Source organism: Crocuta crocuta, unplaced genomic scaffold (assembly GCF_008692635.1).
Source record: "Crocuta crocuta isolate KB4526 unplaced genomic scaffold, BGI_CrCroc_1.0 scaffold237, whole genome shotgun sequence".
NCBI classification, from domain to species: Eukaryota; Metazoa; Chordata; class Mammalia; order Carnivora; family Hyaenidae; genus Crocuta; species Crocuta crocuta.
In genome coordinates this window covers 1,037,617-1,165,010 of record NW_027531914.1, presented here as the reverse complement: position 1 = coordinate 1,165,010, position 127,394 = coordinate 1,037,617, and the positions used below count along the sequence as shown (strand labels likewise).

Sequence of the window (127,394 nt, the reverse complement as noted above, 5' to 3'; positions counted from 1 at the left end):
TAAAATTGCAGTGGAATTTTAAATGTTTTTAGTAAACATCTGATTCTGCCACCATGATGTGACTCCCTGTCCAAACTGGAAACCTGAATTAATGTAGTTAACTAATTTGTTTGTTGAATGTTCTAATACTACTTCTATAGCCATGAAGATTTATTAAATATTTAACCAAATGCCCAGTTTTTGCTTAATATGTATTGTGCTTTTTAGAACAAACCTGGATAAATGTGCAGAAGTCTTTGCACAGATAAACTTAAGTTTTGTGCTTCCATTAAATAAAAAAAAATAAGGATTTAGAAAGGAAGTGTGTTAACCATGATAGAAATGCAGGTAGTTAGAATTTTTAGGGCTGTGGTGAATTTACACTCCGTACTCAAGTGTTGAGGGAGGATTAAAGAAATGTATACTGTGTTTCTGTACATGTGCGCTCATTTGAATGATTTTATTTCCGTATCTGAAAGTCGTAGGGCCTTAAAATATCCTAGATTTGGATTTGAAGACATTATTAGAGGAGTTCTGAGTCATTTTGAGAAAATGTAGCTGGGAGTCCAGCTGATGGATTTAGAATTAGGGTAGAAGCGTTCTTTTGGTTTTTATCATTTGCTTTATTTGTAAAATGTAAAAATTGATAAACATTCAGTTGGAAGGATTTGGTATCTTCTTGGCATTTAGGGAATTGATACATCAATTCAGAAAATTTTTTCTAATTAATGCTCAAGAGAGTAAATGTAATACCCTGAATGGTAATTTAAGACCCTGTCTAGCCAGCTAAGTCAACCCCAACTGCTGAGGAAAGATAGCTAGAGAAAAATAACATAAATGAGTAATGGTCTAAATTCTCTATGTAGTAGAGTGAAGTGATTTTTACAATATTGTTTAACTTTGTGGAGTTGAATGGTCTGTTAATAGACTTCCCAACTAGACACATCTTTGTGAAGAAAAATAAGTGCTACTAAAAATAAGGGAAACTTTGATGATCGATCTCTAAATCGGGGGGGCAGCAGCTTACTCTTAACTGTATGCAGCACAGTAACGCTTGTGTACATGTTGTGTATGGCTGTTCTTCGCACCACAATAAGAGTTGAGGACCACAGAACTGTAAAAGCTTACAATGTTTACTATCTGGCCCTCTCCAGAAAAAGTTCACAGATCCTTGATATAAGTCAGAAAATTTGTGTTGGGATCGTTAAGCAGCACTATGCTTATTTTATGTAAATATTTCACATCAAAACCTTTTTAAAAAAGGTGTTAAAACTGATTAAAACTAGGTTTTAAAAAGTAAGGTTTGCCTACATTGGCTAACAAAGCTATCGGATTTTGATTCTTCTGTTACAATGTTAAAATGTTACTCTGGCCCATGAATTGGCAGATTTAATTAGTAGAAAACAGACTAAAGCTGTACTCCGGTTGAATTCTTTATGCCCAGTAATTTAATATTTAATTTTTGGAGCAGAGGGTGGTGATTCCCACTTCTAACTTCATAAAAATTGCACAGAGTTGTTTCCATGTATTGAGTCCCATTGAATGCTCTGCTCTGATCCATTTTGGGCGTTATGTCTTGACCTAGTATGTTCTTGTACCAGGCACTAATTTTAGTTCCAAACTTCATAGAATTTAAAAATGTCTCCCTTTATGTAAAACAATTTATCAGCTTCATGTTTTTCTTCTGTATTCCAATCTGAACTCATTGCCCTTTAGAAGTTGTTGAATGAATGTTGGCATTCAGACTTTGCCATCATTCTGGGGTTCCCTTTGCCTCTCTATTTAGATCCTTCACTTCCCTGAATTTCAGGGCTTATTTTTGTGCAGCCCATCTTCCTGCTTCTGAGACCTTACCTGTTTAAAAAGGTTTATTCTGCCCTCTGGCCTGGATCACTAGTTTTGCTAGATAGAGCATTCTAGGTTTAGTGAAGAACTCAGATGGTGCTTTGGTTCTTGATTGCTTATATGAAGTATTTTTACTCTAAAATTGCTCCAGGTTTTAGTTCTGTTGACCAGTGTTCTCAGATTTTATGATGGGATTATTTCATCCATTCTGTCACGCACAGTTGGTCTTGGCATTGTGTAAACTTGCTCTTCAGTCCTGGGAAATGCTTAACTGGTTCTTTGCTCATCATCTTCACCCCAATCTTCCTTTTCTTTGGAAATTTTATTTGAATGTGAGCCCTGGACCTCTGTTTTCCATTGCAGTGTGTTGATTTTTTAGAATTTCTTAGTTTTTTTTTTTTTTAGGGTTTTAATTGTCTCTGATTTCTAAGACCTCCCCCCCCCTTCATTAGCAATAGCAATGTGTTCTTACATGGATGCATTGTCTTTCTCATCTCTAAGGTTATTAATATCTTTAAAGGGTTGTTTCCCAAATACTTTGCTATTTATTGCTTGAGCCTCTGTTTTTCATATTACAGATTTTCCTCAAATGTTTGGTGATCTGTGGCTCATTTAAAAGCTAATTGGATGTTGTGCATTGGGCTAGGGTTTAACTTTGGGGTTCACTATTAAGTGATCTGTCATTTTATTGAGGAACACTTTGATACTCCCCCTCTCCCTGCAGCCCCCAGGCCTTCCCTAAGCCTGTCAGATTCACCAGAGGTCTTTGTCCACTCTTACCGGAAGGGTTAAAAAACAACAAAACCTTACTGCCAATGTTTGGGAATCCCAGTGAGGGAAGACAGCTGAGGGTTCTGAACAAGTACTTTTTTTTCTTCACTCTATACCTATTGAGTACAAAGGTACTTTTCTTGCCTACTGTTTTCTGCCAGGAATGTGGGGTTCTGTTCATCAATATAGAGAAATTGGGGGTTTAACTGTCAAAACAGACTTTGAACCAATCTCTTAGTCCTTTTACCTCTGTTTTTAAAGGTACCTGAGGTGTCAGTTGCTAAGCCTTTGTTGGGGGTTCTATGGTACAGTCTGGGATATTCTCATTGCTAATCGCCTGTTTGGTTTTCTTGTCTGTCGAGTCTGTTACCACTTGATCATAAGCTTTGCAGTTTCCAAAATTTTGTTGCTGTTGTCTCCTTTCCCATTCTTTGTCCTCAAAGTTTTTAAATGTTGTCTCTCCCCCTTTAAAATACCAGGTTTTAATAGGATTCCAGAAGGGAATAGAAGTGATAGGGTCTTATTTTTGAGCAGCCTTTCTTATTTGCATGGGGGTGGTTGGTGATGGAAGATTTGGGAGAACATACAGGGACAGGTAAATTAAAATCTAGATAGTATTCTAGAATAATACTTTCCAGAATTTGGGCAATAAATTTCATAAGTAGTTTGCTAGTTTATTACAGAACCAATCTCTATTAATGGACAATTTTTGGTAGCTTTTATTTCATTCTCCACCAGTTTTTTAGACTGATTAGTAGAACTGTCAATCTCACTTCAAGTAATGTGTGAGCTTTCTTGGTCTGCTGGCCTAGTTCAAGTTTTGATACCTTTGGTTTACTAGGTATGTGCTACCAGGTGAGTTATAATATCTCTTGGAGTTTGGGCTTGTCTTTTATTCCCTTAACCTTCAGGGAGTTTTTATAAGGTTACAGATTTTGTTATGCATTACTCTTTGCAAACTGGGATGGCAGTTGCTTCACTGATGTGCACGAGTTAGAATACATTATGGGGGACATCTGTCCAGGTGTCCTTCATGCTGAGGTTATTTTGATAGGTGGTTTCATTAACATTAGGATCCAAGTTCCAAGGCCTTTGCATTCTTTATGGTTTTTTTGTTTGTTTTTACTGCTTGGAAAAGTTATTTGAAATTGTTATCTTGTACTTTAAAAGTACTTTATGACGAGGTATTGGGAATTTCACAAATCAGAACTGAACCACTATCTACCACAGCAAATTTAGGTTTTCTCAAATGTATAATTTTATTTTGCTTGGGGTTAGATTAACCTGAAATGTCAAAACCTAGATCCATGCATAATACACATCTCAGTAAATTTCTTTGGGAGCAGTTTACTTATTAGTATAATTTATCAGTACTCTTAACATTTAAGCATGACTCCAAATTCATAAAAACTAATTTTTACTATCTACTTTGGGCAAGCTGAGAGTGCATTCTTTATCCTTTCTTCACTGCTGGCCATATTGAAGAGTCTTAACCTCAAAATTTCCATGGCTAAAATAATTTTGGCAAGATGAATATCCAGTTGTGCAAACTTGAGTCTGCCTGGCCTGCTAATTGCTGTCAGTTGCCTATAATCTGGTAAATTGGAGATAGATTGGTTATGATCATTTCAAAGAGGCTTGAGCCCATTTACATTAGAATAAATCAGAATTGTTTGGGGGTGTTGTCTGGGAACTTGAATTTCACCTCCCCTCACCCTAGTGATGTTTGCTACTCTAAAGTTTTAGGTATTGTTTTAAGATGTTAAATAGGCTGTAAAGGTTTTTTGTTTTTACTTTTATCTCGGGTGAAGACAAAGGTGCATGTTCAATAAACTTTAATGTTACTCAAGTATTCTAATCATGGACCCCTAAGTCTAGCTTGAAAAAAAATCAAAGACTTTGTTTGCATTCTAATGAGTGTACAAGATGACAGTGAGCAATAGTGTACCAATTGGGAAAAGAGATGTGGAAGTAGCAGTAGGCTGGGAACATGGGAAGTTGGTTTTATGATTTTTAAATTAATTATAGGCAGTACACTTTCCTTGCCTGCATATTGCCCCACTTTAGTTTGTCACTGTCACTCATCCATTCCATTATGAAGTAGTAATTAGTAGCTGAACTTGACCTGCCATAGTTTTGGGTTGGGCTAGTTACATACTGTCCCACTGTCCTTCGCATCTTTTAGATTCTCCAGTAATTCCAGCAGCCTCCCATTTTGAATGGCTGTAGTACAGTGTAGCCTTAGGTAACAACTGGTATTCAAGGGACTAAGCAATTTAGGAAGACAGCAGTGGGTAACTCCTAAGTTAATTTTCCCCAGTAAGCCCTGTAAATTTGGGGGGACAGAAGGGTGCTCTAAGGGCATGAAAAAAGGACCTTGCAAAATTATTGTACTCCTTTTAAAAAGGTGATGCTTCATAGGAATTAGATCCTGAGTAAGAGCAAGGTGTTCAAGTCAGTTATTTTAGTTGTCAGGAGTCCTTTAAATTTAGTCTTCAGAGAAAGTTCAGATAGGCGTTAGGGGAGGCGCTAATTCATTAAACAATGATAGAAGTTATTGAATTCTATTTTGAGAAACTTAAGTTACTTGATAGGAAGATTGTTTACTTCAAGGTTAATTGGTATACAATTTATTTTGTAATTGGATAGGCTATATTCTGTTTGCACTTGAGAAGTTAAATGCAAGGTTACTTTTCCTGGCTCTCTTATTTCTCTGAAAAATAAAATACTGGAAGCAACTTAAGAGGTCTGTTAATGTCAGTACCTGAAAGTGACATTTAATATTTCATGGAAGCTATGCTTTGAATAAATACTTGAGAAAAGGAATGATATAATTGCCCTTTTTTGTTGTATGGATGGCCTTGGATTACACAAGGCTTAATCACACTTTTATAAAACATTTGCCAATCACTGAAGTAGAACCTTTTTAAAATAAAAATTGAAAGATGGCTCTGATTATTACAGTGTAGTTTAAAAACTGGCTAAGGCAATAAAGAAAACTTTAAAATGCTCAGAAATTTGTTGTACATTGCTTCTACAATCATGGATATATAAAGCATGCTACTACTAGTCAACTAGTTTTATGTATTAAGACCTATCAGCATGTCTTTTTTTTTTTTTTAAGTACCTGGTTGACTTGATTTTAAACTAACATGATGTTCTCTGTACCATTTAACATTTTCAAAACCTATTCTCCCCCAGCAAATTCTGTTAGAACCAAGTGTTTCCATTTCTAGAAGCCTACTTTTAGAGTTCATATTAAGTTTATAGTGGGCTTTAGTGGGGTTTTAATTTGCACTAAATTTTCTTTTCTGGAAGATTACTTCTGTTCAAATTATAATGTAGTGCTTTTGTCTTACAATTAAACTCTTACAGCACTCATGTATTTTTTGCACTGTCTTTTTCTTTTTCTTTTTTTTTTTTTTTTTTAAATTTAAGCTTTCCCTTCTTGGATGAATACTTTGAAATAACAGGTCTTATTTTCTTAGTTGAAAAGGTAAGACAACTATATCATGTTTAAAATGTCAGCAACTTTAAATGGGATTCTTTTGAAAGATTATGCAACATGGTCAAATAGTTTTTAAATGTGAAGAGTCACAATTCAATGGGAGAAAAAAGAGTAATTTCCTATTTTCTCCAGAATGTTCATGAGGAAGCATAGTGAGAGAAGGAAGATCCCATTTGGGAATGTTCAGTTTCTGGCCTCTACTGGGTTTGCTGTCAAATGTGGTGAGACCACTAAAAGTGCTGGTAGGCATCTGTTATGTATGCAGACTGGTAAATATTTCTCAGAGGATGGCAAATTGAATTAGACGTGTAAAGTCACACTGGTGTTCGCCAAGGTACCCCTACTCGGTGTGAATACAGAGGAACCCTAACATAACATTGTTCCACTATTCCATTTCCTATGTTTGTGTTCCTTGAGAACTCTGAGGCATTTGGGTCATTCCTAGTGTTGTCTCTCCTGCCATGAGAGAGGCTAACATGGCAGGTCATGGTGTGGTGCTGAGAAGGTCTTCTGCTCCCCCACAAACGATCTCTCTGACCAGTTTGTGATTTGCCTTTTTGTAAAAAAAAAAAAAATCAGGCCAAATTAAATAATGGGTTCTGTTTTTTTAGGTTCTGCCACAATTCTATAATGAGAATATGAACTTTGTTTTTTTAGAAGTCTCTCCTACATATTTATTTGGGGGGGAGGGGCAGAGAGAATGAGAATCTCAAGCAGGTTCCACGTTGCCAGCACAGAGCCTGACCTGGGGCTCCATCTCACTATTTCAAGACCAGGACATGAGCCAATATCACGGGTCAGATGATAGGTGTGCCTGGGTGGCTCAGTCGATTGAGCATCCTGCTCAGGTCATGATCTAGCAGCGGTTTGTGGGTTCAAGCCCTGTGTCCTGTTCTGTGCTGACAGCTCAGAGCCTGGACCCTGCTTCAGATTCTGGGTCTCCCTCCCCTGCTTGCGTTCTGGCTCTCAAAAATAAACAAAAAGATGCTTAACTGAGCCACCCAGATGCCCCAAGAATATGTACTTTTAAAAGTTAAATAATCCTTTTCAGTTTTATTAAAATGTGTAAGATATTCTGTCTAGCAGACTTAGAACAGTTTCTAGTTTAATACATAATACATTAAATGGAATAGATTTTTAAGAATGAATGTTTCTGAGGTCTAGCTCTGTCATTTGCCCTGTGATGTTCGACAAATAAAATTTAACTTCTCTAAGCATCAGTTTTCCGATAGAAAATTCTATCTTTCAGCCTCCTGGCGCTTATCTTTCTCAGATATGGATGTTTGATGATAGGCATGTGAATGTGCTTCGGGGTTAGTAGTTCTCAACTTTATCGTAAGGTTAAGCATACACTTTGATGCCCTATCCCAGCGTTAAGTAGAATCTTTAGGGGGTAGAGCCTAGGCATCTGTATTATTAAGATCCCCAAGTCTGATGATTGAGAGTTGAAAACCAAAGCTTTGTATTTATTGCTATGACCATGTTTAAGAGCTATGGAAATCACATACATGATTAGGTATCAAAGGTATCAACTGTTAACTCCTGTATGTGCTAGGCAGTCTGAATACAAAGAGTATAATGTGGCCAGGTCTGAATACAAAGAGTATAATGTGGCCAGGCTTGTGGGGAGTAGATACACATAGCTGTCTACCAAGATGGGACGAGAGCCTTTTCAGAGTTTGCCTGGACATCTGCTAGGGTGACTGTGGGCTTCCCTGGCTATGAACCTTCAGATTTGGTGTAGAAGTCCCTTGAGTTTGGTGAGTAATTTGAGAGGAGCAGAAATTAGGCTAAGAAAGTTCTGGATTACAGAATAGTGTGAAAGCCCTTATAGATAAGAAATAAAGTCAAGAAAGCATTTTTTGTGGGGAATGGGGGAAGAATACAAAGCTGGGTTTTTGGATTTAAAATTTAAGGTGTTATGCATGATATCCAAGTGGGTGTATCCAGTAGAGAGTTGGAAAATGGTTTGTAATTCAGAAGAAAGGTTACTTGCTGGAGAAGGCAAGGCCATGGGAGTAAATAAAAGCACCCTAGAGAGTGTGGGAACCAAAGGCTGAGCACTGTTGCAGGCCATTTGATGAATGAGTGCACGATGGACTCCAAGGCCTACTCTGCCTTCTGTACTGCCCAAAGCAAGCAATGTCTTGCTGATTCTCTTTCCTCTTACTAGCCTAGTGGAGTCAGGCAAGTGACATAGCTTGTCCTTCAGTTTTCTTATCTGTAAAATGGAAATAATAGTCCCTACTCAGGGTTGTGAGGATTAAAAAAGAATCTCTAAAGTACTTAAACAGCTACTGGCACATAGTAAGTGTTTAATACTTAACTGTTACTGTTGACTCCCTTGACCTGTTGACAAAAATTCTTTTTTTTTTTTTTTTTCCTTTTTAGGTAGGCTTCGCGCCCAGTGTGGAATCCAACCTTGAACTTACAACCCAGAGCTGAGATCAGGAGTTGGACACTTAACCGACTGAGCCACCCAGGCACCCCAAGATAAATTCAATTTCTAATAAGATCCAATTACCAACCCCACTTACAACCCATAAAATCTCCCTCGGACTGTAGCTGGTGTTGATCATTAGCTTTCTTGACTTCATTCTCTGCTGCACAATGTGCGACTTAAGTAGACGTTGTTTTCATGTGCTTATGACTTTTTCGGTCTTGCTACCTCAACTGGAATGTAAGCTTCCATTGGGATTAGGACCATTTCTTACACTTATTTATATAGCCACTAATTTCTCAAACATCCATTATCTCTATTTGGTAACTTACAGTATATCCTGATGTTTAGAACCATTCTGGTGCAGAGTAGGAGCTCAAAAATGTTTGAATGCATAAATCAATGAAAAGCATTGCCTTAATATTTGTTTCTGTATACTCAGGTATTTTCTGACAGATGTAGCATTAATAGCAGATAAACACTCCTTACTAAACGAGGGCTTTTCTTCCTAACCCTTAAGCTCTAAGGCTGCTGGGAAAACTAGCGTTATGTGGGACTTCTCGCCTGGGACCAGGGCAATAGCCTGTGTCTTTTTTGTGCTGCAAGTGGAGAGGAGCTTGTCACAACATGTTCTTCATTTTTAGGCTCCTGGGTCTTGACGTCCTAATACGTAAAATTGGGGAGGGGGTAGCTTAGATGATCTTTAAGTTCATGTCTTCCAGCAATCCATATACTAGTAGTCACTGGCAATCTGGAAACAAATATATTGTTTTATTCATAATTATGTTACAGAAATGTTAGGAGACACATTATATAGACTTTAAGACTAATAGCAAAATACATGGCAATTCCTTTTCTCACAGGGTACTCCTCTTTAAATTCCTGTCTCCATTCCCTCCTCAAAACAACCTACCAATCTACAAAAAGCAAAAATACTCATGTGTCTTATCTGGCCCACAGTTAAGGAGTCAGATAATATACTCTGAGTTAAAAATACAGATTTCATATATACAACAGCCAGGACTTAATCAGTAAAATCTCAGCTTTCTACGTGTGTGGCCTTGAACATATAATTTAACTTGGCTATTTTCTTATCTGCAAAGTAAAGATAATATGAATAAACATTTACACAGCACTTACATGCCAGCCACTGCTCTGTGTGCCTTACATTATACTTAATAGGTTTTACCTCTTTATCTCATTGTAGAATTAACGAGACACTCCTCCAAAGCACTTAGTGCATTATATCAGAGTACATATTCAGTAGATCACCTATTTTTTCCTGGATATAAATTACAGAAACTCTAAAGTTGCTAACATTTAAAATCCTTTAAAAAATATTTTGTGCATGGAAAGGTGATATTGTGCTGGAGGAATAACAAGCTTGGTGTCTATTTAAAATGCTGATACTTGATCATTATTAGAATTAAATGAGTTATCTAGCAGATAGGAACCCCTGTTTTACTCTTCCCTGTGGATTATTAAGTGATTTTTTAAAATATTTACTTTTGAGAGAGAGAGACAGAGTGCAAGTGGAGGAGGGACAGAGAGAGAAGGAGATGCATAATCTGAAGCAGGCTTCAGGCTCTGAGCTGTCAGCACAGAGCCTGGCACGGGGCTTGAACTCACAGACTGTGAGATCATGACCTGAGCTGAAGTTGGACATTTAGCCAACTGAGCCACCCAGGCGCCCCACTAAGTGATTTTTTAAACTACTTTAGACCTCAAGTTCCCACTTAGGAAATACAACTCATGAAACCTTGTTACCAACTCAAAGTGAAGCTGGATGTTTTGGTTATTATACATCTTAGTAATTTGAGGTTATTAGTGAAATGTGGGGGAAAAAAGGCTGTTAGGGTGGTAAAATAGGACAGGGCCTGTGATTTATTAGAGATCCAATACAGCTTCCTAATTTTAAAATCTTTACCCAAGGAAACGTCTAGTATAAAACAATGGTTTGAATAGTCAATTCAAATGAAAGAATCTGTAGAAGAGGTGAATGTTTATTTCTAGACTGTGTTCTCAAGACTCATCTTTTTTTATTTATCTTTATTTTAATTTAATTTAATTTTTTTTTATTTTTATTTTTTACAAATAGTTTATTGTCAAATTAGTTTCCACATAACACTCAGTGCTCATCCCCACAAGTGTCCTCCTCCATGCCCATCACCCCCCTCCCCCCCACATCCATCAGTCCTCAGTTTTTGTCAGCATTCAAGAGAGAGCAGGGGAGGGGCAAAGAGAGGGAGAGATAGAATCTTAAGCAGGTTCCATGCTCAGTGCAGAGTCTGATGTCAGGCTCAATCCCACGACCCTGGGATCATGACCTGAGCCAAAATCAAGAGTCGGACAGTCAACCAACTGAGCCACCCAGGCACCCAAGTCTCCTATTTCTAAGGGGATTAATGATGAGGTCACAGTAATTTTTCTTCTGAGTAAGGAGTAAGATAGTAGGGATTTAATCAATGCCAAAAATGTAATCATTTTTTCCTATTAAGTAACAGTTAACATTTAAATAGCATTTACTAGGTGGTAGACATAATTCTACATGGTATTATTACTGGCTTCCTTTTACAGATGAAGAAACAGGCATGGGTTAAATAACTTATCCAGTGTCACCTGATGGTTTGTGGCAGCGTGGAGAGTTCAACTTCAGTGGTCTGATTCCAGGGTTTGTGCTTTTAATTTTAAAGGGAAGAGAGGCTGGGGAAGTAGCTGGAGCAGTGGGGAAAAACGGGCAGCATTACAGAAGTGGAAGAGGTACAGGAGTCCATAAAGCACACTAACAGGACAAGCGAAAACTTCCAAACCCTTCTCCCTCCAGTCTTCCTGCCACGGGAGAATGCTTTCATAATTGTTGATTGTAGAACTCTATTTACACACAACAATTGGGAAGAAAAAGGGTCAGGTTGGTATTACATTTGTACTTAAAAGAATGATGATGATTGAAAGGAGAATTACCACGGTGATGACTATAATCTTTCTGAAGTGTTTCCACCATACCCTCCTAAGAATCTTTCTTGTTTTTTGGGACTCTTTGGCCTGAAATAAAAATAACCACAAATTTAATATTTTCTTTCTGTATCTGGATTAATGGACACACTTCAGTACTTATTAGAGCTATGTAAAAGAAAGATTTAGCTTGGTTTTGAGCAATCCCAAAGAGTCTCATTAAGTCTGAACAGCTTTTATAAAATGATGCACCAAGAGTCCAGGTGCCTTCCTCATTGTGTTCAGCCGTACTTTTATTAACTTTATTAACTCTTTGACCTTGATCAAGTTAATAACTCTTTGAGCCCCAGTTTCCTCATCTTCACTTTACTTAAATGCCACCATCCCTTACAACCCTATTTAAAATTGCTACCCCCATCTCTATCCCAGGAGCTCTTATTTTCCTTCGATACATTATTTTTCTCTAAAGTATTTATCTCTTGGGGTGTGTGAGTGGCTCAGCCGGTTAAGCATCTGACTGGCTCGGGTCACGATCTCGCGGTTTGTGAGTTCAAGCCCCACATTGGGCTCTGTGGTAACAGCTCAGAGCCTGGAGCCTGCTTCAGATTCTGTATCTCCCTCTCTCTCTGCCCTTAACCCACTTGCACTGTCTCTATCTCTCTCAAAAATAAACAAAAAATTTTTAAGAATGTTTGAAGTATTTATCTTTTTTTTTTAAAATGTTTTTTATTTTTTTTATTTCTAGGAGAGAGAGAGAGACAGCGTGAACACGGGAGGGTCAGAGAGAGAGGGAGTCAACAGACTGAAACAGGCTCCAGGCAGCCAGCACAGAGCCCGACGCGGGGCCCGAACCCACGACCTAAGTGAAAGTCGGACGCTTAACCGACTAAGCCACCCAGGCGCCCCTGAAGTATTTATCTCTTATCTAACATTATGTAAATCTTATTTGTTGTGTGTTGAGAATGTAAGCTCCGTGAAGGCAGGGATTTTGGTCTGTTTCATTCACTGCTGTATTCCCAACCAACAGTGCTTAACATGGAACATTCCTCTACTTTTCTTTAGCACCCGTATATTGCTATTGAGAAATGTGATGCTATTCTAATTGCCAAGTCTTTGTATTTTCTCTCTCTCTGAAAACATTTAAAGTCTCTCTTCCTTTTTAATGTTCTACAATTTCAAGATTACATACTGCCCTGGTATGGTCCTTGTTTTGTTCATTCAATCTGGAAACTCGTGTTATTTAGTTCTAGGAATTTATTCATGTTATTTAGTTTTACTCTGATTTTCTTTCCTTTGATTTCACTTTCTTTTTCTGAAACTCCTATTGTTCACATGTTGGACCTCTTAGACTGTCTTCCTTATCTTTCCTCTCTTTTTGCTCTTCTTTCTGAGAGAATATCTCAACTTTATATTACAATAATTCTATTGGATTTAAATTTTTTACTATTACTTTAATTTCCAAAAGATTTATTTTGTTCTACTAAGCTTTTATATAGCTTTTCTTTCTTGTTTCAGGGATGTATTACCTTCTATTATTTCTCTGAAGAAAGAGAGAAGTTGGGGAGTGGTCACCATATTCAAAGACACAGATACTCAGGATAAAACTTTTTACTTGATCCATCAGATTTTAATATGCTGGACACTCTGGCCTCAACTGCACATGGTGTCTGAATTTAGAGCCTCTCTGGTCTGTTGTCTTTAGATAATAACATTTATTCTCCTTTGTCAGGGGTAAGGAGAGGAAGTGATGTGTCTCTAAAATGTAGGGAAGAGGCTCTTCAGGTAACCTGTTACTTTTAAATACTGTATACCCAGTCTCTTCTTTTGAGACTTATATTGCATGTCTACTTTTACACGTAACATGTATCTCCAATATCTGATCCTTTCCAAAGTTCTATATAGCCTGGGTCAGTTTGCATCGTAATGTCTTCTGCTACAAACTTATGTTTTGAGTTCTTTGCTTTACTAAAAAGGTTAAAAAGTACTCATAATCAGTTTTCTAGCTTCCTACATTGTTGACCTCTCTTACCTGTTGTCTTTTCTCTTGTTTTTTATCCTAGTGATTTATACATTAAAATCCTTTTTTTTTTTTAATATTTTTATTTATTTCTAGGAGAGAGAGAGAGCGTGGGCAGGGGAGGGTCAGAGAGAGAGGGAGTCACAGACTCCGAAACAGGCTCCAGGCTCTGAGCTGGCCGTCAGCACAGAGCCCGACGCGGGGCTCGAACCCACGAACCGCGAGATCATGACCTAAGTGAAAGTCGGACGCTTAACCGACTAAGCCACCCAGGCGCCCCTATACATTAAAATCCTTAATTATTGCTTTACCTATCATTTTATTGAAGTTTTGAGAGTACACCAAGATAAATGTACCTGTTTAACTTGTCAAATTAAAATCCATGATCCATGTTTATCTCTAGGCAGACTGAGAGAAAGCTTACTGGCCTATGTTTTGTAGAAAAGCCAATTGGGTTTTTTGTTTTTTTTAAAAAAACCTTATTTATTTTCAGAGAGAGAGAGAGCACTGGTGCGTGCTTGTGCACACAAGCAGAGGAGGGGCAGAGAGGGAGAGAGGGGGCTTGATGTCAATAGCAGTGAGGTCATGAGTTGAGTTGAAATCAAGAGTCGTATGCTTAACTGACTGAGCCACCCAGGCACCCCCTAAACCAGCTTCTTAAGGACATTCAGTAGAGTCTTTTATATAAAGATCAAGGGAAAAGAGAGAGAGATAACTAATTTTGCAAGTCAAAAAATAGAGGTTTTGTGAGAATGATTATGTGGTATCTGTGTGAAAAATATTCTGAGAAAAGCTGTAAAATACTTCAGTCAAATGTGTTTTATTGAGCTGCTTCTACTCAACTGTCCTAAAGAGGAAGTCATTTTTTTTCTGCGTGTGATCATGTATGCATAAAAGTGGGATTTGTTTGGAAGGTAAGGCAGTAAAGTGAAATAAAATCTCTTACTTTTTTGGGCCATATTTTTGGTGGGATTTAGATGTTGCCACTTACCCCATAAAAAGACATAAAATCTAATAAAAAATTAATAGATCTAGCAGCATGGTGGATTAAGTAACCCCATAACCCTCCCGCCACTATTACTACTCAGAAATGCTAGATAAAATATAATAAGCAAACTTAAATTCAGAGCAGAATTGGGAAGAAAGTCAGAGTAAGGCCTGGTGTAGGAACTTAGGCAAGCAGTGAGAAACTACACTTCTGGTGCAGCTCGTCTGTATTTGGGAGGGTGAGGATGTTAGCTTCCTTCATCCAGGGCTTGGGATTTCACTGCCCACGGGCACAGCAAGCTAATCTCTGGGCTCCATGAGGAAGAACGATGGAACTATATTGAATTTTCATCCTTCCTGCTAATTAGGCTCAAAACTTTGAAGTCTTCCTTAACTCCCTCTCACTACACATTCAATCTGTCAGCAACTCCAGTTTGTTCCACCTTCAAAATGTATCCAGAATCCAACCACCTCTCACCACCTGTACTGAACTAAATATTTATTTTGTGTTACCTACACTTTAACCACTTTCTTTGCGCTTTAATTTTTTGCTGAAACTTAGATTTTTCCTCAGAGATAATTTTCCAACTACCCAAAATACCTCCTTTAGAATTTCCTTAGTGCAGATGTGGTAAACACAGCCAGCTATTCACTGCAGACTTGAGTACCCCTCCCCAAATGTAGAATTATTGCTGGCAAGAGACTCTCCAATCACAGATCACATTTCTCTGGCTCCTCACCACACCCCGTGCTATTTCCCTCTTTATCTCTTGGCCTATGCAAAGCTGTAAGACTAATTCTTACCAATAGATTGTGAGTAGAAATTATGGTGTCACTTCTGGGCTGAAGTATGCTTCTTCCACTCCTTGTTTAAAATAACCAACTGCCACCTGAAACCGAAAGACTCTAAGGCCCAAGGCAATAGCAGAGCCACAAGATAGAAAAAGCCTGGGTTCCTGGATTACCATGTGAAAGTGTGCCCACGGAAAACCTGTCTTAGATTGTTATGCAACCAAGAAATAAACCTTTATTTAGTTAAACAGTGTTTCTCTAATATTGCAGTTGGTAGTAGGATGAGATGTTGTTATTAAAAGAGCCTAAAACATGTGGCATTGGCTTAACCATCAGGTGGTAGGCAGTGAAGAAACTGGTAGAAGAAAGATAAAGACCTATACTTTTCAGATTAAAATATTTGATAGTTTTATTATTGCCTGTGACAACTTGGAAGGCAAACAAATTGCCTATTGAGTCTTTCACTTTGGAAAAAAATGTTGGAAAACAGAATGGTAATGGTTTGAGTTCTTGTTACTGGCTGCATTTATCAAGGTACCAACTGGCTGGTTTGCAAGAAATGAAAAATGAATAGGGTGAAGAAATGTGGAACATTGAAACATTAGATAAGCTGATGTTTTTATGGTCCAAACAATAGAAAGTAAGATTGAAAAGGTGTTTAATGACAAATGCCCATTAAGATTCTGCCCTTCCTCAATAACAAAAACTCCAAACCTATTTAAAAAATGGGCAAAGGACTTGAATAGACTTTCATCAAAGAAGATCAATAAATGGGCAATAAGCATGTGAAAAGATGCTCAACATCATTAGTCATTGAGGAAATGCAAATCAAAAGGAGTTGCTAGTTAAAAAAAGGTGTAGAGGTTACTTAAAAATAATTTTTTAAAAAAGGAATATATATTGGAAAGGATGAAAAAATATAGTCATTATTTATATATGATAAAATTTCTATGTAAAAAAGACAAATCCATAGACAAACAATATTACAACCAAGAGTGCAGTAAGACTTAGTATACAAAGTTAGTATGCAAAAATTGATCGTCTTCCTATTAATCAAAAACAGAGTCTGAAAGAGACCTAGAATGTTCAGAGATGTGAAAACAATATTTTAAAGATGTCAATCCTCCCAACATTAATGTAATTCCAACTAATATCCTAACAATTTTTTGTGTGTGTAACTCAAGATGTAAATTCTGAAATTCACCGAAAGTAAGACTTGCTAACACAATTTTCAAAAAGTAGAAACTATCTTGCACTGTAAGATATTAAGACTTCTTATGAAACCACAGTAACTAAAACAGTATATTACTGGTCCGAGGATAAAGTAGAATGGAATATGTATAGGGAGGGGCACCTGGCTATCTCACTCGAAGGAACATGTGGATCTTAATCTTGGGGTCATGAGTTCAAGCTCCACATTGGGTATGGATATTACTTAAATAAGTAAAATTTTTAAAAAGAATAGAGAAGATAGATAGATAGTTATATATATATATATATTAAAAGAATGAAAACATGATTTATGATACAGTTGGCATTACAAACCAAATGGGAAAGGCTGAGTGCTATTTAATAAATGGTGTTTGGGCAGCTGGTTTTTACAGAAAATAAAATTTTGATTCGTACCTCATACTGTGTGCAAAAACAAAATTCCAGATGTTTTAAAGATCCATGTTTAAGAAGCAGAATTTAAAACTTTTAGGAAACAATGTAAGAGTATCTTTATAACTTGGGGAAAGGAAGGAGTTTTGTTTTGTTTTGTTTTTGAGAGAGGGAGAGAGAGCGCGCTAGCAGGGAAGAGAGGCAGAGGGAGGGAGAGAATCTCAAGCAGGCTCCACACTCAGTGTGAAGCGCAATGCAGGCCTTGATCCCAGGACCCTGGGATCATGACCTGAGCCAAAAGCAAGAGTTGCATACTCAGCTGACTGAGACACCCAGGTGCCTCAAAGGAGTTCTTAAGATCCAGAAAAGCATAAACCATGAAGGACAAAACTGATATATTTGTCTGGATGAAAGTTAAAGACTTCTTTCCTAAAAAAGATACTTTATATAAAGCTGAAAGCCAAGCCTCATACTGGAAGAACATATTTACACTTTATACAACTAAGTATCATAACTAAGAATTGTATACTCAGTTTTTACCCTTTATTATACATTAGTATTTTATATATTTCCTATAAATTATTTTAAAAGATAAAGACCCACATTAGCAAAATGGGCAAAGGCTGTCAACAGGCAGTTCACAGAACAAACTCTGATAGTTAATAAACATAAAAATTGTTCAATGTCATTCAAAATTAGGAAAACACAAATTAAGACAATAGTTATCTTCTTTCCCTTACCAGATTGTTAAAAATCATAATCTCATAATCCCAAGTATTAGAAAGAATGTGGGGCAACAGAACTCTCATACACTACTGACAGAAGTATAAATTGGCATAACACTTCTTAAGGAATTTTGGAGTATTTGGTTAATTTAGAGATGCACATATTTTAAGACCCAGCAATTTCCTTTCTCTCTCTACATACAGCAGAGTGAGGATTCTACAATGAGATCAAGCACCCCAGGGGGCTGCATGAGATGCTCCCCTGGAAAGCAGGACGTTAATTTTAGAACTTCTCTTTATTTTAAACAAAAAAATAGGAAGAGAATGAAAATGTATTAATGTACAACATATGCATAGGCGCTGACACATTCCCTAAGTGTGTATGTAAAATGATACATCAGGATGCTTAAGGTATTTTAGGGGTAAAGGGTAAATTCTCCAGAGACAAAGAGTTAACCACTGTCCACCCCTTTATCCATTTGCTTGGAGTGTACTGCAATTCCTATAATTTACATGCATCTGGGGAAGAGAATTTATGGGCAATATTATTTAGTTTTAACTAAACTAAAAAGTACACATGTGGCTTAAAAATTATACCAATAAATGGGTGTCTGGCTGATTCAGTTGGAAGAGTGTGCAACTCTTGGTCTTGGGGTTGTGAGTTTGAGCCCAGTGCTGAGTGTAGAGATTACTTAAATAAGTACACTTAAAAAAATTATACCAATAAGGCAAACATAAGCAACAAAAACATGGCAAAGAGGATGTATCTGTATTTCTAGTTTGAGCATTCCGTCTGCCATATTTAGAGATAAAAAAATAGTGATTGTAATCAGATCTAACTTTTTATCACATTTACTATCATTAAAAAACATTCGTATTAATATTTTTCTGAACCAGAGAAACAGTTTTAGTCTTCTTAAACAAATTATTTAATATTTTATTTCACTTTCATCCATTCTTTTAATTTCTGTTTTCCTGTATGCTTTATATTATTTAACATTATTATAGAAGAATATATAATGTAGATATATATCTAAATGCATTCTCAAGAATATTCTACAAATAACTATGCATGACCAAAAAACTAGGGATCACTGTCTTAGAAACAGTTTTGCAGGGTCATCTGGGTGACTCAGTCAGTTGAGTGACTAACACTTGGTTTCAGCTCAGGTCATGATCTCATGGCTTGTGAGTTGGAGCCTCACATTAGACTTCAAACTATGGCCATCCCATGTGCACTCTCTCTCTCTCTCAAAATAAATAAATTAAATTAAAAAAGAAATAATTTTGCAAAAGTGTACCAAGAGATATGAATAAGGTTGGTCAAAGCAATGTTGTTCATAGTAAAGTTGGAATCTACATTAATGTTTATTAAAAGGAGAAAAAATAAGTATACTGTATTTATTTAATTTATTAAAAAATTTTTTAACGTTTATTTATTTTTGAGAGACAGAGAGAGACAGAGTGCAGGCAGGAGTGGGGCAGAGAGTTTGAAGCAGGCTCCCGGCTCTGAGCTGTCAGCACACAGCCCGACACGGGGCTTGAATTCACAAACCATGAGATCATGACCTGAGCTGAAGTCAGATGCTTAACTGACAGCACCACCAAGGCACCCCAATTTATTTATTTTTTTTACATTTTATTTATTTATTGAGAGGGAGAGAGAGAAAGAGAGAATAGGGGATGGGCAGGGGTGGGGGGGAGAGAGAATCCCACACGGGCTCCACACTGTCAGCTCAGAGCCCAATGTGGGGCTGGAACACATGAAGCTTGAGATTATGACCTGAGTGGAAACCAAAAATTGGATGCTTAACTGACTAAGCCACCCAGACCCACCCCCCACTGTGTTTAAGTAGTAATGATATGCTTTGAGAAGTTAAATTGATAAAATAAAGCTAAGTGTGTCCAAACAAATACATTTCATAAACATAATGTTGAACTAAAAACTCAGGTTTTAGTTCATTATATGTACATTATAATGTCATAAACATAAAGTTAAAAATGCAAACTAAGAATGTAGATACATATGTACCTATAGCTACATATCAGGAATCAAGCATGCATACAAATGATTCACATCAAATTCATGATAGTGGTTCTTCTGGTGTGGAAGTGGAATGGGCTTGGGAAAGGTACACATGGACTTTAATCATTATGTCTAATTTATTATTATTATTTTATAATTTTTTTAAATGTATTTTTGAGAGAGAGAGAGACAGAGTTGAGGGAGGGAGGGGCAGAGAGAAAGGGAGACACAGAATCTGAAACAGGCTCCAGGCTCTGAGCTGTCAGCACAGAGCCCAATGCAGGGCTCGAACTTGTAAATCATTAGATCATGACCTGAGCTGAAGTTAGACGTTCAACTGACAAAGCCACCCAGGTGCCCCTAATTTATTTCTATAAAAAACAAAGGCCCTGATCAAATATGGCAAAATATTAGGTCAAGTAGACTGATGATTACAAGGGTATTAGATGTAATATTCTCAAAACTTTATCATATGCTTGAAATAAATTTTCATACTAAAGTAGTTTTGATCCCCAAATATGGCCTCTGATCACATAGCATTTAAATATTATACATGCTTCCTAATGTAACAGAATGAGGCAATATTGATTGTGGGCTTTTATGACTGCCATTTCAAAGGCTTTGTAAGAATGTAATGCTATCAGTTCTCTACTGTTTGGCTGTTACACTTTATCCATCTATTGTGACACTTAACCCACATTTAATATTGGAGTTAAGTTTGTACAAATCTGTCTCCCGTAGTAGGTTAAACTATGGCAAACATCTTATTTTATTATTTTATTTCTGAAGATGACCAACATATTATTTTGTACATATTAGTCTCCTGAAGAACATTTATTAATGAATATTGAATGAATCTAAATGGCTTGGACATTTATTTGAGCTCTTGTGTTATAACTCTCATAAAATACAAATGTAATCTTAGACAATTATTTACTTTATTAATTCTCCTTTGTAGGTTACATAAACTGATGTGACCTTATTTTTTTCCCTGCTATAAAAATGGTGTAAATAAATAGTATTAATTTAACTAACACTGAGGTCTTGTTTGCTAAGGTTATAGATATCTATTCATCATTATATTCGTAGTTATTCATATAGAGCCTGGCAGACAGTAGATCCTCAAAATATATTTGTTGAATGAATCAGTGAACAAAAAAGATTCAGGGATGGCAGAGATGAGAGAGTGATAAGCTCAGTTTGGGCAATGAGGAGATAGATGACCCTTGAACTGGGTCTTGAGTAGAAGTTTTCTAGGGCAAAGAAGAAGGGGAACAATGTGTATAAAGGTGTGAAATAATGCAACGTGTAATTTGGAGGACTACAAATAGTTGGCATAGTATTTTTTGAGATTTATAAATTGCAAGACTGTGGTCTCTTGGTGATGTGACTAGAGATATGGTCAGAAGAAAGCTCATCATGTTAGGGAGGTTGGACTCTGTGCTGTGTGGACAAAGGCACACCGCGGTGGGGGAGAGGGGTGTAAGAAGGCTATAGATAATGCTCATACTTGCATTTTCCTTTGTCTTATTAAAAATTTTTTTACTGCTGAAGTATAGTTGACATGCAGTGTTAGATTAGTTTCAGGTATACAACATAGTGATTCCACAACTGTGTACATTATTCAGTGCTCCTCATGATAAGTGCAGCCACCATCAATCACAGTATGACACTATTAAAATGTTATTGATGTATTTCTTATGCTGTACTTTTCATCTCTGTGACTTATAAATGCAAGTTTGTGCCTCTTAATCACCTTCACCTAGTTTGCGCATTCCTCCCAAACCCTCCCCTCTGGCAATTACCAGTTTCTTCTTTGTATTTATGAGTCTGTTTCTGTTTTGTTTGTTCATCTGATTTGTTTTGTACGTTCTACATATAAGCTATAGTAGGCAAAACAGTATGGCATTGGCACAAAAATAGACATATAGATCAACAGAACAGGATAGAGAGTCCAGAAATAAACCCAGCTTATGTGGTCAATTAATCTATGACAAAGAAAGCACAAATATAGGAAAGGATGGTCTCCAATAGTGTTGGGAAAACTGGGCAGCCACATTCAAAAGAATAAAACTGGGCACCTAGGTTAAGCATTGGCTCTTGATTTCCATTCGGGTCATGATCCTAGGGTTGTAGGATCAAGCCCCATGTTGGGCTCCACACTGAGCATAGGACCTGCTTAAGATTCTCTCTCTCTCTCTCTCTCTCTCTCTCTCCCTCCCCTTCTGCCCCTCTCCCTCACTCAGGCTCTCTCTCTCTAAAATTAAAAGAAAAAATTTGAAAGAAGAATGAAACTGAACAACTTTCTTACACCATACATTCAAAATGGCTCAATGTGACACTGGAAACCGTAAAACTTAAATATAGGCAATAATTTCTTGGACATTGGTTTTAGCAACCTATTTATGGATATGTCTCCTTAGGCAAGGAAAACAAAAGCAAATATAAACTATTGGAACTATGCCAAAATAAAAAGGCTTTTGCACAGGAAAGGAAACCATCATACTTGCATTTTTAAAGAATGTTCTAGTTCCAGTGTGGAGGATGACTGGATTAGAACAGAACTATCTGGGAGAACAATTAAATTCAGGGATTACCATAGTTACACAAGAGATAACAGAGCTTGGAGTGGCACTAGAATGGGTAGAAGGTGGAATATAGCCATTTTGTATAGTATTATCCAGCAAAGAAAAGGAATAAAATATTAACAACATGAATATCAAAACATAACTAAGTCAAGAAGTCAAACACAATATGCATTGTATAATTTTGTTTATATGAAATTCTAGAAAAGGCAACACTATAGTGACAGAAAGCAGATCAATGGTAGGCTGGGATCAGGGGTGGGGGAAAGAGTCAACTGCAGAGGGCATGAGGAAGGTTTTAAGATGAAAGGGCTATTCTGTAACTTGACTGTGGTTACACTATTGTACACAAATACTACAATTCATCAAACTCTATAGTTATTATTTTATGTAAGTAATATCTTCATTAATTTAAAAGTGAAAAAATGAGGCCATGAACGCAAAAAAATTTAGGAAGTAGCATCAATAGAACTTAGTGAGTAAAAATATAAGTGCATATTTGGTTTACCTGGTGGCCATGTTTCTAGAAAAGATATGTAAAAATAAAAATTAAAATGCTCTGAAGTAGTTATTGCTTTAAAACTATTTCTTGTTTGAGAGAGAGAGCACAAGCAGGGGAGAGGGGCATAGGGAGGGCGAGAATCCCAAGCAGTCTCCATGCTGAGTGTGGAGCTGGACATGGGGCTTGATCCCATGACCCTGGGATCATGACCTGAGCTGAAATCAAGAGTTGGATGCTTAAGCAACGGAGCCACCCTGGTGCCTCAAAACTATTTTCTAAAATTTCACCTTAAATTTATTTACTTATTTTGAGAGAGAGAGAGAGAGAGGGAGAGGGTGAGAGAGAGGGAGAGGGAGGTGGGAGGGGGAGGAAGCACAAGTGGGTTAAGGGCAGAGAGAAGTAGAGACAGAATCAAAAGCAGGCTCAACACCATCAGTGCAGATCCTGATGTGGGGCTTGAACTCACAAACTGTGAGATCATGAGTCAGATGCTTAATGGACTGTGCCACCCAGGCGTCCCACCCAAAACTATCTTCTAATAGAAAAACTTGAACACATACAAAAATTGACAGAATGGTATAATGAAACCCTATATACTCAATATCTAGTTTTAACAATTATCAACCTATGGCTAATTCTGTTTTATTTATACCTCATTTTACTCCCCTACTCCTCAACTATTCTGAAGCTGACCTCAGACATCATATAAATTCATTCAAAATATTTTAATATGTATTTCTAATAAGTAATGACTTTTTAAAAAAATAACCATAATACCATTATCACAGCTAAAAACTAATAATATTCCTTACTGTCATATCCAGAGTTCAAATATCTATTTATTCATGAAGTTGTAAATTTTCATTTTTAGAGTTTGTTTGAATCAAATTTCAAATAAAGACCACACATTGCAAATGATACACCTTCTAAATCCATTTTTTGGTAAGTTCTCCCTCTTTTTTTCCTTTTGCAATTTATTTGTTGACTAATCTGTGTGATTTTTTAATGTGAGAAATACATGTTATGCAAATAAGTATCTCTTACTTTAATGGGTTTTACATTTTCATTGTTTTATAATTAAAAAATATTTTAGTTGCATTCCACTAAGTTTTTGATAAACCCATAGTTTGGTGACATAGGATTATCTCATAGTATTCCTGGTACATATTTCCTTTTGGCCATCTGTCTCAAGTCTTAGAGCGTTGTTTGGATATCAAGACAGGTGAGCATCACTTACAGTTGTTTGGAGATCATCATTTCTATCAGTGAAGACATTCAATCTTTCTTCAGTTTCCAAAATTTCATCAATATTTTTGGACATAATATTTTTTACATCAGTTACTTGGCTCCTGAGTGTAGATATCGAGCTATCACCTTGATTTTTATTGTATTTCATCTATATAGAAGTGAAATATAATACAAATATTATTTTCTATAAATGAAATCTATGATAATATATTGTACAAATTACAACAAAACTGTCAAAGGCGCATTTCAATTGTATTTTAGCATAAGGAATCAACTAAGTTTCAAATTATCCCACCTTAATCTTGCTAAAAAAGAGGGAAGGGTGGATGGAAGAGTGATATTTCAATATATTCAATCAGTGGTGGAAGTTGTTTTTAAAATTTAAGTTGTTTATTTATATATTTATATAGACTTAAAAAATTGTTTTTAAAAAATCTTTATTTATTTTTGAGAGTGAGACAGAGAGCGTCAGTCAGCGTGTGAGCAGGGAAGAGGCAGACACAGAATCTGAAACAGGCTCCAGACTCCGAGCTGTCAGCACAGAGCCTGATGCAGGGCTCAAACCCACAAACTGTGAGATCATGACCTGAGCTGAAGTTGGACGCTTAGCTGACTGAGCCACCCAGGCACCCCTATTTACATGGACTTTTAAAGAGAAGTTTTAGGGGTGCTTGGGTGGCTCAGTCGGTTAAGTGCCTGACTTCTGCTCAGGTCATGATCTTGTGGTTGGTGAGTCTGACCCCGAGTCAGGCTCTATGCTGACAGCTTGGAGCCTGGAGCCTGTTTGGATTCTGTGTCTCCCTCTCTCTTCCCCTCCCCAGTCATGCTCTGTCTCCCCCTCTCTCTCAAAAATAAACATTAAATTAAAAAAAATAAATAGAAGTTTTAGAGTCATAGTAAAATTGTGTGGGAAGTACAGAGTTCTCACATACTTCTCACCCCTCCTGGCACCCCTCTCTCTCCTCAAAGCTCCCTATCAACAACCTGCACTAGAGTGGTACATTTGCTACAATGGATGACCCTACACTGATGTATCATTATCACCCAAAGTCCATAGTTTGCATTAGGTTTCACTGTTGGTATTGTACACTCACTTGGTTTGGACAAATGTACACTGACACATATTCACCATAATATAAGATCATACACAACATTTCCACTGCCCTTGAATTCTTGTGTCCCACCTATTCATGCCTCCCTTCACCCTAAGCCCTGGCAACAACTGGTCTTTTTTACTGTCTCCATAGCTTTGCCTTTTCCAGAATGTCATATAGTTGGAACCAAGTATTGGCTTTTCATGTTTACTTTCACTTAGTACTATGTAATTTTTTAAAAATTCATTTATAAGGGGCGCCTGGGTGGCTTAGTCGGTTAAGCGTCCGACTTTCGCTTAGGTCATGATCTCGCGGTTCGTGGGTTCGAGCCCCGCGTCGGGCTCTGTGCTGACTGCCAGCTCAGAGCCTGGAGCCTGTTTCAGAGTCTGTGACTCCCTCTCTCTCTGACCCTCCCCTGCTCATGCTGTCTCTCTCTCTCCTAGAAACGAATAAAACATTAAAAAAAAATTCATTTATTTATTTTGAGACAGAGACAGCTCGAGTTGGGGAGGGGCAGAGGGACAGGGAGACAATCCCAGGTAGACTCTGCACTGTCAGCACGGAGCCTGATGTGGGCCTCCACTAATGAAACGGTGAGATCATGGCCTGAGCCAAAACCAAGAATTGGACGCTTAACTGAGTCACCCAGGTGCCCTTCACTTAGTAATACGTATTTAAGTTTCCCCATATCTTTTCACGGTTTGATTGCTCTTAGTGCTGAGTAATAGTCAATTGTCTGGATGTACCACAGTTTATTTATCCATTTACCTTCGGAAAGATATCTTGGTTGCTTCCATGTTTTGGCAATTATCAATAAAGCTGCCATAAAATCTGTATGAATGTTTCTGTGTGGATATAACTTTTCAACTTATGTAAATAACAAAGGTGCGATTGTTGGGTCATACGGTAAGAGTATGTTTAGTTTTGTAAGAAACTGCCACACTGTCTTCCAAAGTGACTGTCCCATTTTGCGTTCCCATCGGTAGTGAAGAAGAGTTCCTATTGTTCCACCTCCTTGTCAGCATTAGGCGTTGTCAGTGTTCTGAATTTTGGCCTTTCTATTTAAAAAATTATTTTTTATTTATTAAATTTTTAAAAAATGTTTAGTTTTGAGAGAGATAGAGAGACAGAGTGCAAGTGGAGGAGAGGCAGAGAGAGAGGGAGACACAGAATCTGAAGCAGAGTCCAGGCTCTGAGCTGTCAGCATAGGGCCCAATTCAGGGCTCAAACTCACAAACCATGAGATCACAACCTTAGCTGAAGTTGGAAGCTTAACCAACTGAGCTACCCAAAGTGTTTATTTTTTAAGTAATTTCTACAACCAACATAGGGCTTGAACGCACAATCCTGAGATCAAGAGTCACATCTTCTACTGACTGAGCCAGCCAGACACTCCTTTAGCTCCCCTCTCCCCCCGCCTTTTTTCTTTTTTGAGAGAGAGAGAGAGAGAGAGCTATGCGCAAGTGAGAGTGGGGGGAAAGGGCAGAGGGAGAGGGAGATGAAAAGAGAGAATCCTAAGCAGGCTCCGTGCCCAGTGTGAAGCCCGACTCAGGGCTCCATCTTACAACTGTGAGACCATGACCTGAGCCAAAATCAAGAGTTGGACACTTAACTGACTGAGCCACTCAGGTGACTCTGGCCCATTTTTAAATCAGGTTGTTTATTTTGTTGAGTTTTCAGAGTTCTTTGTGTATTTTTGGACAACAGATGTGTCTTTTGCAAATATCCAGTCCGTGTCTTGTCTTCTCATTCTCTTGATAATTTTTTGATTCAACCTGACAATCTCTGTCTTTTCATTGGTGTATTTAGACCATTAACTTTATTATTATTATTATTATTATTATATAGTTTATTGTCAAGTTAGCTAACAACATACAGTGTATACAGTGTGCTCTTAGCTTCAGGAGTAGATTCCTGTGATGAATCTCCTGTGATGTATGTTGATACATACAACACCCAGTGCTCATCCCAACAAGTCCCCTCCTCAATGTCAATCACCCATTTTCACCACCCCCCCCATCAACCCTCAGTTCTCTTTATTTAAGAATCTCTTATGGTTTGACTCCCTCCCTGTTTGTAACCATTTTTTTTCCTTCCCTTCCCCCATGGTCTTCTGCTAAGTTTCTCAAGATCCACATGTGAGTGAAAACATGATATTTGTCTTTCTCTGACTGACTTATTTCACTTAGCATGATACCCTTCTGTTCCATCCATGTTGTTGCAAGTGCAAGATTTCATCCTTTCCCTTGCTAAGTAGTATTCCCGTGTGTGTGTGTGTGTGTGTGTGTGTGTACACATATATATCTTCTTTATCCATTCAGCAGTCGATGGACATTGCTTTTTTCATAATTTGGCTATTGTTGATAGCACTGCTATAAACACTGGGGTACATGTGCCCCTATGAATCAGCACTCCTGTATCCTTTGGATAAATTCCTAATAGTGCTATTGTTGGGTCATAGGGTAATTCCATTCTTAAGTTTTTGAGGAACCTCCCCACGGTTTTCCAGAGCAGCTGCACCAGTTTGCAGGTTCCCATTTCTCCACATCCTTGCCAACATCTGTTGTTTCCTGAGTTAATTTTAGCCACTCTGACCGATGTGAGGTAGTATCTCAATGTGGTTTTGATTTATATTTTTCTGGTGATGAGCGATGTCGAGCATCTTTTCATGTGTCTGTTAACCCTCTGGATGTTTTCTTTGGAAAAGTTAGACCATTAACGCTAAAAATTATTGATATAGTTGGACTAATATCTACCATATTTGTTACTGTTTTCCATTCATTGTTCCTGTCCTTTGCTCCTATTTTATGTCTTCCACTTTATCCATATTACAAAAATGATCATTACAATATAGTGTTATATATAAAAAGCTGCAGCTGCACAACAATATTAAATAATAACTTACTGAACACTTAATCTGTGCCAGGTTCTGTTTTAAACACTTCACACATATTAACTCATTTAATTCCAAAACCACCATATAGAGTAGTACTTTCATCATCTTTTATTTTCTAAAGAAGAAAAGAAAGACTGAGAGAAATTATTAAGGTACCCAATGTTACATGGCTAGAGGCAAAACAAGGATTCAGACTCAAGTTCCAGAGATTACGCCTTTACCCATTGTATTAATGACCTTAGTTTTGTGAATTTAAAATGTGTGTATAAACTTATGTTATATATATTATAAACATATATAATGTCTATAAGGTGTGTTTACATACATGTGCATATATTCATATTTATGCATATTTATATACATAAATAATTCTGGACGATTGTACACTAAGCTGTAAGAGTGCTCACCTCAGGGGGTTTGATAGAGATTGTAGGAGATATTCATATTTTGCTTCATATAGTTTTACATTATTTTACTTTACTAATTCGCATTAGTTTTTAAATAAAAAAAAACCCTGCTTGTTGGCAAGTGATCAAATCCACCTTAAACAGAACTCTGATCTTGCTGCTTACTGGACCATGCAACTTACAATTGATGTTCTGTGAGGAGCTCACTAGGTAAATGTAGAAAAGAGGATGCTGCTAGTTGAAGGGTGTCCCCCCAAAAGATATGTTCAATTCCTAACTCCAGAAACCTGGGAGTGTTACTTTATCTGGAAATAAGGTCTTTGCAGATATAATTGCAAAGATGAGTGGTTAACTTTTTATTTTTCTTTTGTTCCTTTTTTCTTTCTCTCCTTTTAAAACGGCTTAAGCTTTTTTCACCTAAGATAATCATTTAAGTTTTGTTAAGATAATATATTTATAGTCCATTCATTGGCATTTGGGTTATTTATATATATTTACATATATAATATACACACACATAGATATATACACACATATATATTTAAATCTCTCAAAACCATTTTTATTTTGTTAATTCTAGTATAAGAAATTCAACAACTTTTATAAATTTTCTACAGATTTAATACTTAGCAGGTTAGCTTATAAATTTCTTCGATGTCAGATGTGTTAACTGCTTAAAATATGCATATTTTCATATGGTAGCTAGTTTTCAGGGAGCTGTCAATAATATATTTTGGCTGGGTAGAATATGCAGAATTCTTCATAAGAAAATTTATGAATTTAATATAAAAGCACCTATCCTTAATTATGTTTTAGGCATTGTGGTGGACACACCCTATGGTGACCCCCAACATATCACATCCTTGTAAACCACCCCTCCCTGCCCCCAAGTATGACTTGCTTCTAATTAAGAGAAGCAAAGGTCCTGGGATGTCATTCCGGAGATTATGTCACATTATATAATATTTAGTAGACTGGAGTGAGATTTCTCGGTTGGCCTTGAGAGGCAGGCAGCCATATTGAGGACAGCAACGTGGCAAGGAACTGTTACCATCAGTTTCTAGGACCTGAGGGTGTCCCCTGGTCAATAGCTAGTAAAAAGCTGCATTCCTGGCACAGCTACAAGGAAATGAATTTTGCAACAGGCTCTGAATGAGTTTGGAAGCCAAATCCTCCCCAGAGCTCCCAGACGAGAACACAGCCTGGCTAACACGCTCACTGCAAGTTTGTGTGAGACCCTGAGGAGAACCTGTTAAGTCCTGCCTGGATTCCTTACCCTCAGGACCTGGGAGATAATAAAGGTGTGCTGTTTTAGGCTGCGGATTTGTACTGATTTGTTAGATACATAATTAGAAAACTAAAACAGGTATACTGAGAATATTTTGTTATGGAAAAGTTCATGTACAGAGTGAACGGTATAACCAATCCCTATGCACCCATCACCTAGTGTGGACACATGGCCAATCTCGTTTCAGCTATACTACTACCGATTACCTCTTCCCCAAATGTTATTGTTTTAAAGCACATCCCAGACATTCTATCATTTTAATCTGTAAATGCTTCAATTTGTAACTAAAAGATACAGCCTCATTTTTCTTAAAAATAAAACTACAACATCATTATCACATCTACAAAAATTCTTTAATATCATCAAACATTCAGTTTGTACACAAATTTATTTAAAAAAACCATAGCTGCTTTGTTTTTTAACATTTGTTTTGTCAATCTAGGGTCCAAAGTCCACATTTAGTTGATACATGTAAGTTTCTTTTAATCTATGAGTTCTCCTTAACTTTTTCTCCACTGCAATTTATTTGTTGAAGAAATTTGATTATTTGTCTTGTAGAGTTTCTCATATTCTGGATTTTGCTGATTGGGATTGCTGTGTATCATTGAATGTGGTCGCTGATCTCTCTATTTCCTTAAACCTATTCAGGCTTGGTCCCATTCTGGTTTGATGTTTTGGGCAAGCCTACTTCATTTTTTTATTAAAAAATNACAGGCTCCCGGCTCTGAGCTGGCTGTCAGCACAGAGCCCGACATAGGGCTTGAACCCATGAACTGTGAGATCATGACCTGAGCTGAAGTCAGACACTTAACCAAGTGAGCCACCCAGGTGCCCCTGGGAAAGGCTACTTCAGATGTGTGCTATATACTATTCATGGTCTGACATCTAGAAACATAACTGATGACTGATTGTCTCCCTTATTGTGACCTTAGGAATAATCAGTGGGCTTGGGTGTTTTGAGTGTGATTCATTTATTATGAATTTCCCCATCAGCATTTCACCTAATTTTTTTAGTCATCAGTGATGACTGCCTAGATCTATTATTACATTAGGGATTGTAAAATAGTGAAATTTACTACCTCTTCTTTATTAGCTGGAGTACTTCTATGTTTGGTGTATATAAAGACCAAAAAAACCTTTTCCCTATCAACTATTTGTTTTCTTTGAGGTATAGTTCATATAGGAAAGTCAGAATAAATGGTTGAGTCTTTTATTTATTGGTTTTTGGAGTGATGAGGTGGATCCTTAGAATCTTCAAGAGTTGATTGACGAGGGATTTTTTTTGCCTTTTGATAGTATCTAGGAACTCACAGAGTTTTAACATATTTGATGTGTTACAGTCCACTGCAGTTATTATTCTTTTTGATGTTCAAGTTATTCCATTACTGACAAGTGTTAGCTGCTTCAAGGTGGCTCCCAAAGTCTTTTGACATGAGTACAGTGAAGTTTGATAGGTTCCTTGTTTCTGGTATGACAAAATGGTTCTGGCTTATATGTTTCCTGCCTGATATCTGCAATCAGGTCTCATTCCTTTTAGTGGAAAGTGGTATTTAGAGACAATAATCTAGATGCTAAGGAGGCACACTGCTACTGGGTAGGTCATTATTTCTGGTGCTTTTCAATAGACAGCCTAGGAAATATTTTTATTTTTTAAGATGTTTATTTATTTTGAGAGAGAGAAAGTTAGGGAGAAGCCGAGAGAAGAGGGAGAGAGAGAATCCCAAATCATGAGGGGTCCGATCTTACAAACTGCCAGATCATGCCCTGAACTGAAATTAAAAGTTGGTCACTCAACTGACTGAGCCACCGAGGTGTTCCATTATATGTTTTTAAAAAGAGAAAATATATTGGGGCGGCTGGGTGGTTCAGTCGGTTGAGCATCTGACTATGGCTCAGGTCATCATCTCACAGTCTGTGAGTTTGAGCCCCATGTCAGGCTTTGTGCTGACAGCTTAGAGCCTGGAATCTGCTTTAAATTCTGTGTCTCCCTCTCTGTCTGCCCCTCCCTTGCTCATGCTCTGTCTCTCTCTCTGTCTCAAAAATAAACATTAAAAAAATATTAAAAAAATATATATCATGTGATATGTAATGATACATCATTATGTATATATTTTAAATGTATCATATGATATATTTTCAGTGAAAAAAGTTTAAATATGTAACATTCAATTAAAATTTTCAATACTTAATTTTCTTTAAATTTGTTTTTAATTTTCAAGTAAAATTTAGGATTATAAGATTTACTCAATTCTTTGACTTTATATTTGCAACTCTTGCTGAAAATCTTGATTCCTAATGACATTAACTTGATTACTCAAAGTAATGTATTTATATAAACCAATTTTAGAAAAGCAACGCCAATGTTATTACTAACAACGGGATACTTGAAAATAAAAACTTTTAATATTTATTTTTTAGTTGTTTTGTCATTAGGGTATATCTCACCGGGAACATTGTCTTTTACGCCATCAACTCAATACACAATTAGGTTTTATGGTGATAAGTCAGAGCCTGAAGCCTTCTTTGGATTATTTTTCCCTCTTTCTATGCCCTTCCCCTGCTCATGCTGTGTCCCTCTCTCTCTCTCAAAAATGAATAAACACTAAAATAATGAAAAAAAAGTAGGTTTTTTTTTTGAGTTTTAGGGATTACTTTTTAATATTAAAAAACTATTATGGTAAGATATACATAACAAAATTTACAATCGTAATTGTAATGATTTTTTAAAATATTTCTTAAGTTTATTTATTTTGAGAGAGAGAGAGAGTGAGCAGGGAGGGGCAGAGAGAGAGGGAGAGAGAATCCCAAGCAGGCTCTGCACTGCCAGCTCAGAGCCCGATGTGGGGCTTGAACTCACGAACCATGAGATCACGACCTGAACAGAAATCAAGAGTTGGATGCTTAACCAACTGAGCCACTCAGGTGCCCCTACAATGGTAATGACTTTTAACTGTACAGTTCAGTGGCATTAAGTATATACACACTGTTGTGCAATTATCACCACCATCCATTTCCAGAACATTTTTCATCTTCCTAAACTGAAACTCTGTACCCATTAAACACCAATTCCTCCTCTTCCTTTTCCCCCAGGCTCTGGCAACCATCATTCTACCTTTTGTCTCTACAAATCTGACTTTAGGTACCTTATATAAACGGAATAGCACAGTATTTGTCCTCTTGTGACTCTCTTATTTCACTCTGGGGACTATTTTTTAAATATTTAATTTAATAGTATTCTATAATTATGTAAAATATTTACATGGTTCCAAAGTCAAATTTGTTGAACAAGTTTCATTCAGAAAGGCCTTGTTTCTATTCCTGCCCCTTATCCCTATGTAGGCAACCATTAACATGGCTTTGATTTATCCTTTTCTTGCCCCCGACCCCCCTTTTTTGTTTTTTACTATAAGCAAACAAATATATATACTTGTATTTACTCCCTCTTTCTTAAATGGCTGCATATAAGAATGTAAACAAATAATAGTATACCGTATATACTTTCTCTATCTTGCTTTATTCACGTAACAATATATTGAGGATATCATTCCTTATCATTATATAAGAATAGAAGTCCTCAGTTCTCACTCATCATTACAGCTCTTATCTCCTAATCCAAACTGATTTTTCAGCTGCCATACAATGTTTAGGAGTACAGTTGGAGGTTACATACCATATACTTCCCTAATACTTGTTGAAAATCTGCAGCAACTGCATTTGAAGGAGAAAAATGTTCTTGCGACATCAAAGGATTTCTCAGAAAAGTGTCGCTAACCTAGGGACATTAATGGAAATATTTAACCTATACAGATAATTTCCACTGGAGAATTACAGAGCAAATGTTTACTTGAAGCAACATCTGGCAGAAATGTGAAATAAAAGAATATTGTATTTCCACAGTGTCTCTGGCTTTTTGGTGGCAGAGTGTCCTTTCTAATTAAAGAAACAGTATTTATGAGAACTGTGCTTGCCCAGTGCTCTCCACTGCTGCAGTACAGACCACAATCTCACATAGTCAGACTGCAGATAGCACTTGGAGTCTTTGGTGTGTCTGAGGACTTGAGGGGAAGAGCAGATGTTCACCTCTGGGAGACGAAAAAGATGGGAGTCCATGGTATATTCTAAATAAGCGTTTTTCATTTGCCTTCCTGCTCTTACCCTCAAAATCCATTCAACGAAAACGAATCAATCCCAACTGTCATGATACTATCATTCAAACCCTTCTGGTTGTTATAGGACATTTCAAAGTCTCAAGAAGGAATTATTTCAATTGTTTGTACTCGATGTTGTATTCCCCTGAAGTAGTGGCAAAATTTATGTGGTTGGCAATTCAGGATCATCTGGTTTTGGAAAGGTGGTAAAGTTGGGATGTTTTGTCACAGTAGCAGAGAAAGAGAAAAATTAGAGTATAGTCAGTTAAATGGCTAACAATGTTTAGCATCCAGACTCTAGTGATTGTCAAGGCATATCTGAAGAATGAATTACAATATCAGTTCTTAAATCCTTGATTCTATATGTGGTACAGTTTGAGTTGTGTTAAAGCAAGATGGTACACTAAGCAAATCAAATATATGCATCATTCATGAATATGAATAACAATAAAAATGAAATAATTAGTAACTAGTATAACGGACTAATTTTTCCATTGGTTTTTTTATTAAAACATTATTCTGAATTAAGAATTTGTGCATAAAACTAAAGATTAGTATCATTTACTTTTTTTTTTTTTTAAATGTTTTATTTATTTCTAGGAGAGAGAGAGAGAGACAGCGTGAGCAGGGGAGGGTCAGAGAGAGAGAGGGAGTCACAGACTGAAACAGGCTCCAGGCTCTGAGCTGGCTGTCAGCACAGAGCCTGACGCGGGGCTCGAACCCACGAACCGCGAGATCATGACCCAAGCGAAAGTCGGACGCTTAACCGACTAAGCCACCCAGGCGCCCCATACTTTTTTAAAGTTTATTTTATTTGAGAGAGAGCACGAGAGAGCGAGCAAGCTGGGGAGCGGCAGAGAGAGAGAGGGAGAGAGAGAATTCGAAGCAGTCTTCCTCACTGTCAGCATGAGCCTGACACAGGGTTTGATCTCACAAACAGTGAGATCATGACCTGAGTCAAAATCAATAGTTGGATGCTTAACTGACTGAGCCTTCCAGGCACCCTTGTATCTTTTACTTTTTTTTTTTTAAATGTTTTATTTATTTCTGAGAGAGAGAGAGAGAGAGAGAGAGAGAGAGACAGCGTGAGCAGGGGAGGGTCAGAGAGAGAGGGAGATACAGAATCTGGAAGAGGCTCCAGGCTCTGAGCTAGCGGTCAGCAGAGAGCCTGACGCGGGGCTTGAACTCACGAACCGTGAGATCATGACCTGAGCCGAAGCTGGACGCTTAACCGACTGAGCCACCCAGGTACCCCTCTTTTACTTTTAAAAATAAGGGAAAAAACTTACTATCTGGGCTCTAAGTTACTAGAATAATGGATTAGCCTTATTCTGTCTCTGAGACTGGCTTTTACAAGTCTCCTTGGTTCTGGTTGGAGATCAAACTTGAGGTGATAATCAGCAACAGGTGATGTCTATTGAGAAGGCTAATTAACCTTTAAGAAATTTATAAAATCTCATGAATGTATATAAGTACATATACCTAAATATTTACCATATTTTATATTTGCTGACAATTTTCAGGAAAAACTTTCCCTAAAGATAGTATGTCTTGGGGCACCTGGGTGGCTCAATCAGTGAAGTGTTTGACTTCTGCTCAGGTCATGATCTTCCGGTTGGTGAGTTCAAGCCCCATGTCGTGCTCTGTACTAACAGCTCAGTCTGGAGCCTGCTTCAGATTCTGTGTCTCCCTCTCTCTCTGCCCCTCTCCTGCTTGTTCGCTCTCTCTCTCAAAAATAAATAAACATTAAAAGAAGTTTTTTTTAGAAAAAAGATAGTATGTCTTGATTAAAGAATTTTTTCTTTTCATTTAACTTCTATAATTGATTCATATTTTCAACCAGAAGTGTCTTGTATACAATTATTTGTAAGTACACATGCTATTGACAAGGTATATTAAATATTAGTAAAGTTTAATTTCTTTTATTTTTAAAGTACAAGATAAACACAAGGAGAGAGTCTAATAGATCTGTGTAGATAGTCTTTGAAGACCTCGCTTTAGGGCCCTGTGGAAACAGGGCAGATGACGGATACGGGTAAGAAATATCTGAAGGTGAAAAAAAAAAAAAAGAGAAATCTCTGAAGGTCATTAATAGCTTTGATTTATAGACAGATCAGTGATCTGCTTTTGGTTAGTAACATTATTACTAAGACAGTATAAAACAGAGACCTCATAATTTCAATAACTGAAAAAAATCCTTAAAGGAGTGTAAGAAGTTACTTACATTTTTAAGAAATGCAGATGGTGTTATAGTATCCAAGGCATTGTCTGTGGCACATAGGTAAGTGATGCCATCAATAAAGAGAGTATGGTAGACAAAGCTTTGAAAAGAACACATTCATTTACATGATAACACTGAAGAAATTAAGTATCCTCATAAAGAACATCATTTTGTTTTCAAGCTCTCATTAGTAGTATACAAGCTATATAGATAACTTTTTACAATAAGAATTAGACAATCTTTCATATATGTGAAAAATTAAATTATATTAAATAGAGACTATAAAATTTGAATATGTATTTAATATTGTATCAGTAAAAATGAAATACAATAAAGAGAAAACTCTATATTTAAAATGGCTTTGATTTAAAAAAAATTTTTTAATGTTTATTTTTGAGGTGGGGGGGGAGACAGAGCACGAGAGGGGGAAGGGCAGCGAGAGAGGAAGACAGAGAATCTGAAGCGGGCTCCAGGCTCTGAGCTGTCAGCACAGAGCCTGAAGTGGGCTCGAATTCATGAACCATGAGATCATGCTCAACCGGCCAAGCCACCCAGGCGCTCCTAAAATGGCTTTGATAGAATCGCTCATTCTAAGACTGAATCAAGATTCTCATCTTGATCAAATAGAAAATGCTATGTTCGCTCATTTTTACTATCCCTCTATCTTTAGGTAGACTTAATTTTGGCACTTCTTGGCTTTCTATTGGGATAGATTAGAATTTAAAAGTTGTAGCCATTTGCAACTACGTGGATAGAACTAGAGGGTATTATGGTAAGTGAAATTAGTTGAAGAAAGACAAATATCATATGACTTCACTCATATGAGGACTTTAAGATACAAAACAGATAAACATAAGGGAAGGGAAGCAAAAATAATATAAAAACAGGGAGGGGGAGAAATCATAAGAGACTCTTAAATATGGAGAACACACAGAGGGTTGCTGGAGGGGTTGAGGGAGGGGGATGGGCTAAATGGGGGAGGGGCTTTAAGGAATCTACTCCTGAAACCACTGTTGTACCCTGTGCTAACTAACTTGGATGTAAATTAAAAAATAAATAAATTATTAACGAAAAAAAGTTGTAAACTGTTAATACTAAATATTCTAAAGAACCAGATGAATTGGGGGGCGGAAATTAAACTCCCCTATAGTATGCAAAAGTATCTGATCTGACCTTTTGTGCCTTCTCAGAGCCACAGACGAGCAAGCTAGAAGACTCTTGGCAAGTGCCTCTATCTTTACTCCCCAACAATGCAGAAAATTTAAGAATATGGCAACAAACACAGCTGCTTGGTGCCTAGACTTTCAGCTAGTCATTTTGAACACTCTATATCCAAATGGTTAACAGGCAACAGACCTGGTCAAATGCTAAATTGGATAGACACAAAAGTGATGAATCTTAGAAACAGGTAGAAAAGATAATCCCAGAGGCAGCGAATGTAAAGTATGCGCCCTTTCAATGTAAATCCTTCATGTCATATCATGAATAGAATATGCTACCTGTATATATATATTTGCTACAGATATTTTGAATGATGACATCGATTGATACACATCATCTCCATTTGGAAAATATTTTTATTTCTAAATGGGGAGGAGTCTTTGTGGAAAAAAAGTTGCTAATTCTATCATCTCTCTGAAAGTTATAGGTATGATTTGAAGTAAATTGATATTGGATATATGGGAGGAGTTATTTTAAATTTATGCTTAGTAAGTTATTGCTGAGTAACATTCAGAAACCATCTTTAGGGGCACCTGGATGGCTCAGTTGGTTAAGCATCTGACTCTTAGCTTCGGCTCAGGTCATGATCTCATGGTTTGTGAGCTGGAGCCCCACGTTAGGCTCTGTGCTGAGACTGTGGAGTGTGCTTGGGATTCTCTTTCTCTCTCTCTGTCCCTTCCCTGCTCGCATGCACACTCTCCCTCTCAAAATAATAATAATAATAATAATAAAGATCACTTGTCTTAAAAAAAAAGAAATCATCTTTAAAAGTTAAAAAACCTTGGGACGTCTGGGTGTCTCAGTAGGTTAAATGTCCGATTTCTGCTCAGAGCATGGTTTCACAGTTTATGAGTTTGAGGCACCCGTGGGGCTCTGTGCTGATAGCTCAGAGCCTGGAGCCTGCTTCAGATTCTGTGGCTCCCTCTCTGCCCCTCCCGCGCTTATACTCTGTCTCTGTGTCTCTATCTCCCTCAAAAACAAATAAACATTGAAAAGAAAAAGAATTTTAAAAGTTAAAAAACCTTCAATACTCGATGTTCAGGATACACTGGTAACTAACAAAAGCGAGATGAGGAAAAGCGGGTATGATGTGCTACCACTTATCTATCATTCTCATGTTCTTCCTTAAGGGAAGTGCACATATATATGCACGTTTCTCTTACACACACAAAAAAAAAGCAAAGAAAAGGAAAATGACAAACTAAGAATTTAGTCAAAATGGTTACCTGTATAGGGGGAGAGGGAGAACAGTGCAGAGAGGAAAGAATGAAAATTAGACTTTTTGAAGGAAACTTGTTTTCTCAAGTTGATTTTGGAATCACATACGAGTTTTCCCTAATTATAAAATGCTATTAAATCAAAGCTTAAGAGAGAAATGCTTAAAAATAAAAAAAACCCACAAAGACCAAAATGAATTTCACTTTGTATCGAGTAACCCAGACGTGAGACGATGGTGGCGTGGTTCCTACAGCAGTGGTGGAGGTGGTCAGATGGTGGACATATGTTTGGAAGGGAAAGGCAACAGGATTTGCAGACGGGCTGGATTTGGATGTCAAAGAGACAAAAGCCAAGAATCAGAAAGGTTTCAGGCCTGAGGAACTGGAAAGGCGATACATGGAAGACTGCTTGGTTTTGGACATAAGTTTGCGATGTCTATCAGGCGTCCGACAGAGATGTGGAATAGGCAGTTGGAGATATGAATCAGGAGTTCAGGAAGAGGTATTCAAAGGATTCAAATTAGAATGCACAATATAGGTAAATAAACTGTAGATGAGAGAAGTGTCTTATTTATTTATTTATTATTTAAAAACTTTTTTTAATGTTTTATTTATTTCTGAGAGAGAGAGAGAGAGAGACAGCGTGAGCAGGGGAGGGTCAGAGAGAGAGAGGGAGACACAGAATCCTAAGCAGGCCCCAGGCTCTGTTAGCACAGAGCTAGCTGTTAGCACAGAGCCCTACGTGGGGCTCGAACCCACAAACTGCAAGATCATGACCTGAGCTAAAGTTGGACGCCCAAACAACTGAGCCACCCAGGCAACCCGAGAAGTGTCTTTTTTGAAATCACACTGGCTAAGAAGTGAAAACAAAACTAGAATATCACCATTTTGCACTCCCCAATCAGTTAATGGCTCTATGGTGCAGGCAAGGAGTGTAAATAGCTGCCAGCATGGCAAAAGGAGACAGAAGCAGACATATGTACCATTTCATAAAAAAACACCTATCGTCTTGGCGAAGGGATCAAGCCTATGGATCCAGTTGCTTGAAACTGAGCAAACTGCATTCTGAATACACAATCAGCAAAGTCAGAGTGTGGGAAACTCTACACTCCACAGGTTCTTCAGTGATAAACTGTAAGGAAAAGAAAGGCAATGGAAAGGGAAAATATAAAGAGATTTAAAAGTTTAGCACCAAAAGAAAAGAGCGGGTAGGATTAGGCGCTCATGTCTGAGGTTGCATATTTAGTTGTGGCAATGAAGAAACAGGTGAGTGATGGCTATAGAAGTTGGAACATTGGTCAGTTTGGGGGAGAGGGAGGAAGCCGTGGATGGGACAGAGCACATGGTGGGGGGGAAGTTGGGGGTGGCTAGCAGTGTAAAGGTTAAAAGAAACCTACTCTTAAAAAAAAAAAAACAATGGTGAATCTAAAAATAATAGATGCTCTCTTATTCCCCACCTGTTCTTCTACTAGCAAAATGTTTTCAAGACTGAGTTAGGCCATACCACGTAATATCCCATGTACAGCTTAGAGTGTTCTTATTAAAGAGTTTTCAAGTGGAAGTTTCCTTTTTTATTACAGAAATATTTTGGGTATACTAAAGAAGTATGAAGAATAAGGTAACAAGAACACTTTAGACCTACTATCTGGTTAGAATGTTACAGATAACATTAATGGCTCATGTATACCCTTCCCCAACTTTGTTTTTCTCCCTTTCCTTTGCAGAGGTAACCACGATCTTGAATCTGGTGTTAATCATTCTCATCTGATCTTATACTTTTACATATAGACATTCTCCCTTCTGAAGGTTCAATCAAGAGCATGTGCAACCAAATTTTTTTTCCTCATGTTATTATTATTATTAAAAAGCAGACCTTTATTAGAATATAACTTACCTTCCCATCTGCATGATGGTCTTTGGCTCAGCTCTAAGAAGCACCAGTCGAAGCACTGTTGCCGCTGCTTCCTAAAAATAAATTATCAGCATTTACTTTGTGGAAGATTGTAGTGCCTTTCATTATTCCACCCCCTACATTTACCAATGTTCTCATTGGTTTATTAAAGAACAAGTGTTCACGAGGAGAACTAATGGGTAGTCATAATGCACAGTGAAAGGCAAGTTATAAAATATTCATTTGAATCTGAAGGAAAATGTTTAAATTACACAAATATACACTGTGTATACTTACACGTGCAAATGCAGTTTGCTTAGAGTTACAGTTTACATATGGCTTTAAGGCTGGGAAGCACTATCTAATCAAGTATCTTTTCAGTGTACTGAAATACGTAAAAATGTTAATGGGTTAAAAGTATTCAGCTCTTATTCTCTGAATATCCTAAGCAGTCTTCTTTCTTTATTTTGATTAAGAGAAATTTTTTCAATATTATTTATTGGTCTCTTTCTATGAAAGAAATAATTGCCAAGATCCTTTATTTATTATCTATTTCTTGTAAGGCTCATTTTCCAGGACGAAAACGTACGCGATGTTAACGATTATCCAGAATATCTTAAATATAGTTAATTGTATGAAGTCCTATTAATTTACTTTAGAAGTTTGAAAGGAACCTGAAAGTTACCTAGGAAGACTTGAATAGTCACATTCCTAATTAACTTTTCCATTTCCACTAAATGACACGTGAAATAAAAACTTCTTGGGAGGGAAAAACTTATTATTAACAGTAGAAAGTAAAACTTGAAATTCTTGGTATTGCCTGAACAATTCAGGCGGTATTTTCCAGGGAAAGGTTTCCTACGAAACACAAAAAAAGTAAGGGAATACATAAATTTCCAGTTACTATATTATCGTCACTGGAACATTCTCCTAGCTTTCACCAAGTGTCCTTTCTAGGTTATATAAACAAGGAAGTCATAGCAAAATCTGAAATAAAGTGAAAGGCAACATGAGGCAGTAACAGGACTGAGAGAGTGGGCTCTAGCTCTTTTTCTGAAATTATTGTGCTGCACATCTTAAGGAAGTGACTTGTCTGGGTCTGTTTCCTCATGTAAAGAATGAAGGAATTGGGCAAGATGCTCTCTAGTATCCTGTCCAGCTCCAAGATCCTATAACAGCAGTGGTTTGATCTCACGATTAAGCTTTGGTAGATAACTAATATTTTTCTAATGAATGTAAAGTATTTGTGACATTACTGTTTAGCACTGAGGAAAGACATGATAGACTGTTCCTTAAAGCTCCTTGTCATCCTTTTTGTTCCCCCGGTCAGCTTTTTGCACAGCAGTCAGGCAAACCTGTAATCCTGTCCTCCAACTGTATACTGTTCCCTTCCACTGTCTTACTTTCCTGCATGCTTCATAAAGAGAGGCCTTCTGCCTTCTGGATTGCTTCAACTTTCTGTTTCTCTCCTTCCTTAATTGTTTGCTTTTAAGTTTATTTATTTAATTTTGAGAGAGAGAGAGAGAGAAAGAGAGAGAAACAAGACTAGAGGAGGGGCAGAGACAAAGAGGGCGAGAGATTCCCAAGCAGGCTCTGCACTGTCAGTGTGGAGCCGAATGTGGGGCTCGAATCCATGAATTGTGAGATCATGACCTGAGCTGAAATCGGATTAAGCCACCCAGGCATCCCTGTTTTGTTCTGTTAAAAATGTTTATTATTTTGAGAGATGCAGAGAATGTGAGCAGGGGAGGAGCAGAATGGTGGGGAGAGAGAGAATCCCCAGCAGGCTCTGTGCCGCCAACACAGAGCCCTACTTGGTGCTCGATCCCATGAACCACAAGATCATGACCTGAGTTGATATCAAGAATCAGAAGCTTAACCTACCAAGCCACCCATGTGCCCCAATTAATTCTTTACTGAGAACCTACTATATGCTATGGATCATACACTGCAAAGACAGAGATGACAGTCCCTGGATTGAAGGAGTCTGATGGCAGTAGCAGATCAGAAAAAGAAGATTCCAATTCAGCCTGGTAAGTAGTTTCTTAAAGATAANCTTGGTGCTCGATCCCATGAACCACAAGATCATGACCTGAGTTGATATCAAGAATCAGAAGCTTAACCTACCAAGCCACCCATGTGCCCCAATTAATTCTTTACTGAGAACCTACTATATGCTATGGATCATACACTGCAAAGACAGAGATGACAGTCCCTGGACTGAAGGAGTCTGATGGCAGTGGCAGATCAGAAAAAGATTCCAATTCAGCCTGGTAAGTAGTTTCTTAAAGATATGTAAATTAGTGTAGGCATAGAGAAGGCTTCAAGGAAGAATTGAGAAAAGTTTCAAAGCCCAGAAAAGGTTACATTGCTAAACAGTGGAGAAAAACGGGTTCCAGGGAAAGGGAATTGGAGGTGCAAAGGGAGACCTTGGTGAGATCAGCATGAAGTTCAGGGTAGCCGGAGCCCAGGGATGTGTGGGAAGAGAAAGAGGCAGTCATGGAAAAACCCTACCAGGGAGGGCCCTGAATGCCAGGCTACAGGGATATGGGCTTTATTCTGAATGTAATCAGGTGCCACGAAATGATTTTAAGCAGGAGAGTGACATCATATTTGCTCTTAGGAACAATCACTTGGGTAGCAGTGTGGAGGCCAGTTCTGAGAAGGACAAGGCTAAAGTCTGGGAGACCATGCCTAAGAGGTATTTTTTTTCCTTTTCTTTTTTAAGAATTCTCTCTCTCTCTCTCTCTATAAGAGAGAGAGGGTGCAAGTGAGCAAAGGGCAGAGAGAGAGAGAGAGAGAGAAGCAGGGCTCATTGGAAGCAGGGCTCGAGCTCATCCGATGCAGGAATCGAACTCATGAACTGTGAGATTATGACCCGAGCCAAAGTCAGATGCTTAACCAACTGAGCCACCCAGGTGCCAAAGAAGCGTTTTCAATAACCCTGGTATCAGGGCCTAGAAAGTTCAGAAGCAAGGATTTGGCTTCAGGACATATGCTGGAGACAGAACTGACAGAACAAAATAACGAATGAACAAACGTGAAAGTGCAGAAGGGGCAGTTGAAGATTACTCCCAGTTTCCAGCTTGAATCGCTCAGTAGAGCTACTGAGCAAGATGAGAAACAGATGAGGAGGAATCTGCTAGGAAAGATGATTTGTTCTGGACATGGTATGTTTGAAGTTCTATTGGGCAATGTAACTGTGGAGAGAGATTACTCTGGAAGTGGACTTGGCAGTGGTCAAGGCAAAGGTGTCTACGGGTGTGAATGAAGGTGTCAGGTTAAGAGGACAGACGTTAGAGCCTTGAGCAACATAGCACTTAAGGGACTGGTAAAGAGGAGAGCCAGGAAGGAGACCAAGTTCTATGTCTCTATATCCAGACTCTTCCATTCCCCAAGAGAAAGGAGACAGTTCTCTAATCCAAGATTCACGTCTCCACTGCTATGTTGGATTCCATTCCTTTGAGCTCCTTCAGGTCTCACTGTACCAATAATTTCCTCCTCTCTTAGATCTTCAACCTTTCCTCCTTCCCATTAGCCTACAGACATTGAGAATTTTCCCTGTTTTGAAACACGAGGCCCTTTCCTGGATCCTGCTTCCTCAGCTTTCACCCTATCTCCCTCCTTTTCTAAATTCTTGTAAAGATGGTCTAAGTACACTCACCCTGCTTCCTCATCTCCCATGCAGTTGGCCCAAAGCAGTCTGGCTTCCGCCTCTACCACTTCTTCCAAACTGCTAACTACACGGTCACCAATCATCTGCTGACTGTAGAGTCCAAGGAGTACCTTTTCGATCTTGTTCAACTTCTTTGGGGCATAAAACATTCTTGTAGCTCTCTTCTCTTGGCTTTCAGGACATTGCTGCTCTCATTTGGTGTCCCGCTTCTCTATTCTGCTCCTGAACAGTGTTCTTTTCGTCCTTTTCTCTCCCCACTCCCATACTTTTCTTTTCCATCCCCTTCTACTATCTTCAGCTGTTAGTCCTGAGCCTCTGCGTGCTACCTATTGAACATTTTTTGACTTAAATCTTTTGGGAATAAGGTGGAGGAAGAAGTACATAAACAGATTGGCCGCTTCTAACAGGCAACAAAATTCAACCTGTCTCCAACTGTACTCTCCTCCCCTGCATTCCCTCTGACATCCTCCCTCACAATCCTGCTCCTCCATCTGTAGTTTCAATCTTGTTTAATGCCACCTAAGAACAAAATTTGACAAATCATCACGTTGTACACCTTCAATTTACACATTGTCAATGTGAATTATGGCTCAATAATTCTGGGGGGAAAAAAGACAAAAAAAATGGAGAATCATCCTAGGCATGACCCTGTTCCCTTAGTTTTACAAAGTCTTTTTAGGATCTGCCCCTTCCTTTCCATTTGCACTGTCACGGTCCTTAGTGACAGGTCCTTAGCTCAGGTCCTTAAAACTCCTAGAGAAACAACAATACCATCCTAACTGGTTATCTCCCCTCCAATCCACCTTCCATATTGTAACTAGACCAAATTTTGTGGAAGATGAATCAGATCCTGCTATAAGCGAATAATTGCTCCCCAGGTTCCCCTACGATAACAAACTGAATATAGGACTCTTCCTTAACTAGCCTCTGCCCGCTTTCTTGACCTGATCTTTAGCCCTTACATACTGTGACCCTGTGCTCTAGCCACACCGAGTCTTGAGGTTCTCCCAACACACTGTGCTGTTCCATCTGAATGCAGGAGTCCCCTTTCCTGTCCCAGGCTAACACTAACTCTTATAAGGCTTCCACGCCAAGCACCCTAATATCACGTCTGCTGCGGTGAGCAAGGAGCCACCCATCCTGAGTGCCTCAGGAGCAATCCCAACCTATCTCTTGACTGGAAGACTTTTTACCCTGTAGGAAAAACTGTTCATAGCCCTTGGTCACAAAGAGACATCAATGGGCAACTCCGGGTCCCGTCTTCTTTACTTCATCCCCTGTACCTTCACCAAATAACACATGTTCAATAAACGTGTGTTGAACTGCAAGTCACTTCTCCGCACGGGTAAAAAAATGTTTAAGGGTCTCCGGAATTGCAGCTGCACGCGGCTACTAACCACCGCCAAACGGGTCGCGCGCACCACCAGCCCTAACCCCCAGGCGGCGCACGTGTGGCTCCGCCGTTCGAAGCGCGCTGGCTCCCGCCCGGGTTTCACCGCCTCCCAGAAACCGGCCTCTCGCGGGGCGGGGCCTCTGGCTCCCAGGGCTCGCTCCCGGCCGCGCGGCAGCGCAGCGCCCTGAGGGGCGGGCCGGCAGGCACCAGCTTTGAAGCGCGGAACCCGCCCAGGCGGAGGTCCGGACCCAGGGGTACCTGATAGGAGCCGCCGGTCAGGGCCAGCTCCGCCAGGACCGCTCTGCCATTAGCGATACAGCTGTAGGTGATCGTCATGCTGGGCGGGCCCGTTAAAGGAACGGCCCCCACCGGACCTAACCGCCAGAGACAGCCTCGGGGCGGTGACTGGGGCGGGGCTCCGGACGGCCCTTGCGCGGGAGCGAGGAGCGATCGATTGGCAGGGAGGGAGGCGGGGCCATCCCTGGGAAGAGCCTATGAGGAGACGGGGGCGGGGTTTCGTAAAAAGCTGTCTTTGGGTGAGTGAAGACTTTATCCTTTGTGGTTTTCCTTAAAATCTTTTGGTGAGAGCCAGTTTACTTCACAGTGCTTACCTACCTATGAGTCATTCACAGTCTAGAAGATGTAAAGTATAGCCCTTGACTTAAAATCCAGCCATTAACTTACCAAGTATTGAACTCCCACAGTGCCCGGCTGCCTAAGATACGGGCCCTGGGCTCTGGCTTTGGGAATTCACAGTCTGGGAGCGGTGACGGCGGCATTTGCGGGCAGACGCCAATCTCAAGTGGCATGTGTGTGCCGTGGTGGAAAGATAGACTGAGTTGAGGAAGCCGGAGTGGAGGGAGGCAGCTAATTGTCCTTGGGAGAGGAAGCAAAGCTTTCAGTCGCCTTCTGATACTCGGTTGATATTCTTATCAGTGGGGAAGAAGGATAGGAGAGTGGTAACAGAGGGAACAGCTTCTGTAAAGGCTTTAGAGCGGGCACGTGGGTTTAGGGAATACATATGAGTGAGTGTGGCAGAGGCAAAGTGTGTGGTGGAGTTGGGTAGGAGGTGAGAGGGGTAGGAGTGGTAGAAAAACTTGTTATCCTAGATCTTGAGTTCCTTGACAAGAATTTTTAAAAATATAAGCTTAAGAGAAGTTCTTACATTTCCATTAGCAGGCTGTCGTTGGCGGAGTGAAAAGAAGTTAGACCAACTTGGATTAAATATAGATACTGTTCCTTCCCCCACCTCCCGTCAGTTGGAGGACCGCGGAACTCTTGATCTTGGGGTCATGAGTTTGAGCCCCATGTGGGGTGTAGAGATTACTTAAATTAAAAAAAAAAAAACACCTTGAAATAGGCGTTGTCATTTACTCCATGCCGTTATTGGAACTTAACCTTTCTGAGACTCAGTTTTCTAATCTATAAAATGGGGTTAGTCATCAAGTTTAAGTAATTAGGCAAGATACTCAGCACACCGTAGATAAGCAGTTGCACTATTAGTGTGATAAGTACATTCATGAATATCACTTTCTTGCTCCCAGTGGTATAACTTTAAAGGAAAAACAATCGATGTCCTTATGGGGTGATTGGCAGAGGTGAAGACAGGTAATCAATTGAGCTGATTTTAACCCAGTGCAATCAGATTGGATTTGACAAGCAAATAGCAAAACTTGTCTGGACTTTAGCTCCTGAGGAAAATGCTTTGTTGAATCATGTATCCTCCTATATAAAGGAAATCTTGAATCAGTGTGTCTTATCAGGTTAGAGAGAATGTCTTGTGTTACAGGTGGAGTCACTGAATTAAAAGCCCTGGTCACATTATTTGTATGTGGGAAAAGGAAATATGTTAATTCTGAGGTAAATGCGCTGGAATATTTGTTTTTTAGATTTTATTTATTTTTAATTTATTTTATCTTAAAATTTTTTTTTTTACATTTATTTATTTTTGAGAGACAGAGACAGAGCACAAGTGAGGGAAGGGCAGAGAGAGAATGACACACAGAATCTGAAGCAGGCTCCAGGCTCTGAGCTGTCAGCACAGAGCCTGACACGGGGCTCCAACTCACAGAGATCATGACCTGAGCCGAAGTCGGACGCTTAACTGACTAAGCCACCCAGGTGCCCCTAAGATTTTATTTTTAAGCCATCTTCACACCCACCAACATGGGGCTCGGACTCACAACCCCGAGATCAAGGATCCCTCGGTCTACCAACTGAGCCAGTCAGGTGCCCCTCATTGGATTATTCTTGCTTATCGTAAAAATGAGGTGAATGAACTTGGCCAAATTGCAGCACCCTTGTGTTTGGTAAGTAGTGGAGCCAAAAGAGACTGGGCAATGAAGTCATGAGCTGTCTGGTCGCCGAAAGGGTGTGTATGGGGCCTCCCTGATCTCACTCTCACCTTGTCCTGTGGAAACAATCCTGTAAAGCAGGTGTGATGGGTTCAATTTGCACAATCCACAAATTCAGACCTATAGAAATGTAAAATGTAAAGCCCCATTTTACCTGATACCTGAGGCTTAATCTAGACAATGCCAGGTTTCTTCAGTTAACTCAGGATTTACTCCATCCCCTTTCTCTATCCAGGGTAGGGGCGGCATCTGCCCGAGTGAGGGCCCAGGGGTGGGAGAGAGCTGATTCGTGATAGTCATCTCTTTAAGGTGGCTCCCGCTGCTGCTGCTGTTTGTTTTCTGTTTCTGGTCATCAGTTCACACACTGCACTGGGAAACTCAAGGCCCCTTCAGGTACTCTGGTTCTCTCTCAGCCACTTTTGTAGCCCTTCTGGGGTGAGGAAAACTTTCCCCTGCTCCTTCATGCCATTCTGAGGTGGTGGGAGGCTTGAGAGGCTGTCTCAGGCCTCTGGCCAACACACCATGCTGCCACCCCTCCGGTCGTGCTTTCACTCTGTTGTCATGAGGGAAGAGGCTCTTGGACCTTATCTCACCTGGGAAGCAAGCCCTTAGATCCCGAATTAACTTTCTCATCACCATACTCTGTCACCCCTCACCTTCCAGCGGGGACTCTAGCTAATTGGATTGCTTCCTTTGGACTCTGTCCTCTCCCAGGCTGTGGAAACTCTAGCAAGTCTAGGTGGGGAACCACCTACCACCCTGGGCATTCTTCCCAATTTATGGCATTAATGTTGGCTTCTGCTGTCCCAAACCTTTTCCTTTCACATACTCTCTCTTCAGGGAGTTCCCAAAACCTTATTTTGAAATGTTAAGAGCTGAGAATCTTCTCCTTCTCCCCCTGCTCTTCCAGCTCTGTCTCTTCTCCTCCTCCATTTTCTTTGTTCTCTATTTTTATGCAGCGAATAACAGAATGAAAACCACAACAGGTAATATGAAACATCACCGGCATTTTTGTCTTTCCCTTGATAGTTTGACAACCTTGAGGATGGAGCAGAATGGGTGGTGAGAAGCTGGATCCTTGGGAAGGAGAAATGGGACGTTCACTAGTGTCTATTTGTTTTTTTTTTTCCTAATTTTTTAGATGTTTATTTTTCACACACACACACACACACACACACAGCGTAGAGCGGGGGAGGGGCAGAGAGCGGGAGGGAGACACAGAATCCAAAGCAGACTCCAGGCTTTGAGCTGTCAGCACAGAGCCTGAAGCAGGGCTCGAACTCTCAGACCATGAGATCATGACCTGGGCCGAAGTCGGATGTTAATCAGCTAAGCCACTCAGGCGCCTCCACTATTGTCCATTTCTTTTAAAACAAGCTTTTAGACTTTATGACTACTTTCATTGACTAGCGAACCTACTGTCATTGCTTTTTACAGATTATCTTCTCAGACGGAAAAGTCACTAGTTTTTAAATCATCCAATTCCTTAGTCACCGAGGAGTTTGTAAATATTCTACAAGCTGGAGACTATCAAGCACTCACTAACTCAGGATTATTATTTAGTAATGAAGTTCTCCTCTAAAGAACTCCCTCTTTTACTTCTTGTTCTTCAAAATGAGAATATTTATATATTTTTTCTTGTAGCCTGTAATCACTGTAGAAATTTGTAGGATATGGCAGCAAAAGTCTATTTTTACCAACCCATAAAAAAGTCAGTGTAATAATTTAATTTATATTTGATTGTTTTGATGCATTTTTATATTTAACATTAATGATACATGCATACTGTTTTTTCCAAAATCTGTTTTTTGTTTTTTTAAAGAATATTTTAAAAATTGATTTTATTATTTTTTAACTTATTTTGAGAGAGACAGTGAGAGATTGCGAGTGGGAAAGGGGCAGAGAGACAGACATAGAATCTGAAGCAGGCTCCAGGCCCTGAGCTGTCAGTACAGACCCTGACGTGAGGCCCAAATCCACAAACCACGAGATCATGACCTGAACCAAAGTCAGATGCTTACCTGACTGAACCACCCAGGCGCCTCTGTTTTGTTTTTAAATCAAAAACATGTTGCTTTCTTTAACCATTACATATATTTCAAATATTTTCCTTTGAAATCTATAATTTCCTTTTTCTTTCTGGTGACTATTCTTTTGTAGACATTTTTGGATTTTGTTTCTTAAACATATTTTTTATTACGATGTTGGAACTTAGTGGCATGTTAGGCAAGGCTTCCTTTCCTATACCCATATGAAAATATTTCCTTAATTTTCGTCTGTTACTTTTGTTTGCTTTAATGTTTAAATCTTTAATCCACTTGAAATTTGTTTCTGTGTCTCTTGTGAGGTAAAAATTTACATTTCCCCAAATATCCAGCCAGTTATTTCAGACTACTTACTTGAAATGCCACTTTTGCCATAAACTAAATTCTTCCACAACATTGTTTATTGGATTTTAGAGTTGATATACATGTCCTTTTCTGTGCTGATATCACAATGATTCGATAACTGTAGCTCAAAATGCTTTAAATGTCACAGATTGGAAAGAATTAATATATCTGCAATATTTAATATTTCCTATTAGGAACATGGGTTGACTTTCTATTTATTCTTTATTATAGCTTCCTATAAGAGGCCTATAAGTTTCTTCATAAAGGCTTGACACATTTTTTATGTTTATTCTAGGGGAGTTTGTTCTTGTTTATGGACTTTGTTCCCCATTTTGACTTCAAACTGGCAGTTTCTGGCAATAATAATAATAATTATTATTATTGTTTAAGTAGGCTCCATGCTCAATGTGGGGCTTGAACTCCCAACCCTGAGATTAAAAGTCCTATGGTCTACCAACTGAGTCAGCCAGGTGCCCCTGTTTTTGCTATATAGAACATCTGTTGGCCACGATGCAGCTTTGTTAAGTGCAACAGCTAAGAAATAATTCTTGAAACGCTGTATGGCACAACTTAATAAGTTTATTTAAGTAGCACGGGGACAGGAGTTGTGGGCAGAAAGGGCTGCACTTTTGCTGTATGAAGCTGGTGGTTATATGCTTAGTGCTCAAGGGGGAGGGGACATGTAGTGCGTATTAGATCATAAATGTCTCCTTTGAATTTCTACTCGTAAAGCTACTTTCACAAAATTTCTCTGATGCTTATCATTCATTTCAGTATTAACTACCAATGAGATACACAAGCAGTCACGAATCCCTTTGAGGATGTAGCAACCTGCACATATTTGATCCTTGTTGGAGCTGTGCAGACTATAGGTCTACCTTTGGGGTTAAAGGTGAACATTTTTCTGCTTCTATTCTTTACCAGCCATATTGAATTTATTTTACATATAACCCCTGCTCTGTTATACTGTAAACTCCTTAAGGGCAGGGGTTCGTCGCAGCACATAGAGCCATGCTCAGTGTAAACAGGATGTAGGATACTACTGTTCACTTTCATATTAGGCTTTTCCATTATATTTAGCAGCCAAGTGGAGGGAAGCCTCGGGTAGCTATGCATTTGTGGAAACTGGATAATGATTGAAGATAGTGTAGTAGGAGGAGATTGAAGGGACTTTGGAGTCAAGCAGGCCTGGATTGTAACGCTGACTTTGCCACTTTCTCGTTGTGTACTCTTGGTGTCTCTGAACCTCAGTTTCTCTCTTAGGCTCGTCTCCGAACTTAATTCAGAAAAGGAACTAACATACCTAAAGAATCTGATGACTGGCCTCCAGGAAGTGTTCCAGTGTGGATGGCTGTTACGATCATTAGGAGTCCATATTGTCATGGGACCAAATCAATCCAATCAGATGCATATTTAAGAAACCACAGCCAGACCTATATGAGTTGCTTTATACATTCAGGGAACATATTTGAATCATCATTCAAGGCATATGATATGCAAGTTTCCTAAAACTCTTCCTTTTGACAAATGTGTTATGTGTTGGCCTCTCCTCTGTAATAAATTTCCTGAGAACAGAGGTCAAGTATTACCAGCCTTTTTATCTCTAGCACCTCTCACGCAGTGGTGGACATAATTTAGGCGGCTGCGTTTCATAGTATGAAGTACAATACTTTATTTAGCTATTCTTTGCCTACCTTTATTTTTTGTTGTTGTTGCTAATACAAAAGATGTTGGATTCTCATCTTTATTAGGAAGTGTAGCCAGGTTCAAGAGAGGATATGTAGACGGCAAACATCTCTGCAGGCCACCCAAATGTTAATTATTAGAGTTGGTTTTTAAATCTAACTGCTGTGTCGGGGCCAGCAGAGGGAGCACAGAGCACAGCTTTGAAAGAGAAAGTCGGTGCAGCGGTACTGGGGAAGAATGGAAAAGGCCACTCAGGACTTTTGCAGAGGAAGGAAATAAGCTAGGAAGAAGGTCATTCCTCATTCTCTTCTGCCTTGTTCTCTTTTGTAACTCACTCAGGCCCTGACAGGCCTGTTCCCATCTTTTCTTTTGCCCCCTGCTCAGCAGATTTTCATAACCCTTCCCTTTCCTCTAGTTAATTACACAGGAAGACCCACAAGTGCCATCATGTTCTCCAAGCTGGTTTCCCTTTTAGGCAGCTCAGTTACTTAGCTCAGATTCAGGGATGGATATTGGTCAGAGTCCCAGAAAAACACTGAAGAACCCAGGTGCCTTGATTCACAATTCCCACTGAATAAAGCCACTTGGTGGTGGTGGTGGTGGTGGTGGTGGTGGTGGGGAAATGGGGCGGGGGACTGAAAGGGCTGAGCTGAATTCTTCTCTACATGAGGAATTGAAGAGGTAAGGGAGGACTGGACAGATGGTTATAGGGAGTGGGGTTTCTAGAGAGGAGAAAATGTCATTTTCTGCTTTATTGTCTTGCATAAGGAGATCTGTGACAAGTGCAGAACCACATGTGACATGTCACCAACCACATAGAAGCTGATAAGGCCAGTGTTTATCAGGTTTTTTCTCTGAAATACTAGGATGCTAGTAGACATTATGTGAGGATAAAATCTATGATCAGGTAAGTGTGTGGAAACTGCATTAAGAAAATTGAACAGATTTCTCTACTGTGGGAGTTCTTAGATCCTTTAGTAGGCTAATAAATATCGTTTGTGAATCTCTGGCAAGAGGGGATATTATATGTATGTGGGATTTCCCAGACTTGTATGAACTGAATGTTTTAAACAGGTGGCATCTATGGGATGAGTGTTTTATGAATCCCATTTTGGAAAGTGCTGAAATAGACTTGTCTAATATTCAGGAAGTTAGGCAATTACTCCAATGAGATACAGTCATGAAGCATTTTCAAAAGGGCACTGTTTTCTTCAAAGATCCCTGACTTCCCATTCCCACTGAAGGGGGTGTGGAGGAATGAGTGAAGTAGTTAAGGAAGGACTAGCAGAATCTCAAGTGTGGCTTTCTCAAACCTCTCATGTCCCTCCCCTCCACACCTCCTGCCAGAGATTTTGATACCATTTTCACTACCTCATCCCTGTATTTGAATATCTCTTGAATTGTGCCCACTACTGTAACTGGGAGTGATTGCATCTCTTAGGTGTATTGGAGGAGATAAAATGGTTGTGAACTATTGTCCTACAAGTCAAGTACAAAATTCTCTGCCTGTTGTTTAAGGGTTTCTATTGCCTTTCCCAGCTCCCATTTGTCTCCCTAACTTTAACCTTCTTCTTCTCCCCACACCATCATAGCCAATTTAGTCTGCTCACCTATCTGAGATCATATTATGCTAATTCCAGGCTGGAAGCTTCTGTTCACACAATTTGCCTCACATTCTTCTAGTTCTTCTTCTATCCTTTGAAATCCAGGTGAAGACCTTCAGAGTAGTTTACCAGCTACACCACTTATTTTTTTTTACATTATGGGTTTCAGCCATTAATTGAATACAGCGAATTCTTTGTTAACAAGCCTGTTGGGTTTCAAAAGTTTATAAGTTGATTGTTTGGAATGTAGAACACTTTTCTCTGCAGAACTATTGTAACTGAATCAAGGTATATTTGAAATAGAAATAGTAGAAGACAATCTTTAGTAATTAAACAAAATAGTAACTCTAGTGATTAAACAAAACAGGGAATCAATAAGATTGAATTAGCTCACTCCCATTCGCCTTGGTGCTGCTGTTGAAGGAAGAGCAGGTTTAATTAAAGGAGGATAGAAAGGCGTTGGAAATTGGTAGATATTCAGAATGGACCTTATGGGGCAATTTCACAGAAGATACAGGCTTTTTATTATGTCTTTACTACTTCACAACTCCTAACTCTGCATTTCCATGATGCTGGTGTCTGGCAGCTGGTGCTTTTGGACTTAGCCATGGTTTGGATTATTTTACTTATTTATTTTCTGCCATTAAAATGGCAGAAAAAACGACCTTCAAAAATTTTCCCCTTCATAAGAGCAATGAAAAAAAGGCAAAATTTCTTGGAATTTATTTTATGACATATGTAATTGTTGAATCACTGTGCTGTATAGCTGAAACTAATATATGTCACCTATACTTTAAAAAAACTTCAGAATTAAAATTTCAGAACTCTAGAAATTAACCAAAGACTTATTTGGTTAATCCAAGGATCTAACCCAAGGATCATTTACTCAAGAAAAGTGGCTGAATCTTAGTAAGAACAGTGGGCTCTGTGGCATTATAACTTACCCTAACCCCACTACCCACTTTCCAGTTATGCAGTAGCCTTAAAAAATAACAGCCCACATTCCTGAGGGCAGCTTGGCAGACACTAGAGAGGGCAGAATGAATTTGGAACTCTTTCAGACCATTCCCATAGAATTGTCATTATCTGATCTGTCGAGTGCTTCTCTGGAAGAATTCACTTACAAGGATGAGTCAAAACTCACTCAGTGCTAAAAAACTTTCCCCCTCACAGGGAACATTGCCAGAAAACAATTACGGGCAAGGGTTTTAAATTGCAGATGCTTATGTGATAGATAACAGTTGAGCAAACAATAGACTCACCAAAAGCTTAAAAGGAATAGCTGGTGAATGCACTTTCCATAAGGGCTTTGAAGAACTTGGACATATTCCTGGTAATCTAGAAGGCCATGTTACATGGAAGAGCTCTGACCATGCTTGGGAAAGATGTGAGAAAGCCCTAAGCTCTTATGTCTGATTGACCCTAAAGTTTTAGGCAAGTAGGAATTGAAGACTGAGGTGGGATTATAAACTGAGTTTTAAAGACATGCTCCATCACTACACAGAGCTACTCCAGCAAAGGCTGGGAGATTTATTAGTTTCAGGTGTTTAAGGATATTTCTGTCCAATCATTAGTTGACCGATAAGCTAAGAGACACTAAGACAAAATTAGTTCAGAAAAGTCACTAAGCAAACAACTAAGTATAAAAGGTGGGAACAACAATAAACTCTGAAGGTGGGGGTCATAGATCTGTCAGAGTTGTCACATTGTATTATGTTAAACGTCTAGGTCTAGTTCCATTTAAAAAATTTTTTTAATGTTTATTTGTGAGAGAGAGCACATGCTAGTGGGGGACAGGTAGAGAGAGGGGGACAGAGGATCTGAAGCAGCCTCTGTCCTGATATCAGCAAGCCCAATACAGGCCTCGAACTCATGAACTGCAAGATTATGACCTGAGCCAAAGTCAGACACTCAACCAACTGAGCCACCCAGGCGCCCCTTAAATGTCTAGTTCTTAACAAAAAATCATGAGACATACACAGAAACAAGAAAATATGCTCCATAAAAGGAAAAAAAAAAATCAATAGAATTGTTGCTAAGGAACCCCAGATGTAGGACTTACAAGGCACAGACTTTCAATCAGCTGTTTTAGATATTCCAAAGAAATAAAGCAAACCTACTTAAAGAGTTAATGTGTAATAATGACATTTCACCAAATAGAGAATATCAATAAAGAGATAGGAATTATGAAAAGGAAACAAATATAAACTCTGGAGTTTAAAATATAAAGACTGAAATGAAAAAAAAAATCACTGGAGGAGCTCAACAACAGTTGAACAGGCAGAAAAAAGAATCAGGGAACTTGAAGATGGATATGTTGATATTATTCATTCTGGGGAACAATGAAAAAAGAATGAACAAAAGTGAATAAAGCCTTAAAAACCAGTGGGACACCAACAAATGTTACCAACATAAGCATAATGGAAATACCAGAAGAGAGGAGAGTAGAAAAAGGCAGAAAAAATATGTGAAGAAATAATGTTTGAAAACTTCACAAATTTGATGCAAAATATTCATCTAAACACCTGGGAAGTTCAAAAAACTCCACGTAGGGTAAACTCAAAGGGATCCACTCCTAGACATATTGTAATCAAACTGTTGAAAGCTGAAGTCAAAGATAGAATCTTGAAAATGGGGGCATCTGGGTGGCTCAGTCTGTTAAGAGTTTGACTTTGGCTCAAGTCATGATCTCATGGTTTGTGAGTTCAAGCCCTGCATTGGGCTCTGCATTGGGCTCTGCACTGGCAGCCTGCTTGGGATTCTCTCTCACCCTTTCTCTTGCCCCTCTTCTATTCACATTGTTTCTGTCTCTCTCAAAATAAATAAATAAACTTAAAAAAAGAATCTTGAAAATAGCAAGAAAAGATTCATTACATATACAGGAATCTTACTGACAGCTGATTTCTCATCAAAAAGAAATCTCATCAAAAGCCATAGAAGGCAGAAGGCAATTGAATGACATATTCAAAGTGCTAAAAGAAAGAAGAAAGAAAAAAAAAAGAACAAAAAAACACCACCGTTAGTCACAAAATCTGTATCTGGCAAGGAGAAATAAAAACACTGCCAGATAAATAGAAACTGAGAGAGCTCATCATTAGCAGATCTGCCCTGTAAGAAAAATTAAATGAAAAACACTATACAGTAACTCAAATCCACATGAAAAAATAACACCAGTAAACACATAGTTAAATTTAAATGATAATATAAATGTAGCCTTTGTTTGTTACTCCTCCCCCATATCTGATTTAAAAGGCAATGATAAAGCTATAACTATAAATGTATGTTGATGAGCACACAAAGTATACAGATCTAGTTTTTTATTTTTATAACAACAACATAGAAGAGTAGAAGGGAATGGAGCCATTTTTAAAGCATGTTAAAAAATAAACTATTGAAATTAAGTTGGTACTAATCAGAACCAGATTGTTATAAATTAAGATGTTACTGGTAATCACCAGGGCAAGCAGTAAGAAACTAACTCAAAAATATATAATAAAAGAATTGACCAGGGAGTTAAAATAGTACACCAGAAATATCTTTTTAACACAAAAGAAGGCAATATCATAGAAATCAAGAAAACAAAAAAAATCAGTAGAAAACAAATAGCAAAATGGGAGATGTATATCTTATCAGTAATTAAATATAAATGTATCATACTCTCCAAATAAAAGGCAGAGATTGGTAGGATGAATTAAAAAACATGATCCAACTGTATGTTGTCTGTAAGAGACTCACTTTAAATTAAAAGATGCAAATAGTTTGAAAATAAAAGGACGGAAAAAGATACTCTATGTAAATAGCAATCAAAGAGGTGGTGTAGGTATACTAATATGAGACAAACAGACTCTAAGACAAAAAATGTTACTAGAGACAGAGGATGTTTTATAATGATTAAAGGGGCAATACATCAGGAAGACATAAGAATCTATGCACATAACAATAGAATGTCCCATTGTATGAACTAAAAACTCCCAGAGCTGAAGGAGAAAATAGGAAATTGAAAAATAACAGTTGGGACTTCAATGCCTACTTTCAATAATGGGTAGAACAACGAGGCAGATAATCAACAAGGAGATAGAAGAATTGTGTAACACACACACCAACTAGACTAATAGACAACTATTGGACACCCCATCCCAAAACAATGCGCATTCTTCTCAAGTACATGTGAAACCTTCTACAGGATAGACCATAAAAAAAAGCCTCAATAAGTGTAAAAGGATTGAAATCATTACAAAATATGTTCTATAATCATAAATCAGTATAATTAGAAATCAATAACAAAAGGAATTTTGGGAAAATACATACGAGATATAGGAAAATTAAATAATGCATTCCTAAAATAACCAGTGGGTCAAAGTAGAAATCACAAGAGTAATACATCCATTCTTTCAGATGAATGATCCATTCTTTCAGATGAACATGTCAAAGTATAGGGTAGTAAAGTATAGCTAAAACAAAATAGAGGGAAATTATTTATGGAAGTAAAGATTCTAAATACAAATTCTGTAAATAGATAAATACAGAAGAGTATCCAAGGCATGTTCTCATGAGATAGTAGAGAAGCAAGAATAAAAAAACTCAGTCAAACATGCTCTTCCAAGCTTCTGACTGTATTGCATCTGCTGATATCCAGAATAAATGATATGACCAAGTCCAGGGGAGGGGCACAATACACTCCTCACAGTGGGAGGGCCTCCGTGCTCCCACTATTATATTTCCTTATAAGGTTGCTTGTTTCTGTTTCCTGGTTTTTGAAGTAGGTATAGAATTACAAAAACCCAAGAAAAAAGCAGTGGAAACCGTGTTGCCTTCATTGTTCAAGATCTGTGGTTTTGAATTAATACTTAGCATGATTTCTTATGTTAGAAAATTACTTTGACTGTGTATTCTAATCATTGGCATCCATGGGGGAAATGTTTACATTTTGTTATATATTCCTGATCAGCATGGTCAGTTCTGTTCAGATGTCATTGTTTAAAAGGTACTGGAAAGTGATTCTTCAATATGGCTTATTTTTTGAGGGTGTCCATCTTGAATTAGGGAGTCCTGCCGGGGTTCCCTTAATTAGCCCAGAATTAATAATCCTTCACTAACCTGTGAAATTGAAGGATGGAGTTGGAAAAAGCCTGAATATTGTATCATATAAGCTAATTTTTGTATTGTCCACTTGGTGGTGGAGTTGTTTTTAGAAAGCAGTATAAAGTAATGAGCTCGGTAAAAGAGAAGTAGAATCTTATGATTTCCTTGCCATGAGAAAACCGCAGCATACATTTCCAGTAGGTATTCTTCTAGGCAGTATCGTTACTTTTATTAAAGAGATAATGTAACCTCTTAAAGTATAAGAAATACTTTTTATGTCCACTAAGGAGGTGAGATAATTCATTTCCCAGTACATCAGATGAAGCTAATTGCTTACTGGTTAGAGTTCAATGCTCAAAAATAGAGATTTTAGAAATTGCCTTTAATTGGGTAATCCTGAACGCCATCTAATCTTTCTTACTTTTTTTTTTTAATTTAGAAAAATCCTTGTGTAAAGTAACAGTCCTTATGCAATTTTGTCTAAGTCTTCCTACTCAAAGTGTGGCAATACTGGCCTCACTTGGACTTGGGAGCTCATGAGCAATGCAGAATCTTGGCCTTCACCCTAGACCTGTGAATCAGACTGCAGTTTAACAAGATTCCCAGGTTTTTTGCATGTGCTGTAAGATGTGCTGTTCTCCACTGGTAAAATGCAAGCAGTGGATGATGAGGCACAAAAGGAAGAGAAGTAGGACAGGTATCAGGACTGGAATCATTTAACAGATATTCACAGATTTATTTAGAACTTTTAATTGCCTATGTGAAGCCATCCTGAAATGCTCATGCTCTAGCGCTGGAGACTGATTGTAAACATGAAGCTACCTTGAGTTCTTTTCGATTCTAAAAGAAAGGAAGCAGAGTTGGGTCAGTCCTTTACATACTCACCAATTGGTTGTTAAAATATGGGAGACTCTGGAGACTGGCGTTCTAATGTGGCCCAGCCCCAAACTGATGGTGTCACATACGGCAAGACATTAATCTCTTAGTTTTTAGCTTCTTTATCTGAAAAGTGAGATGGTTGGGCAGGTTTATTTTTTGCAATTTTTCTAAAAATGTTACGGTTTTAGGTAGAGTCAGGGCTGGTATTCAGCTGGTAAACCCAGGTATACCCGTACTTTAGATCGGCATCTGTTGGGAGTGCCTGGTGCTGGTGTCCCATTGGTTGTTATGTAGTTTGACTGCTCCTGTTGCTTGAAGGGGAACTAAGTACCACAGACTGTTAGGAACTAAGTATTATCACTGTAGGTTCCAGAATCCTTGCGTATCATGGATTCAGATACACATAAATATAGGCCTGAGATATAAGAAAGCTGAGCCAAACAGCGCAAGGAGCAGAAAGTACCTGGGCTTTACGTCAGTCTTGGGTTCATGTTTCATATCCTAGTTTTGCTGCATATTGGCTGTATGGGTTTAAGTACGTTACATAAATGCACTTGACATCAGTTTTAGTTTATAGCTGAAAAATAGGATTAATATAATAATATGTGACTCAGAGTATAATTATGAGGAATTAATGAGATAATTTATATGGAGAATCTGGCAAATAGTAAATGCTCAGTAAATGTTAGTTTCCTTTTCACTTATGTATCCACATACAGAATGACTTGTACAAAAACTTTTCTTCTGGAAACCTCTGTAATGTGATATACTGAATGAACAGAGACCCTGAGTGCCTTGATAATAATAAAAGAAGATTGGGGCATCTGTGTGGCTCAGTTAAGCATCTGACTCCTGATTTTGCCTCAGCTCATAATCCCAGCATTGTGGGATTGAGCCCTGCATCAGGTTCCACACTGGCAGCATGGAGACTGCTTGGGATTCTCTCTCTGCCCCTCTCTCACTCTTTCTCTTTCTCTCTCAAAATAAACATTTAAAAAAATAATAAAAGAAGATAACTAACTTTTAGGGGAATTCCAGTTGGGGAGAGGGAGTTCATAACTCCACCTGGGATTCTTGCTTAAAATCAAAGATGACTTTCTTCTTTAGGCTACTGGTCTTTAAACTTTTTTGCTTGCATGTCCTCTCTAAAATTTTTGAAACAAAAACAGCCATGTTTTCCACATACAGTAAAAAAAATTTAAAGTTTATTTATTTTTGAGAGAGAGAGAGTGTGTGTGTGTGGGGGGTGGGAGGCAGAGAGAGAGGGAGACACAGAATCTGAAGCAGCCTCCAGGCTCTGAGCTGTCAGCACAGAGCCCGATGTGGGCTCAAACTCACAAATTGTGAGATCATGACCTGAGCTGAAGTTGGATGCTCAACCGACTGAGCCACCCAGATGCCCGTCCACATACATTTTTAAGTTTACATCTAAAATTTTTTCATCATAAGTTTAAATAGTTGCAAAGGATGCAATTTCTGGTGTACTCTAAATACTGCCATTAAAAAGCAAAACTGTTTAGCTCTTAGATTTCAAATGTTTAAAGTTTGTAAGAAGCATGCTGGGAAATTCTAACCTGCAAGGAGGACCATTCTTGTATTTTTACAAAAAGTTTTTAAGTTTATTTTTGAGAGAGAGAGAGAGTGCACAAGTGCAGGAGAGGGGCAGACAGAGGATCCCAGGTGGGCTCTGCGCTGTCAGCACAGAGCTGGACATGGGGTCGAACCCATGAACCATGAGATCATGACCTGAGCTGAAATCAAGAGTCAGGCACTTAACTGACTGAGCCATCCCGGTGCCCCTACAATTCTTATTAGTGAGAAACAGCTTGGTCAGGACATGCTTTCCCCCGTGTCTCATTCTGTGCCCTGGGTGCTTATTCAGCTTCATTTGAAGAAGAGAAGGTGAAAAGTTACGTATTTTTTCTGACAGTTCAACACTACATCTATGCATCAAAGGGAGGTTGGCAAACTTTTTCTTAAAGGGCCAGCTAGTAAATATTTCAGACTTTGCAACTACAGTGCAAAGTCTGCAAGTACGGACTTTACTTTTGCAAAAGTAGCCGCAGACAGTACCTGAAAGGACAAGGTTGTGTTCCAGTGAAGCGACTTACCCTATAAATAGTCACTCCTGGGACTCCTGGGTGGCTCAGTTGGTTAAGTGTTGGACTCTTGATTTTGGCTCAGGTTACAGGCTTAATGGTTGATGAGTTTGAGCCCTGCCCTGCGTTGGGCTCTGTGCTGATGGTGCGGAGCCTGCTTGGGATGCTGTCTCTCACTCCCTCTGCCTGTCTCCTATTTGCTTTCTGTCTCTTTCTCTCTCAAAGTAAATAATTAAACTTAAAAATCACAACAACAACAACAAAAATCCAGTCACTCCCTCCACTCGCACACCAGCCCTAGGAAACTAGGCTTTTAACCTTCTGTCTCTATAGATTTGCCCAGACTGGACTTTGGGAAGCCTACTAAGAACTTGTTCTGGTGATTTTGTAAGAACCTGATACTCTATACTAAATTTCTTTCTGCTTAAAAGGCCTTGAGGGGCTTCTGTTTATTTATATATACTTTTAATTAATTAATTAATTAATTAATTAATTTTTAAACTAATCTCTGTATCAAATGTGGGGCTCAAACTCAAAACCCTGAGATAGAGTTCTACCGGCTGAGCCAGCCAGGCACCTCACAGGGCTTCTGGGCTTCTGTTTCTTGCACTGAACTTTGACTGGTTCAGAGTTAAAAGACAAACATAAATGCTGTATCATTTTCAGCTTTTAGAGAGGAGCTTGTTTATTAATGTGTGATAAATGGGTATGAAATCACTGTGATATTTGAATTCAACTGTATACATTTAAACATATCAATATTCACAGTGTGCCAAAAATTATATCCTTTGAAAATATTTATAGTTACAGTGAAAAAATTTAGATATTTCATCTAAAACTATGCAAGATACATTGTTTTTAATATAGTTAAAGGTGAGACGCAAGCTAAGAAATCTGAAGTCTTATGTTAGGCAGGGCATCATCTCTAGAATGTTCTTTGAAACTAAGGCTTTGACTATACTTTTGGGCTTCAGTTTTTTAAAAAGTTTACCAGCTTTTCCAAATTATTTTGTTTGATTCCTTAAAGGCAACATAACATGCATTTATTATTTAAAACTTTTAAACAGTATAGATGTGATGGTCCTACCTTTCACCACACTTTCTAGAGGTTAGTCATAATTAACAGATTGTTATCCTTTGAAATCTTTCTCTGACACAGGAGCTGTAAAAGAAACCTACTCTGTACGTTAGATGATCTCTTGAGGTGCTTCCTAGCATCTAAGATTTAAATACAAATTCAGTGCTTTTCACTGAGCTCTCTTTGAATTCCTAACACAGTGCCCTACCTCTGATGCTGAATGAGTCTTTGTTGACACTGATCTCTAATTTAAATTATTCAAAGCCTCAACAAGGAGCTAAAAAGCAGATCACTTAAGATGTGAGTCTGAAGCACACATTCCTACAGGTAGCAAAGATCCTCTACAGTGCTTTTAAAAAAAATAATTGAAGATTTTGTTCACTTTTAAACGAGTGGATACCTATTATGCAGAAATAATGAATGTCTTTTTTTGTCAAGTACTGTGTTCTATATCTGAACAAAATGAAGTGATTGCTTATGCTATCTCATTAATACTAGTAATACCTGACATTTATAATTGCTTTGTATTTTCTTTTTTTTTCAAATTGCTTTGTATTTTACAAAGTACTTTGAGATGTATCTTACTTGACCCTAGTGAGGCAGACTTAGTAAGGGTTATGCACATCTTAGAGATAAATAAATGGAGGCTAAGAGAGGCTCATGAACTTACTCAAGGTCACACAGTTAGTGGTGGAACCTGAAATAAAACATTTTTACTTTAGTTCTTTTCCCTATCTACACACAGAACATTGCCCAGCAATTGCCTTTATTAAATGAGAATTGGGGGGGTATTTATGGGATGGCTGGCATATACTTCTGCAATTTTCACTTACTATTGCACAATTTCCTCATCTTGGAAGCTAGGCAACAGTTTAGCACTATTAATATAATTCAGTAAGTTAGTTGTGGCCTGAGGAGGGTGCTCTTATTCAATCCAAGGTTTGATAGTTGATGTTAAATTTAGTTTATAACTACATATTGCCTAAATAAATGAGTGCAAGTGTAGTTATCTTGCACCAAATAGAGTATTTCAGTTCAGTTTCACATCTATCTATCTATCTATCTATCTATCTATCTATCTATCTATCTATCTATATCATATGCAAAGAACTGGAATCTTGTCTTTTCCCCTTACTCTGAATATGCTATAGATTTACAACAATAAAGAATCAATCTTGAGACTGATTAACTGTGGTTCCGAAAGGAGAAAGAAGGGAGTGAGGGGGGAAATGAGATAGGATCAAGCCAGCACTAAGAAGATGGTCAGCAGCTGTTCAGATTCCTTTAAGGAGCCCTTCTGACCCCCTTCATCCAACCCAGTCCTGACAGTGCAGACATCACACAAATTGGATTCCATGTGTGGGCACTCAGTTTTTGGATTAGCTTGTGTAAACATTTGGCTAAACCAAAAATTATGAAATTTACACTTGTTTTTCTTGATTTACTGATGGAAAAATTAACCTTAGATTCTGCTTTTGTATCTAAGCTGCCCATTTATGGACTAACCTGGGTAAGACCTTTTCCTGGTTGGGCCGGATTCCCTTTCCTGTACTTGCCACTGTCACACACCCAGATACTCAGGTTTCTCTTGAGCAGAGCACCTAAGACTGGGAGGTCCTAGACAGTTTAGGAACATCATGTGGTCTGTGGACTCAATGATCACTCTCACAGTATAATTGAAACCCATTCTACTGTGGTACATTTAATTCCTCAAATTAAATAGTGTCAATGGGTGATTGACATTGAGGAGGGCACTTGTTGGGATGAACACTGGGTGTTGTGTGTAAGCAATGAACCATGGGAATCTACCCAAAAACCAAGAGCACACTTTACACACTGTATGTGAGCCAACTTGACAATAAATTACATTAAAAAAATTAAATAGTGTCAGATAGCAGTGACCCTGCCACTTCCTAGCCTGGAAATTCTGGGCAAGTTACCTAACCTTTAGGTTTCACTTTTCTCACTTGCAGAATGGAGCTGATAATGGTACCTACCTTAAAAGTGTGGTTGTGGGGATTTAAAGATGCTGTAGATTTAAAGATGCATGTATTGTTAACTATCCTTGGATATAGGCTCCAAACTTAGGGGGTAGGGTTTCTTAATGGGGGTAGTAGATGCAAGGTTAGTAGTAACAAGTTTAGGAACAATAAGTTGAAATAGGCATCAAGGAAAAATTCCTGTTAACCCACAAACAGGAACTTAATAGGAACTTAAGGGGAAAAGATTCACGGTTCACAAAGGAAATTAGTGGTCATTTTGGGAAATAGCATCTTGGATATGAGGCGTTATATAAGGGGCTCAGGTTAGAATTGGAGATCTAGCAACTCCTTCCCTAAGCCATCTAACAGGAAGGATGCCTCAGTGTTAAACATCTCCAGGGTGATGGCTGGGGTAGCTCAAGTAAAGGAAGATCGGTACTTGGATTATGCCCAGGAAGACAGAGGTAGGAAAAATGTATAAATTGATACCCGAAATGATGAAATTCAACAGTGATTTATTGCATGTCTATCCCTTTTATCCCCTCAGTGTTTGACTCTTTCAGCATTTATTTTTACATAGTTGGTATAACGTATATGCTTATGATTTTTTAGTCAAGAAAGATCTCTCGCTTGAAAATCTCAAATAGTTTTGATTTGGCAGACTTTTTATAGCAATGGGTTATTGAATTCTTAACAGAGCATTTGAAGTGGTATGTTTAGTATGCAATGATTTTTACTGCTGAAAAATAGAGGATTCTCCCAAGATTCTTATCATCATTTAAATTTGTGTTTTAAACTTATCCTATCTTCCTTCTCTGTTTTCAACTTCCTAAATGCTGCAGAGAGAAGATGAAGCAGAATTGACGTGAACAAGACTTCTGTGAGAACGGACATCTATTAGATATAGGATGCTTAGTGGACTCAAGAAAAGGTGTGGAAAAGTAGTGTGTATTTCTGTGTATGTTTGGGAGGTGGGATGAGGATGGTTACGTAAAAGGAAGTGTGTGAAGAATTAAACTTCAGTTATCTATCTGTTTTAAATGACATTCTTGATTCTAAAATCTTAATTAAGTAAACTGTAGTAGCCAGGCTAGGCTAAGCTATTCTGTGGAACAGATAAACCTGAAAATCTCAGGGGCCTAACACAGCAAAGGTTTATTTCTCTAAATATTTATATCATAGACCAATGTAGGTCAGGTAGCTCCCCTGCTTGGCTCTCCTCCACGTGGTAACTTGGGTCCATGTTGCTTCCTTTTTGCCACTCTGATGTCTCAGAGTACTTTGTTATCACTGTATGGGTGGGAGAGAGGGTGTGGATAAGGTACATCCTTTTTGGATTAGAAGTGACCCATCACTTCAGCTCATGTCCCATTGTTAAGAATTAGTGACATGACATGGGCCATTCTCCAGAATAGATCACATATTAGGCCATGAAACAAGTCTTACGAAATTAAAAAAGATTGAAGGCATACCATGCTGTTTTATAACCTCAACACTCTGAATATAGAAATCAACCACAAGAAAAAATCTGGAAAGAACACAAATATGTGGATGTTAAATCACAGTACTAAATAATGAATAGGTCAAGGAAGAAATCAAAGAGGAAATAAATACATGGAGACAAATGAAAATGAAAACACAATGGTTCAAAATCTTTGGATGCAGCAAAAGCTGATCTAAGACGGAAGTTTATAGCAATATCAGCCTACCTCAAGAAGCAAGGAAAATGTCAAGCAACCTAATATTACAGCTAAAGGAGCTAGAAAAAGAAGAACAAACAAAACCCCAAACCAGTAGAAAGAAGGAAATGATAAAGATTAGAGGAGAAATAAATGAAAGAGAAACTAAAAAAAACCCAAAACAAGACAATAGAATAGATCAATGAAAATATGAGCTGATTCTTTGAAGAGATCAACAAAATTGATAAACATTTTAATGTATTGTTGGATTCAGTTTGCTACTATTTTGTTGAGGATTTTTGCATCTATGTTCATCAGAGATATTGGCTTGTAATTCTCCTTTTTTGTACTGTTTTTATCTGGTTTTGGTATCAGAGTGATGATGGTTTCATGGAATGAATCTGAAAGCTTTCCTTCCTCTTCTATTTTTTGGAATAGTTTGAGAAAAACAGGTATTAACTCTTCTTTAAATGATTGGTAGAGGAGCACCTGGGTGGCTCAGTCAGTTGGGCATCCGACTTCGGCTCAGGTCGTGATCTCACGGTTTGTGGGTTCAAGCTCCGCATCGGGCTGTGTGCTGATAGCTCAGAGCCTGGAGCCTGTTCCAGATTCTGTGTCCCCCTCAGTCTCTGACCCTCCCCTGCTCATGCTGTCTCTATATCTCTCTCTCAGAAATAAATAAAACATTAAAAAAAATATAAACGATTGGTAGAATTCACCTGTGAAGTCATCTGGTTCTGGACTTTTGTTTGTTGGGACTTTTTTGATTACTGATTCAATTTCATTGCTGGTAACCAGTCTGTTCAGATTTTCTATTTGTTCCTGCTTGTTTTGAAAGGTTACATGTTTCTAGGCATTTGTCCATTTCTTCTAGGTTGTTCAGTGTGTTTGCATATAGTTTTTCTTAATATTCTCTTAAAATATTTTGCATTTCTGTGATGTTAGTAGGTATTTCTCCTCATTTCTGATTTTGTTTATTTGAATCCTTTTTTTGTGTGTTCGCCAATAGATGAATAGATAAAGAAGGTGTGGTATATATATATATGTGGTGTATATATATACCATATATATATGATATATGGATATATCATATATATCATATATATATGGTATATATATACACACACACACACACAATAGAATATTAGCCATAAAAAAGAATGAAATCTTTCTATTTGCAATGACTTGGATGGAAGTAGTATAACCTTAAGTGAAACAAGTCAGAGAAAGGCAAATACCATATGATGTTACTCATAAGTAGAATTTAAGAAACAAAACAAATGAACAAAGAAAAGAAGAGACAAACCAAAGAACAGACTCTTAACTATAGAGAACAAAGTGATGGTTACCAGAGGGGAGATGGGTGGGAGGATGGGCGAAATAAAACGAGAGGATTAAAGAGTACGTTTATTATGAGCACTGTGTGTGTATAGAATTGTTGAATCACAATATTGTACCCCTGAAACTAATATAACACTGTATGTTAACTATATTAGAATTTTAAAAAAGGAACAATTTGACACAGTTCAGGGACTAAAACATAGCCTTAAATAAAGCAGCAGAAGGTACAAATTTTCCCATTAAAAAAAAAAAAAGAATTAGTGATATGATCCCACCGGAATTCACAGGGGTGGGTGAGAGGGGAGCACATGAATATTTGGTGAGGCATCAACTATTTTTGCCATAGATACATTACCTCCATTATGTTATTCTGTGTCCTTTTTCTTCTTGTGGTAAGTATCTAATGGAATTAGCATCAGGAAAATTTTTTTTTGTTGTAAAGAGTTGGTATACCTTCTCTCTCTCTCTCTCTCTCTCTCTCTCTCTCTGTAGTTAAGAACTTTAATGCTGATGTCTGCTGATCTCAGATTTTTGGTACCTATCATCTTTTCTGTTCCTCTGCTAGGTTTCTAACATCATTTTATGATTTTTTTTAACTGGCATATTGTATTTGTTTTTATTTTAAGTTGCCACCCTCCTTTCTAGTTATAGCTGTTATATTGACAAGGATGCTTTTGCTGCAACAGAAAAGCCAACTAACAGTTCAAGCAGTGAATGCTTTCTTTAACTTTTCAAGACTTGATTCAATTCAATGGTACAACAATATCAGAGAGGACCATGTATACTTTATTTTACTGCTCTGCAGATCTCACTGTTTGGTAGTGTCACCTGCTCCCCCCTTGTCAGGAATAGCTTAGAAGTTCTAGATGTCACATTCCATGGTAGGCCTTGGTCAGGCCTGGGTCTTGGGATGCAAGAAACAAATGATACTCAGATTGCTCATCATGGCATGGCTGCAACGTAGTGCCATGCATGTGGGCATGCGTCATTTCTAGTTGTTGTGTAACCTGTGGAAAATGTTGTAAATGATGCTGGTGGCAGCTTAAGAAATTGTATCCAGAGTTGGATGTTAACCCAAGCAAATGCCTTGTTAAAGTTTTTGTAGTTTGTAAAGAAATCATGGTTGATGTATCAGGTGACATGTTTGGCAGGGGGGTGGAGGGGTAGTATTAATAGAAATGATGAGAAGCAACTGCATCCTGGATATGGTTAGAAGGATTTGCTAATGAATTGGAGAGGGACAGAGATGTTGAGAATGGCTCCAAGTTTTTGGCCTGAACAATGGGAGGAATGGAGCTGCCACTTTCTAAAAAAAGTTTTTTTTAAATGTTTTTAGTTAATTTTTGAGAGAGAGAGAGAGAGAGAGAGAGTGCTAGCAGAGGAGGGGCAGAGAGAGAGAGAGCGAGGGAGAGAATCCCAAGTAGGCTCTGCACTGTCAGCACAGAGCCCGATGAGGGGCTTGAACCCATGAACCATGAGATCATGACCTGAGCTGAAATCAAGAGTCAGACGCCCAATGGACTGAGCCACTCAGGTGACCCTGGAGCTTCCATTTATTGAGATGGAGAATATTGGAAGTAGTTAGTAGTGTTTCATAAAATAAAATGCTAGCAACAATTGGTTGTAGAACACTGTAAGGAGTCTGGACTGGGTCTAAGATAGAGGCCTGGAATTGGACCACTGCCTCAGGTCCTAGGACCTAGGACCTAGACAGGTAGAAAAGATACCTGGCATTGGGCAAGGACTCCTGTATGCTGGAGCCCCTTCTTCGTGTTCCAGACCATGTTTACCTCCAAGCATCATCGGCTACAAGTGTTAAATTTACAAAGAGCTCTGATATCCATCATTCCACTCAGCCCACAGGAGAACCCTGTAATGTGGTGACTGCTCTTATACCCGTGACTGAAGACTTGAAAACAATCTCAGAAAAGTTGTTATTCATGCATTCATTTAATAAACATATATTATGTGCTGGCTGTATGTCAGGAGATAAACGCCAGCTCTCCTGATTTCAAGGCTAGTATTCTTTCCACATACCTACTTCAATATGTTGATTCTGGCTTCCCTCGCCTCTGAAATTTGCCTCCCAAATATTCCTCTTCTGTTTGGTTTTGAAATGTCTACAAGTTCATTAATACTTATTTTTAATTTTTTTTGAAGTTTATTTATTTTGAGAAACAGAGCAGAGGAGGGGCAGAGAGACAGGGAGAGAGAGAATCCCAGGCAGGCTCCCTGCTGTTAGTGCGAAGCCCAATGTGGGCCTTGAAGTCATGAAACATGAGATCATGACCTGAGCCGAAACTAAGAGTCACATGCTTAACTGACAGAACCACCCAAGCACCCCTACAAGTTCATTAATACTTCTAATTCCCTTCTTCATGAATGTGGGTGGTTCACTTCTAATGACTGAGAATGAAGCAGAAGCAATGGTGTATAAATACAGAGACCATGTAGTGAGAGAGGTGGCCAACTTCCCTATGAGAAGGACCACAGAGTGAAGAACTGAAGCCTCCGAGCAAGAGACATGTCAGTTAACTTGTAGTCAGATCCCCTAGTCCCAGCCATGCCTTCAGATGAGTCTGTAGCCCCAGCCTACATCTTGACTGCAGCCTCACAGCTAGAACCATCTCAATAAGCTGCTCCTGCATTCTGGATTCTCAGAAGCTGTGTGAGATAATAAATACTTGTTCTTTTTTCTTGAATTAGATTTTTTAAAAATATTGAAAGAATAAAGAAAAAGGCAATCCACAATTTCATAGAAAGAATAATATCTATTCCCAGAAAAATTCCAATAGTATAAAAAGGAAAAAATGAAAATGAAACTCTCCTTCTCCTACCCCTGATCTCTATTTCTTTTTTTCCAGTTTTATTTAGATGTGATTGACATATAACATTGTAGTAGTCCAAGGTGTACAATATAATGATTTGATGTATGTATATATTGTGACATGTTTGCCACAGTGAGTTTAGTTAACATCCATCAATCCTAATCTCAAATTCTTCATCCCAAAATCTCTTGGATCCCAAGGACCAAGTTATTCTAGAAAATTTTCATGCATATGCATTATATGCATAAATCCTTTTAAGATGTTCACCAAAAGATCATATTACATTCTTTTGAATTTTTTAAATGTTTTATTTATTTCTGAGAGAGAGAGAGAGAGAGAGAGCCAGCATGAGCAGGGGAGAGTCAGAGAGAGAGGGAGACACAGAATCAAATAGGCTCCAGGCTCTGAGCTAGCGGTCAGCACAGAGCCCGACGTGGGGCTCAAACTCACGAACCGTGAGATCATGACCTGAGCTGAAGTCAGAAGCTTAACCAACTGAGCCACTCAGACACCCCTTGAATTTTTTTTAATGTTTATTTATTTCTGAGAGAGATAGTGTGAGCAGGGGAGGGTTAGAGAGAGAAGGAGACACAGAATCTGAAACAGGCTCCAGGCTCTGAGCTGGCTATCAGCACAGAGCCCGACACAGGGCTTGAACCCACAAACTGTGAGATCATGACAAGAGCTGAAGTCAGATGCCCAACTGACTGAGGCACCCAGGCACCCCATCTTTTGAAGATATCTTCATATTAGTACTTACTCACCTATCTTATTCTTGTTAGTGGGTTTCCGTTATTTGAATGTACCATATTTCTTTTAATCATCCCTGTATATGGATATTCAGGATATTTCAAATTTTATTTACTGTTATAAAAATGTTGTAATAGAGTATTTTCATGCTTTTGTGAGCACCCCCAGGTAAATTTCTAGTGTTGTAATTCTGACATCAAAGGGTATATGCATTTAAAGTTGATACTGTCCACCTATTTCACAATCTTTGCCCCCGGTTTATGCTGACAAAGTATAAGAATGCTATCTCCCCACAAACCTGTGCATATCTTGGATAGCAAACATTTTTACTATTTTTTGGCCATTTGTTTTTCTTCTTTTGCGAATTGCTAGTGCCTAGTAGAGTGTTTATCTTTTAATATGTAACATAATAATAGCAATATCTAGCATTTTCTGAGCCTTATTATACTTTACATATATTTTAATACTTACAAAGGCCCTAAGAAGTAGGAACTGTTATTAGGAAGCTTATGACTGATGGGGCACCAGGGTGGTTCATTCGGTTAAGTGTCTGACTTTGGCTCAGGTCATGACCTCATGGTTCGTGGGTTCAAGTCCGGTGTTGGGTTCTCTGCTATCGGCAGAGAGCCCACTTTGGAACCTCTGTCCCCTCTCTCTTTGTCCCTCCCCCACTTGTGCATGTGTGTGCACACATGTGCACTCTCTCAAAAATAAAAAAAATAAGCATTAAAAAAATTGTTGGTTACGACCGGTGAGAAAATCAAATCAGAGAGAGGTTAAATAAAGTGCTAAAGCCTGAGGATGTCTGGCTGGGTCAGTTGGTAGAGCATGTGACTCTTGATCTCAAGGTCATGAGTTCAAGCCCCACGTTGGGATAGAGTTTACTTAAAGACAAAAACAACAACTGGCAATGTCATACCCACTAGAAAGCATGGAGCCAGGATGCAAATGATATGAATATAAAAGAAAATAGTTGTTGAACAATGAATGAATGACCTGTTTAACTTCCTTGCTCATTTTTCTACTGAGTTGTTTTTCTTTTTTATTGGTAGGCACTCTTTATATATAATGAATATTAACTCCTTTTCTACTCTATGTGTTACAAATATTCTCCCCAGTCTGTTACTTGTCTTTAATTTATTTATTTGCACATTTTGGTATTCATTTCATTAGAAAACCCCAAAGCAATAGTTAAAAATATCACCCCAGATATTGTTGTTAAAATTTGTAGTGGCCATTTGAGAAAAGTAGTAATAATTTAGGTATACAGAGGAACTATGATGTGGGTAATATAAAGTCTCACTAAGTTAATCTAAATATGAAAAATAACCTCAAGGGAATTAGTTGCTTTGTTCACACCGAGATACTTTAAAATTACAGTTCCCCTTTAGGCATATTTATAATTGAAAAAGAAGGAGTTGGGGGTGTTCATGTATATTAGATTGACATTTGGGGAAATGAATTTTTACTTCATCTGTAACAAATGAATCCTAATCAGTTAAGTGGCTCTGGGCTAAAGGAAATATAGTGACTTCCTTCTCTCATTTTGTTTCCGCTTTTTGATATGGGACTTTTTGGTCCTGTGAACCTTCCCTTGAGGCCTCTAACCTTTCTCTGATCCCCTAAAGCATTTGACTCGGAGACCCTGTGTCAGACACCTTTCTTGCTGTGAGAGCCCCACATTTGTTTAGTGGAGCCCCATGTCCTCAGGGATGTGATCCTGCTCTAGCTTCAGAGATTGAATCAGAATCGGTCAAAGCCTAAGTGCTCCAGACTTCAGCATGTGTCACTTTCACCTAGGGGGCTTGTTAAACATTACTGAGACCCATTCCCAGAGTGTATGATTCAGCAGATCTAGGGTGGGGTGTTCCTAACGGGCTTTGAGGTAGTGCTGATGGCTCAAGGAACATACTTGGAAAATCACTGACCTAAGCTGGACATGATGATCCAAAATCCTTTGTCCATGATTGGTTTAGGTATAGTAGTCTTGATTTTCCCTACCCTGTCATGTGGACTATCACACCTGGAAAGTGACACAAAAGTAATTTCTCAGATGATAGCGCTCAATATGTGCTGTGTACAATCAATATGATCATTATTTTATAAGATATCTGTACTTTTGTTTCTAAGGATTGTGCCCATAACACAGACCCAAGTATGTAAATACACAAGATGAATAAACATACGTTTACAACTCAGCAGTTCAGGTTAACTGAGTTTGTAGGGATGTCTGGTACATGGCCTTGGATATGAGAGTAGCTTATGCTGGAATTATGCTTTTCCTGTGCTGTGCCAACTGCTTGAACTGGGACAAATGGTGTAATTTCTTGGTCTTTGATTTTCTCATCTGTAAAATGGGGATAATCATTTTGAACTTATGGAATTGTGAATATTAATGATAATGTTTGCAATGTGCCTGTCATATGGTAGACTCTCAAGAAAAGGTCTGATAAGTATTATTATTGTTATATGCCATTGCTCAGGGTTTCTAGGTTAGTAGCAACTTGGTTCTTCAGTATTAAGGCCCTACCACTAGACTTGCAGTAGTCACATTCTTAGTTAAGATTATATGCTTACTGGGGTACTCTGGTCCCATCTGTCATACTCATGGCACCTACATATTATGGACCAGCACTGTAAGAAGGGAGTGGATGTAGCTTTGCCTCCCACTTTCTGGGCCTCTGTCTCAGTGAATATTGCTACTTCTAAATGGTAAAAATATAGCTAAGTGGCAGATAATCCCTGGTTCCTTTTTAGCTGATCAAAAGAATATTCTCTGAATTACTTATTGAAGCCTAACTATTTAATGTTACTTCTAGTCGCCTGTGAAATTTATTCAGGAATATAGGGAGATGTCAAAGGGTGGCCTTTGTAAGTTTCTCTTTTTCTTTCTCGATACAGACTCACTGAAGACCGCTGAGAATATCCCAGAAGCCAAAGGGTATAGAATTTATTATTATTCCTCAAGCCACTTGGACTTAAACTAAATATTAAGAAAATTAAAAATTCAAAATAAGCCATGATGAAGTCACCATTTTTCCTAATGTTCTACATTTGGTACATTTAGTCAATAATGTTTTGCTAATATTCATGTGATACTTCATGCATTGTTATTAGCTATTCATTTAAAATCTAATTTATTGGTAGGGCAAGGGTTTACTGTCTCTATTTTTGTGAAAACTCTGACACCACAAGCCATTGGAACTTTTCAAATGCAGATTTTCATTGCACTTACAACTACTTCAAGGTTGACTTCCAAATCTGTACTAGTGGTACTATGGAAACCTTCTAGTGTGTGCATGGGTCACATAATTATAAATTATACGTCTTGCTCATTTCAGTGCTTTTAATAATTCTTTAACAAAACTTGAAAGGCCGGGGAAAATGCTTCACAGGGGAATAGCAATACAGTAATTTTATCTTCTCTCTATTGAATCAATGCAATTTATTAATTTTTTTTTAATGTTTATTCAATTTTGAGAGACAGAGACAGACAGAGTGTGAGCGGGGGAGGGGCAGAGAAAGAGGGAGACCCAGAATCTGAAGCAGGCTCCAGGCTCTGAAATGTCAGCTAGCCAAGAACCCGATGTGGGGCTTGAACCCACGGACTGGGAGATCATGACCCGAGCCGAAGTCGGACGCTTAACCAACTGAGCCACCCATGTGCCCCGATTTAATTTAGTTTTATCTTTTAAAATGTCAGTTACTGAAATGGGCAACACCCCCAAAAATCAATCTTGAAATAACTTAGAATTCCAAAACTCGTCTTTTTTCTAGGTTTTCTAAGGATAATCAGATTGTAAGTACAGTTTAATCAACTTTCACATCATTTAAAAAAATTTTTTAATGTTTATTTTAATTTGGGAGAGAGAGAGCATGAGCAGGGGAGGGGCAGAGAGAGAGGGAGACACAGAATCTGAAGCAGGCTCCGGGCTCTGAGCTGTCAGCACAGAGCCCAACATGGGGCTCAAACCAATGAACCGTGACTGAGATCATGACCTGAGGTGAAGTCAGACGCTTAACTGACTTGAGCCACCCAGGCGCCCCAATTTTCACATCATTAGAAGCCACACATATTAAACCAGTTTGGATTTTCTGTAATTATCACTCAAACTTATTTACTAATTCAGTTTTCTAAATAGCAAGATGAATCTCCACTCAGTGTTTCCCCCTCCAGTAGTCCCATAAGAAATCATTTTGCTATTAGCCTGGAAATGTTCCAAACGCAGAACAGCGTGCTGGCAGTCTGCACGGTGGCCTCAAGGGGGACATCAGATGTTGGTTCAAATATGACTTTCATGATCTTGATCCCACATCTGAACGTAAAGATACAGTGTTTCTCTGTAAAGGTGGTGCTGAAAAGGAGAGTTCTGTCTCTGTCAGCCCATCAGCCTCTGGGGAAGTGCAATCTAAAAGCCATCAGTGGACTCCTGGGCATTTCCTTTAATCTGGGTCTTTTTTGGGGTCTTGAAATATGACGGGAGCAACCAATTTAAAGCAAGCAAATGCTAATCATGCCGCAGCCAGCTGTACGAGCAGCTCTCATCTGGGGATTTAAAAACACTTTGCAAAACATTAAGTCATTAATCTTCACAGTGGCTCTCTGGAGTCATAAACATCCATCACCACCCATCTTTGCCACTAGGAAATCTGAGAATTCACAGGCACAGTGCAGGGCTGCACCCAGGGTCCCACGTGGATCCTGTAGTACAAACTGTGATCTGATCATCAAGCTCTGGCATTGATCTGGTGAGCAGGGCACAGTGGACATGTGGGAAGATGTGGCTGATGTGATAAGGCCACATTTGGGTCTGTGGAAGTGCTGGCCTCATGTGGACCTCACCCCAGCTGTGAAGCTGTGTGTTGTCTGAGGAAGTGGTCATAGCAAAAGACTGAGCTGGCTTTAGTTGTTTCCTTTCACTGATCATTTCTCTCCTTACTGTTTCCTCTTTCTTATAATGGCACACTCTCTTTTTCTCTTTTTTAAATTTATTTACCTTGAGAAAGTGAGAGTAAGAGAGTGAGTGAGTACAGAGGGACAGAGAGAGAGAATCCCCTTGCAGGCTCACAATGTGAGTACGGGGCTCAAACTCAGGAGCTGTGAGATCATGATCTGAGCTGAAATTAATGAGTCAGCCACACTCAACTGTCTAGCCACCCAGGCGCCCCTATAATCACTCAGTCTTTCCCCCTCCTAATTAGATTTCTCATGTCTAAAGTCATAGGTTCACAGCCTTTTAGAACACAAAGAAACATCAGAAATTGACCACTTTTAATCTTTACATAAAATTTTGATAATCAGGGCTGGGGTATAATGCTATTGACAATGAAAGCCTAGGCATGGGGGAAGAACTCTGTTCCAGTTGCTTTACCTTTCTTCCTGAAAGTTTCTGGCCCATGGGAGTTGCTTCATAAATGTGTTTTGAATAAATGTATGAATAAGACTATAGCAGGGATAAGGGTTGGAAGGAAAGGAATTGTGGCAGTGGTAATTGTTCAGCTACTGTTCAGGTGAAGCTCAGAGATTTACTAGGTCATCTTTACTGTTTGCTATACTAGTGGTGGGAGCTTTTAATCTACTTAAGGCCCTAATTTATAGGACAAAATACGAAGGATCATAGAGTTTCAATGACATGCCTAGAGTTTCATAATTCATATAGTAAACTATGAGAAATCACTGGATTCTTTCCTACTTCTGTAGAACCTAAAAGCAATTGGTATAATGTCTCAATAAGTGAGTTAAAGTCCTGGTCTGTCACTTATCTGTGACTGGCCAAGGTCACTTAATTCTAATGACCAGTTGTTTCTTCATCTGTAAAATGCTAATGAAACTAACTTTACAGCGTCCTTGTGAGGATTAATAAGATAATGGATATGAGAATCGTTAGTAGATGGTGGAACATTATATATTAAGAAGTAGGTATTTTATAATTCTATTTGAATATAAGGTTCTTATAGTTTTTTTTCTGAATTACATATAGCAGCTAACTCATAGTGACTCATTAGACTTCTAGACACATTTCATTGTTGTTAGGCTGAAGGTGTATTATCTAGAAAGGAAATGTAAATATGTCCGCTAACGTCAGCCATTCCAAGCAAAGAGCAATTAGATATTACATCACTGACAGTGTTGAAATGAAAAAATTAGAAAATATGCAGGAAGTTTATTGGAGGCCTCTTGTGTGTGAGAGAGATAGAGGAGTGACAAGAGAAGGGAGAGAGAACGTGTGTGAGTGTTGTGAACCATATGTTGTGATACATAGTTAGATGGAAACATTGCAGGTGAAATTTGGGCTTCAAAGCTTTTAAAGAGGGCTTTGCCTTTATATAGATATGTAAACATATCTCTACTCTCTCTACATACATATGCTACATACCTCTACTCCCCTCCAGCCCCAACCCATAATCCTTTAGTCGCCCGGTTGTCTACTCAACACATATTTTTATCACCTCTTCCCTTCTAGGAGAGTCCATCTTTCTTGAACCAGCCCAAAATGCCAGATTCTCATTTTCTCCATGTATTTGCAGCTAATAGTATTCATGTGACTCAGTTCTGGTCAATGAGACATAAGAGAAGTCTGCTGGGATGGGAAAGATTTTTCTCCATTTTAGAGAGATCTGTATGAGAAGGCTATTTTTTCTCTCTTTCAATGAGAGAGTTATGTGTTACGAGTTCAGTGTTATGCACTGTGGAGGGGGGACATGATAGTTGGCATTGTTGTAGCCATCACACCACCATGAGGCAACCAGAGATTGAAAATCCAGTGTGTAGAGGATGTCAGAGCAAAAGGATGAAAAGAACCTGGGACCTGGATGACATCACTGAGCGGCTGGACCAATTCTTGAACCTAGTGCCTTCAGACTTGCTATTTGAAAGATTATATGTCTTTATTGTTTAATCTACTCTTCACTTGGCGGTATGCTGTTTATTGCAGTTGTAAGTATGCAGATGTACTTTAATTCACCTTTCTCTTCTTTGTGACATGAAGAATTTAAAGCACCCGCAATAGAGTATGAGTAAAGAAATTTGAAATCGGTGAAAAATAAATAATTAAAAAAGGATGGAAAAAAAAGATGGAATGAGGACAAAAGGTATGCCATGGAATTCTATATCTTTTCTAGAAGAGTGCTAAAAGTTTATTTTGTGGTAAACAAAGCACTCTTAGGGCACAGTATTCAGCGGTTTCTCCTAACAGTTTGTCGAATGAGTAAATAGGAATACAGTCCCATCTTGGGAAGGAGCTTTCTCTTGCTGCCCCCCCTCTTCTGAGCATGAAGATTTTAGCATGCAGAGTCAGGGAAGTCAATGAACAGGCATTAAGACTGAGGTACTAAGGGCCCACCAGTGGTTGGTTTTCTGGCCCGGCTGACCACTCTTCCAGAAAGAGAAAAGGAATTCTTTCACAGGTTAGAAATACATCCTTGGGATCCCAATTCTGCAACTCTATTAAAAAATTACAAAACATGGGAAGTGTTAACACCATGTAATCTGTAGTGGCAGTAACTGGAAATAACTTAAAATAACTTAAATGCTTGAGGATGGGGGAATAGTATGGTAAACTGTGGCTTATCTCTAATGTTATATGGCTAGTTTTTATTTATATACTTCTATCCATATTTAAAATGTCAAACAACAGCAATAATATGCTCCTGCCTAAGGTGACACAACCGTCTCCCAGTCCAGTGGAAACACATTTTCTCCCCAGAAAAGAGAGATCCAGCTTCCCATCAGTCAATGTAACCATTTCTGGGGTATGTTTCCCCTCCTCCCCTCCTCCACTTTCTGGCAGTGAGCTTATAGAACCGTGTTAATCATCACCCTTGGTTCAAGACATACTTTCATCTTTGGTTCTGAGTGACGTTCAAACCTTTTAATAAAGTCACAACCTCAACTTGGTATCCTATAACCTAAAAAACACATTAAAAGTTTATCGCCTCAACATACCTTGTATAAAATAGGGAAAAGATAGATGGAAAGATGTAGAGATAAAAGAAGGCAAAAATATATATGGTTACTACAATTCTCATTTTTGTACTTGACTAGGAGATTAGAGTTGGTATTTAGAACTTTTCTACTACCCATTCTCCCATTCTACTACCTTTTCCTCTCAGCCAGCACCTCAGTGTGTTCTGATTTGTTTACTGGGTGGGTAACCCAAGCATTCACTCCTATTGAGTGTGAGCCTTTGGTTGTACTGAGTATATTGGGTGGCTAAATCTTCTACTAACTTTTACCAACAGACAGAGCTGTACTAGGAGCCACCATTTCCCAGGTTCTAGACTTTCTCTCCCTAGCCCCATGCTGTAGCCAGCATTCACTACTTAAAAAAAAAAAGTTTATTTATTTTGAGTAGGGGTGAGGGGCAGTGAGCTGGAAAGCAAGAATCCAGAGCAAGGTCTGCACTGTCAGTGCTGAGCCCAGTGTGGGGCTCGAACCCACAAACTATGAGATCATGATCTGGGCTGAAATCAAGAGTCAGATGCTTAACCTTTGGAACCAGCCAGGTGCCCAAGCATTCACTGCTTCTGATCCAAGAGCCCAGCAGGTCTATAGTCCTTGCTTGTCACTAGATTTTCTTTTTCTGAATCATAGTTATGCTTATTTTACTTTTGAGTGTAAACTATACCTTTAAAATCTTAAAAATAGATGATTACTATGCTTTTGAAAAGGAGGAAGGGGTGGGCTTAACTCTGCTCTACCCCTTTGACATGCTGGGTGCCCACCCCGATCCCCTCTTTAGGGCTGGGGCACATCCATCCATCCTGACCACTGGGAATATGGGCTGCCAGAGGTTCACAGCTGTGTCCTTCACTTCTGCTGTAGGAAACTGTCCAAGGTAATGTCTCATCTTGACTGATGTGGCTGTATGAAGGCCTACCCCCGAGCTTCAGTTCAGAGCAACTCTGAAGGGCTGTCCCAGCTCCAGACCTCCCCGCAGGATTGCCTGAGAGCTCAGTTCTCAGCTGCAAGTCCATTGCGGTCGGCTCCTCCCTCTGCCCAGCCCTGCCTTCTTCATGTCCTTAGTGGTAAAATATCTCCTGAGAACACTGTCTGAGATCCTCCTGCACTCAATTTTCCACCTAAGAGTCTGTTTGGGAACTCAATCTAAGATCGGAAGCTCACCAGAGAAACCATTCAATGGCTGCTAAAAAAATACATCCGTGATTTAACTGGTATGGTTGATGTCTATTAGGATTTCCTGGCAAGCCTTTGCTTTTCTGGAATTGTTTTCCATTACTTCCGGAAACTCTCCTTCCCTGTGAATCCAATTACATTGTTTGTTACAGGAGCTGCCATATTCTTTTTTTTTTTTTTTAATTTATTTTTTAGAGAGAGAGAATGGGGGTCAGGGGCAGAGAGAGAGAGAGGGAGAGAGAGAATCCCAAGCAGGCTCCATGTGGTGAGATCATGACCTGAGCAGAAACCAAGAGCCAGACACTTAACCTATTGAGCCACCCAGGTGCCCCAGGAGCTGCCTTATTCTTATGTGACTCTACTTTTTATAATTACTCTTCTAGCTTAAACTAGATCAAACTGTAATTTCTGCTTCTTGCAACCAAGTATTTGAAACTAGTTCACTAAGTTAAAGCATTATTTCATACACCAGCAAACTAATAGGTATGATTTATTAGATTAATGCTGCAGCCCAGCAGAGGGCAGGTTTTAAGATAGTATAGATAAATTAAAGTATAAAATATGTATTACTTTCCTTAACATGAAAAGAAGTATACGGCCATTGTAGAAAACTTTGAAAGGAGAGAGAAAAGAAAGATAAAAATCTTACTGCCTAGAAATAATTGCTGTTTATTATTAATTTTTATGTTTTTTTCTAGTATTCATCTAGGGTTACATGTTTATGTACATATAAATTTTCTTAGGGTGCTTGGATGTTTTTAGGCCACCTGGGTGGCTCAGTCTGTTAAGCGTCTGACTTCAGCTCAGGTCATGATCTTGTGGTTCATGAGTTCCAGTCCCTCACTGGGCTCTGTGCTGACAGCTCAGAGCCTGGAGCCTGCTTCAGCTTCTTTGTCTCTCTCTCTCTCTCTCTCTCTGCCCCCACCCCCCCACCCCTGCTCACACTCTGTCTCTCTTCCTCTCTCTCTCTGCCTCAAAAATAAACATTTAAAAAAGAACAGGGGCGCCTGGGTGGCTTAGTTGGTTAAGCGTCCGACTTTCGCTTAGGTCATGATCTCGCAGTTCGTGGGTTCGAGCCCCGCGTCGGGCTCTGTGCTGACTGCCAGCTCAGAGCCTGGAGCCTGTATCAGTCTGTGACTCCCTCTCTCTCTGACCCTCCCCTGCTCACGCTGTCTCTCTCTCTCTCTCCTAGAAATAAATAAAAAATATTAAAAAAAGAAAGAACAAAAAAAATAGGAAACAAAAAAAGAAAAAATGTTCTTTTAGAAAAATGGGATCACACTGTTGGCAAGCTGGGTTTTTTTAACAAGATTTTTTAAAGTATTTTTTTAATGCTTATTTTTGAGAGAGACAGAGCGTGAGGAGGGGAGGGGCAGAGAGAGAGGGAGACACAGAATCTGAAGCAGGCTCCAGGCTCCGAGCTGTCAGCACAGAACCTGATGCGGGGCCCAGACCCACGAACCTGCAAGATCATGACCTGAGCTGAAGTTGGACACTTAACCAACTGAGCCACCCAGGTGCCCCTAAAATGGTTTTAATACATTGTAAACACATTTCATATCATGAAGTATTCTACTTCGTACTTTTAAGTAACTACGTAGTATTCCAACATATGGTTGTATCATAATTTTTTGAACCAAATCTGAATTATGTTGCTTCCAAATTATTTTTGTCACCTGCAATATAGTGACTGAGGTCTTAAGGTAAACCTTTGAACACAATTCCCAGATGTGTAATTGCTGAATTAAAACCTTTGTAGATTTTAAGACCTTTCATAAGAATTACTAAATTGATTTCTAAAATGATTCTATCACCCTGTACAGCTGCCAGCAGGGTATGAGAGTGCATTTTTATAATATTGGGTTGTTTTCTTGAAAGAATTTTGTCAACTTGATAGGCTAAATGATGCTTGCTTTCTTTGATGTGTATTTCTTTAATTACCAACAAATGAAACCTATTTTCATGTTTATTATCTCTCTCTCTCTGTGTATGTGTAAACGTGTATTTACACACATGTATACACATCTAGTTGTGCCATATGTCAGTGTGTAAATTGCCTACTATGTCCTTAGCCCACATTTTTCTTGACATGTTAAACTTTTTCTATATAGTATAATGCAAATATTTTTTCTCATTTGCCATTTGCCTTTTAATTTTGCTCATGGAGGCTTTTGATAGATTCAGTGAAATTTAATAATTGTTTCTCTTGTGGTTTCTGTTATGCTTGGGGAGGTCTTATCTGACGCTAGAGCAAAGGAGCTTTGATGGGAGGTGGAGTCATCTGGGGAGGGAGGCAAAAGGGAGCAGACAGAGAGAAAGGTTGATTAAGCCTGCAGCTAACTCCAGAATCCTGACAAAGGCCCTGGAATTGTGTCTTCTCCTTCCTTCATTTTACAGATGAAGGAGCAGAGGTCCAGGGAGACTAAGAAGTAAGATTGAAGTAGTAGATTACAAAGTCTCCTAATAACAGCATTACCCATCAAGGGATATATTGCATTTTTATAAAAAATAATTAATTTAGTATTGGTAAAATGGAAAAAAATTCCTTTTGTGTTCTTCCTATACGCTTATGTTGCTTGCAACATTGAAATAAAGAATTTAAAATGCCCCTGAAAGCTGATTACATCTTTACACATAGAATTGATGGCTCTAATTTCTTTTTATTGATTGTGTAGCATTTTATAAAAGCTGTATGGATGTCATGGTGCTTACCCAAAGCAAACTCACCGCGCAGTCAGCATCCATCCATAACTGTTAACAGTGTCTACAAATTAAACTGGAGCTACTGGAAACCAAAGAGGAAGAACAGCCTATATAGTATTCAATATCTGGCAGTTTATCTTGTTGACTCAAGGACTAGAAACAAACAGCACATGACAAAATATTCCAGAAGCATGCCTCACATCTATGAGGTGGAATGCAGGGCTGCCAGCTGTAACAAATAAAAGTACAGGATACCTGGTTAAATTTGGGTTTCAGACAAACAGCGAATGTCTTTACAGTAAGTATGTCCCAAGTAAAGTATAGGAGGTAACTACAAATTTGTTTGCTAATTATCTGAAATTGAAATTTAATGAGGCATCCTGCATTTTATCTGGCAAGCCTAGCAAGCAGGACCTTTTGTTAAACATTAAAATACTAAACCCATTGCATGCAATTGCATGCATTGATGAGCCTGGTTCTATATCACCGCAATTACAGCGGTTGAATGAAGGAGGTACTTTGAAGGAAGAGTTCACCAAGAATCTCATAGTGATGTGAAAATTAGCAATAAGAAGCAGAGACAGTGGGGGCACCTGGGTCAAGAGCATCTGACTGTTGATTTCAGCTCAGGTCATGATCTCATTTGTGGGTTCGAACCCCGTGTCGGGATTCTCTGTCTCCCTCTCTCTCTGCCTCTCCCTGTCTTTCTTTCTCTCTCAAAAATAAATAAACATAAAAAAATAAAGCAGAGATACTGTATTAGAGTGTCAGGGCTCACATAACAAAATACCACAAACTGCTGACTCAAAATAACAAAAAATTGTGTCACAGGCCTGGAGGCTGGAAGTCTAAAATCAAGGTGTTGGCAGGGCCATGCTTCCCCTGAAGTCTGCAGGGGGAATCCTTACTTGCCTCTTCCTAGCTTCTGGTAGTTTGCCAATAATTCCTGGTGCTCCTTGGTTTGCAGCTACATTACTACAGTCTCTGCCTGTGGCATCACGTGACATTTACCTGTGAGTCTTAGTTTCATATTGCATTTTCCTTTTCACAAGGACATCCGTCATATTGGGTTAGGACTCACCTTAGTGACCTCATCTTAATTTGATTACATCTGTAAACACCCTATTTCCAAATAAGGTCACATTCACAGGTACTGGGGGTTGGGACTTCGACATATCTTTTTGGAGGGATACAATTTAACCTAGAGCAGATATGATTGCCTAATACCTTTAATTATATATAAAAAATAAAAACTCACTATAGTCATTTTATTATTTGCTAATTCTAAGTACAGTTATTGACTGGGCAATAAGCTCCTATTCTGATATTCTCTACTGGAAAGATTTTCAGTTTTAAAAGAACAAATAGAAGTTTTTACGTGAGATTCTAGAATTTAGGCTTATAGCTTTGGCCTGCAGCCCGGACTTGATGTTAGAAGGAGGAAGCTCTGGGGATTGCAGACATTCATATTTCCCTGAACATAAGGCAAGGTGTTCTTTCAAACAAAAATAATGGTCATTGCCATGGACTCTCAGGTGTGATGGTCAAGTGGAGACTCCCTCTGTAGTCCCAGAGGGAAACCTCATAGCCATGTTAGAGACTTCCGGTACAGTTATCCCAGAAGAAAGGGAGAGATGTTATAAAACCTTCAGAAACTTCTGCTTTCAAAACTTGTAAATCATTTTTAAAGTACTTTGGAGGGGTCTTTAGACAACACAATCAGAGCAACTCCTTAGTGGCAGACAAGTTACAAGGAGAGCCTGAACAAGTAACAGAGGTGACTGCATAACACATGGATTTAAATTATGATACCAGCAACATGATATAGTTAGTCCAAGGCTAGACCAGTTCCGTTTTCTAATTCAGAAGAAGTCAAGGAAGGGAGTGTATTTGAATATGTTTATTCTTGGAAAGATGATATGATAGCATTAAAGAAAAAATTGAAAAATATTTAAACATTGCCCTGATCTCAGAAATCTTACACAAATTTGTTCATTTCTGTGACTTTCCATTCCTTTTGTAATACAGTGACATACTGGTTTTTTTTCTTTTCAAATTTTTATTTAACTTCTAGTTAGTTCATATACAGTGCAATATTGGTTTCAGGATTGGAATTCAGTGATTCATCACTTACATACAATACCCAGTGCTATCACAAGTGCCTTCTTTAATGCCCACCCGTCTAGCCCATCCCCCACTCACCTCCCTCTATCAACCCTCAGTTTATTCTCTGTCTTTAACAGTCTCTTATGGTTTGTTTCCCTCTCTTTTTTCCCATCTGTTTTGTTTCTTAAATTCCACATATGAATATAATCATATGGTATTTGTCTTTCTCTGACTTATTTTGCTTAGCATAATATACGTCATTGCAAATGACAAAATTTCATTATTCTTGATGACATTTGAGCTCTTTCCGTAGTTTGGCTCTTGTTGATAATGCTGCTATAAACATCAGGGTGCCTATATCCCTTCAAATCTGTATTTTTGTATACTTTGGGTAAATAACTACTAGTACAAATTGCTGGATCATAGGGCAGTTCTATTTTTAACTTTTTGAGGAAGCTCCATACTGTTTTCCAGGTGGTTGCACCGGTTCATATTTCCACCAACAGTGAAAGAGGGTTCCCTTTTCTCCACATCCTCACCAACATTTGTTGTTTCTTATGCTGTTAATTTTAGCCATTCTGATAGGTATGAGGTGATATGTTATCANCAGAGCCCGACGCGGGGCTCGAACCCACGAACCGCGAGATCATGACCTAAGCGAAAGTCGGACGCTTAACCGACTAAGCCACCCAGGCGCCCCATGTTTGATAAGTTCTTTATAGATTTTGGATACTAACCCTTTATTTGATATGTCATTCACGTATATCTTCTCTCATTCAGTAGGCTGCCTTTTAGTTTTGTTGATTGTTTCCTTCACTGTACAGAAGCTTTTTATCTTGATGAGGTCCCACTAGTTCATTTTTGCTTTTGTTCCCTTGCCTCTGGAGACATGTTAAATAAGAAGTTGCTGTGGCTGAGGTCAAAGAGGTTTTTGCCTGTTTTCTCCTCCAGGATTTTGATGGTTTTCTGTCTCATTTAGGCCCTTCATCCATTTGGAGTTTATTTTTGTATATAGTGTAAGATAGTAGTCCAGTTCCATTCTTCTGCATGTTGCTGACTGACATACTGTTTTTTGTTTGTTTGTTTGTTTGTTTGTTTTGTTTTATTTTATTTTTGAGACAGAGAGAGACATAGCACATAACCGGCTGAGCCACCCAGGCGCCCCTGACATACTGTTTTAATGTTGGTGTTTCCCTCTGGTAAAGTAAATCATATTTTTTGTCATTTAAAAATATTTCCTTTGAAAATGAAGGCCACTTGACTTTAAAAGACATCTTCTACTTGGGCTTGTTATGTAGAAAGTTTACAACAAAATTGTTAGGAAATTGTCATGGTAAATAAGGTTGATCATGAGAGGAGACTTTGGTTGTTGTTGAAGAGGGTTGCAGGCTTGAGTGCCTCTACCTGAATGCTTGTGATCAGGTGTACAAATGTTTCACCCCAGAAATTTAAGTCTAGATATAAGAAATTATCTTATTTCCCATGAAATAAAATTATTTTTTTTGGTGTTCATTTGGGGTGGGAGGAATTATTTTTTGAAATGGATTCATTTCTGGTATGTTAATATTTTTCACTGTATGTTGTTAGACAACATCTGTTAGTTGTTAACCTGAACTTTCTCTGAAAGGTTTCACTCTGTAACTAAGAGTGATGTATTTTCTTGGCAAATCCTGACCCAATAGACTTGTAGATGCTGATGAGATATTTCCAAGATAGGAAGACCCTTAACTGGGAGTGGGTGGACTTACAGAGTGGCAGGGAAACTTCACCTGCATTTGCTCTTTGGTCACATTTTAAAGCTGAACTATTGGTACGGAAGAAATAAACCTTTCACTATTTGTAGATGACATGGTACTATATAAAGAAACGCTAAAGCCTCCACCAAAAACCTACTAGAACTGATGAATGAATACAGTAAAGTTGCAGGATATGAAATCAATCAATAGGAATCTGTTGCATTTTTTTTTCTTTTTTGGAATAGAGTGTGAGTTGGAGAGAGGAGCGGGGGTGGGGTGGGGTGCAGAGGTGGGGAGAATCCCAAGCAGGTTCCACGCTCAGACCAATGTGGGACTCAATCTCATGACCCTGGGATCACAACCTGAGCTGAAATCAAGAATTGTACGCTCAACTGACTGAGCCACCCAGGTGCTCCTCTTGCATTTCTCTACACAAATAATAAAGTAGCAGGAAGAGAAATTAAGAAAAGAATCCCATTTACAATTGCACCAAAAATGGTAAAATATCTAGGAATGAACAAGGAGGTGAAAGATCTATACTCTAAAAGCGATAAAACATTGTTGAAAGAAATTGAATATGATACAAACAAATGGAAAGATCATGGATTTGAAGAACCAACATTATTAAAATGTCCATACAACCCAAAGCAGTCTACAAATTGAATGCAATTTCTATCAAAATACCAATAGCATTTTTCACAGAACTAGAACAAATAATACTAAAATTTGCATGGAACCACAGAAGACCCTGAATGGCCAAAGCAATCTTGAGAAAGGAGGACAAAACTGCAGGTATCAAAAATCCCAGATTTCAAGATCCATTACAAAGCTATAAGAACCCAAACAGTATGGTACTGGCACAGAGATAGACACATAGATCAACAGAAAAGAGTAGAGAGCCCAGAAATAAACATGCTTAGGTGCTCTATTACTCCTTGACAAAGGAGGCAAGAATATACAGTGGGGGAAAAGACAGTCTCTTCAATAAGTGGTGCTGGGAAAACTGTAGAGCAACATGCAAAAGAATGAAACTGGACCACTTTCTAATTCCATACACAAAAATAAACTCCAAATGGATTAAAGACCTAAATGTGAGACCTGAAACCATAAAATTCCTACCAGAAAACATAAGCAACAATTTCTTTAACATTGGCCATAGAAACACATTTCTAGATATGTCTCCTCAGGCAAGGGCAACAAAAGCAAACTTAAACTATTGGGACTACGCCAAAATAAAAAGCTTTTGTACTGTGAAAGAAACCATCAACAAATCAAAAAAGCAATCTACTAATTGTCAGAAGATGTTTGCAAATGATATCCAATAAGGTGTTAATATCTAAAATAGGTAAATAACTTCTATAACTCAACACCAAAAAATCAAATAATCTGATTAAAAAATGGGCAGAGGACCTGAATAGATATTTTTTTAAAGAAGACCTACAGATGCCCAACAGACACATGAAAAGATGTTCCACATCACTAGTCCTCAGGGAAATGCAAATCAAAACCACAATGAAGTATCACCTTATACATGTCAGAATGGCTGGAATAAAAAAGACAAATATTAGGTGTTGATGAAGATGTGGACAAAAAGAAGCCCTTCTGTATTATTGGTGGAGATGCAAGTTGGTTAATCCACCTTGGAAAACAGTATGGAGTATCCTCAAAAAGTTAAAAATAGAATTACCATATAATCCAGTGATACCACTACTGGATATTTACCCAAAGAATATGGAAACACTAATTCAAAAAGATATACACTCCTATGTTTATTGCAGCATTGTTTACAGTTGCCAAGATATAGAAGCAGCCCAAGTATCCATTGACAGATGAATGAATGAAGATGTGGTATAAATATACAATAGAAAATTACTCAGCCATAAGACAGAATGAGATTTTGCCATTTGCAACAATATAGATGGACCTAGAAGGTTATAAGTGAAATAAGTCTGTCAGAGAGAGACAGATACTATATGATTTCACTCATATGTGGAATTTAAGAAGTAAAAGAAATGAACAAAGGAAAAAGGAGCAAATAAAAACAGACTCTTAAATAAAGAGAACAAACTGATGGTTGCCAGAGGGGAGGTGAGTAGGGGGCTGGGTGAAATAGGTGAAGGTGATTCAGAGTACACTTACCATGAGGAGCACTGAGTAATGTATAGAATTATTGAGTCATTATACTGTATACCTGAAACTAATATAACACTGTATACTAATTATACTTCAATTAAAAAAAGAGAAAAACTAAAATTGAACCATTGGTTGGGTCAAACCCCCTCCCATCATTCACTTCCTCTGCTTCACCTTTTCTGCTGCCTGAAAGCTAGTACGACTGAAACCTTCCATATATCCATCCCACCCCGGCCCAGGTTCAGAGCCTGTCCTTCCTGAAGCAGGATAAGTGTGGTGTTAGTTCTCTCACTGTGCTTAGCACCAGTCATTTTCCTACACTTGAGATCTGGGTCTACTTGGAGGCTCCAGCCTCACTCCCTGGCTCTCTTGTGTTGTTAGCCTGGGTTTCATGCTCCAGTGACTCCTGGGCCCCAACACTCCCTTGTGCTGCATCCTCTCCATCCTCTGTGTGCTAGCAGCGTGCTCTGGCTGTCAGCTCTGGTGCCTGTTAACTTGTTTTGTTCTTGCTAAGCCTTCTCCCATAAGCTACGACACTGCCTCTGCTTCTCGGATAGGTAACCAAGGCTCTGCTTTGCCTTGGACTGATGTTATCATGCCACTCTGGACTCTTTCTTGACCTTGCATTTACAGCTGTTATTTTCCACCCACTGCTGAATAGGCTCCCCCAGTATTCTCTAGGACTCTCTTTGTGGATCTTTGTTTCAACCACCGACATTCTTTTCGTTGTTCCACCCCACGTTCTTTTGCTGGCTGGATCTTTTCAGGCAACTGTCTAACCTGGTTCTGAGGCATATCTGTGGTATCCTAATCTGCTTCCTTCCCGCAGCCCGCCCCCAACCTGTTCTGTGCTGCTGGGAAACCCTATTGATCTGATACTGAGTTCTGAGATATAACAAGATGGGCCCACTATCTCTGACCATTTGTGGATTTTTGTTTTGAGAATTTTACATGTGCTGATATTGGGTCTTCCCAAGTTCCTTCCATTTCTGTATTATCTATTTCAGAACTGTGGTAAAGACAACTTATAGGATATGCTCAAAAGCATTTGTTGATTAATAAGTACATGAATGAATGAATGAATAAAAAAATCCCGAGCTCAGGAAGGATATCTGGTCACTCACAGTAGACAGCAGAAGAGCTGTAATTCAAAACCAGCTCTGCTTGACTTCAGTGCCCATAAGAAAACAACCAAAGTGACAGCTAATAGATGTAGTGGAAGAAATACTCATAATTTTCTCCCTAGCTAGGGAGAGTTAAAGAGGAAACATGGATAGGTTCTAACCTTTTTACGTGGCTTCTAGTTTTATTGATTGTGTCTTGGAATGTCGACCGTGAACTGTTGTACTGCCGAGGCGTCTGTGATTATGTTGGAGAAATGGCAGTTGCTTTGTGTGTGTCCCAGGCAACACGTACTGCTCCTTAATAGGCGTGAAAGTGAGGGGGTTCTCTTGAGACACCCCTGGGAGGAGAAAAGCACCAAATGAGGATTTCAGACTTGTCATATGGTTATGCTGTAGCCTGAGGAAAACATGCACTGCAAACAATGGGTCTGATGTTTTTGTGGTCAAATATCAGGGCAGACTTGGAATAGAGATGTTTTTTTCTTATCTTGGGAAGGTCTTAGGAAAGTGTTTGAGATATTCTATGTAGACATTATTATTTTTTTTTAAAATATTTTTATTTATTTCTAGGAGAGAGAGAGAGAGAGCGTGAGCAGGGGAGGGTCAGAGAGAGAGGGAGTAACAGACTCTGAAACAGGCTCCAGGCTCTGAGCTGGCAGTCAGCAAGAGCCCAATGCGGGGCTCGAACCCACGAACCGTGAGATCATGACCTAAGCGAAAGTCGGACGCTTAACAGACTAAGCCACCCAGGCGCCCCTCTATGTAGACATTCTTAATCTGTTGTGTTTTTTCTTTTTCTTTCTCTCTTTTTCTCTTTTTTCTTTCTTTCTCTCTTTTCTCCCTCTTTCTCTCTCTCTCTCTCTCTCTCTCCTTCTTTCTTTCTTTCTTTCTTTCTTTCTTTCTTTCTTTCTTTCTTTCTTTCTTTCTTTCTTTCCTTCCTTCCTTCCCTCCTTCCTTCCTTCTTTCTTCTTTCTTTCTTTCTTTCTTTCTTTCTTTCTTTCTTTCTTTCTTTCTTTCTGCCATGGATCCTTTTGGCAGTCAGAAGAATGTTCTTGAATGCATAACATGAAATGTGTAGGATTACAGAGAAAACAAGTTTTATTGAGATCCAGTTATTATGATATAGAGGTCTAGTAACTGCTGTACTTTTGAACTGGTGATGTGTACAGATGAAATGGCAAGGAATCTGTAACAATGTGATGTGATGGGAAAATACCTGGGATTCCTGTAGGTGACAAATTCATAGGTGCTGCTAACCCTACTGTGGTTGGTGCCCCATATTATAATGGAAAGAAACCTCGACTAGAGGTTTGAGGGGGAGGAAGGGTCATTCTTTTTCTAATCCAAGTTCACAGTGCGCTAGGTGAAAAACCCTTTCTCTTTGGGTAGGAAGACAAACTGGTGGTAAAGAAGCTGCTACAGATCTGGCCACTCAGGCCTCCTCATAGGTGGCAATGCGATCTATAAGGCAATTATTGTGTGACAACTGAGCCCAGATTCATCACTTCACCTCTTTATGCATCACTTTCTTCTGTGTCACTGAATGAGATGTGCTGGCTCCATCTTTACCCAAAGGTTAAATATAGTGATCTCTGTCAAATAAAATATGGCACATGCCTTCAGGTCCTTAGAAGCAAAGTCAATATTTAGTAGGTGTAATTTCATCTAGACAGATGTAAGGAAAATTAAATGGGAGAGATCAGTTTTCATTATTCATGGTTCTTTCTTTACCCAGTTTTTTTTTTCCTCTTTGATTCCCTTCTTAATAATTATCGCCTCTTGATGATAATTTCTAGGATCAAAATGAGAAAAACCCGGGTTGGTCCCACTTCCTCATTCAGTAAAATGTGGCTTGTTAACATATCATTATTAATAATTTAATAAAGTTTCTTTGTTATTTGAAAGATACTAAGAAAACCAAAAAAGCCAAAAAAAAAAAAAAAAAGGAACACCTTCAATTCCTCAACTATTTTAGAGAGCTGTATAAAGAAATGGAAGTCATCTTGTTCTCTGCACCCCCAATCCCCAAGATAAACACAGGTAATAGTGTGGGTTTAAAATTTTTTTTCAGCTTTTCCCAGTCTTGTATCTGTGTGTGTGTGTGTGTGTGTATGCATGCTTGTGTGTGTTTGTATTCATGTGTGTTTGTGTATGTGTGTGTAATTTATGGATCATTGTAATCAACTGTGGTAACTCTACCGCTTTCTATACAAGGTGCTTGTCCATACCATTTCTTTGGCACAATCAGTGTTTTTCGAGGTGACACTTCGGGTCAATTTGTTTGCACAAAACTGTATTAATTTAAACTCCTGCTTATCCCCAGAACAATAAATTAATTAAAAAAATTTTGCCAATGGGCTGCCTGGGTGGCTTGGTTAAGTGTCCGACTTTGGCTCAGGTCATGATTTTGTGGTTCGAGGGTTTGATCCCTGCATTGGGCTCTGTGCTGACAGCTTAGAGCCTGGAGCCTGCTTCGGATTCTGTATCTCTCTCTCTTTGCCCTTTCCCCCACTTGTGCTCTGTCTTTCTCTCTCGAAAATAAACAAACATTTAAAAACAATGTTCTTTAAAGAAAAAATTTTTTGTGAAGCTGTCAAGTGTCAGTCATTGCGCTGTTTTAAATGAGCACTTTTCTCATTTTGAGATGAAGCTCATTAATGAAGATAAGATTATTGTAAAATATTACTGAGCATTTACAGTTCTTTTGTGAATTGTTTTTTGTATTATTTGCACTGTTTTTCAATGAGTTTGACTTTTTCTTCATTAATTTGCATGGCTTCTTGTGAATTGAGGGATATATTAATTTTTTAATGGCTCTGAGCATTGCAAATTATTTCTTCCAGGCACATTTTTTGGGGGTATCTTTTATTTTCATTTCAGATTTTTGGCAAAACTAGGCTCAACGTGGGACTTTATAGTTTGATAGTTGTTTTGAGCGGTTTATTAGACTAATGACAGTGCAGTTGCTCCACTTGTGTATTTCACGTCAATAAATATTAGTTGATTATTGTCTGTGTTCTAGAGTGGTTTTTAATTAGCAATAAAATTTTAAATTATTATGGTAAAATATATGTAAACATAAAATATATCATTTCAAGAATCATTTTTAATTAAAAAAATTTTTATTGAGAGAGAAAGCATGCGTATGTGTGTGACTAGGGGAGGGGCAGAGCGAGAGGGAGAGAGAGAAAATCCTAAACAGGCTCCTCACCCAGCTTGGAGCCTATAATGGGGCTATATCCCACAACTGTGAGATCATGACCTGAACCAAAATTTAGCATATTGTCTTTAAAAATTTTTTTATTTAACATTTATTTATTTTTGAGAGACAAAGCATGAATGGAGGAGGAGCAGAGATAGAGGGAGATACAGAATCTGAAGCAGGTTGCAGGCTCTGAGCTGTCAGCATAGAGCCTGATGCGGGGCTCAAATTCATGAACCACAAGATCGTGACCTGAGCTGAAGTCAGATGCTTAAACGACTGAGCCACTCAGGACCCCAGCACACTGTCATGATTTCTTTCCTTTTTGATGCTCAATAACATTCCCTTGTCTCACCACAAAAACCGAAAGGTAACAATATGAGGTGATGGGTGTGTTATTTAACTTGATTGTGGTAATCATTTCACAATGTATGTGTGTATCAAATCATCACATTGTGCACTTTAAATATATGCAATTTTATTTGTCAATTGTGTGTCAATAAATCTGGAAAAAAGAAAGCACTGTTTAAAGATACATGCATAAAAAGATTTCATTGTATGTAGGTACTTTATTTTGATTCTCCCTTCATCTATCGATGGACAATTGAGTTGCTTCCAACTTTTGACTACTGTAAATAATAGTGCTGTGGATATTGGTGCACACACATTTGTTTGAGTCCTTGCCTTCAGTTTTTGGGTTTATACCTAGAAGTGGCATTGCTGGGTCATATGGGAATTCTAGGTCTAATTTTTTGAGGAACGCCATACATACTATCTTCTACAGTGGCTGCACCTTTTTCCATTCTCACCAGTAATGCATGAGAGCCCCAATTTCTTCATACCCTTACCAACACTTGCTCTTTTCTGTTTATTTATTTATTTAGTAATAGCTATCATAATGGGAATGAAGTGGTATCTTATAGTGCTTTTTAAAAATGCTTATTTATTTTTGAGAGAGCGTGAGTGGGGAGGGGGTGGGGTGTGGGGGACAGAGCATCTGAAGCAGTCTACACATTGACAGCAGTGACCCTGATGCAGGCTCAAACTCATGACTAGAGCTGAAGTCAGACAGTCAACCAACTGAGCCATCCAGGTGCCCCTTATAGTGCTTTTTAATCAGCGTTTCTACATACAATGTAGAATGATCATTTGTGACACAAATTATAAGTGATTTTTAAATTTTTTTATTTTTTAGAGAGAGAGAGAGAGAATGCAGACAGGGGAGAGGGGCAAAGGGAGAGAAAGAAGCTGAGGCAGTCTCCATGTCTCCCAGTCTCTGGGATCATGACCTGAGCTGAAATAAAAAATTGTATGCTCAACAGACTGAGCCACCCATGTACCTCATAAGTGATTTTTTCCTCAAAACTACTGATGTTCATAAATAGTTTTCTTAAAAACAAAACAAGAGTGAGGATTTAATGTAATTTCTTTAATAACATCAGCTTTATTTATTTGCATTCTAAGTGTGCTTTCCTGAGTGGGGCAGTAAAGGGTAGAAGTATATTTTGTGCACCAGGAATTAACTGTAACCTGAATATCAGCAATCTGAGCATGCCCATTTCATGTACATGTGACTATGCCAGATGTTAGTGAAGTAGATGAATAAAATAAAATCTCTCATAGTCCATTCTATGTTTATAGATGTGGAGAAAATTTTTTGTTATTAATGCTGTAATAAAATGGCCAACTATTTCCAAGATACAGCAAAACATTTATATAGGACTAAGCCTTTACACTCCTCTTAGAGTCCTTGAATCACCTCCTGGAGGGGCCACCTTCCTCCCGACACTGCCACCTTTGCTGGTTCCCTTGCTTCCTGGAGTGTGAGGTTAGGCCCTGTATCTCTCTGGCTTCACGAACCCAAATGCTGAGCCCCGCCTGCATGAAATTAGCTCGTTATGAATGCACTTGGACACTCGAGCGATGGGGTCTGGTCTCCTGAGTGGGTACGGGGTTACTGGATGGTGGGCCCCGAGGGACCTTGATCAAAGAGCACTGGAGATAGTAAGGAACTAGGCAAATAAGCCCTCCTCTTCTCCCTTCTTTGGACTGCTCCAGGGCTGTTGTTTCTAGTAATCAGTTACAGAGAAGTCCCATGTACCAGGAACGGTCCAGCTGGTTGACTGGTTGTGTCTTTACAGACGGTTGTGAGGCGGATGGGGATTAGGAGGTTGGACTACATTGCATTGCTGTGCTTCTTTCCTCACCTCTCCTCTTCCTTCTCACCTAAACTGTCTTGGACTTCTGAATAAAGTATCAGCACTTTATTCACTTATTTTAAAGCTTATTTATGTATTTTGAGAGAGCACATGTGCACACTCATAAGCAGGAGAGGGGCAGAGAGAGAGGGAGAAACAATCCCAAGCAGGCTCCCTACACTCAGTGCAGAGCCCATCGGGATAGTGAGGTTCAAACTCACAAAGCCCTGAGATCATGAACTGAGCCTAAATTAAGAGTTGATAGCTTAACCAACTGAGCCACTCAGGCACCCCAAGTAATAGCACTTTAATGCTCTGTTAAGTTCTGCTTTCTGGAAGTATCTGGCAGAGACATCGCCCAATGTATATTTTGTGCTGAATTGTTCTGAACTAGCAGAACTTATAACTCTGGATGGTTATTAGATATCAGGGAATTCTGATATTTTTAAAAATGGCTTTTCTTAAAGCAGTTGAAATAAACATTTCTCCTTGGTGTTAAGCTATGATTATTGAAGTTTAGCGAAAAATTCATTAGAAAAATAAGGACTCCTATTATCATATATGATTATCTTTTACTGAACATACATGTAATATATGTTCATTGCAGATGTATCATGAAATAAAATAAAGAGAAAAGTAATCATAGCACAGGGACCATGGTTGATATCTTTCTAGACTATTTTCTAAGTATGTGTGTGTGTGTGTGCATATGCATGTATATGTATGTATGCATTTGTATATCTTTTTACAAAAACTGGACCAAACAATCCATTCTATTTTGAAGCCAGCATTTTGTACTCAACATATTATGGATATATTTTCATGCCATTAGTTCTCCAACACTTCTTTTGCCTGGCTGCATAGCAGTCCATTAATGTTATCCTATGCTCCAATATTAAGTAGGCTCTTGTGAGAATCACATATAGGAGAGTCTTTTTAAAAGTTCTTGGTGAGGGGCGCCTGGGTGGCTCAGTCAGTTGAAGTCAGTTGACTTTGGCTCAGGTCATGATCTCACAGCTTGTGAGTTTGAGCCCCGCATCGGACTCTGTGCTGACAGCTCAGAGCCTGGATCCTGTCTCTCTCTGCCCCTCCACTGCTCATAATCTGTCTCTCAAAAATGAATGAATGTTAAAATTAAAAAAAAAAGTTCTTGGTGAACTCTAAACCACTATACTAATGTAAATGATAATAATTACTATTTGCTGAACTAGAAAGTTGAAGACTTTTTGTTTGTGGTTATGTTTTTCTGCCTAATCTCTCTAGCCTTTGTCTTTTCTGAGTCATCTGTTCAGAAGAAGGTTAAAATAATAGTAACGTAAGTTAGTGAAACTTTCCATGTTTCAGGGCAAGGGATATGAATTCCGCTGCTCAGAAGAAAACTTGTGAAAGGTATGTGAGTTTCTAAGTCATTTGTCTTGGAGGGCTGGTGAATCAGATTAAAAAATGAACTTACTCTGTAATTTCTTTATGCATGCTCAACTTTTTCTGTTCCTAATAAGGAATGCGTGACCACTACATACTCTTAGTGGGCAAATGTGGAGTGTGCTCTCAGACATGTCAACCCTTTCTGACACCTCCTAATGACTTTTGCCATGTAAAGAATAATGGCACCTGGAGGGGTTGTAATAATGAGCAATTTCTTTATCAATAATAGATGGAACTAGTCAGTGCCAAGGTCCAAGTTGTTAGATAAATTGGGCACAAGTCTCTAGTGGTACTGGTGTTTCTCCATGATTATTAGAGAATAGTGTCACTTACTGTATGAATGGAAAGCTGGGCAGGTAATTTATGAGTGTCTCCTAAGGGAGATCCTTTGCCTGGCAGTGAGTGCCATCCTTTGCTTGATCGTGGTGTCTGGGTTTGGATAGGAATTGGCAGGACGTTGGGCCTTGTGTGTTGAAATAATCTGTAGTTAAGAAGTTGTTAAGCATTTGCATCTAAGAAGCTAAGGCAAACACAGGCCAAATAATACAAGATTCTTTCCTCTGGCAGCTGAAGACAAGATTCATTTTACTCAAGTCTTTGGCTGTGGTCATGATATTCAAGGTGTTTTCCAGCCTTGATAATCCTTTGGGGCTTTTACCCGAGTCAGAAAAACCTCAGTGAAAGGAACAAAGCATTTTCTTCAAGTGTAACAACTTTTGAATTGGACCCAGAAAATGTGGATTGGTCTCCAGCAGAGCATTCTTTTTTCCAGGCAGGTTTAATAATGATTAATGTTTTATTTATAACATTTACCAGAGAAATAAATCCAAGGCTGTGGCTTCAGAAATCTTTCTAAGGAAGCAAAAGAGAGAATCCTTCCCCTTTCTGAGAAAGGCACTGTTCATTGCTGTAGCCAACGACATTAAGAACACCTTTGGGAGGGCACCTGGGTGGCTCAGTTGGTTAAGCATCCGACTTCGGCTCAGGTCATGATCTCATGGTTCGTGGGTTCGAGTCCCATGTCAGGCTCTGTGTTGACAGGTAGCTCAGAGCCTGGAGCCTACTTCAGTGTCTCCCTCTCTCTCTGACTCTCCCCTGCTCATGCTGTCTCTCTCTCTTTCAGAAATAAATAAAAACATTTAAAAAAAAATAACACCTTTGGGGGGTTTGGGCCTACTTCACTTTTCAGGCTGCTCATGAAATGGTTTTATCTTTATTGCCTTCCTCACCTTAATTAGATTACATATTGGGGAAATATATGTTTTACAGCGATTAAATGTCTAGAAATTTACTGGGTGAAAAAACATTTATAATAGTCCTCTAATCAACCAGCAATGTGGTAATAAAGCAAGGGAATAGTGAAACTGACACAAATTGTTTAAGTATCTTTAATAGTACTGTTTAGAGTTTTGGATTCTATTCCTGTTACCTGTCAAAATACAAATCTACCTCCTGTGGTGTTTATCATAATGTTTGCTTCTCTTATTTATCAGTTAAGCACTTCTGCATTTACCTTATTGGAAGTTTTTTTTTTTTTGGAAGAAGTGTGGAAGCTCTTTGTTTATCATTGGCTAAGGTGTTGAACTTGACTCTAGACCTCTTTCCCAGAAAATGGATTCTAACTATGATTTGTGTTTATTTTTCTGTGACATTTGACATAGTTCGCGTTAGCAAAGCTGACCTTTGTTTAATTCCAGCAGCTGTTTCTTTAAAAGAATTTTTAAAAAATGTTTATTTATATTTGAGAGAGAGAGAGAGAGATACAGAGCGTGATTGGGGGAGGGTCAGAGAAAGGAGGAGACACAGAATCCAAAGCAGGCTCCAGGCTCTGAGTGTCAGAATGGGGCCTGACACGAGTCTCAAACCCATGAGCTATGAGATCATGGCCTTAGCCAAAGTTGGATGCCTAACCAACTGAGCCACCCAGGCGCCCCTCCAGTAGCTGTTTCTAAGTGATTTCTTCATACTCCTTTTCTTTTGGGTTTTGGAGAATGCCATGTCCCTTGCTATGAGAAGTCACTCAGCCATTAGCATGTGACATTGAGGAGACAGTTGTAGGAGGAGATTTAAAGGAGGAGGGTCCATGCAGACACAATGTCAACTCTGCTATCACTGCCCCTCATCTTTCATCTAAGGAACCCCTCCTATTATTTCCAGAGATTTCACCACCCTTTTCTGTTACCACCTTGGCTTTCACATATTTGTCTCTTGGCTACCTTTTTTTGCTTTGACTGTGGACAGTTGAATAACCCCATCAAGAATCTACTGTTTTTAGGACACCAAAGGAAAGACATAATTTCTCTTTTCTCTTCAGCTGTGTGGATATCCTGCTGCTATTTTGTTATTAAGGAGATGTAATTGGCCAGGATTTCCTGTTCTTCAAAGTTATGTTTTCTTCAGAGACCTAACTCTGCTTGCATTGTGGTTAGTATCGTGCCAGGCACATGGTAGTTGCTTAAAAATATTTCTTATGTTGTTAAAAATAACATTCAACATTTGTAATCACTATAAGCTAGGCACTATCTTAAGTGCTTTCTATGAATTAGTGGATTTAACAAATAAAAGGATGATATGAAAGATAACTGAAGAAAATGCTTCCAAGTTTGGTAGACATTAATCTGGTCCATATTTTTTGTCTTTGATCTCTTTAAGTTTTTTAGAAATGGTATTTAGAAAATTACCTGTCATAGGTCTTAAAAATTTTAATACTACATTAAATTAACCAAATATCTCTGAAATTCTATCATGTTAACATGTAATCAACATAAAGCTATTAATTATATTTTCACATTTTTATGCAAAATCTAATTTGGTAAATTTTATTGAAATTTCTGGGTATGTTTAAACTCACGTTAGGGGTTACTAAGAACTTTTTACTGAATGCGCTATAAACTTCACTCTTAATTTCTGTGTTTGAAGCAGGTGGTTAAATAATCTCAGGGATCTGAGGAAATAGGAAAGAAATTTCTGTGTCTCTTTTCTCATATTTGAAGAGTGGTTGGATGTTTGGAAGTTTGGAAGTTGTTATTGTAAAACAAAATATTAATAGTATTTTCTTATATGTGTTTGAAAATGGATATTTTAACTTTATGCCATGGAAACTTGTGTAATAATAACCCCTTAGTGGACCATTTTGTGATGCATTATACTATTTTCCCTGAGAATTCTTTTGCATGGAGAAAAGCTCTATCCTGAATATTATAAAAATAACTCAGGTATATTGATAAATAGCATGGAAATGCCTTTTACATCTTTGTCATAGTTCAAGACATTTAACTTTGGATCTCAGTAAATGTTTGTTGAATAAATATAATTTGAAAAACAGGCAAAAAAATCATCCCTATTCTCATCAGTAAACACACCCACCATTAGCATGTATGGGAATTTCATTCCCTATCTTTCTTTCCCCAAGGATAATGAACATGCTTCCATGTTATTATTATAATCTCTGTAACCCATCATTTCAACTATGTTTTTTCAAAATGGAAATATCTTCATATCCCTTTTCTCATGATAATATGAAAGAAATAACAAATTGAAACCTTAAGAAATGCATTAAGTACAAAATAAAAATTCTTTATAATTTTACTTCCCAGAGATAAGGTGTTTAATAGTTTTATCTGTCATTTGAAACACCTACTTATTATTCCATTTACTGGGTATAATTTACTTAGGTTTTTAGTTTACTAAGGTTTTTCATTATCATTGGATATTTAAGATTTTTCTTCTATTTTTAGCTATTATAAGTAATACTCTAGTGAATATCTTCACACATAAAGCTTTTCCCATATTTATTTCTTTTAGATAAATTTTTCAAAATGGAATTATGGGATCAAAGGTATGAATGAACTTAAGGCCTTTGAAAAATATTTTCAAATTACTTTTAAAATGGTAATGCCAATTTACATCTTCAACAAGGCTGAAAGATTTAAACCTGGTATAAAAATACCAGGTTCACAATGCCAGTGCCAGAACAGAGAATTACCATTCAACAAAGAACTTGCTAATGTTATGAGAAAAAGAGCACTTCCCTGTGATTTTATTTTGCATTTCTTTAATTTCTGTTGGAACATTTCCCCAAGTTAGTTTATTAGTTGTATTTTCTTTTGTGGATTGTCTTTTTATATTTTTAGGCTATCAGAGTTGTGAGTTTCCCTTTGTTGTATATATCAGCCCTATAAATTGTAATGAGAATAATCATCTGTCTACTACATAAACTAATTTTTTCCCTCAGTGTATGCTTTTTAAGTTTGAAATTTTTTATGCAGAAGTTTTTTATGGAGAAATTTTCCAAGTTTTGGGTATTGATCTTTTGTTTCTTCTATTGCTTTTAAGCTTAGGAATTCCTTTTTCCTCCAGAGGTTTTATAGCTTTTCTCTGCTATGAGTTTTAACTGCTTCACTTTTTGATCCATCTGGACTTTATTTTAGTTATGGAAAGAAAGGAAGTTCTCTATTGGTTTGTTTTTCAGTTTTTTAAATCTCATTTTCTTGACACTTATTAGATAATTCTTCCCCTCTCTGCTGTTTTATGATAACTCCAATATTATACTTTCAACTTTTAGGTACCAAAAATTGGTACCAAAAGTTAGGTAAGGCCTAATAAATCTGAATTAAAAAAAAAAATCTGGGTATGAGTGCATTTTACATATTTGCTTATGTATTACATGATTTTAACTGCCTTAATTTTAGAGTTGATTCAGCACATGTTTTTTGAGCGCTCACATGTATTAAGCTCAGTAACTTATTAATAACATTTCTTTTATACCTGTTTATTTGATATTCTTACCTACTTGCTCTTTCTGATGAATTTTAGAATATTTAAAGTCTCCTCCACAATTCTGTTGGAATTTTAAATAGAAACACAGATTTTTGAAGTTTTGATATTTTTACAATAATTTTCCCATTCTTATTATTTAAATCTTGTTCTATAAATAAAGATTTGTGTTTTTTCATACTATGCATATTTCTCATGGAAACTTTCCCCTTTTGGCTTTTGTTATTTTTATAGTAAACAAAATGTATTTTGAAGTTATATTATCTAATGGAATACATAGGAATGCTGTTTATTTAAAGAAATATTTATATCTGGCCATTTTTCTAAGCTGTTTCTTTAAAACATTTTTTAATGTTTATTTATTTTTGAGAGAGAGACAGAACACGATCAGGGGAGGGACAGAGAAAGAGGGAAACACAGAATCAGAAGCAGGTTCCAGGCTCCAAGCTGTCAGTGCAGAGCCCCACGTGGGACTTGAACCCACAAACCACAAGACAGTGACCTGAGACAAAGTCAGATGCTTAACAGACTGAGCCACCCAGGCGCCCCCCTAAGCTTTTTTCTTAGTTCTACTAGTTTTGAGAATTTTCTCTTAGGCTATCAGAGTAGTCACATACCTTCAAATAATGATAATTTTGTCTTTTTCATTCTTGCATTTTTAATGATTTTTTTTTAATATAAATAGTGTGAAATATAGGTGATAGAAAGCTTCCTTGTTTTGTGCTTAATTTTAATATTATGCCTATAGAGTTTCTTCATTAAGCATGAGGCTGGTTGTTGGTTTGATATAAAAAATAACTTCTATTTGCTGGGTGCTTATCATGTACCAGATACCATGCTATGTACACATGAGGTCAATAGTGGTGTTATTTGCCCCAGGTCTATTTAATTTCAAAATTACCTTTTAAGCTATTGATGAAATCAGGAATGGAGGTTAATTTCATCAAATGCCTTTTTGGCATCTGGTGATTTTTATTTGTTGAAGTAATGATGTTATAAATGTATGTTTGATCCTTTATATAAATTGACATTCTTTCTTACTCAAAGAAAGAATTTCAGTAACTTTCAATTATTCATATACCAGGGTAAAAAATAGATGATAAGTTGCGGCAAATGATTATATGAAGAATTGTCTTATGAATTTTCTTGTTTCGTTTTCTATTATAGCATATTCTATTAATAAATTTCTCACCACTGGGCCATTCTTACTTTCCCTGTTTAGTTCTATTTGGTTACCTTAGAAGATATTTTGTTGAATTCTATTTGCAAATATTTTAGTTATAATTTCACTCATACTCTTAACTGAAAAATTTCATAAGTCCTCTTCCTTTTCTCCTTCCCTTCTTTTCCTCTTTTCCTTTAAAAAATATTGTGCAATTTTTGTAAAGTTTTGGCACCAGAGCTAAATTTGCTTTTCTAGAATTAATTAGGCTGTTTTTCAGTTTTTACATTTTGGAGCTGGATTTATTTATCTATTTAAGTTTATTTATTTATTTTGAGAGAGAGAGCACAGGGGGAGGGGCAGAAAGTGGTAGAGACAGAATTCCAAGCAAGCTCTGTGCTCTCAGCACAGAGCCCGATGTGGGGCTCAAACCGTGAGATCATGACCTGAGCTGAGATCAAGAGCCGAGATCACCCTTAACCAAGTAAGCTACTCAGGTGCCCCATGGATCTATTTATTTAATATGACACTCTCTGTTCCTTAAAATTTCAAAGATTTCACTTGTAAAATGGCATGAGCTAGGAACATAAGCATTCTGGTAAATGAGACAGGAAAAGTGTGAGAAAATAGGATATATATTTTTATTCCTTGCAAATGTCTGTCTGTCTTTATAAGTTAATTTCCCTCCTCAAATAAGAATAATAACAAGGACCTTTGTACTTTTGAGATCAATGTATATTTGGATTGGGGATTTTCCTGCTGCAATGACATTTGCTGCTCCATCAGTTCAGACTTGGTGGCCTGTTGACGATAGTGATCCCTGAAAAGCTTCTTGATGATTTCTTACTGTATTCTTGTTGTGCCCAGGTGACAGATCCACTTATTTTCGTCTTTGTTGGCATCTTGTTTAGAGCATTTTGTTGTAATGACCCTTGAGCCTCCGCAGAAGGCACAATGTCCTTCTCCTTTGGGAGAAAGCATGGTGCAGATTCTGAGAGCAAGGGAGACTTTGGAGATAGGCGGATCTGACTTTCCACACCACTTAGTAACTGTTGACTTTTCTAAGTCTCATTTTCCTCATGTGTAAAGTGGCAACAGAGATAATCTTCAAGCCATGGGTTTTACTAGGAAATACTTTTAAAACGCTGAGCATCGATTCTGGCGCACAGTAAACAACCAGTGGTACCTCTTCTTATTTGGTGCTTCATGTTCATTGCCTCTTTACACCAACAGTGTCAAATGTGTTTGGAGATGTAAGAAGTGCTATCTTCTTAATTTAAAAGTAATTTCATTGGAAAAATAACTTTATTGAAGTATAATTTATATAAGATGCAAAGCTTCCATGAGTTTTGACAAATGTATACACAATCAAAATATAGCATCACCATCTGCCCGAATGGTCCCCATGTGTTCCTTCCCAATCAGTCCCATCTCCTCTTTGCAGTTCTTAGGCAACAACTGATCTGCTTTCTAAAGTAAGTTTGTCCACTGTTGACTTTCATGAGAATGCACTTACACAGTAGGCACTCTTTTTTTTTTTAATATTTTTATTTATTTCTAGGAGAGAGAGACAGCGTGAGCAGGGGAGGGTCAGAGAGAGAGGGAGATACAGACTCTGAAATAGGCTCCAGGCTCTGAGCTGGCAGTCAGCACAGAGCCCGACACGGGGCTTGAACCCACGAACCACGAGATCATGACCTAAGCAAAAGTCGGACGCTTAACCGACTAAGCCACCCAGGCGCCCCTACAGGGCACTCTTTACATTAGATTAGGTTTTGGGTTTTTTGTTTTTTTCTCTTCAGGATAGTGTTTTAGAGATTCAGCTATGTTGTTGCATGGAACGGTTTTTTTGTTTTTAAACTGCATTTGGGTTGTTTTAAGTTTTGGGATATTATGAATAAAGCTTCTATAAACATCCATGTAACAGTTTTTAAAAAATGAGTGTGTACATGTATTTTCTTTTGGAGGTATTTGGGAGAGGAATTCCTGAGTCACATGGTCAGTGTATGTTAAACTTCCTAAGAAATTGTCAAAGAGCTTATCAAAGTGGCTATACTGTTTTACATTTCTACCAGCAATGTCTGAGGGTTCCAGCTGTTCCACATCCTTACTTATATTTAATATTGTCAGTTTTTAAAAATTTTAAGACATTTGAGTAGGAAAGTGGTATCTCATTGTGGTGTAAATTGCATTTCCTTTGTGACTAAAGATGTGGAGTATCTTTATATATGCTTTTTGACATTCCATGCAGAGAGAGAAGGAGACACAGAATCCGAAGCAGACACCAGGCTCTGAGGTGTCAGCACAGAGCCCGATGTAGGGCTCGAACCCACAAATTGTGAGATCATGACCTGAGCCAAAGTCGGAGGCTTAACCAACTGAGCCACCCGGCACCCCAATGATATTGCTTTTTACCTTTAATTTCTAATTGCTTATTTCTATAATACGGAAATACAATTGATTTTTTAGTATTGCCATTGTATCCTGCTACCATCCTAAATTCACTTATTATTTGTAGTAGCTTTTGTCTAGGTTCCTCAGGATTATCTATGTATATGAGCATATTTTGTCTACTAATAACAGCAGTTTTTTTCCCAATCTGTATGCCTTTTATTTCCTTTTGTTTTTTTAAAGAGAGAGAGATTTTGGTTTTTCTTAATGTTTTATTTATTTCTGGGAGAGAGAGAGAGACAACGTGAGCAGAGGAGGGTCAGAGAGAGAGGGAGACACAGAATCTGAAACAGGCTCCAGGCTCTGAGCTGTCAGCACAGAGCCCGATGCTGGGCTTTGAACCCATGAACTGTGAGATCATGACCTGAGCTGAAGTTAGATGCTTAACTGACTGAGCCACCCAGGCGCCCCTTTTTTTTTTTTTTTTTTAAACTTATTGCATTGGCTAGGACTTTTAGCAAGATGTTTAATAAGCAGTGAGAGAAGGACTTCTTATTTCTGATTTGAAAGGGAAAGCACTCAGGTTTTCACCAGTAAGTGTGCTAAGTGTAGGTTTTTCTCTATCAGCTAAAGACGTTCTGTTTTCTATTCCTAGCTTGCTGAGAGTTTAACATGAGTGGATTTTGAGTTTTGTCAAATGCTTTTCCTGCATTTTATGAGATAGTATATTGTACCCACTTATTTTTTTGCTGATATAGTGAATTACAGTGATTGGTTTTCTAATGTTAAACCTTTAATTTCTGGGACAAACAAAAACCATTTCTGGCATGCCATTTGATTATGGCATTTTACTCTTTTTACATATTGTTGGATTTAGTTCTGCTGAAATACCATTTAATTCATAAAGGTGGGTGCCGGTCACATAGGATTTCATGTAGCATTAATTCTGTTAAAAGAGATAGTGAGATGCAAAGTATAAAGTAGAGCAAGTGTTTCTCTAAAATTAAGATTGTAGCCATCAAGGATAATAGATGATTTGTTTTATTGCCATGGTATTAACTGACACTAAACCAAAGCTTTCTGTTTTACAGAAAAGTCTTTAGAAATGTAGAAAAATTCATTGTGAATATAATTTCATAAGAATTTTCCTTCCTCAGGTTTTTGTTGAAGTTGTCAGTTTATATTCCTGCTAGTGAGCTATAGAAAGCTTTACAAATGGACTTCAATTATTCTACATGCCTTGAGAGCTGACAAATACAATAGCATAGACATTTTACATGGGCTCTGCAGTCTGATATCAAGGCCTTTGTTCCCAATAGAATTTAAGTAATGTAAACAAAAGGCATGGGGGAATGAAAATAAGCAGAGCAAAGTCCTTGCGAGTAAATGAGTTTTGAATGGTGATCCAAGGGTTATGCTTCTGATGCTATTGAGGATAATCTGCATTGTATTATCTGAGGCTATAACTGTAAATCTCTAAGGTTGTCATTAGATTTGTCACAAAGGAATCTCTCTCTCTCTCTGGTAAAAGATAAAGTTCTTACCAGTTGTCCAGGGTAAATGTGTTGGGACCACTTAAAAATATACAAGAAAAACATTGTTTAGATTTATTGCTTTTTTAAAAAATTTATTTCTGAGAGAGAGAGAGAAAGAGAAAAGGAGAGAGAGAGAGAGAGAGAGAGAGAGGCAGCATGAGCAGGTGAGGGTCAGAGTGAGAGGGAGACACAGAATCTGAAACAGGCTCCAGGCTCTGAACTAGCTGTCAGGCACAAAGCCAGATGCAGGCTCGAACCCACGAACCGTGAAATCATGACCTGAGCTGAAGTCGGATGCTTAACCGACTAAGGCCACCCAGGTGCCCCAACATTGCTTAGATTTAAATGGAGGCGTGCATACCCTTCTTTGGAGAGTACCATAGCCCTTTGCCAAGGACCTCCAGGTTCTTCTGGTGTCCATTTACAGAAAGGAGAACCACTCCAAATATTAATCCAGAAAGCAATCTTGCAATCAAAAATGAGCATGAGTACTCATTCCTTTATATATGAGACTCAGGGGTTCTGCTCTAGTTTGAGGACTTCTTGAAAGCAAGAGCTACACGCAGCTCTGTGTCTCGTGCATCGTAGGGACTCAGGAAATGTTTGTTTAAAGAATATGTGGACATTTCAATGAAAGAACATGCTTTCTGATATGACCAAAGGTTCCAATGTCAGAACTATCTATATTTCATAACTATAACAGTCTAATTCCTGGGTTATAGATTTTTAATATCTGAGGAACATTAACTTTTTATTGATGGAAGAATAGTAGGTAAATGAGGACAAGAAGAATTTGATGCCAGAGGTTTAACCTTAATAAGAAGTCAGCAGAGGCCAAGACCAGCAGAATCAGCATTTCTTCATAGCTTAGAAATGCAAATTCTTGGGCCCCCAACCTGGCCCCCATTGGATCAGAAGCTCTGGAAGGGGGGCCCAGTCATTGTTTTTTTGTTTTTTAAATATTTTTTATTTTTTTCTAGGAGAGAGAGAGAGAGAGAGACAGCGTGAGCAGGGGAGGGTCAGAGAGAGAGGGAGTCACAGACTGAAACAGGCTCCAGGCTCTGAGCTGGCAGTCAGCACAGAGCCTGACGCGGGGCTCGAACCCACGAACCGTGAGATCATGACCTAAGCGAACGTCGGACGCTTAACCGACTAAGCCACCCAGGCGCCCCTGTTTTAACAAGCCCTCAAGTGAGACTCATGCATGCTAGGGTTTGAGAACATTGGTGTAAGGGCATGGATTTTCAACTATGGCTGCAAAAAATATACTCATCTGAGGGGCTTCTAAAATGTACTAATGGTGGGCGCCTGGGTGGCTCAATTGGTTAAGCGTCTGACTCCTGATTTTGGCTCATGTCATGATCTCGCAGTTCGTGAGATGCAGCCTGAGCTGTCAGCGCAGAGCCTGCTTGGGATTTCCTCTCTCCCTCTCTCTCTCTCTCTCAAAATAAATAAATAATCTTTAAAAATGTACTAATGGCTGGGTCCTTACTCTAGATCAATTAAATCAGAATTTCTGAGAACTAGGGTTGATGTTTGTTAAATACTCTCCAACTGAGTTTATTATTCAATCAGGGATGAGAACTGCTGATATAGGGCACTGGTTTTATTACGTTGTTTCTAGCTTTGGCATTTTTTTTTTACCTTTTTACTGAAGAAAATACTTACATGCAGAGAGGCAGATATATTGTAAGTGTGTATCTTGGTAAATCATCACAAGGTGAACATACTTGTGTAACCAACACCTGGGCCAAGACGTAGACCATTACCTGCACCTCTTCAGTCGTCTTGAACTCCCCCGATCATTACCCTTGCATCCCCTCACATTACACTGCTCTCATGTAAACACTATTTCAATTCCTTACACTATTGTTGAGGTTTGTAGGATGTTATTTTTTTAAGCGTGGTCTGCATCACTGACATTAGAATCACCTGACATTCTTGTTAAACTACAGCTTCCTCCCTCCCTCCCTCAAATCAGAACTTCTAAGTTAAAATCGTTAGGGGTGGGAGTATGGATTTCTAACAAGTTCTACATTTGTTCTTTGCACTGACACTTGAGAAATATTCAAACAGTCATTTCTATCACTTATTGTGAATCTTCTATGTGCCAATACTATTCTAAGTGTTCTTCATATATTCATCTCATTTAATCCTCACCTCGACACTCTGATAGATCCTATTATCATTCTCATTTTTTTAGATAATTAAACTGAGGCTCATTAAGTTAAATGACTTGCCCAAGGATATACAGCTGGTGAGAACCAGACTCAGCTTCCAGAGTCTGTATTTGCTACCACTAGCTTATTTTATTTCTAGCATGGAAACTAGGTGAAGAATGCAAACGCATCAGAATAACACTGTCCCATCTCTAATCTTTTTAAAAAGAATTGATCTGGAATTAGGAGACAGATTCCAAATTTCTTTGAGGACCACTCTTGTTTTGAAGAGCCTGAAATTAAGTCCTCCATAAGAGCAACCTCGGGCTGCACGTAGCCCTAATTCCAGGAAAAGCTTCTGCTGAAACCACCCTCGAATCAGCCAATCAAAAGAAATGTGTAACATTCCTGTGGTCTGAGTCAGGGCTGGGAACTGCAGGTAGTTACTCTGTACAAACTAGCCAATCACTCACTGCTTGCCTAAACCCCAGGTAGGCCCTTTGAGCTCACCTTATAATTGGTCATTTTCAAAGGATTCTCAAAGGTCATGATTGGGTCCCGCCAAAAGTAACGGACGCCTCACGGATACTGAATGGTCAAAACTATTACCCTGGGTGTTGTACAATTATGATTGGTGCTTATGTGATGATGCAATACGTACAACGCGTGCACTCTAACACCCCCGTCCATTACCCCATAAAAACCCTGCTCGCTATTGTTCGGGGCTTCTCCTTGCTGCCGCCGCGCTGGTAGGCGGGTGAGCCCCTGCTCGAGCTTGTAATAAAGACCCTTATGTACTTGCGTTGGTGTCGGCTCCTTGGAGGTCTCAGGGGATTCGCGATTCGGGCACAACAGTTTAGTCTCATTTCTTTTGCTATTCTTTCTTTCCTTCATAAATCATTCGAAATTCCCACATGAAGAAAAAGTCATTTGGAAAAACAAATTATTGTTAACGTTTTAGTGACTTAAGGTACTACTCCTCTAAGTGGTTTCTTAAAAAATGAATCTATTTAATGCAAAAAGAAGAAGCTTGAAAGGAAGAATTTGAGGCAATAGTAGATGGGTCATTTTCAGTGTAAATGGGTATGTTTTGAGGCTTAGGGCCACATTAGGATTCACAGACTATTTCTTCTGTAGGTGAGGGACTGTACCGAACACTTCCTCGTCTGTTTAATGAGGATGTCTATTAGGTAGGCACTACATTCTCATTCATATTGAAATTTATAAAGCAGTGCCACAGCTGAAGCTCTTGGTTTCATCTTTTTAGAACAAGGGTTGACAAATTACAGCGCTATGGCTGGTTCCAGTCCTTGAGCTATAGTGGTTTTTACCTTTTTAAATGTAAATTTGAAAAGACTGTTAACCTTTCTACTAGAACAATTGCCTAAGAATTAAGGACATTGTTTCTTGGCTCATAAAGCCTAGAAATGTTTCCTATCTGGACATTTGTGGAGCTTTACTGGCCCCTGGTTTGGGAGATAATTCTGACATTGCAAGTTATGCCAAAGAAAAGGAGCACATTCATATTGTTTAGGACATATAAACTTTATTATTTAAAATATTTTTAAGGTTTTTTTCGGTTTGAGAGAGAGAGAGAGAGAGAGAGAGAGAGAGCAAGCGAGCATGAGCAGGGGAGGGGCAGAGAAAGAGGAAGACACAGAATCCAAAGCAGGCTCCAGGCACAGAGTCTGACACAAGGCTCGAACCCACAGACTGCGAGATCATGACCTGAGCTAAAGTCAGATGCTTAACTGACTGAGCCATCCAGGTGCCCAGACATACAAACATTATCGAATTAAGATGTGTTTGTTGGATGAGTATTGTTGGGGGTGGGGAAGGACGGGTGGAGTGTAAACTAAAGGTCTGGGATCCTCTGCTTAGTTGTATTGGAGGAGTACAACCCAATATGGCAGCTCTTAGGCTCTGATGATGTCCTGCTTATTGAAATTAGTAAGTGTTTGATAACTATTCTTATTAAGCACAGCCTAAGATTTAATTATAATCTCTCAGACAAGCTTGGAGCTTGTTGGGAGAAATGAACTCCTAAACCTGCTTTCCTAAACTCTATTACTGATTACTTTCTCCATGTCAGACATTAGTTTCTAAGTGGTTTACATTATTTTATTTAATCCTCCCAACTTCTTTGTGAGGAATTATCAGCTTCCTTTTACAGATGAAGAAATGTGAGATAGCAACTTTTCTGAGGGCTCTGCCTCTGATACCTTAAAGTAAGATGTAGGGATGAGGGACTAAAACAGGTGTAGCCAGAAACACAGAGGAAATCCACACTGAATAATATGCTAAAAAAGCATTATTATCCAAATGTTGAATTCATCTATAAATAGGAAATCTCTTTTTTTTTTCCTGGAATGTGCAAGCAAATTAAAAAACATCCTTTATGCACAGCAGGATTTCGGAACAGATGCACACATTGCTACTTGCTGCTCAGTTTTCAATTTGTTCTGCAGGCCATGGAGACAGGCCAGCTCTATATGTAGGTTGGAATAGAAAACCACCCAAATGCCTGAATTCTCTATAGCAACAACATGGGATTCAGGAATTTGAGGCAAGAGCCTTCCTTCCTTTCTCCACTCCTTTCTGGCTACTCACTGATGCTTGAAATGCATTTAACAAGGGACAAAGGCTTTGAGTCATTAAGAAACACTTCATAGCAGCCACTCCTAAGGCTCTCATACCATTCTGCATATCTTAATCCTGGGACTTATCATGCTGTATAGACAAGGACTGTGAGTTATATTTAGATTTAGATTTAGCTTCCAGCACAGTGTCAGGCCCTAAATACGTGGATTATTAAATATTTGTTGAATGAATAAAAGTTACACTTACACTTAGGTGTAAATGACTCATATCAGAACCTTTCCTGACAGCTGGTTTTGACAGGGTCTGGGTGCCCAAGGGCCCCCAGGAGAGGAGGAAAGAACCAGAGGCAGGAGGCTGAGAATATTAAAGAAACCTCATCTCCTTCACAACTTCCCTTGAAGCCAATGCTTACTTGGTTCGCTGAGAATGGAGCTGCTCGAGAGACATGGGAAAAAGCCTGTGCACTTGCTGTCACGCAAGAAAACCAGTGGGTACAGTCACTATGAGCATTTCCTTTAGTGTGCAAAGTGCATAGCGAGCTACCTAGAGCTATAGTCCTGTGCCAGGAGTGAAGTCCTCTTTTGGACATTGAGTCGAAGCACAGTACTTTGGTTTTGTTTTTGGCAGTGACTTTTTTCTTCTGTGACACGGTTTCAGGGTTTGGTGTTAGTGACTGTGCACATCGCTAACTTTATCCGCAGTTCCCAGGGGGCGTGTCGTGGGGTAATGCTGTCCCATACCGACTGGGCTGGAATTAGTAACATGTCCAAAAATGACCAGAAATGCTGGGCCAGAAATGCCCAGGAACTCACTATTCTAGAGAGCAGCCTTCAGCCAATGGCTGGTGGGTGTTTGGGGATAAATACCCCAGTGCTGCTTTTCCAGTTGGATGACCTGGGAATGTGTATTTTATACCGTTTCCCTGTTTTCCCCTGGGTTCAGGCCCCAGTCACCCCCAGCGGTAACTAGCTCGTCCTCATACCTTTGGGGACTTCTTTCCCTTCCCTCCTTCATTCCCTGCTCACTTATTGGAAGTAAGGCAATGGGTTTTGCTCATTGCCAAGTACGCTCTCATATCTTGTGGTTGTCACTTGTGGGTTTGTTTAAAAATTTTTTTATAATGTTTATTTTTTGAGAGAGGGATAGAGTGTGAGTGGGGAAGAGGCAGAGAGAGAGAGAGGGAGACACAGAATCTGAAGCAGGCTCCAGGCTCTGAGCTATCAGCCAGCAACAGAGCCCGATGTGGGGCTTGAACCCACGAATCTGAGCCGCAGTCAGACGCTCAGCCGACTGAGCCACTCAGGCGCCCCTGGGTTTGTTTTATTTTGTTTTGGATTTGGTGAGGGTTGGGAGACGTGCAGGGTGGAAGTACAGGGATAAGGAGGTATGGCTTCTGTTGACATTGGATTTCCCTAGCTCACTGTGGACTGTGAACTCATCAGTGTTGACGGGGTGAGAGCCCTTCTTGTCTACTAGTAATTGCATCATTTGGGAAAAATCTCCTCTGCTTCAAATAGTTTTTTATGACTAGTCTATTCATCAGTTTTTGCAAAGCTGATGCAGATGGGCTTGCTCAGGAGCACCTACTCAGGAAAGCCCAGATGAGAAAAGCCATTTAGCTTCCATTTCAATCAGGTGCCAACACCTGCTTGCCCTTGTCCTTACGCTCTTTATTTCCCTCACCTGGGCGGTGTTGGGCACGTAGCGGCCTGCGGCACAGCATTTAGGTGAGATGTAAGGGGTGACGCTGCTCTGCTCTGCGCAGTGTGCGGTTCTGAGCTGCGCACTGAGGCAGCTTGCGAAGGAATAAGACAGCAGTGTCGGAGTATCATGAACATGTCAGGATGATGAATTTACTTTAACAATATCACCATTGGCGGCACACGCAATGCACTATATCTCAATCTGTCATTTTCCATGGTCATGTATTGTGTGGAATCATGCTATTTTTTTTTTCTTTTGGTATTGAGTGACGCTCATAATGGTGGTGGTGAGAAAAGCAGAAGTGGGTAATGATTTTGGATAGCCTTGTTTGAGTCAACTGTTGTTGCCAGGAGACAAGGAGCTGTGGGGTGTGTGTGTGTGTGTTTGTGTGTGAGAGAGAGAGAGGCAGAGGGGGACAGGAAAGAAGTGTGGGGGTAAAAACTGGGAAAGGGTGAAAGAGGGTGGAAGTAAGATTATTATTAAAGCATTTAAGTCCTGGGGTAAAATCTTTATTAGGCCATCCAGGAGACCTTACAACATAAGGATTTACCTGTACTGCCTTCTCAGGGTGAGCTTGCTCAAGAACAGGGTGGGAAATTGGCACCTTTTGTTTGCAGCACCTATTGGGCTATCAACTTGGAAAATAATTTAGCATCTTATGCTTTTCTCCATTGCTTTCAAGTCTGCCATGAACATCCCCCTCCCGCGTGGCTGCTGGTCACTTCCTGGGGCTCTCAAACACATCTCATTGAAAGGCTGCTGTTTCTCTGCACAGGGACAAGCAGAGAGTTTGATACAGATGAGTCATCCTTCCCATTTTCTGCCATTTTCTCTTGTTCCCCTCCCTATTGCCAGCACATCACAGAGGGGTATATGAGTGTACTTGACTTTCTTTGCTGGAAAGTTGGGGGACACTGAAAGGAAATTAAAAGGGGGGCACCTGGGTATCTCAGTTGGTTAAGTGTCCAACTTCAGCTCAGGTCATGATCTCATGGTTTGTGAGTTTGAGCCCCACATCAGGCTTTCTGCTGTCAGTGTGGAGTTCACTTCAGATCCTCTGTCCCTCTCTCTCTCTACCCCTGCTCCTCTCCTCTCCCCCAAATAAACATTAAAAAGGGAAATTAAAAGGTAGGAGTTGAAAGTGTAAACCTGTGGGATAAATATAACCTTTTAGAGGATCTAAGAGGAAGAAATGCAAGAAATGAAATCCTTCATAAGAGAGTGAAGGATGTAGTAAGCTGAAAAACAGGCACACAAAGATATTACATCCTAATCCCTAGAACCAGTAAATGTTACCTCATAAAGAAAAAGGTCTTTGCAGGTGTGATTAGATTAAAGACCTTGACATAAAGAGATTATCCTGGATTATCCAGGTAGGCCTTCAATCCAGTCAAGTGTCCTTTTAAGAGAGAGGCTAAAGGAGATTATGCCCATATAGGAGAAGGGGGTGTGAAGAGGGAGGCAGAGATTGGGGGATGTGGCTTTAAGCAAGGGGATGTTGATAGCCACCAGAAGCTGGAAGAGGCAAGGAAACTGATGGGATTCTTGTATGGGTGTGCCCCTCAGACTCATTCCTGTTTCACGTAGTTCCTTCTTCTGACTTCCCTCCTTGTGCGTTTCTCCAGGTCTTGTTTGGGAAACCCCATGCCTTTCTAGGAACTATTTCTCTTCACCCCACCATGGAAGATGCGATCATAGACCTGAACACGATAGAACTGTCTAGATGGAGGTCAGATGGGGTGGGGACTGTGGTTCCCCATGTCTCCCACTGTGATCCAGACTGGACACGGGTCTCCTTCCAAAGATCTCACAGAGTTGAGTTGCTCCTATTTCTTCTCCCAAATGCTCTCTCTCTCTCTCACTCTCTCTCTCTCTCTCTCACACACACACACACACACACACACACACACACACTCCTTTTATGGAAAACATGAATTCCCAGAGACAATGCAGTCTAGACCCATAGGGAGAAGGGAAAAAAAATCCCTAACTGCCTCATAATTTGTAAGGTGTGATGCTACCTATCGAGTCAGTCCACTACATTATTATGCCAAGTAGTATTGGTTCCTTTCTTCCATTCTCCCTTCTATTTGTTTATTTATAAAATATTTATCTTTGTTTTAAAAAAGCTTATTTATTTTGGGGGGGAAGAGAGAGAAAGATAGTGTAAGTTGGGGAGGGGTAGAGAGAGGGAGAGAGAGAATCCCAAGCAGGCTCTGCACTGTCAGTCAAACTTACAAATGCAGACATCATGACCTGAGCTGAAATCGAGTCTAAAGCTTAATTGACTGAACCCGGGTGCTCCTCATTTTCCCTTTTAAATTGTTCCCCTTAGGATCTACTGGCAACAAGTAGCGGGTCTAGTACCAGCCCATTTGGCTCTTAATGAATCTTCTTAGTTACCCAAAGATTACTTAATTTATTTTGTAAATTTACATCCAAGTTAGCATATGGTGCAACAGTGATTTCAGGAGTAGATTCCTTAATGCCCCTTACCCATTTACCCCATCCTCCCTCCTACAACCCCATCTAGCAACCCTCTGTTTGTTCTCCATATTTAAGAGTCTCTTATGTTTTTGTCCCTTTCCCTGTTTTTATATTATTTTTGCTTCCCTTCCCTTATGTTCATCTATTTGTATCTTAAAGTCCTCATATGAGTAAAGACATATGATATTTGTCTTTCTCTGACTAATTTTGCTTAGCATGATACTCTCTAGTTCCATCCATGTTGTTGCAAATGGCAAGATTTCATTCTTTTTGATTGCCAAGTAATACTCCATTGTGTGTGTGTATATATACATATATATATACATATATATATCCATACATCTTTATCCATTCATTTGTCACTGGACATTTGGGCTCTTACTATACTTTGGCTATTGTTGATAGTGCTGCTATAAATATTGGGGTTCATGTGTCCCTTTGAAACAGCATATCTGTATCCCTTGGATAAATACCTAGTAGTGCAATTGCTGGGTCATTTGGTAGTTCTATTTTTAATTTTTTGAGGAATCTCCATAGTTTTTTCCAGAGTGGCTGCACCAGTTTGCATTCCCACCAGCAGTGCAAAAGAGATCCTTTATCTCTGCATCCTCACCAACATCTCTTGTTGCCTGAGTTGTTAATGTTAGCCATTCTGATGGGTGTGAGTGGTATCTCATTGTGTTTTTGATTTGTGTTTCCCTGATGATGAGTGATGTTGAGTATCATTTCATGTGTCAGTTGGCCATCTGGATGTCTTCTTTGGAGAAGTGTCTGTTCATGTCTTTAGCCCATTTCTTCACTGGATTTTTTGTCTTTTGGGTGTTGAGTTTGATAGGTTCTTTATAGATTTTGGATACTGACCCTTTATCTCATATGTAGTTTGCAAACATCTTCTCCCATTCCGTAGTTTGCCTTTTAGTTTTGCTAATTGTTTCCTTCGCTGTGCAGAAGCATTTTATTTTCATGAGGTGCCAATAGTTCATTTTTGCTTTTGTTTCTCTTGCCTCTGGAGAGTGTTGAGTAAGAAGTTGCTGTGGCTAAGATCAAAAAGGTTTTTGCCTGCTTTCTTCTCGAAGATTTTGATGGCTTCCTGTCTTACATTTAGGTCTTTCCTCCATTTGAGTTTATTTTTGTGTACGGTATAAGAAAGTGATCCAGGTTCATTTTTCTGCATGTCGCTGTCTAGTTTTCCCAGCACCATTTGCTGAAGAGACTTTTTTTCCATTGCATAGTCTTTCCTGCTTTATGAAAGATTAGTTGTCCATGCATTTGTGGGTCCATTTCTGGGTTCTCTATTCTGTTCCATTGATCTGTGTGTCTGTTTTTGTGACTGTATCATACTGTCTTGATGATTACAGCTTTGTAATACAGCTTGAAGTCTGGGATTGTGATGCGTAGCTACTGCTTTGGTTTTCTTTTTCAAGATTGCTTTGGCTATTTGGATCTTTTCTAGTTCCATACAAATTTTAGGATTGTTTGTTCTAGCTCTCTGAAGATTGCTGGTGTTATTTTGGTAGGGATTACATTGAATATGTAGATTGCTTTTGGTAGTATTGACATTTTAACAATATTTGTTCTTCTTATCCAGGAGCATTGAATATTTTTCCATTTTTTGTGTGTCTTCTTAAATTTATTTCAAAAGCTCTCTATAGTTTTAAGTATGTAGATTTTTCACCTTTTTGCTTAGATTTATTCCTAGGTTTTTTATGATTTTTGGTGCAATTATAGATGAGATTGGTTCCTTAATTTCTCTTTCTGTTGCTTCATTGTTAGTATATAGGAATGCAACTGATTTCTGTGCATTGATTTTATATCCTGCCACTTTGCTGAATTCCTGGATCAGTTCTAGCAGCTGTTTTGTGGAATCTTTTGGGTTTTACATATAGAGTATCATGTCACCTGGGAAGAGTGAAAGTTTGACCTCCACCTGGCCAACTTGGGTGCCTTTTATTTCTTTGTGTTGTCTGATTGCTGAGGCTAAGACTTCCAATACTATGTTGAATAACAGTAGCGAGACTGGACATCCCTGTCTTGTTCCTGACCTTACGGGGAAAGCTTTCAGGTTTTCCCCATTGAGGATGATAGTAATGTTGGATTTTTCATATATGGCTTTTATGATCTCGGAGTATGATCCTTCTATCCCTACTTTCTTTTTTTTTTTTTTTAAATATTTTTATTTATTTCTAGGAGAGAGAGAGAGACAGCGTGAACAGGGGAGGGTCAGAGAGAGAGGGAGACACAGACTGTGAAACAGGCTCCAGGCTCTGAGCTGGCAGTCAGCACAGAGCCCGACACGGGGCTCGAACCCACGAACCGCGAGATCATGACCCAAGCGAAAGTCGGACGCTTAACCGACTAAGCCACCCAGGCGCCCCTCTATCCCTACTTTCTTAAGGGTTTTGTATCAAGAAAGGATGCTGTATTTTGTCAAATTCTTTCTCTGCATCTATTGAGAAGATCATGTGGTTTTTGTCCTTTCTTTTATTGATGTGATGAATTACATTGATTATTTTGTGGATATTGAACCAGCCCTGCATCCCAGGTATAAATCTCACTTGGTTGTGGTGAAAAAAAATTTTTTTTTACAAGTAGTTTACTGTCAAGTTGGTTTCCATATAACACCCAGTGCTCATCCCCACAAGTGCCCTCCTCCATGCCCATCTCCCCCTCACCCCCCACACCCATCAGTCCTNATTCTTCTGCATGTTGCTGTCCAGTTCTCCCAACACCATCTGTTAAAGAGGCTGTCGTTTTCCATTGGATGCTCTTCCCCACTTTCNGATTTTTGCATCCGTATTCATCAAGGATATTGGCTTGTAGTTCTCTATTTTTGCTGGATCTCTGTCTGGCTTGGGAATCAGAGTGATCCTGGCTTCATAAAATGAGTCTGGAAGTTTCCTTCGATTTCTATTTTTTGGAATAGATTGAGAAGAATTGGTATCAATTGTTTTAAATGTCTGGTAGTATTTCCCAAGGAAGCCATCACGTCCAGGGCTCTTATTTGTTGGGAGATATTTGATCACTGATTCAATTTCTTCACTCGTTATGGGTCTGTTCAGGTTTTCAATTTCTTCCCATGTGAATTTTGGTAGTGAGTGTGTGTTTAGGAATTTGTCCATTTCTTCTAAGTTGTCCAATTTGTTGGCATATAATTTTTCATAGTATTCCCTGATAATTGCTTGCATTTCTGAGGGATTAGTTGCAATAAGTCCATTTTCATTCATGATTTTGTCTATTTGGGTGCTCTCTCTCTCCTTTTTGAGCAGTCTGGCTAGAGGTTTGTCAATTTTGTTTATTTTTTCAAAAAACCAACTCTTGGTTTCATTGATCTGTTCAATTGTTTCTTTGGTCTCTATGTTGTTTATTTCTGCTCTGATTTTACTATTTCTCTTCTTCTACTGGGAAGGCCTGGATTGCTATATACTTCACTGTTATGAATCCTCTTGCTGTGTCCCAGAGGTTTTGGTTTGTGGTGTTATCATTTTCATTGGCTTCCATGTACTTAACAAAAAAATTTTTTTTTACATTTATTTATTGTTGAGAGGCAGAGAGAGACAGAGCACATACAAGGGAGGGGCAGAGAGAGGGAGACACAGAATCTGAAACAGGCTCCAGGCTCTGAGCTATCAACACAGAGCCTGACAAGGGCCCAAGCTGACAAACCGCAAGATCGTGACCTGAGCTGAAGTTGGATGCTTAACCGACTGAGCCATCCGGGTGCCCCTCCATGTACTTTGTAATTTCCTCTTTAACTTTTTGGTTAGCCATTCATTCTTTAGTAGGATGCTCTTTAGTCTCCAAGTATTTGTTATCTTTTCACATTTTTTCTTGTGGTTGATTTTAAGTTTCATAGCGCTGTGGTCTGATAATATACACAGTGTGATCTCGATCTTTCTGTACTTGTTGAGGGCTGATTTGTGTCCCAGTATGTGATCTATCCTGGAGAACGTTCTATGTGCACTGGAGAAGAATGAATATTCTACTGCTTTAGGATGAAATGTTCTGAATATATGTGTTAAGTCCATCTGGTCAAGTGTGTCATTCAAAGCCATTGTTTCCTTGTTGATTTTCTGTTTAGATTATCTGTCCATTGCTGTAAGTGGATGTTGAAGTCCCCTACTATTATGGTATTATTATGAATGAGTTTCTTTATGTTTGTGATTAATTGGTTAATATATTTGGGTCCTTTCTCATTTGGGGCATAAATGTTTACAATTGTTAGGTCTTCTTGGTGGATAGACCCCTTAATTATGATATATGGCCCTTCTTCATCTCTTGTTGCAACCTTTATTTTAAAGTCTAGATTGTCTGATATAAGTATGGCTATGCCAGCTTTCTTTTGTTGACTATTAGCATGATAGATGGTTTTCCATCCCCTTACTTTCACTCTGAAGGTGTCTTTAGGTCTGAAGTGGGTCTCTTGCAAGCAGCATATAGATAGATTTTATTTTCTTATCCGTTCTCTTACCTCTGTCTTTTGATTGGAGCACTTAGTCCATTGACATTTAGAGTGAGTACTGAAAGATATGAGTTTATTGCCATTATGTTTCTTGTAGAATTAGAGTTTCTGGCAGTTTTCTCTGGTCTTTTCTAGTCTTTGTTGCTTTTGATATTTTTTTTTTCATCTTTTCTCCCCTCAGAGAGTCCCCCTTAAAATTTCTTGCAGGGCTTGTTTAGTGGTCATGAACTCCTTTAATTTTTGTCTGGGAAACTTTAATCTCTCCTTTTATTTTGAATGACAGCCTTGCTGGATAAAGAATTCTTTGCTGCATGTTTTTCTGATTCAGCACACTGAACAGATCCTGCCACTCCTTTCTGGCCTCCAAAGTTTCTGTGGATAGGTCTGCTGAGAACCTGATTTTTCTTCCTTTGTAGATTAAGCACTTATTTTCCCCCTGCTCCTTTCATGATTCTTTCCTTGCCTGAGTATTTTGTGAATTTGACTGTGATGTGCCTTGTTGATGGTCGGTTTTTGTTGAATCTTGTGGGAGTCCTCTGTGCTTCCTGGATTTTGATGTCTGTGTCTTTCCCCAGGATAGGAAAGTTATCTGCCATGATTTGCTGACATAACCCATCTACCCCTTTTTCTCTCTCTTCATCTTCTCGACCCCTATGATTCTGATGTTGTTCCTTTTTAATGAGTCACTAATATCTCTTATTCTTAAATTGTGCTCTTTTGCTTTAGTCTCCCTCTTTTTTTCCTGCTTCATTATTCTCCATAAATTTGTCCTCTATATCACTGATTCGCTGCTTTGCCTCATCCATCCTTGCCACCATGGCATCCATTCGAGTTTGCAGATCAGTTATAGCATTTTTTATTTTATCCTGACTACCTTTTACTTCTATTATCTCTGTAGAGAGAGATTCTAGTCTATTTTTGATCCCAGCTAGTATTTTTATTAACGTGATTCTAAATTCTGGTTCAGACATCTTGCTTGTATCTGTGTTAAGTCCCTGAGTGTCGTTTATTTCTGCTCTTTCTTTTGGGGTGAATGCCTTCATTTTGTCATTTTGAAGGATAAAAATGAATTAATAAGGTAAAAAAAAATTAAAATAAAACAATTAAAAACAACACACACACACACACACACACACACAGAATCAAATAAATAATGCTTGATCCTAGGTGTGTTTTGGTCTGGTTATTGAAAGGAGTTTGATTGATTATAGAAAAAAGGGTGAAAAAAAATAAAAGAAAAAAAGGAGAACATTTGAAAAATTGAGGATATGAATACAGTGAAATAGAATAAATTGAAATGATGGAAGTAAAATAGAATTTGAAAAATTTACAAAAAAGTAAAAAATTTAGTAGGAAAAAATAGAAAAAAATTTTCAATAAAAATTGAAAAGAAAAGTATTTTTTCTCTTTCTGTATTCAAGTAAAAGAAAAGAAATGAAAAGGAAGAAAAGAAAATTTAATAGGTGGACTAGTGAACAGACTGAAATATGATTGATATTATATCATTTTCCCCTAGAAGTCAAACTATGAAGCACTTTATAGCCCATAAACTAATCAGGCAGAGAGATTTGTGGCGTTTCTGGACAGCGAGGTTGGCCCAGTTGGGCGGGGCTTAGTGTAACAGCTCCATTCTCCACTAGTTGGCACTGCTTAGCTTACTGGACTGGATTGTTGTGGCACCTGTAGGTGTGTATGCACATGCACGAGCAGGGTGAAAATGGCATCACCCACCATTCTCCACCTACCCAGTCTCTAGTATCGGAGGAACTCTGTACTCTACCCCAACAGCAATTATGCACCCGTCCTTTGTCTCCAGCTTCCATCCATTCCCTGCTTTTACACTGTTTGTGTCTAAGCCGTCAGGTTTCCAGGTGGCACCTCCCTCCTGAGCTTTATTTCAGATGTGGCCTTGTTTCTCGACCCCTTACTTCTGAGGGACTGTGGCTTTGACCCACTCAGATCCTCTGGGGGAGGGTCTCACCAAGCAATGGCCAGGTGCCGGCTGCACCCAGGAACATTCACAGGACTATGGTGCTGTCGATGTCCAGAGACTGTGGCTGGGTGCCAACCTGTACCAGAAAAAGTTCATGCAATCGTGTAGCAGCAGCGTTTCAGGGATTATGGAAAATCACAACACACACCTGGCACCAGGCTTCACTCTTGATGACCTTGTTCTAGCACCAGCGATTGTGGTTGTTCTCTGGGGTCTGCTGTGACTGGGTGTCCTCACATCCTCTACCTATTGTCCTTCCTGCAGTAGAACCACTTTTCCCCATGTGGCCCAAGGACTCCTGGACCCCACTCTGTTCCTGGGATTTGCCCTTCCCACCAGAGCACTGCTAGGTATTGAGCTGCGGAGTTTCAGATTCTGTGCTCCCCCTGTTTATAGGGTCTTAATGGAATTTAAACCCTCTCCTTTCTCCTTTCTCCCTTTTTAGTTCAGTCCCTGCAGCTGTTCCCACTTTTTCACTTTCTCTCCAGCTGCTTTTGTGAGGGGGTGGTTTTCCCATACTCTCCCCACTTCTCCGTCCCCTGTCCACAAGCAAAAACAGCTCCATGTACTCTGTGACTTATCTCTACCCCAGTTCACCTCTCTGTGCTGCATACCTGCTAAGTGTGGTTCAGGTTGTGCAGATTGTTGTGTTAATCCTCAAATCAGTTTTCTAGGTGTGCAGGATGCTTTAGTGTTGATCTGACTGTATTTCATATATGTGAGATGGAAAAGAGACTTCCATGATGTTCCCCTTAATTTCCCAAAGATTAGTATTCATATAATTCCCTTGATAAGGCTCAAAGCTTTATTCTAGTTTCTATATGGCAGAAGGGAGGTAACTAATGTAACATTGTGTATCAACTATATTTCAATAAAGAAAAAGAATAAGAGGGGGGGCAAGTGATTTATTTTTCCATTCACTCAGTTGACTGGAACTGTGGGAGTCAGTTCAGAGGGTCAGGGAGAGAAGAATTAGTCTCATTAAAGGAACAGAAAGAGGAAAGTTTTGGTACGCTTAGAAGTCGTGTTAGGGGCGCCTGGGTGGCTTAGTCGGTTAAGCGTCCGACTTTCGCTTAGGTCATGATCTCGCGGTTCGTGGGTTCAAGCCCCGCGTCGGGCTCTGTGCTGACTGCCAGCTCAGAGCCTGGAGCCTGTTTCAGTCTATGACTCCCTCTCTCTCTGACCCTCCCCTGCTCACGCTGTCTCTCTCTCTCTCTCCTAGAAATAAATAAAACATTAAAAAAAATTAAAATTAAAAAGAAAAAAAGAAGTTGTATTGACAGTTGATCATTGCTGAGATTTAAGAGATTTAAGAGAGGGCTAGAATCTCTTTTACCTTCTGGTTTTCTGGAAAGCAAAATGGAGCCCTAGTTAGGCTGTCTTCTGGAGTTCTCACTTAGAAAACGTTAGCTATGCATATGAGTTTCTTTCTCTTGATATGTTTGCCAATATTGTTAGACTTTTTAATCTTTTGCCAGACCTTTAAATATGAAATAGTATCTTACTCTGGTTTTAATTTGCTTTTCCTTGATTATTAGTGAGCTCACACATCTTCTCATAGGTTTATCAGCCACTGGATTTATTTCCTCTACAAATTGCTTGCTTAATAGCCATTGTTCTTTCTTGTTCGGTTTAGATTTCTCATGTTGATTTATATGATTCAAGATACAAACTGATGTTGAAATATCTTAAGAGTGATGTTATAAAAATAGAGATATGGATGTTCCTGGCTGTCAACCCCCCTCCCTCCCCCGAAGAACAAGTTGAAGCTGTTCATACACAAGATGAGACACCACTGTGAAGATCCTAAAATTTGGGAGTGAACCTGAAACACTCCCGTGGGTGAGAGAGACAGAGACAAACTGCTTTAGAAGTATAAGAGGAGCAGCTACATTTTGACTGCATTGCCTTTCCCTTAGGCTGGCACAGCAAGAGGGTGCCCCAGGGCCAAGAGGGTACCCCAGGGCCTATGGTTTCTCCAGTGGGAAAAAGAGAGCCCAAGGTGTTCATTTAGCTCTCTAACATTAAAAGATGCTTCCTGGGAGGCTCACTGGGCTTATCCTGTCCTGGACTCCTGGACTTAGAGTCCAGCCAGTGGCACAGCTTGAAGTCCTATCCAATAAGAGATTGTGGAGTATGCCCAGAGCCTTCCTTGACTATGGAATCCAACCAGAGGTCACACTGGCCTATGATTCTGCTGGCCTAGAGAAGATTGCAGAGTCCACCTAGTGCCACCCCCCACTCATGACCACAATACAGCCAGCAGGCCTGCCCCACCAGAAAGCCCACCCAGCAGCCCCACTCAAATTATGTGTGGAATCACAAAAGACCTTATGTAGCCAAAGCAATCTTGAGAAAGAACAAAGCTGGAGGCATCACACTTCCTGATTTCAAGCTATCCTACAAAGATATTGATCAAACAGCATAGTACTGGCATAAAAACAGACAAATGGAACCAATGGACTAGAATAGAGAGTGAGTCCAGAAATAAACCCACACATATATGGTCAACTAATATTTGACAGGTGAGCCAAGAATACTTAATGGGGTAAAAATAGTCTCTTTAATAAATAGTGTTGGGAAAATAGGATAACCACATACAAAAGAATAAAACTCTGTTCACTCCTTATCTTTCACAACTCACAAAAATTAACTCAAAAAGATTAGAGCCTTAAATGTAAGACCCCCAAATCATAAAACTCCTAGAGGAAAATATAGGATGTAAGTTCCTTGACATTGGTCTTGGCATTGATTTTTTTAGTTGTGATACCAAAACCACAAGCAGTAAAGGCAAAAATAAACAAGTGAGACTGCATCAAACTAAGAAGCTTCTGCACAGCAAAAGAAATGATCAACATGAAAAGGGAACCTATGGAATGAGAGAAAGTGTTTGCAAATCATATCATATAACTGATAGGGGGCTAATATCCCAAAATATATAAGGATATTGCTCAATATAGCAAAATCCCAAAATAATCCAATTTAAAAAGGGACAGGGATGCCTGGGTTGCTCAGTTGATTGGGTGTCCAACTGTTGACTTTGGCTCAGGTCATGATCTCATGGTTTGTGATATTGAGCCCCACATTGGCCTCCATGGGGGCAGCATAGAGCCTACGTGGGATTCCCTCTCTCCCTCTCTCTCTGTCCTTCCCCTGTCCCTCCTCTCAAAAATAAATGAAAAAGAAATGGTTGAAGGATCTGAATAGACATTTTTCCAGAGAAGATACACAAATGGCTAACAGGCACATGAAAAGGTGCTTGGTATCACTAATTATCACAGAAATGCAAATCAAAACCACAATGACACCTATTATAATGGTTATCATCAAAAAGACAAGAAATAACAAGTGCTGTTGAGGATGTGGAGAAAGGGAACTTTTGTGCACTGTTCCTGGAAATGTAAATTGGTACAGCCACTATGGAAAACAATATGGAGGTTCCTCAAAAAAATTAAAAATAGAACTACCATATGATCCAGCAAATCCATTTCTGGGTATATATCTGAGGGATATAAAATTACTGTTTTGTAGAGATATCTACACTCTCATGTTCACTGAAGCATTATTTACAATAGCCAAGACATGAAGACAACCTAATTGTCCATTGAGGACTGAATGAATAAAGAAAATGTAGTGTGTGTGTAATGGAATATTATTTGCCCATAAATAATGCTAGTTGTGACAGTATAGATGAGTCTTGAGGGCATTATGCTAAGTGAAATAAGGCAGAGAAAGACAAATACTATGATATTACTTCTATGTGGAATCTAAAAAATATGGAACTCCTAGAAACAGAATAGCTTGGTGGGTGCCAGGGATAGAGGTGAAGTAGGGGAAATGGGTGAAAGAGTATAAACTTCCAGCTAAAATATGGATAGGTTCTGGGGTTCTAATGTGCAGCATGGTGGCTATAGTTAACAGCGCTATATTGTGTTCTTGAAAGTTGCTAATAGGGTAGATTGTAAAAGTTCTTAACATGCACAAAAAATGGTGTTTATGTGAGATGTTAATTAACTTTATTGTGGTCATCATTTTTCAATGTATGTGTATCAAATCATGTTGTACACCTTAAACCTATACAATATCATATGTCAATAAAACTCGGGGGAAAAAGAAATGGCTTCTCTCAGTCTGTGGCTTATTTTTTCATTTTATTTATTTGTGTATTTATGCATTTATTTTTGCCAGATGGGGTTCTAACCATTAATGAAACTGAATTTATCAGTATTTTTCTTTGTGGTTTGGCTTTTTCCATTTTATTGAAAAAATGCTCTCCTACTCTCAGATCATAACGATGTACTACTATATCTCTCTGTGGAAGTTTTAGATTTTTAAATCATGTTTACATCTTTTAATCCATGTGAAATTTAGTTTTTGTGTACAGTATGAAGTAGGGATCTACATTATATATGCATTTACATTTGGTGTTCAGTGTTTTAGCATTATTTAGTTTAATTATAATACCACCTTAGTTTACAGGCATGCTTCAGAGAGGTTTTAGGTTCAGTTCCAGACCAGTGCATTAAAGCTAATATTGCAATAAAGTGAGTCAAGTGAATTTTTTTTATTTCCCAGTGCATATAAAAGTTATGTTTATACCATACTGTAGTCTATTAAGCATTGTGTGTGAAAAAACAATGTACATACCTTAATTAAAAACACTTTATTGCTAGAAAATGCAACCACCATCTGAGCTTTCAGTGAGTTGTATTCTTTTTGCGATGGAAGGTTTTGCCTTAATGTTGATGACTGCTGACTGATCGGGTTGACTGACCAACCTTGCTGAAGGTGGCTGTGGCAATTTCTGAAAATAAGACAACAATGAAGTTCACTGCATTGTTTGGCTCCTTCTTTCATGAAACATTTCTCTGGAGCATGTGATGCTATTTGATAGTATTTTACCCACAGGAGAACTTCTTTCAAAACTGGGGTCAATCCTCTCAAACCTTGCTGCTGCTTTCATCAACTAAGCTTATGTAACATTCTAAATCCTTTATTGTCATTTATTCACCAGGAGTAGATTCCATCTCAAGAACCCACTTTCTTTGCTCATTCCTAGCAAGCAGCTCCTCATCTGTTAAAAGCTTTATCGTGAGATTGCAGCAATTCAGTCATGTCTTCAGGCTCCACTTCTGATTCTAGTTCTCTTGCTACTTGTACCTCGTCTGCAGTTACTTCCTC

General features: G+C 38.7%; 1 protein-coding gene, 2 long non-coding RNA genes and 1 other non-coding gene across 11 annotated transcripts; 1 reads left to right on the top strand and 3 right to left on the bottom strand.

Annotated features, from left to right (window-relative positions):
- Window positions 1–8,394: 8,394 nt before the first annotated feature.
- Window positions 8,395–45,885, bottom strand: LOC144240460 (uncharacterized). Of its 7 annotated transcripts, none has more exons than XM_077774801.1 (8): window positions 45,690–45,885; window positions 40,366–40,436; window positions 36,037–36,133; window positions 33,335–33,436; window positions 23,969–24,127; window positions 11,505–11,585; window positions 11,163–11,414; window positions 8,395–9,294 (listed from the first exon to the last, which is right to left on the bottom strand). In XM_077774801.1, exons 1-7 carry the CDS (start codon window positions 45,765–45,767, stop codon window positions 11,196–11,198), a joined length of 807 nt encoding a protein of 268 aa, XP_077630927.1. In that variant the 5' UTR covers window positions 45,768–45,885; the 3' UTR covers window positions 8,395–9,294; window positions 11,163–11,195. The 7 variants fall into 7 exon arrangements, with proteins under 7 accessions (XP_077630927.1, XP_077630931.1, XP_077630934.1 ...); XM_077774804.1 differs by lacking the exons at window positions 8,395–9,294; window positions 45,690–45,885 and adding exons at window positions 44,027–44,364; window positions 45,232–45,411 and having other exon boundaries at window positions 10,661–11,414; XM_077774805.1 differs by lacking the exon at window positions 11,163–11,414 and having other exon boundaries at window positions 45,690–45,879.
- On the top strand, window positions 45,586–78,641 carry LOC144240461 (uncharacterized). 2 transcript variants are annotated; one of them, XR_013337728.1, is made up of 4 exons: window positions 45,586–45,752; window positions 65,428–65,516; window positions 74,085–74,124; window positions 77,648–78,641. It is a non-coding gene; the product is annotated as an uncharacterized LOC144240461 (long non-coding RNA). The 2 variants fall into 2 exon arrangements; XR_013337727.1 differs by lacking the exon at window positions 77,648–78,641 and having other exon boundaries at window positions 74,085–74,203.
- On the bottom strand, window positions 59,311–59,727 carry LOC144240469 (uncharacterized). Its single transcript, XR_013337734.1, has 3 exons — window positions 59,663–59,727; window positions 59,513–59,549; window positions 59,311–59,387 (listed from the first exon to the last, which is right to left on the bottom strand). It is a non-coding gene; the product is annotated as an uncharacterized LOC144240469 (long non-coding RNA).
- Window positions 78,642–112,804: 34,163 nt separating the features above from the next.
- TRNAR-GCG (transfer RNA arginine (anticodon GCG)) lies at window positions 112,805–112,875 on the bottom strand. The gene has a single exon. It is a non-coding gene; the product is annotated as a tRNA-Arg (tRNA).
- Window positions 112,876–127,394: the final 14,519 nt, after the last annotated feature.

Coding starts and splice junctions, on each gene's coding strand:
- LOC144240460 (XM_077774801.1), bottom strand. CDS start 45,767: ATGACGATCACCTACAGCTGTATCGCTAATGGCAGAGCGGTCCTGGCG. Junction 36,134..40,365: donor ACCATCATGCAGATGGGAAG/GTAAGTTATATT, acceptor TTCTTTTCAAAG/CTTTGTCTACCATACTCTCT. Junction 11,415..11,504: donor AGATTATAGTCATCACCGTG/GTAATTCTCCTT, acceptor GTGTGTAAATAG/AGTTCTACAATCAACAATTA.